The following is a 144179-nucleotide window of genomic DNA, read 5'->3' on the forward strand; positions in this document are numbered from 1 at the left end:
ATTTAGAAGAATTTTGAACACATCACATTCAAACTTAGCGGTGTTTAATATCCATACACCTCTCAATATCACATAACATTTTCAAAACTCTCCGCCGCCACACATTATTTTAAATCCAACCAATAACACCCTTACCCTTCTCCAATATTTTTGGTATACCTCTGAACTTTAACTCCTTTCCGAAAATGTAGTATGTTCCTTAATACTTACTTCCACTACTATATAATAATATTGCCAGCAATTCCCTCATTTGTGAACACCCCTCACATAATCTTTTCTTGTTGCGCCCCCATTTATTCATTTTATCTTCTATCCCAAAATTTATATAATCGTAATGGTAAATATTCATCCAATTCTTTTTATTCTGAGTGTTATATAACCGATTCGAGATTCCTCAAAATAATTCATATTTTTGAATATATTATTTTCCTCTTTTATCGAACTCCATCTTCACCTATTCCTCTTTTTATCCTCCTTATTTTCAACAGACATCACATTTCTTACCTAGAACAAACAAACAAACATTTCCCCACACAAGAAACGTTCCCAGATCCTATTATCTTTTATCCCTTCTATTTGTACCTTCTATTTTCCGACATCATGTTTTCAGTTAAACATATTTCAAACAGGCACAATTCCTAGACGATTACGCCCTACAATATTCATAGTATAGTGCAACGCAATAATAATAACATTACTTTTGTATGTAAACACCGCCCTATTTATTACTTGGACACGACTTACACATTTAACTCTATTTACAATACATACTACCAATATTTGTTTTCATTTTAAGAACACCATGTACAGCGGGCTCCATAAGTATTTTGTTGTATTTTATTCGACGAAATAAGAGCTTCAAAATTCAGAAAAACTTACACATTTTAATCAATTTACAATACATACTACCCATATTTGTTCTCATTTTAAGAACACCATGTACAGCGGGCTCAATAAGTATTTTGCTGTATTTTATTCGACGAAATAAGAGCTTCAAAATTCAGAAAAAACTTACACATTTTAATCAATTTACAATACATACTACCCATATTTGATTTTAAGAACACCATGTACGGCGGGCTCCATAAGTATTAAGCTGTATTTTATTCGACGAAATAAGAGTTTCAAAATTCAGAAAAAACTTACACATTTTACTCAATTTATAATACATACTACCAATATTTGTTTTCATTTTAAGAACACCATGTATAGTGGGTTCCATAAGTATTATACTGTATTTTATCCGGCGAAATAAGAGCTTGAAAATTCAAAACATTTTACACAGCCCTCGTATATTTCTGTATCGATCACCCTCGGTGCATAAACGGATTACAAACATTAGTTCAATCAATCGATCAGCCCCTAAGAGGATTCCACATTTTCTACCATACCGTCGTATATTTCTGTACCGATTACCCTCGGTGCATAAACGGATTTCAAACAGTTGAAAATAAAGAAAGTAGGAAACCACCGGTCCTAGAACAATGAAACCTAGTTCACCGGAACGAGGAGTTCACTCCGAGTCTTACAAGCTATCAACCATTCTCCTAGCTCAATTAATAGTGGAGATACAGCGATTTTATATACCATACCCTCGTATATTTCTGTATCGATCAGCTTCGGTGCATAAAACGGTTCATCCTCGCTGCATAAAACAGGTTTCAAACATCAGTTCAATCCGTCACTCAATCACTACATAGGACAACTTATACCAAGCCCCGTATATTTCTGTTTCGATCACCCTTGGTGCATAAAACGGATTACAAACATCAGTTCAATCAATCGATCAGCCCTTAAGAGGATTCCACATTTTTTACCATGCCGTCGTATATATCTGTACCAATTACCCCCGGTGCAGAAACGAATTTCAAACACTAGTTCAATCCGTAGGACATTTCACATTTTACGTTATATTCATTTAAGATGCATCCCTCGTTCCTCGTTGAAGAAGTTGAGTCGACACGGAACAAGGAACTCCTGCGACAATCATCAAGTAACTCCTGCAAACACCTTCAAGGAACTGTTGTGCCTCACACAAAAACGCCATGATCTCATATCCAGACTCTTAACGAATGACGGGTTCAACTGGTATTCGAAATCCGTTTTATGCACCGAGGCTGATCTGTTCAGAAATATACGAGGGCATGTTATAAAGTGTCCGATCTATCGGGTGCCGGATTGAACTGATGTTGAAAATCCGTTTTATGCACTGAGCTCTCCACTAATAAGGGTGCATATTATAATATCGGTTATATAATTTGCGGAAAAAAGTATGTTCTATAAATATATATAAGTATGTAATATATACTTCTTGACCCTTGGCCTTGGAATGGAGCCAAGGGTTGCAGACTGTTAATGGACAAGATCAAATGGTGTTTGTTACGAACGGCTTTGGTGTGATGTCTTTATCCGTGTGGTGATAGGTTTTCCCTGGTGTTAATGGATGAGAGCAGATGGTGTGTGAGTGTATAGCTACAATTCTTAGAATTAGTGAGTGATATGTGTGGCGTGTTTGTTGGGGATGAGGTGGGTGGAATGGTAATGTGCCTGGTGATTAAGAAGAGGTTATGACATCATCATACTGTTAAAGAAAAGGAGAATAAAAGTCTGCTAGCATATAATGGAGAAAGACCTGCAAAAAGAGAAAAAGGACAGAGAGCGTCTAGATGTAAAGAAAATAAATAGAGTAAAAAGAGTTGGTTTCACGGAGGGGGTGACTGTCCATAGTGTACCAGGGCAGGAAGAAGATATGAGAGGCACGTGGGCGTTGGACGCTTTGCTGGAACGGATGCGAGCAATGTGTATATCCGGACAGGTTTTTTCAACTTTTCAAATTTACCTACAACAACGAGCTGACAATAAACATCACCCACGATTACTATGTAATATTATACAATAATTGTCATCTCAGCTCGTTTTGGCAGTGGGGGACGCCATCTTGGCCGCCATCTTGGTTTTTGTTATTTTTACCGTAGACCACCGTCCATATACTCTATGGAAAGGTCTTGACGTACAGATTCCGAATCTACAATTGCCTTTCACTCTAGTTCAATTAGGGTCGGCTGGACAGCCCTTTAAAGTTTTCCGGACAGGTTTTTCAACTTTTCAAATTTACCTACAACAACGAGCTGACAATAAAAATAAGAGTTTCAAAATTCAGAAAAAACTTACACATTTTAATCAATTTACAATACATACTACCCATATTTGTTCTCATTTTAAGAACACCATGTACAGCGGACTCCATCAGTATTATGCTACATTTTATTCGACGAAATAAGAACTCCAAAAGCGCTGAAAAGCGTTTTAATTCTTACATTTTGACTACAGGACGAAAACTGGGGAATTTCCCAGAATGACTCATCAACGCCATCTCTCCTCAAACACCGGATACACGTATCCAATTCCGAGAATTTCAGACTCATCAACGCCATCTGTTTTAGAACACCGGAAACACGTACTCCAATTTATATATGACGTCACACGCCAAAATAGCGTAACAAAAACAAAATGGCGTCACAGAAATTAAAACATTTCATAATAATAATAATAATAATCCGAGAATTTCAGATTCATCAACGCCATCTGTTTTCAAACACCGGAAACACGTACTCCGATTTATATATGACGTCACACGCCAAAATAGCGTAACAAAAACAAAATGGCGTCACATAAATTAAAACATTTCATAATAATAATAATAATAATCCGAGAATTTCAGATTCATCAACGCCATCTGTTTTCAAACACCGGAAACACGTACTCCGATTTATATATGACGTCACACACCAAAATAACATAACAAAAACAGAATGGCGTCACAGAAATTAAAACAATTCATAATATTAATAATAATAATAATAATAATAATAATAATCCGAGAATTTCAGACTCATCAACGCCATCTGTTTTCAAACACCGGAAACACGTACTCCGATTTATATATGACGTCACACACCAAAATAACATAACACAACCAAAATGGCGTCACAGAAATTAAAACAATTCATAATAATAATAATACTGATATTTATATTAATAATAATTTAATAATATAATCTGGTCACGTGACTTCCATTTTGTGACGTCACAAAAAGTCACGCGACTCCCACAAAAACACATATTCTGACTCATCAACGCCATCTGTTTTCAGACACCGGAAACACGTACTCCAATTACCAGAAAACCAACCGTCACCGCGTCGCCTACTTTTCCTCCTCCCAACCCAGACTTTCTGACTCATCAACGCCATCTGTTTTCAGACACCGGAAACACGTACTCCAATTACGAGAAAACCCACCGTCACCGCGTCGAATACTTTTCCTCCTTCCCAACCCAGACTTTCTGACTCATCAACGCCATCTGTTTTCACACACCGGAAACACGTACTCCAATTACGAGAAAACCCACCGTCACCGCGTCGAATACTTTTCCTCCTTCCCAACCCAGACTTTCTGACTCATCAACGCCATCTGTTTTCACACACCGGAAACACGAACTCCAATTCCGAGAAAACCAACCGTCACCGCGTCGCATACTTTTCCTCCTCCCCAACCCAAACTTTCTGACTCATCAACGCCATCTGTTTTCAGACGCCGGAAACTACCGCGGGGAAAAACCCGAATTCCCTCCTCCAACCAATCAAAACGCTCCTCACAAATTAAGCCCCGCCCATTTATGACGTCACGACCAATCAAAATCATCCTTACAAAATAAGCCACGCCCATTTTGTGACGTCACAAAAACAAAAACAAAAAAAAACTGCTGCGTCATCAATTGATCTTTGATCGATCTTTTCCAATCAATTGATTTATCGGACTGAAAAGGGGTGCATTACTACTATTACTTCCTGCTTTAATCCTTCAAATCTCTCCTTTCACCTCACCCTGGGTGCCAAGCGAGCACATTATATTTGAGCCGGAAATACGAAAGGAGGGTTTCACATAACAATTTATATTTTTAGTCCCTGGTTCGTTACACACGTACATCAAGTGAATAAACAACTGGTTTAAAATGGACAGTACTGTAGTTCTTAGAGTTAATTCAGCAAATCATAACATTTCTAGTAGGATTATATTGTTTATTATACGTTGTTATATATATACATATTGACATACTGCTTCCATGTGTGCATTTACATAATCAACCAATTTCCTTAATTCAACATAATTGCGCACCTATGGCTTACACCATCGGCACTTCCTTTACCGCAGTGTTAGCAGAACTATCTCTGCGCGCCTACCCTCAGCTGAAATGATATTCCGTTCATTACAAATGCGTTTCCTTACGCCTATACTCTTTTTTTGGGAATCAATTATTCAATACGGAAATATTCATATATTTAAGACTTTCCTAAAGGGAACTTGGGATAGCAAACAGGGGTTGGCTTAAACCCCATGCTACACTCTTATAATAGTCTAGCCACAAAAAGTGGACTAAACTCGAGGAGACGTTCCTCGTCGTCGAAGGATGGGGAAACACTGTTTTCTATATAAGCCCAACTGGCTTTTTTATAGTCGGGGTAAACGTGCGTGGACGTCGAAAATTCCACTGTAACGGTCTTTGGAAAGACATCTCCCCCACTGGGGTGATAAAAAACAGGGAAATCTAATATCCAGTAAAGCACAATCCAATAAGCACATACACACACTTACATCCAGTAATAACATAAAAGTACACACATGAAAAACATATTACTTTATATCATATATACATATCCGACCATTACAAGTGCTCTGAGGTTTTTCTTGGCTATGACATTTATGTTACGAAGATTTCATACAAAATATACAAATTACAAGTACGTACAGGAGACAAGCAAGTTGCTTGAAGCAACAGAGGGTTTCGTACCAAAGCAACAAAATGCAAGGGATACAACACCTGGATCTTCTTTGCAATCTTCAAAATAGCATTCACTGCAAGTGAACGGTGCAACTAGACTATAGAAAAAACGAACCTTTCCGGAAGTCACCCAATCTACAGGCAACTGAGCTGCTTATTGCATCTCCCCGGTGTGGAAGGTCACACTTGCTTCTTAATGTTAGTTTCAAACGACACTTGTTTCTTTTTTTTTTTATTCCTCTGAAATCTGCTTTGGACTGAATCTTCCTTAATGCATCAAAATATCTGCTTTTCGAAAATTTTAATGAGCACGTTTTAAGAACATACTAATGAAATGTCTCAACGACCAAAGTCAAGAATTGGTAGAACTTTTGACTGTCTTCTAATCACCGCAAATTAATAAATATATTTCCATCAATTAATTGTAAATTGATTATGTACGAGTTACATGTAAATATATTTTGTAAACTTCAAGTTAGTATATTTCATTGATTGATTTGGTTTATTTTACTTCGAATTTCTGCCACTTTTGGATAGTCGCGAAGATGAGGATGAGTGATGACTAGACGAAATTGATTAAGTGATACTCAGAAAGAATACTCATGCCCCTCGCGCTGACCACTCCGAAGGTTAGTGTATTAGTAGTTATGTACCCCCGTTGAGTCCGATAAATCAATTGATTGGAAAAGATCGATCAAAGATCAATTGATGATGTAGGTGTGTGGGCAAGCAAGTGTATTGTCTTGCGTGATGACGTCATAAAAAGGGGCGTGGTTTATTTTGTATGGAGGATTTTGATTGGTGCGTGGGCGGGGTTTTACTTTGTGTGGATGATTCTGATTGGTTGAGGAGGAAAAGTAGTGGATTCCGGTGACGGTTTCTCGGAATTGGAGTACGTGTTTCCGGTGTCTGAGGAAAGATGGCGTTGATGTGTTTGAAATTCTGGGAATCGTGATACGTGTTTTCGTTGTTTGAGGAGAGATGGTGTCTAAAACTGTACTAGGAGTTGAAGTAATAAAACCGTTTGTACATACAAGTAAATGTTATTATTGTATCGAAATAAATAGATGTAATATACGTACAAAATTCTCTCCCTCCACCAATACAACACTGTACCAGTCGAGGCGTTACGGCAAAATGAAAAATCTGCAGTGATGGTCACAACACATACATATCAGTTCTGTGTAGGGTTTGGTCATTAGCGGAACGGATGCAACTTCTTTGCTGATTATGCATGCTAGAGATAACCAACCACAACTTCCGCGTTGAGTCTGCGAGCAATGGGAAGTTTGCGGTTTGAGCCGTTGTGTTTAGCGTCGATGGTTTTCAAATTCTGAGAATTGGGAGGGGTGAATAAGATAAGAATATGTGTTTAATTAAGGAGATAGGATGGTAATTGGCGGTGGGGAGAGGGAGGAAATCCGGCGACGGTTGGTTGCTTGGTATTATCATTTTGTTGGTCATTAATTGAAAAGGACGGGAAGGAGTGTGGCGTGTTTGTTGTGGTGGAGATATGGGGTTTCCGGTTGTTATGAAATTCGTGGAACGGTTGAGTGATATGTGTGGTGTGTTTGTCGGGCTGGAGATATGGGTTTCCGGCTGTTAATGAGTCTGGTGATTAAGGGAGAGGGTTACGAAACTTTCGGCTGAGTGCTATGTGCGGTGGTCCGGAAATGCTGAGATAAGAATTCGTGGAAGGCGTATGATAAGAATCCTTGTGGTGTTGAATAAAAGGAGATAGGAGTCTTTGTCGGATAGCATGTGATGGAGGAAGAGCAAAAGGAAAGAAAGACGTCTGAGAATCTGGATGTAAAGAAAAGAAATAGAGCAAAAAGAGTAGGTTTCTCTGGAGAGGTGACTGTGTATAGTGTTCCAGGAGCGGAAGAAGATAGGAGAGGCACGTGGGCGTTGGACGCTCTGCGCGAACGAATGCACACGGAATGTATTGATAACGTAGATCGGAAGGAAGGTATATAAGGGGCTAGCGGATTGTGTTGTTACCAGAATCACCATCTCCATTGTAGAATCAGCAGAGTCGCTTTTCACCTGGAGCAGCAGATATTGGAACACCGTCGAAAGATCATCAGAGTCGTTGCTATCTGCCTGAAATCCGAGCAGGTATCGAAGGTGAAGTACCCTAAGGTAAGTAAAAATGTAGTATCGTGGCTGACACTAGGAATAAAAGGTCCTGAATTAGATCTGGAAGAGATGGTCGGATATTCCGACCGTCCTTCAAGTCACAAGTAGCCTGCCCGATGGCGCAGTGGTAGCGTCGTCGCCTTGTAATCAAGGGGTCCTGGGTTCGATTCCCGGTGGAGGCACACAGTGGTTCGGATCCCACTTTAAACTGTAGATCCAGTCCCGATTAGCCGTACCGTGCATAAAGTGGACTTAAAACACCCAATCAATCAATTCAAGTCACAAGAATCGTAAACGAAAATATTTGTTTCTTTCCAGCATCGGAAAAGTGGAAGAGCAGTTCGGCAACAGAAACCCGCATCGTGAATTCCCGGATATCATAGAGGAGACCGACACGTCGGAAGCAGAAAACGATACAACTTGAAAGGTGAGAAAATAAAAAAATATTACCAGCAGAGGTTTATTTTGAACTTGAGAAGATACAGCCTATGGTGAGGGGGGTGGCTCTTCCCGGTCCTTTTCTCTAGCTTGAGGTAATGGAGGCGTAATATGTCCCTCCTCCTCCTCCACCTCGTGTTGCACTAAATTGATCTCCACCTCTTCCGGAGCAGGAGAAGGAGGAGAACATAGCCCCTGAGGACCGCAGGAGGTACCAGTAGAAGTAGGTTATCAGCTCTACGAATATTGCGTCGATCCATTCTGAAAAACAATATATAATAATTTAAAAAAATATATTGTGTTCCATGTAGATATCGGCTATAAAGAAAAAAGTGTTATGGTCGGACTATGTTCAAATATACAATGTTATGAGAAATAAATTGAAAAATAATTACCTTTGGCGATATTGATGAAAAATGTCTTGCATCCTTTGCCGATTTCGGTTACGCCGAACCGAGAATACGGCAAAGGTGTATTCGTATTGCCGATTTATTTCAGCCTGCTCCTCCAAGCACCTCCTAACACCCCTAGTGAGCTCTGCGAATTGCTCTTGTTCTTCTACTCCTATTTGATATTGAAGAAAAGCATTTCGCAGAGCCTCTCTTCGCTGCATGTTACGTTCCTGAAAATATGTGTGAATTAATATATATAACAGTGATTACAGTTTGTGTAATATATATATATAACTAATATATTTTCTGTCTATTTTCAGATGACTACACTTCCACTAGGGTTCAGTCTACTGTATGATGACGTAAAAGAGGAGACGGGGACTACAACAGAAGAGAGAAGAAATTTGTGGAGCAAAGTTCACGCACGCCAAGTAGAAAAGCATGTAGTCAGCTACGTCAATTTCTGCGAAGAAAACGGGTTCGCCGAAGATTTATTGCGCCGACTAGAAGAAACGTGTAAAGATTTTGAAGTGAAGGTGGACACATTGGTGAAAATATTCAGCTTCATTATTGAAAAAAAAGAAACGCGGCAGTGTTTGGTGATTTTGTAGAAAACATACAGAGAGTCCAATATGTACCCTCGCATTTATCGTTAAGAATCTGTTTCGAGTTAATGGAACTGTTTAAAAGTGTGAGGAATGAAAGAACAGAAAATAAGAAAACAGGAGGAACGGGGAAAGAGCTAGAGGAACGGATGGTGGAGATGTTAAAAAAGAGAAAACTGAACGAATAAACTAACAATCACTAATACATTAACACCTGTTTGTTCAGTTTTCTGACCGGTCACGGACATTTTAGGCTTGTAACACTTGTATAACCAAGTTGTTGCAAGTCGAAAATGTCCGTGACTGTAGATATTGTGGGGTCCTGCTGGATAACCGAAACTGTTTAATTATTGTAGAAAATGAGATGTGTTCCAAAATAAAAATCCCCCCTCCCTATTTTGCCCCTCACTATGCTAAATGTTATTTACCAATGAAAAGTAAACTGTTAATATTGTAGAAAATGGAATGTGTTGCAAAATAAAAATGCTATATATCGGAACCCCCCTCCCCCATTTCTGCCCCGCACTATGCTAAACCTTATTTACGAGGGAAAAATGAACTGCTTTTGGAACCTAATCGCAGCCACTGAGATAAACCTATACTAAAGTACCAGTATTTTAACAAAATGTAAAAAATATATATGAAAAACGTGTACTATGAGTTGAAGTAATAAAACAGTTTGAAAATACAAGTAAATGTTATTATTGTATCGAAATAAATAGATGTAATATACTTACAAAATTCTCGCCTTCCATTAATACACCACCGTACTTGTAAAGAGTGTATAGAAGAATGAAAACTTTCCACTGAAGGTCCCAACACATGCATATCAGGCTGCAACTTCCTTGCTGATTATGTATGCCCGCGATAACAGACTTCTTTGTTCGATGGTGAATAATTAGTAGCGGCTATCGTTATCATATAACGCTTTCCGCCTTTAATTCGATAGAGGATCTATTCATAGAAACACTATTTCCTTGTTACATCCTGTCACAAATTCCCCAGCGTTAAACATTTATAACCGACTTTTTTGTTCGATGGAGACTAATTAGTAGCGGCTATCGTTATCATATAACGATTTCCGCCTGGAATGCGATAGAGGATCTATTCATAGAAACACTATTTCCTTGTTACATCCTGTCACAAATTCCCCAGCGTTAAACACTTATAACTGGAAATGGAGAACATGCCTGTGAAAGGGGCTTATCTGCAGTATGTTTTACTGGGGGGGGGTAAAACAGAACCGGAACTGTTTTTTTTTTTAAACATGAGTACAGGGGCCTACAGTTTTAAAAGTGGGGATGTGTAGATTTCGAATATACAATTAGTTTTTTCTCTTAGGCAAACATGCCCATAACTGAGGACCCTTTGAAACATGAGGTCCGGAGCCAAACAAGGCCAGTAACAGAGGGCCCCTTGAAACTTGAGGTCTGGGGACAACAAAGCCGTAACTAAGGACCCTTTGATGCATGAGGTTTGGGACAAAGAGGATTGTGACTGAGGGTATTTTATTTCAACTTTTTTCAAACAAATTTTCAATTTTTCAAAACAAATTTTGAATTTTTGTCGATTATTTTTCGATTATTTTTCGATTATTTTTTCGATTATTTTTCGATTATTTTTGCGAAAATTTCAAATCGATATATCTCCGTCCCTAATTGAGCTAGAAGGATGATCGATAGCTTTTCGGACTCGGAATGAAGTCCTTTTTCCGAAGAACTAGGTTTCAGCGTTCTAGGTTCGGCTGTTTTCTACTTTCTTTATTTTCAATAGTAGATTCCCTTCCAACGCTTTACTGATAGGTCTCGACATCCAACGCTCTACTGATAGGTCTCGACATACAGATTCCGAATCTACAATCACTATCACTGTAGGACAATTAAGGTCGGATCGGAGACACTTTGAATAACCAAACTTTTCACTGTTAAAAAAAATATTTTAAAGACTGTTAATTAGTTCCTGGAATTTTCTATAAGGTTTGATATCAGTCAGGAACAGGAAAACGCCTGCTGAAGACAATAACGAGTTCCGCGAATGGACATTTCCACTTTGACATGAAAAACGTTTTAAATCCATTCATTTTACAGATAATGACACAAACATGAGATGTGCAAAATATCTCGGCGATATTTGTTTCGGTTCTCGAGAAACACGCCTTCAAACACCGCTGAAATTCACCTACTACGTCACGGATTTGAAAACGTCTTCTCCACAGACAGGAGGTCCTCTGACGTCATCACTTAGAAATGCGTGCAGGCGGGGCTTCTGCTCGTCCCGTCAACTTAGCAGGAGCCGCGGAAGCGACAGCAAGGTCACTTGTTACTGTGTAAAACTTACAACTTCCAGTGCAAAAATCTGTGCTCCAATTCTTGGAGATGAATTATGCCCTAGCAGTATAGTAGTATTTACTATAACTCAGCCACTCGGTAGAGGGTTTTCCCATTAGGGTGACAAAGCAAACCTTGTAACAGTCAATGGCTGAACACGTGAACAGCCTTGTTCATTGCGAATACATAGGTTAGTTCTGACTGGCAAGAACTTAATGTTATAGGAATGCCTTTTCTGGAATTACAATTATTTTCGTCATAATATTTTCTTCACAAATTTTAAGATAATACTTTTAGAACACACTGGTTTACACGCCAATTTCTGCAATATAAGAGGTGATACGGTATAAAAAGGTACGGTGAGTTTTTAAATTTCCTGCAGTAAATGACAGCTTTCTTTAGTTAATATATATATTGCAAAATTTTGTATTTAGCCTACTTTCACGTCACTTTGTTTAACCGCAACGATGAGAACGCATGGTTAATTTATTATGTATCATCTCTAACATCACATTTCTTCCCACTTTTGGCTAATCGCTACAATGAAGATGAATAACTACAAGCTGTATTCGAAGTCGGGGTGCAGGAGTACACCCCCCCCACACACACACACTACCACCAACTGCACAATCTAAGTATCACCCAATGTGCCATGATAAGAGACGACATTTTTCTTCTGTCCCATCTAATTTCGAAAACATTCACTTGTTCCCCAGACGGAACATGCCTCGTCTCGTGAGCAACACTAACATTAACAATAGAAGTATCCCCCTAGCTGTCTCCAAAGTCTCGAGCAAACATCCTCCCATGTAACAATTTCCAGTTCAATGAAATGTCACTCACAAGGAAACAGTCATGCCCAGGTCGAGAGTCAAACCTGGAGCAAGCGACTTCCTCAGATAAATCATGAATTTTGTGAATAATAATTACAACGCCAGTTCATTCCTGGTAATTCTGAATCTGCATATCTAAGCAGGATAATATTTCGTTTTCGAGGGCTGTACCGTCGAAACGAGGAGTCAAATAATAATAATAATAATAATAAATATTAAAGAAAGGTTTTTTTTGTATTTATAATGATAAGCCTCTGCATACGTTGTTAATTCTATATTTTTCTAGACTTGAGACGAGAACGAGAATTGCCCTCCCAAACCGAGACGGATGTTTATAAATTGAGACGAGACTGTCAATGAGACATTTACAAATCAACACGAGACAGACATTTACAACTCTCAACGAGAACGAGACCAAGGCTGCCATGTCTCGTCTCGATAGGATCCTGGTGAAGTTGTGAACCAACCAATTAATGCGTTCGGGGTAACGAGATGAGGCTCCTTTTTTCGCAGTACGAAATTCAAAATAATTATATCGTACATTTCAGTATGAGATATTGTTATACACATGGGCGTATATATAGTTCACGGGGGGAGGGATGGATCAACTTTTGGTATGATTAGGGTTGCTTTATTTCGTGAAAATCCAGGACACTGCTGGCCGGAAGCTTGTTGGGGAGCATGGGGGGAGGTGATGTTGGACCCGACAAAGTTGTGTGTTTGTAGTCACGAAGTATTGATACTTTTCTGTTCATCTTGTGTCACTACGTTTTTAAGAACCAATTTTCTTTAATATGATTCGGGGGGGGGGATAACTGATTTGATAGTCTCAATGCAGTTTCTTATCGCAGAAATTCCGAAACTATCAGGAAATTGCAGATATTGGTCTGCAGTCCCATCTGGTATGTGGAATTACCGAAATTTCCTTCCCATCCGTATCCCGTCCTATACGTCTCTAATTTAAGAGAATGAAATAAGTCCGAAGAAATTTATTATGAACAAGCGGATAGAACATAGATACTGGTAATTTTAGTGAACCAAAAAAAGAAGGGGGTTGGAACCGTTGAATCCCCCTTAAATGCGCCCATGGTTATACACATTATTTCCTTGTAATAATTATACATAAACTAAATATAGATATGTACTGTGCAACTAATGTAATCTTCTCAGTGTGTTTTCTCTTATCTGCACGAAAATATTTGACCATAATTTGCACAACAGAAATGGAACGCAAACTGAAATTGCTTTATGGAAAAGAAAGTTAAATAGGCTTTATAAAGTGAAGAATGTGAAAATTCCTATTTTGCACTACATAGGTTACGGTAAATATCGATAAATATAAGTTTAAAAAATATTTTTGAGTGTCTTGTCAGCAACCAATTTTATAAGCAATATTTTTCGCATGGCTTGAGAACACACGCAGCTGAACCCTTTCATTTATCTTGCAGGTGAGCAGCACGGATATTTCATGGAAGAATGATCATTACAAAGCATAGCTTTCCTTTCTCCTATCGCTCCTTCTTCCATTATTTAAATCGGTACAGATTTGTAAAACTGCTGCACGTGTTCGCCCTCCGTGGGCTATCCATCCGGAACTGGACGCTCGAAGCAGACGACAAACGAGCTCTCCCTAAGGAGTGACGTAGTAACATGGCGGCGGCGTGTTTTCAGCGCAGGGCTAGCCTCGCAACTTTGGAAGTCTCGTTTCTGCCTTAAACTAGACGCAGAGAAACGCGAGAACTTGCAGGGGTCATTTTTCCAGGGTGTAGTATTTAAATATGTTGTAAAAAAATTGAGTGGAAATGTCCATTGTACATGATCTTTGATATGACCCAGGAAAACATGTGGTGACGACGGTTAACCATTTCCGGAAAATTACATAGGCTTCATATTAGTTATAGATAAACATCAGAAGACTGTTGCAAATTTCCGGGAAGTTTACAGATTAGACGGTAGAACCGTTAGGAACGGAAATAACTGCTTCGGCATGCTTGCGTATATAAAGAAAGGAGTTGTCTCCACATGACAGTCTTCGTGAAATAGTCATCCTACTATCATGGACGTACAGTTATCCGCTGACGATCTGTTAGTGCTATATCGTGATGGATATTACACAACACCTAGACAGTTGCGGGAAGTGTTGGTGAACATTGCGCAGAAAATCATCGCGGGAGAAAGTATCTCCTTGGTCGAGGAGTATGACCACTTACTACGGACAGTGACAACATCCGTACCCGATCTTTCCGGAGAAGGATGGACAGGTATTTCCGAACAGTCCCCAGGCACGTCGTCGACACCCGATCCTGCGTCACCAGTCACCAAGGAGAAGCAGATAGCCGTCGCATCCGAGTACGTTACATCACCAGGAACTTCTACGAACGCTGCATCCGGATCACACCCGGAGCCTTTGCCAGGACCGTCATGGAGACCGGACCCCTTACCACCAGCAGAACAGCCATCCCAGAATGTTTCGGTATCAGATGGGAAAGGTAAGAAAAGAAAACCTGCTTCAGTGTCTCGTGAACAGATAGGGAATATAATATTACACAACATTCAAGAACGCGAATATCCTAAATTCCGTTCCAAGGGACGACGTGTTGAATTCAGTTTCTCACACCCTCCAGAGAATGTTGATCCTCACACTTGGATTCGCGAAGGTGTTGAAAATCTTCTCACCTACGTTAAAAAGGACACCAAGGATGAAGACAAAATAGGTTTAACTCTGTCTAACATATCTGACCCAACTGTGAAAGATATTTATATCGGGTGGCATAGATGTGATCAGTTACATAGTGATATGGTGTGGAACATTATGTATAAAATATTGCAGAGTGCGAAAACTTTCAATGCTACAGATCGCTTAATTTTACGAGCAGACCATGTCAATATACCTGTTGGAGGTGGGGGTAATCGAACCTATTGTTTACCTAATTACATGTTAAGCACGCAAAAAAGAAGTATCGTCGGTGTGCCAAATAGAAAAAAAAACACTCTGTTTAGCTGAAGCTTTGGTCATAGGGAAAGCCAATGCTGATAACGACCCGTCCTATACTCAATATAGAAAAAATAGAAATCTTCTTAAACCAGTTTTCGAACTGATGCGAAAAGCAGATGTAGATCTGACAGACAATACGTGTGCCGGAAGTGGGATTCCGGAACTGAGAAAATTTCAGCAAGTTCTCCCAGAATATAAGTTTATTGTATACAACAATCTTCGTGATGTTAAAGATGTTTTGTTTGAAGGACTGGTTGAAAAAGCTTCCAAATTTATATACCTTCTCTATGATAATACCAGACAGCATTATGATGCTATAGTGAACCGTGTTGGAGCATTTGCGGCAAAACAAGAATGTCGCGGGTGTAACGAACTCATATTTCAAAAAGCTCATAACCATCTGTGTAAACAATTGTGTTCTATGTGCCGTTCAACTCCACCGTGTGTACCTGAACAGGGGGTTCGCAGAATATGCCAGACATGTCACAGAATTTTCAAAAATGAAAACTTCTTCACGAATCACGTTTCTACACCATTCCGAAACGGTACAGTCTGTAGTGAAATACAACAGTGTCCCCGATGTTTCAGAATTATTCTAACTCACAATACATATGAAAAAGTGCATAAATGTAACATGTAGTACTGTACTGTATGTAACTGTGTGAAGCCTATAAATCATTTCTGTCACATGGCTATACCGAAACCTAAACTGAATTCAAAATTTCTATATATATTTTACGATTTTGAATGTTATACAGATATTCCTTACTCTGAGAAAGAAAAAAACTTTTCTGCATGTTCCGAATCTTATTGTAGTGCAGACAGCCTGTCACGCATGTTACAAAAAAGAGGATTTAACGGTTCCATGTTCTGTCTGTGGAACAAGAGAGTTTGTATTCTGGGATGATCCTGTAGACACATTTCTATCCTATCTCGAATTGCAAAATAAGTTTACCAACATAACCATCTGTGCACACAATGCACGAGGTTATGATTGCACATTTCTATTAAGGAGAATGTTGGAAAGAGTAATGAAACCTCGTGTCATCTTAGATGGAACCAAAATCATTAGTATGACATACCAAAATCTTCATTTTGTGGATAGTCTCAACTACGTTCAGACAAATCTTGCAGGATTTTCAAAACTTTTTGGTTTGCCCGTGCAGAAAGGATATTATCCGAATTTGTGGAACACATACAAGAATAGAAATTACATAGGGCCGATGCCTCCTCCTTCTGCATACGGATATGAATATATGAAAACAGTTGAAGATCAACACCGTTTTATGTCTTGGTATGACATTGAATGCATTAAGAATATACCTTTCAACAACAAAAACCAACTTCTCCAATACTGCATCAAGGATGTTATCTTGTTGAGACAAGGATGTTTGAAGTTAAGACAGAATTTTCTCGACATATGCAAAATAGATATTTTCAAGGATTGCATCACAATAGCATCTGCCTGTTCCCTGATTTACAGAGGGAAATTTATGCCGGCTAATACTATAGGAATAATTCCTAAAGGAGGTTACCATCATGCAGATCAGATGTCCAAGTTTGCATTGAAATGGCTAACCTATATTGAAGAACAGAATCATGTAATACTTCTTCACGGTGGACGTACTCGTGAAAAATATGTCATAGGAGGACGTTACAGAGTGGACGGTTATCACGAGGAGACGCAGACAGTGTATGAGGCGCTTGGATGCTACTGGCATGGTTGTCAACGCTGCATATCAATTAACAGAGATATGTATCCGAAAAATGACGATGAAGATGAAACCGATCAGGATAGTAGCAGTCAGAAACACAGTGACATGTTGAACACTGCAGCCTTCAGATACGAAACAACATGCCGTAAACTTGCCGCTTTACGTTCGGAAGGATACCATGTCGTCAAAATGTGGGAATGCGATTTCAACAAAATATTGAAAGCAGATCCTGAACTCGATAGATATCTATCGACACATCCTATTGTTTGCTACATTCCTTTAAATCCACGAGACGCCTTATATGGAGGAAGAGTAGAAAGTTACAAGACTTATTACAAGATCAAAGAAAATGAGAAATTACAGTACAATGATTTCACAAGTTTGTACCCTTATGTGAACAAATATTGCGCTTATCCTGTCGGCCATCCTACCATATTTCTAGGAAATTCTATTCCGTCGGTAAATGAGGTTCTGAACATGGAGGGCCTCATCAAATGTACTATTCTGCCGCCAAAAACTCTTTTACATCCTGTGTTGCCTATAAAAATGCATGGAAAAATCATGTTCGTATTGTGTAAGGAGTGTGCTATCAAATTGAAATGTGAAGGTACATGCCAGCATTCCGATGAGCAACGCGCACTTTCGGGAACTTGGGTCATTGCCGAGGTACGTAAAGCATGCAGTTTAGGTTACGAAGTGTTGTCGATGTCGGAAGTGTGGAAATATGAAACATCCATGTACAACCCTGTCACACAAACTGGAGGACTTTTTGCAGGATATGTCAACACCTTCTTGAAAATAAAACAGGAAGCGAGCGGTTGGTCTTCATGGTGTCAGAACGATGAGGATAAGAAGAAGTACATACAGGAATATTTTGATAGGGAGGGTATTCTATTGGAAGAAAAGAGTATCGAAGTTAATCCTGGAAAACGTACTCTGGCTAAACTCTGCCTTAATTCTTTATGGGGCAAATTCTGTCAACGGGACAATCTTTCCCAAAGAACCATCATCAAGGGATCGAAAGATTTTCTAGATAAAATGACTGACCCAAATGTAATGATCGGAGGAGTTGTGTTCATCAATCAGGACACTGTTTTAGTGAACTGGAAATATGTTGAAGAGGCTGCCAATCTGAACAGGAAAGTAAATGTTCCTATTTCAGCCTTCACGACATGCCATGCTCGCCTCAAATTGTATGAACTTCTCGAAAAGTTGGGTGACAGAATATGTTATTGTGATATAGATTCTGTAATTTACATAGATAGTCCTGGAATGGAATATCACCACCGGCCAGGTGACGCATTAGGAGAACTCACCAATGAATTGACCGATTTCGGCCCCGATGCAGTTTGTGAACAGTTTGTTTCAACGGGACCGAAAAGTTACAGCATGAAAATAACTAAACCATTCTCCGAATCACAGTATATCTGTAAAGTGAAAGGGATTACATTGAATACCACCACATCGGAATTGGTTAATTTTGATACTATGTGCGACATGATAAATAATGAGAAACCTGAAGTTATAGTGGAAAATATTTTCAGAATTAGAAGAACAAAACAGTTCCAGGTTATCAGTAAAATGAAAAAAGCTGTTTCAACCAGTATTGCTGAAACGACGATTCGACCATGAACATTTATCGTTTCCTTTCGGATACTGCGCAGACTAAAATATCTATGTAGTGGTTCAGAGTTCGAACCCTTCTTCGGACGACCAGTATATAAAATGTCTTTACAGACTGGCAGATCTTCATTTTTCTTCAGAACCTGTAAGACGTTTCTTCAGCATAAAACATGTTTCCTAAACTTTCCCATCCTTTCACCATGATGGTTTGCGGAGCATCAGGAAGTGGAAAAACTACCTTTGTGACAAACATAGTCGACTCCATTGTTTATCTCGTCGAAGGATCCGTGAAGAAAATCATATGGTGTTACGATCAGGAAAACAGTCTTCCGCAAAATCTTCGAGATGTGCAATATCATAAAGGTATCGTCGATTGGCAGTCGTGGAACGGAAAAACCCCCACTCTCATAATCCTGGACGATCTTATGATGGCTGCTCAGGGAGAAAAAGTCGCCGACCTTTTCACAAAAGGTAGCCATCACAAAAACATTTCGGTGGTGTTCATAACACAGAATCTTTTTCATCAAGGAAAAAATTGCAGGGATATTTCGTTGAACGTGAATCATTTTGTTATTTTTAAAAATCCACGAGATATGAACCAATTTACTGTTTTTGCACGACAACTTCATCCTCACCGCATGAAGGAACTCGATAAAGTATATATAGATGCTACGACGCAACCTTTCAGTTATTTGTATATTGATCTTTCACAGTCAACACCGGATCCTTTACGTTATCAGACAGACATTTTAACCAGAATTACTCAACTGCATATCTTCCTCAGGAATGTTTAAAACATCGAGATGAGGAAAATGAGGAAGATACGTACCAACTCACGTTCTAACAGGAATAGGCATTCGACTTCTTTCAAGAAACATTCACCTTTCTTGCACGTGTTGAAAAATTCACCTACCAAAATCCGTAAATCATTATTGAAAAGTGCTCCGAAAAAGACAATACGTTTCATCAGCAGTAGTATAAAAACCCATACAACCAGTGCGAGAAAGTATGAACCCCCCTCAGGCAGATTTGGCTACACTTAAAACTAGCTCAACATGCCCATATGAGCTTTTTGCTCAAGTGTGGAACCCTGTCTAATCCAAGATTTTTGTAAAAATGCCCTCGGGAATTTCCCGGGAAAGTATGACCCCCCTCAGATTGATTTGCCTACACTTACAAAAGGCACTTCTGTAAGATTGTTGTCCATAAGCTTGTTAAAAATAAGCCCATTTTGATATTGTTTTTGGCTACACTTAAAACTAGGCCAAACGTATTAACACACACACACACACACACAAGTAGTGCAATTGATACTATAACCAGCACCACTTACAAGTGTACAAATGATGAGCTCATATAATTAAACAGCCCGATTTGCCCACACTTAAAATTATGCCAAGATGCCCTTATTCCCCAATTCTTCAAGTGTGATATGCTCTTAATTCTAAGAATTTTGAATCCTAGTGTACAAAAGATGAGCCCCCTCAGATTGATTTGCCTACACTTATAAAAGGCACTTCTGTGATATTGTTGTCCATAAATTTGTTAAAAATATGCCCCTCTTGATATTTTTTTTGCCCACACCTAAAACTAGGTCAAGATACACACCTACACAACCACACACACACACACACACACACACACACACACACACAAAGCACATTGTTGAACCCAACTGATATTTTTATTAAGTATAGAGTTTTGATTTGAACCCCAATAAATTTTATATAAATACCAAAGCCAAAAATATTCACACACATACACAAACACACACACACACACTAAATATACAAATCACACTGCTGAACCCAACTGATATTTTTATTAAGCATAGAATTTTGATTTGGACCCCAGGAAATCTTATATAATAAACAACAACAAAAATGCCAATTCAAAAATATTGTAATCAATGCAAAAAGAATATATCCAGCCCCAATTGGGCTAAGCATCAAAAGAATTGTAATACAGACAAATGCAGAACTCTCACAAAAATATGCCCTAAATGCCATAGAAAATATAGTCTGGAATATTTCACATATAAACATAAAGGTACTTGTTCTGCACAGTCATCAACATTGCCCCCTCAACCATCTACATCTGGTCTGAAAAGGAAGCATCAAACACCTCTTAATGACAGACCGGCAAAGCAGCCACGCTATGAACCCATCCATAGCAGTTTTAACAGCCAATTAAGGGATTACCGGTTTGTATCAGAGCCAAGATGTGGTATTAAGAATTTTTTGAATAGTATAAATCCAGATGTGCAGGCAATTCTAAATGCACAAAATGGCTCTTATAAGCTGTCTCTCAAATTGTTTACACAATATAAGAAGCCAAATGGCACAAAATTTACACAGCCCCACATAACAGAAACTGTACCTGTATATTCAAATGCAAATTTAGACAAAATAATAAGCAGTTTGATAGATCAATTGAATATTAAACACTCTGAATTTGCAGCAAAAGAATCAGGATGGAGCCTATGCGGATCTCCACACAAGTTATATGTTAATATTTCTGAATTCAGCCCATTACAAGGTTCCACTTATGTGCCTTTACCTGCCAATATTAAGAACAAACAAGCCGTGGTTAATATAAAAAATAATGATGAGAAATGCTTTTTGTGGTGTATTTTAGCTGCTTTGTATCCAGTTTCAAGAAATCCTGAGAGAATAACTTATTATAAACAACATGAAAATGATTTTGATGAGGCAATGGAGTGTTTAGAATATCCAATGTCTGTTCAGAATATTGATAAATTTGAAAAAAAGGCCCGGGATATCAATGGCAAACAATTATCTATTAATGTATTTACTTGTTCTACTGGCCGTGGCAATTGCTTGATAGATCCTCGCAGAATCAGTACATTTGATGATGATTCTGCTGTTCCGATTGATCTGCTCTTAATTGAAGGGGATGGCACATATCATTACACTCTGATACATAATCTTGAAGCTTTAGTCAGAACACAACTAGACAAAACTCATAAAATATTCAAGTTGTGCAGAAGATGTTTGTCTGTATTTGATGGTGAAAAAATAATAAATGGGGTTCGTGAAAGGAATGCAGAAATTGCTAAAAACAAGTTAATTGAGCATCTGAAATACTGTGGCAATTATAAACCTGTTCATATGGTGATGCCCAATCCAAGTGAAAATGCCAAATTCAAAAAATTTGAAGCCTTGTTGGAACACCCAGCATATATAGTCTGTGATTTTGAATCAAATCTCAAACCCCTTGCATTCTGCAGCCCAGACCCTGAGGAATCTTCAATTACATCATATAAATTACATGAACCTTCCAGCTTTTATTATGTGGTTGTACAGGATGGTGTTGTTAGTAAAGAATATTTATACATGGGACCAGATGCCATCAAAGAATTTGCACATAGAATAGAAAATGAGTGCCATAACATAGCAGATAATATCTTATTAAAATCAAAACCCATGTTGCCTTTAACAGAGAAACAGATTGAAGATTTCAACAATGCAGAAAAATGCCCGGTATGTGATTTTGAATTTTCAGATGCAAATATCAAGGTGAAACACCATTCTCATACAGATGGTAAATTCTTAATGGCCCTGTGTAATAGCTGTAATATTAAGATCCAGAGACCAAAATTTGTCCCTATATTTTGCCATGGTGCATCCAATTATGATTTTCATCATTTGATCAGGTACGAGGGGTTTGACAAGCAGAATTTAAATATTTTAGCTGAAAATAATGAGAAATATATTGCCATTAGCAAAATAATTAAAGTTAATGGTGTTTCTATTCACTTAAGATTTCTTGATTCCTACAGAATTTTATCGGCTAGCCTGGCTACACTGGCCACTCAATTATCTGATTATAACTCCATTAAGCCTTGTTTCCATGATTATGAAAAACTAAATATGCTGACCAAGGCAGTAATTTATTTTATTAAAAAACATAAACTAACGTAACGTTTCAACCTTCTAGCAAGGTCTTCTTCAGACTCTGTATCAAGTACAAAAGTAACCAGATACAACAAGAAGGGTAATATATATACACAAACATTACTCCCTCCAGACTATTTAGAAAGTTGTTTGGAACTTTCTAGCAGATGACTTTCACTTTCCAACTTTACTTTCACCTAAAAGGCTAAACACTTCCATATAGAATGTGGTTGGACTTTTTTTTTTTAATCTCACGCTCTTTTCCCTTCATTTTTCTTCCTTCTCCTCTCCTCTTTTTCTCTTGTCCTTTCCACTCTTTCCAACATCTTCTTCCATTCCTTGTTTAACTTCAGTCCCCCATTCCAGTTCATTGTGTCTTCTTCGCCTTTCTTCTCTATTTCCTTGGCTTCCTTCCATTTTCTCACTTGCATTCTCTTCTCCCTTCCTATCTGCTTAGCCTCATCCCACTCTATGTCATGTCCTGTTTCTCTCGTGTGTTTAAATATTGCATTTCTCTCTCTCTTAAGTCGTACATCATCCCTATGTTGTTTCAACCTGTCTTTCAGCCTTTTTTCGATTCTCCTATGTACACACTCTGACATTCTTTACATTTTACTTCGTAGATAATCCCTTCTTCTTCCTCTTCTCTGTTTTCCTTTTTCTTGTTAGCATTCCTCGCTATTCCTAAGATGCTTCTTCCTCCCTTCCTGTAAGTTTTAATTCCTGCTTTCCTAAGCACTTTGCATATCTTTTCTGTGGTCTTCCCCATACTCCTTATTCCAAACCTTCTCTCCTCTTTTTCTTTCTCTTCCAATTCTCCCCTGCCCGTTTTCTTACTTCTTCTGTTTATGTCCAGTCTATCCTGCTTCTCATAGCCATTCTTTTCCAGCTGTTTCCATAGGCTATTTATTTTGCCTTCTTTTTCACATTCTTTCATGCATATTTTCTTGATTCTGTCCTCCATATTCTTTATAAAATTTATTTTTGCCACCTCACTTACATCACTTCTTTTGTGGCAGAATACCCCTGCTGCACACTTCTTCTGATGCCAAGCGGTTTCAATTTCTTGTCCTCTTTTCCTTTTCATCAATATATCTAGATAGCTTAACTTGTCTTCTTCTTCTATTTCAAGTTCCAATAATATCCCTCTTTCTTCATCTTGAATTTCTTTGGCAAAAATGTCAAGCTGCCTCTTCGTTCCCTTCCATATGCCAAAACAGTCGTCCACATATCTGCAAAACAGAATCATTTTGTCACCTCCCTTTTCTATCACTTTCTTTTCCCATTCATTCATAACCAATTCAGCCAATGCTGGGCTTAGACTGGAACCTATATTTAGTCCTTCACTCATTAACATTATTTTATCTCCCATTATACTGTAACCGTTATTCCAAATGGTTTCCAGCGCCTTCACTACCCTTTCACTATCCCATTCTCCTATAATTTCTTGTCCCATTCTCTTTTTAATAATGTCCAAAACGTGTCCCCTCTTGATGCTCGGGAACATACTTTTCACGTCTAAGCTAAACATTGTCGTCTTCATCTCATTTAACTTAAGTCCTTTTATGAGGTCTACTACTTGTTCACTGTTCTTAACTGCTCTGCTTTCTTGCAGTGTTACTAACACGTCAATAACTTTCTTTAATTTCTTTTCTAAGGGTTCCAAAATATTGTTTCTGCAGTTCATTACTGGTCTTAACTTTATCTCCTCTTTGTGTATCTTTGGAAAGCCTTTCAAACTTGGTAGTCTTCCTGTCTCCTTTATGCATTTCTTGAATCCACTCCTCCTACAGTCTTTAATGATTCTTTCTTTTATAGTTTGTTCTTCACCTGTTCCACAAATCTCCTCATATCCATTTTCTTTTAGGTCTTCAAACTTCCTCTCGTACCATTCTCTTTCCATCACCACAATTGCTCCACCTTTATCTGCCTGCTCTATCACCACATCATTTCTTGTTTTGATTTTCTTCATCCCTTCCCTTTCTTTTTGACTCAAATTATCTACTTTTCCTTGTTTTCCCATTTCTTTCTTCAGTATGGCTGCTGTTCTTCTTCTAATCTTGTCTCTTTCTGGTTCTTCTTTTATATGGAGCACTGCTTCTTCAATGTCATATATAACTTCCTCATAATCTACATTTCTTTCTTTAACTTTGAAACCTCTGCCTAGTTTTAAAAAAGCTTCCTCTTCTTTTGTTAGATCTACATTCCCTATTACCACAACTCTTCTTCTGGTATCCTCTTCTTCTTCCTCTTCTCCTCTTTCTTCTTTCCATCCTAGTCCCTCTCCTTTCTTCTTCAATTTTATTTTCATTTTCTCTCTAAATTTCTCCTGCCAGATTTTCATTTCATGAAAAGTTTTTTCATGAAAAAAATTATCTGATGATCAATTCAAAATCCATGTGCTTTGTTTCCAAATCAGGACCTGAAATTAATTAGGCGGAAGGGTGTATATCCATATGATTACGTTACAGATTTTTCTAAATTTGATGAGTGTTCTCTGCCACCACAACAAGAGTTTTACAGCAAAATCAGAGGATCTGGAATCACTGATGAAGATTATCACCATGCCCAGTTGATGTGGAACAATTTAAAATGCCAGACATTTGGTGATTATCACAAGGCATATTTAAAACTTGATGTGACCCTCTTAGCTGATATATTGCAGGCATTCAGAAAATCTTCCATGCAAAATTATAAGCTGGATCCAATGTATTTTTACAGTGCTCCGGGCCTAGCATGGTCTGCAATGTTTTTAAACACTAAAATGCAATTGGATCTGATCCAGGATCAAGATATGTATCTGTTTATGGAACAATGTATAAGAGGAGGCATGGTGCAATGTTCTCAGAGATATGCCAGAGCAAATAACAAATATATTCCTGATTATGATCCAGCACTGCCATCAAATTATATACTGTATGTAGATGCCAACAGCCTCTATGGTTATGCTATGATGGATAAACTGCCATATGCAGGGCTTGAGTGGGTTGAAGATTTCAATATTGAAGATCTTAAGGATTTTGATGACAGTAATTATGGCCTCTTCTTAGAGGTTGATCTGACAATTCCAGATAATTTACACAACACATTTTCTGATCTGCCCCCAATTCCTGAGGTTAAGTGTTCACCTGGCTCTAAACAGAAGAAATTGATGATGACTCTAGAGCCGAAACAGGATTATGTTATATATTACAAAAACCTCCAGTTCCTGATGAATCATGGTGTTCAAGTGACCAAAGTTGGAAAAGTTTTGAGGTTCAGGCACTCAAGATGGTTGAAACCATATATTGATACAAACACAGAGCTTCGAACATCTGCAATAAGCCAATTTGATAAGACCTTGTTTAAATTGATGGTCAATTCAGTGTATGGCAAAACAATTGAAAATGTCAGAAAACATATTGATGTTAAAATAATTACTGACCCCAGCCGGAGCAAAAAAATGATTGCAAAGCCAAACTTCAATTACAGAAGAATTTATGATGAGAATATGGCACTTTTCAACATGAAAAAAACAAATATTAAGTTTGATAAGCCTATTTATGTAGGGGCTGTGATATTGGAATTGGCCAAATTACACATGTTAAAATTGTATTATGATGTGTTGAAACCTTTTTATGGTGATTGTGTAAAACTGATGTACATGGACACAGATAGTTTTGTTCTTGATATTCAAACAGAAGATGTTTATCAAGATATGGCACAGCCTGAATTGTTTAAATATTTTGATACCAGTGAACATACAGAGATTCAACACCACAACAAAAAGGTGCCTGGCAAGTTAAAAGATGAGACACTTGGTGATGTTATTGTGGCATTTGCTGGGTTAAGAGCCAAGATGTACAGTTTTGAAACATGTAGTGGCGCTGTTGCCAAAAAGGCCAAGGGCATTGGCAGAGTAATTGTTGACAAAGAGCTTGAATTTGAGGATTACAAAAATTGTCTCAAATCATGTAGCACAATCAGAACATCAGAAAATAGAATTCAGAGTGTTGATCACTTATTGACTAGCAATATTGTAAGAAAAGTGGCTCTGGATCCACATGATGATAAGAGATGCATTTTATCATGTGGCATACATACTCTACCATGGCGTCATTGTGATTTGAAAAATGGTAATCAATGCCCAATTACAGAGCATGATTTGAAATAAATAAACATGCCTATGAACTTATTTGGGTTCTTAAAACAGGCTATTATGGACCTGCCAACACCACAACCCTCTTCTGATATGATATCTAAACTAAGTTAATTATTCATCTGAACAGCATACTTACAGATGTTGATGATGAAACAGGTAAAATATTGTACTTATTTAACAATAATTTAAATCATTACCAATTACCTGTAGGTGGTCAATTGCAATTTATTACAACCCCTGAGGGTAATGTCAAGATTTCAGTAGGGAGAAATATTTATAGAACTAAGCACTCAAACATGATTTCTGGCACTGTATATACTGTTTCTGCTGGTGACTGCTTATATATTGAGGTCCCTGGGTCATATGACAAGCTAATACTTTTTTTATAGAATTAAGAATCAGATATTCAATAATAAATAACCACTAAAACAAAATGCCTAATGATATATTTGGCCATACAAGACATGAAGATCACAGTGATGAGATTCTGATGCTTGATGTCAGAGTCAAGAAATTAAGAAGTGATTTACAAGCTTTACAAACCACACTCAATGCCAGTCTTCAACTAGAAATTACAAATTTACAATCACAATGCATGGACCCTCTTCTTAAAATTGACTCAGAACTTAAATTATTGCTTCAGAAATATACTGACCTGGCCACATTGGATAATTTTCAAAGTTTAGAAGAAGCTGTAGCAGCTCTTCAAGCCAAATTTAAGACCCAGGCCACCAACTCTGAGCAATTGAAACAACAATTGGAAGAGCAGATTAATAATGTCCAGACACAGCTCCAAACAATTGTCAAAAGCATAAAATCACAAGAAGATTTTGATCTAGTGATTTCCACTCTAAAAGAACAGATTCAATCACTCCAGATACCTAATCTGGACCCTCTAAACAATGCCATAGCCGAGGTTAAAGAAAAAATTGAGACACTTGAAAATTTTATGAACAACTTGCCATCTTCTGATGCTTTGAGTGCAATAACTCGGAGTGTTGCCAACATTAAGCTGCAACTTGAAACATATGAAGATTTTGGAAAAATTCAAAGTACCATAACCCATCTTGAGGATACAATAGCAGCAGTGCAAAATGATTTGACAAATGTACAAGAATCTCTAGAATCCCGCCTGCCCGGTATTGTAGATACCCTTGTTAGTGTCCAGCAACAGATCACAAAACTTGAAAACCTCAACACTGAATCTGAGCTATCTCATTTTCATCACTTGATTGATGATATCCAAACAAAGCTTGAAATTTTACAACAATCAACACCCTCTCAGGCAGATATAGCCCTGCTCCAAAATGCTATGCAAAATGTGGCTGATGCTTCTGAATTAAACAATGTGAAATTGGCACTTGAATCTTTGCAAAATACTGTATCAAATCTGCCTACATCACAGGAACTTAAAAATATTAAGAGGGCAGTGAATCGCATATTGAAATCAGAAGATATCAAGAATATCCAGACAGAGATCAAACAACGTACTCAGACAGTGGCCACTCTACCAACCAATCAACATATTAATGAACTGCATGCCCTGTTTGAGGATATCAGAAGACAGGTCCATGATCTTACTGCTCAAAATTCAAAATTGGCAGTTATTGAAAATTTGCAACAAATTGTAGCTAATATCAAGCAACAGCTAGGGACCATGGAATCCAATCAAGCAAATGCTCTGTCTGTTTTTGCCACCCAGCTTCAAGAGATTGTGCAACAATACAAGAAACTTGTTGTGGACATAAAGATCAAGCCAGGCCATGATGATGTTGTTAGGACCATCAATAAGCATCTTGAATCTGTAACAAGCAGATTGCTTACAGCAGAAAAAGAAATAACCGGCATAATCGAGAATCCAAAACATACAGTAATTCTTGAATTGTACAGCATCCCCAACAAAGAATATGATTCACCATTTACACCAGGTGGCAAAATATATATGCTGTCCCCTGCACAATTTTATTACCAGTTTTTTGTTGGGGGCACACTGAGACCAATCAAGATCAAATATTGGCTTCAACCACAGGCACACCACTACCCTACCTTATCAATAACAAATGCTGACAACAAAGTAAAAATCACCAGTGTAGAGTTAGAGGATTTTACAGACCCCAATACATTAGAAACAGCCTATGCTGAAGATGATGGCTCTCTGGAATTTAAAATACAAATAGGGGACAAATTATATTTAGAAAATCCTGTAGTATCAGCTGCTGAACACCCCATAGTTGCAATATTCTTGTTTTCATATTATGTCTAGACAAATTATTGTTGATGAATTACACAGACAAGCCAGACATAATTATAAGAGACTGCCAGTAGTCACAAAAGGCATAGATGATTTATGGCAGAGCGACTTGATTGAGATGGCAAGTGGACAGCTGAAAAACTTAGACAAAATCAACAAGGGCTACAAGTATCTACTCACTGTCATAGATACATTTTCAAAACTTGCCTGGGCTGTGCCACTCAAATCCAAGACTGGAAAATGTGTTACAGAAGCCATCAGAACAATCATCAATCAGAGTGGAAGATCACCGCGCTATTTGCAAACAGATAATGGCAAAGAATTTTATAATTCTGTGTTCCAACAATTTATTAATAGCCAGTCAATAAAACATTATTCGAGTTACAGTGATCTCAAAGCCTCAATTGTAGAGAGATTCAACAAAACCCTAAAAAATCTTATGTATAAACAATTTACACTTCAAGGTAATTATAAATGGATTAATATTCTTCCAGAACTTCTACATAAATATAAAAACTCGGTCCATTCCACAATCAACATGAAACCCTCTGAAGTAACTCCATCTGATGAGCAAAAATTGATCAGGACTGTTTATTATCCTAGATACCAGCCAACAACAAGAAAGGCCAAATACAGGGTGGGTGATCAAGTAAGAATCAGGAAATATAAGCACTTATTCAAAAGAGGCTTTACAAGAAACTGGAGCACTGAATTATTTACAGTGGTTCAAGTTAAACCTGGGACCCTTAACACATATATAATAAAAGACCACCGAGGAGAAATTCTCAAAGGCAGGTTTTATGAAGAAGAACTCAGCAAAACTAAGCAGCCTGACACATATCTCATAGAAAAAATCATCCGCAGAAAAGGCAACAAGTTATTTATCAAATGGCTAGGACTTCCAGAACACAGCTGGATCGATGCAGACAAAGAGCACCTGGGATGTTATAAAAAGGCTGCCAGAACCTGAACAGCAGATTAAGAGAAATGGCAAGTTGCTGCCTGAAAATATTAGATGTCTTATTGTTGGGCCATCAGCTTGTGGTAAAACTACGCTAATGGTTGATAATTTTTTATTGGCACCCAACTGGTTAGACTGGAAAAACAGGCACTTGTATGTCTTCTCTAAGAGCTTGGAACAATTAAAATATCAGCAGCTGATGAAGCTATATGATGGATTGGATATTGCCACTTTTGAATCAGATGTTAAGCCACTTCATGAATGTCTCGATAATTCTGTTGTTGTGTTTGATGACATTATACTGGATAATCAAAACAAGGTTAGAAATTTCTTTACACATTGCCGACACAAAAACATTGATTGCTTCTACCTTCCACAGACTTTTTCAAAAATACCGAAGCAGCTGATCCGAGACAACAGCAATTTTATATGTGTGTTTCATCAAGATCATACCAACCTCAAACACATACATGATGAATATGTAGGTGGGGACTTGAGCTACAATGATTTTTCCAAGTTTTGCAGTAGGTGCTGGAACCAGGACAGTTATGGGTTTGTCACAATTGATATGACAAGAAAACCCAATAGTGGCAAATACAGAAATAAAATCAACAATTTTCTAGACATTGAAACATATATAAATAACCATGAAAAGGCCAAACATTGATGATCTTAAATTAAGAGATTATCTTGTAAAAAGATTTAAGGGATGGAAATCACAGAACCGAGGAATTTATGAACAACACAAACAAACAGAACAGCCTATAATTGATGCTATTAGTGAATTAGGTAAAAATATCAAAACTGTTACAGAGCAAAATCAAAATTTGATCACAGAGTTTGTACCTGTAGCTGCAAGGAACATATTAGATTATCCAATCACCCCACTTTCCAGTATTCATACACCTAGTCCTGTTGCTCCTCGAAGAATTGAAGCTACTCAGGATCCTATTGAATTGGGTCTTCTTGCTCAAAAATATTTAAGCACACCTAAAGACAATAAAGATGAGGTCTTTGGCTTATATGCTGACACAGAGCGTGATGGTAGCATCATACATAGAATTGGCAATTTCAGAGTAATATTTATGGGAGATGATCTCATTGTATATTCAGAATCTCATCTTGGACAAAGAGGTGGTTTTGTTAAGTATCTCGGAACACCTGGATTGTGGGAACTGATGACTAGGAAGAGGCCTGGCAGCTATACAGATCAAGACTATGAGCACTACAACAAAATAATAATAAAATCAGATGCTCTATACCAGAACAATGATCCCACACAAAAAAGAGTCAAGTCTAGCAGTGGAGCAAAATACAACAATTTAATCAAGCCCATATGGTCACAAATTAAGACAGGCAGTGGAATCAAACAATACAACACCCTGCCTAAAGAATTTGTCTGGGTTGATGATGTCAGGAAACTTGTAGATAGGTTATTGGTGATAGCTGGGGAGGAAAATGCTGGCAACCACAATTTTTACAATGAAAAGGTTGGAATTATGGACATGATAAGCACCAAATTGTCTAATTTTATAGTGAATGACACTAAGGGGATTGGATATCTTATAAAAATTATTAATACTCTACCACCTAAATTTTGGAATATTTCTGAGGGTCGGGGGTTGGTTAATGACATTATAAACAAGCTGCCATTTGAATTACACATTCCAGGCTATCAGTATTGTGGTCCCGGTACAAAATTGGACCATAGATTAAACAGGGGTGATCCTGGTGTTAATCCCCTAGATGCTGCTTGTAGAGACCATGACATAGCATACAACACACATTCTGATCTTGACAAGAGACATGTTGCAGACAAGAAATTAGAAGAGGCTGCATTTGGTAGATTTGTAAGCAAAGATGCTTCTTTAAGTGAAAGAATAGCAGCATTGGGAACCACCATAGCTATGAACACCAAACAAAAACTGGGGTGGGGGCTGTGAATATGTATATAATAAACCTACAATGAAGGCCAAGGGTGTTATGTATCAAATACCTTATGCAGGTCTTAAATCTCTTAAAACTATTGATAGTCTTTTAACCAAAAAGCAGCGCAAGAAAAAAAGCTCTTGTATTGCAAAGGGCCATGGTATGAAATTGTTGCTTAGTACCCCCCAATTAAAAAAATTACAGCAATCCAGGAAAAAATCACATGGGGGGGGTTTCATATTTACTATCCCGGCCATCTTAGCAGCACTTGGGGCTGTTGGGAGCTTGGCTGGGGGATCAGCTGCCATAGCAAAAACAGTAATAGATGCCAAGAAGAATAAGGCAGAATTAGATGAGCAGAGGCGCCATAACCTGGCCATGGAGAAACAAGGCAAAGGTGTTAAGAGAGCCATGAATAAGTTTAAAAAAAAACAAGAGCCGCTTACAAACCAAGATCTTGAAGCTTTAATCAAGCCACTGGGCATCAAAAATTTTAGAGGTGTGTACATGTCTGATTCTTTACCAGAACAACCACTCAACAAAGAGTGTGGCATTGTTAATTTGGATAAGTACAAAAATCAGGGCACTCACTGGATCTGTTATCTTAAATATTTAAACGATGAGGCATTTGTGTTTGATTCATTTGGAGGTGTTCCACCTGAAAATTTAGTAAAATATCTAAAATCAGCTAATCTTTATTACAATAATGCCCGTGTTCAAAATTTCAAAGATGTTAATTGTGGACATTTGTGTTTATCTGTTCTTAGATATATGTCTCAAATAAATAAACCATCAATTGAAAATTTTCAAAAAGCCTTGTGGTATTTAAAACATCATGGGGGTATTCCATCTCACCAGCCAAAATTCAATATTGAAACTCAAATTGCATGATGATATAGTGTATCCCAAAACAATAGCTCTCAGAGCATTTTATGGCATGTACTTGATCCCTAATATTACACACCACAACAACAAAATTGCAGTAGGGGATCAAAAAATTGTCATCACTCCAGGGCAGTATAATCTGTCCACTCTAAATGCTCAATTACCCAGAGGTATAGTGTTAAGTCAAAATTCTGTCACTCACAGAGTAGAGATTGTATCTGCTACAGAAACAGTGGATCTGGGTACTATAGGATAGCTGTTAGGCTTTGAGAACAACACAAAACTTGAAGCGGCCATCAAACACACTGCTATTAATATACCTAAATTCTTAGCCATAGAGACTTTGAATATTCACTGTAATGTGGCTGAAGGTATGATCACCAAATCAAATGGCATAGGCACTCACAAACAAACTGGCATCATTGCAACATTCAAACCTAACTCTGAATTTATGGAGCCAATCATCTACACTCCATCCCCAACATTATATTTTCCTGTGTGCCATAATAGAATAGATAATATTGAATTGATGGTCATTAATGAAAAAGAAGAATTAGTTGATTTTGCTGGAGCCACAACAACTGCAATCATAGAGATTAATATTTAAATAAAAATACATACAAAAAAAATGGAAAATATTGAGAGTTATGAGCTACAATCATTCCCCCCAAACAGGAGGACATTTGCAAATTCAAATCAACCCAACACAGAGATTGAGGTTGATCTTGATGTAGGGGATGGCTTTATACACCCCCACAGAGCAGATCTATACATCAAATTTGATGTTGTAAAGCTCGATGGAACAGATTATCCGGCAAATTCAAATATAAGATTGGTAGACAATTTTGTGCCGCATCTGTTCTCTGAAATTGAGATCAGAAAGCATGGTGTTGTTATAAACAGAGTGGATTATCCCGGCATTACCTCCACAGCTTTGGCCACACTAAAATTATCCAAGACCGAGGCTTCTTACTACAAAATAGGTGGATTTGAGGCTGGTGATAAAATTATATCTAAGAGCCACACAGTGCTGTTCCCTATGCGCCTGTTGCCAGGATTCTTCTCAGATTACAAAGATATTATGTGGAAGGGTGGTTTAAGAATCACATTTAGAAGAGCTGCCAATGATAATAATGCTTTGATGAGGTACAGCACATTAAATTCTACAGGGGAAGCTTTGCCCAATACCCTACCTGATGAAGGCAAGTGCATTATTCAGACTATGGAGCTAAGAATCCCGGTTGTTGAATATGAAGCCAGTTATGCTCTTAAATACAAAGCAGATATAATAAAAAATCCACAGATTCCTTTACAATTTTATACATATCAATGTGTACAGAAGCCTGCAACTGGTACTTATTATGAGTTTGATGCTACAAATTCATTCTCCAGTGTACAATATGACATGCCAGATTTTGTGGTGGTACTGTTTCAGACTGGAAGACACAATAATCAGGAAAAAAAATTCAAGTAGATTTGATAACTGCAACATCAAGAACATATATCTTAAAAATGGCAGAAATGAGGTATTTCCTAGAGAAAATTATAATTTAGACATATCCAAGGATGATTTTCTTAAATTATATGAAGCATTTACAGCATATAGAAGGGTCACTACTGGCAATACTGACATGTATTACACACCAGATGAATTCAAAGCACAGAGGCCCATGTTTGTCATCAACACTTCAAAAAGGAAACAAGTTGTGGTTAATGACAGGACAAACATTAAAATTATCTGTGAATTCCACGATACACTCCCTGATGACACTATATGTAGTGTTATTCTCATAGGTGAAAAATCATATGTTTATGATGTAAGAAATGAGAGAGTCACAGAGCAATTCTAGAAGAATTACATTGTTTTAGTACTAGATAAACAAGTTGAGCCTGGTGCCCAATTGAACTTAAACCAGAAGTAAATATGTATATGTATGTGTGTGTGTGTGTGTGTGTTTGTGTGTGTGTGTGTGTGTGTGTGTGGGTGTGGGTGGGTAGGTGTGGGTGTGGGTGTGTGTGGGTGTGGGTGTGTGTTAATACGTTTGGCCTAGTTTTAGGTGTGGGCAAAAAAAATATCAAGAGGGGCATATTTTTAACAAATTTATGGACAACAATCTCACAGAAGTGCCTTTTATAAGTGTAGGCAAATCAATCTGAGGGGGCTCATCATTTGTACACTAGGATTCAAAATTCTTAGAATTAAGAGCATATCACACTTGAAGAATTGGGGAATAAGGGCATCTTGGCATAATTTTAAGTGTGGGCAAATCGGGCTGTTTAATTATATGAGCTCATCATTTGTACACTTGTAAGTGGTGCTGGTTATAGTATCAATTACACTACTTATGTGTGTGTGTGTGTGTGTGTGTGTGTGTGTGTGGGTGGGTGGGTGTGTGTGTGTGTGTGTTAATACGTTTGGCATAGTTTTAAATGTAGCCAAAAACAATATCAAAAGGGGCTTATTTTTAACAAGCTTATGGACAACAATCTTACAGAAGTGCCTTTTGTAAGTGTAGGCAAATCAATCTGAGGGGGGTCATACTTTCCCGGGAAATTCCCGAGGGCATTTTTACAAAAATCTTGGATTAGACAGGGTTCCACACTTGAGCAAAAAGCTCATATGGGCATGTTGATCTAGTTTTAAGTGTAGCCAAATCTGCCTGAGGGGGGTTCATACTTTCTCGCACTGGTTGTATGGGTTTTTATACTACTATCAGCGAATGCTGCTTGAACGTTTTAAAAGGAAACGTGAAAATTAAACCATCTGCAAAACGCCGTCTGACACCTTACAAGGCGGTCATACGCAATCTTGTGAAACCGAAAGTGAACACCGAGAAACGCAGAAAGCTTCTTGTTCAGAATGGAGGATTTCTACCTTTACTTCTAGGCTCCTTGTTATCGGGTCTTCTCGGTACTCTCATTCCTCATTGAGAAAAGACATCTTCTTACAAAAAAATGATCGTCCTTTCACCGGAACAGTTAGCACGTATTCGTGGTTCCGAATTGTCTGTAACTCAAAAATTATCCATTCTAGATAAGAAGATGAATGATATTCTAAAAATGAAAAATATATCAGACGATCAAAAATGGCGTCTTTACAGAAAAGAACTGGACGAGTATTTATGGCTGAGTCGAAAATCCAAAGAACCATTACAGATTCCCATTGTTCAAGATAACGACGGTTCTTCTACTATTTCACCAGAATCGACGTATTTTCCTCAGAACCTGGCAGAGACGTTACCCCGTAATACACGTCATCAGTTACAGAATATCATCGATGAGTACCAATCTACAGCACAACATTTGATAGACGAACGTCAGGAAAAAACACTTCCGGATCCGAAAACGTTGAACTTCTCATCGTCGCCAACGGAAAGTCCTGGACCGTCTCGTAGACAGAAATAGAAAAAGAAGAAGAAAGTGACCGTCCGTGTTTCCAGAAAAACTACACCTTTTCTGAGAACACCTGACGCTTACAAACTGGTTCCTCTGAGAAAAAGCCGTAGACAGAGAGATCGGTCATGGGAGTCCTTAAGTTGAAACACAATAAAATTCTCACCAAAATATATTACGATCCCCGAGACCACGCTTCATTCTCATCTGTAGATCGTCTGTGGAAAGCGGTACGGGATAAAAATATATCCCACGATACGGTGAAAAAATGGCTGATGCATCAGGAAACCTACACTCTCCACAAACCGGCGAGAAAAAGGTTCCCTCGAAATCGTTACAATGTGTGGAACATAGACATGCTTTGGGAAGCTGATCTCATCGACATGGCATCGATACAAAAACATAACGACGGGTACAAATATCTTATGACAGTGATCGACGTATTTTCAAAATATGCCTTTGCATTACCGCTAAAAAATAAAACAAGCAATTCGGTAACCGAAGCTTTCAAAACTATTTTCGAACAAAGCAAACGGAAACCTGTAACACTGCAGACCGACCAAGGAACGGAATTTACAAATTCTACATTCCAGAAATTTTTAAAAACTGAACATGTACAATTTTCGACAGCTACAAATTATCCTGTGAAAGCTAGTGTAGTGGAACGTTTCAACAGAACATTAAAAGAACGGATGTGGAAATATTTCACCTCAAAACAAACAAGACGTTATGTAGATATTTTACCGCAACTTCTCGAAGGTTACAATACGGCAAGCCATAGTTCCATAGGAATGGCCCCTCGAGATGTCAACGAGACAAATGTTTACATTGTGTGGAAAAGACTCAACAAACCTGACAAACATGTCTCGCAACCATCTTCAGATCTGAATGTTGGTGATATCGTACGAATTTCTGTAGTCAAAGGACATTTCGAGAAAGGATACGAACAATCGTGGTCACGAGAACTTTTCAAAATCCATTCCCTTGTTCAGCGAACACCTGTACCTGTATACATATTAGACGACTTAAATGAAGAACCAGTAAAAGGTACATTTTACAAACATGAACTGCAGAAAGTTTATTCGGATCCTGAAGAAGAGTATAAAATTGATAAGATTTTGAACACCCGGGGAAAAGGTAAAAATTTGGAATACCTGGTTCGTTGGCTCGGATATCTACCTAGTTTCGATTCGTGGATCAAGGCATCTTCCGTAAAACAGTTGTCGGAAAAATAATTTCCACAACATATTTATATCAAAATATAACGTTACTGCGATCCAGTGAGTCCTCTGTGTTCGGCCAGAATGGACGATAATTTCTATGTTTACCTCCAATCATCTGCATCGGATGAATACTTTCCAAGCAACACCCTCACCCATTTCACCGTAAAACTTGCTAAACGGATCGATCTGTCTTTAGAATTGTGGGAAGTCGGATTGGCAGAACTACATTATTCAACTCTATACGACAATATTTTGGAAACTGATTCTGGAATGTTAACTTTTCCTGTTCGGACATATGCAAGTGCTGAGGACCTGATCTCTACCATCACAGAATCTCTCCCCGACGACCTGGAAATAAGGAGATCCGTTCTCGAGAAATTCTGGCATTTTTTGACGGAACCGCAATGGGGAACATTTGGATCTACAGTTTGTCCGGATAACACACTCTATATTAACGAACAACCATTTTATTTTCCTGCAACAACATATACGATAGAGGATCTGATTTATTTCCTGAAAACAGACCCTGCGAATGTAGCTGTTCCTACTCATCTCAGGTTTTTCTTCAAAGAGGCCGTGTACAAACATCTATCCGTGATAGGGGTTCCGAAGCCTGAACCTGACGATGCTCCAACAAATACCGTTACACCCTTAGACGAAACTGATGACTATGTTAAATTTCGATATGACATATTGAAATCTATTTATTCTACGCACGCAATGTCCAATAGCGTTGTGGATAAAAACCCCTATATATTCATTTACTCCGATCTGGTGAAACAACAATTGGTCGGGGGAGAAATGGTACGTCTGATGCGTCTTACCCGAAAACAGTGTTCGGACACAAATACATCTTGCACACTACCCGTAGCTCATCATACATTCGACCCGATTCATTACGTTCCTCTGGATAAAGCCTCTTTCGAAACAATAGAAATTGCGTTGTACGATAGAAAAGGAAATCTCCTACCTTTGAGAACTGGGTCCGTACCCACTATCGCTGTTTTACATTTTCGTAGAAAAGCAAAGTCCTTTTAAAAAAACAGTAGACCCCTATTTCTCTCAGTCTTTGTCGAAAAGCGAATGAATCACCATGAATTCACAGACCGAATATTATAGCAACCAAATCCGTGGAGGGATTGGACCCATCTACCGTTCAACTAGAAATCAAAAAGGGAGAGGATTGGGGTCACTTTTCGCAGGACTCTTTAGAATGGTGAAACCTCTACTCTGGAGCGGTGCAAAAACGATCGGAAGAGAAGCTTTAAAAACAGGAGATAATATTATCACCGATATTGCAACAACACAACAAACTCCGAAAACTATTGTTTGTCAACGGGTACGTGAAGCGGGTCAAAATCTTCAAAGTAAAGCACAACGGAATATCGACTCTCTGGTAGGTTCCGGTATAAGAACAAAACCTGCAACAAGAATTGATCAGTTGATGTTAAAACGTTCAGCCACCCGTATTAGAACATCTACGGAAAACATCCACGAAATCTAGGAGAACACGTAAAAGAAAAATCAAACAGAAAGTCGCAGGAAAAGATATTTTTGGATAATGATGGAGGATAACATGTGCATGATCTCGTAGTTCGACCTCTTCCGGAAAAAAACTATTCAGCAAAATGTGGAAAAAACGTACACAGCCACCTACAAACCTATCGCTTCCATCCATAATCAGAATATAATTCAGTTTGTCATACCGGGGGCAGGAACTGATTTTCTCGATCTTTCATCTGCCTATCTCCGTCTGCAAACGCAAATGGTTAAACAGGATGGAAGTCCCATGAGTGCTTCCGAAACCGAAAATGCCCTCTCAAAAAACTGCGGGGTCGTGAATTATCTTCTCCATTCACTTTTTCCCCAATTAGGTAACAGGTAACATCCACACCAGGGAGGTTCACGTAGCCCCACATACATAAACGGAAAATAGTTCAACAGACGGTGCAGGGCTGTTCGGTCACTATCCAGCTCCCCGCAAGATCGAACAATTTCCCAGAACTCCTCGTAACTATATTCGCAAAAATTCAGCCCTCTACTAAACAATCCTGTGCCACACACGTCCATTCTAACATAATTATTTTCCAACTCTTCTATTTATACCTTCTTGTATCTACGTCACATCCTCCAACGGTCGTAAACGCTCAAAACATGTTCAAACTTTCCCCGATTAGCAAACCAGACATTTACCATCCTATCTCCCTAATTAAACGCACATCAACACCATCACCGGAAACACGTACTCCAATTCCAAGAAACCGTCACCGGAATCCACTACTTTTCCTCCTCACCCCAACAACCAATCAAAATCCTCCACACAAAACAAAACCCCGCCCACGCACCAATCAAAATCCTCCATACAAAATAAACCACGCCCCTTTTTATGACGTCATCACGCAAAGCAATACACTTGCTTGCCCACACACCTACATCATCAATTGATCTTTGATCGATCTTTTCCAATCAATTGATTTATCGGACTGAACGGGGTTACATAACTACTGTATTTCATTTTACATAGAACTTTAAATAATATTTTTCTTCCATGTGCAGCAAGTTGTACCACAGTTATGTACGGAATTTGGCATCTTCGACATTACCGTTAACGAAACAAATAGTTGATGAAGGTACGACGAATAAAGCAAACTATGGAGATCACATTTTATGTATTTTCCGTCCATAATTATAATACATGAATAAAGTTAACCCACAGTTTTAAATTTTCACATACAAATTTGCTTGATTATTCGGGCTGGTGGATTAGAGGATAACAGCAGTGTACGTAAAAATGATCAAGCATAGCGTTATGGACCTCAGGTTGAAATCTAAGTAAAGAAAGCATGCAGGTGCGAAAATCCCTCCACTTATTTCATGAGTTCATGATTCATGCTTATGTCACGTCGTACAAATGTAAAAATATGTTAGAGCGGTGTTTACAGTGTAACTGCTAATGCTCTATGCTATGTGTACTAATCAGAAAGTAGTATATCCATAGTTGAACTCACATTGACAGACAAACAATTTTATCGACATATCAATCATCCCATATTACTAGACTTAAGACTACTTTCAATCCAATTTGCAATTATTTCTGAGCAATCGACAGGTATATGTTGTCAAATTGTTTACCCTAACTCACAAACAGACAAACCTTTGAGAACATTTTGCCGAGAGAAGTTGCCATAGGCATAACTTGGCGGGGGCAAGGGCGGCCAACCGCCCACCTCCAAAAAAAAAAATAGGTGTTGAGTGAGTTCCATCCATAAAACGTTTGAGACAGAAAATAGTTCAGAACTCAATGTGTTCTCAGGAATGTGTGAATATAAGAACACTGATCATGAGTTTCAACCCAGAACTTTCTTGTGTGTGAGGAACAACATTTACGAGAACATTTTCCAAATTTGAAATGAATTGTTCAAAATATTATTGACAAATTCCGTGAGTTCAGGATGCTGTGAGCATTCTCTCTTGCCCTCGAAGGCTCAGGACCAATACACTGTATACTCAAAACTACTGGGCATTAAATACTTCGTCTTATTGCTGTTTTGTATATTTAACAAACGAATGATATTAATAGGTCCAAAATTATAAATGAATTTTACTCGGACGCAACTCGTCAAGAAAGGAGACTGAAGCTTCATTAGATTTTTGATTGATTGATTGATTTGGTGTTTTAAGTCCACTTTATGCACAGTAAGGCTAATCGGGACTGGACCTAAAGTTTAAAGTGGAATCCGAACCACTTTGTACCTCCATCGGGTATCGAACCCGGGACCCTTTGATTACAAGGCGAGGACGCTACCACTGCGCCACCGGGGAAGCCTGAAGCTTCATTAGAACTAGAAGCTTCACTCATACTTGTGTGCTATATGTGGTATGTGGCGGGTCGGATTTATATGCTATATAAAGATCGAAATAGGCTATGCATAAAAACACCTTCGAAATTGTATTATGGTCTATATATGTTTATGACCTCACGGATACTCTTGGGGATGCCACGTCTCACTTGGTTCCAAATACTGAAGAAATTCCCGTCTAAAGCCCACATTTCTTGCGTGGCTGGGTACCATCAGTATTGATGAGTTGCTGGGTTCATTTATAGTTTTCTTGTGCACTAATAGAACCATTATGCACTAGAGGTATTAACTGCTCAACATGAGTGACAAAACGTGCTGCAAACAAATTGTAAAATTTACACGCTAAATAATAGTTTAAGTATACTGTGCTAGATGAAACTAAATTCATGCAAACAAACTCACACCGTACTGCATACTTTGCACACCATGGCACAGAATTTTCAAAGGCCTGAAATTCTGGCCAAACACATGACCAATTTTCTTGAAAAATATTATTATTTTATGAGGATACAGGGGTAAAAATGATGATAAATAATTCAGAATCACCCCTTCCCCTCTCCAGGTACACTTTGGACTCATCGTATATACATGGTTGAGCTCTGATTCTTTTTCTTTAAAAAATGGCAGAAATACAAAGAGCGAACTATCGCGCCCTCTCACAGAAAAGACTACAAAATTTAGAAAAGAGAACTTACATTGGTTAAATGTCCAATTTATAAAGTAGGTATTGTCCAGGTTTTCAGAGCTTTGGAAATACTGTGTGGTCCTTACGGCATGGAGGAAATCCTGCTCTTCACGGCCACTGGAAATGATGCTTGTGAAAATTTCCATACAAGCCGATAGTTCTCTCAGGCTCAAGTGCTGAGACGTGCACAGTGGATAGCAGAAAGTCAACGATTCTGAAAAGTTTCATGCTTTGTGACGTATAAATTTATCTTGTTAAGTTGTTGTTCTAAATTCACTTTATGCACTAATAGGATGATCGGGACTGGACCTACAGTTTAAAGTGGGATCCGAATCACTATGATCCTCCACCAGGTATCGACAACAATTGTATTTGTAAATTCCCACGTGAATAACCAGATGTTACTTTAAATATCAAAAATATTAAATTGAATACTTAAATGTGGACAGTTTGCTATATATTAAATAATTCTGGCATCAGCGAATGTGCATAATCATCATCTCCTCACTGTTGAAACAATTTGACCTTAACTCCTTCAATATTAAAATTTCTAACATGTACCATTTGAAACAAGTGTTTTCAGGTGGGGTAGGCCATCTTAAAACAAGCCCCCAAGGACTAATATTTACAACCAGAAAGAAGAGTGCTCTTTTATCTCCTAAGTTTAAATTAAGTATAACAACAAAAGTTAGCTGTGTGTTTAAAATTTGTATTCGGCTTGTCAATTTTAAGGTACCAGGGCATAAGAAAATACCTCTGAAAGTATGATAATTCTAAACACCTCAAAACACTCGTTATCTGTAAAAGTAAAGGTTGAGCAATGTTCCGCAACCTTCTTGTCCTCGCAGAATACCATAAATTATCCAGTACTGAACACGGCACATCATAAAATTTATTTATCCAAAAAAAATACATTACGGCACTCTTGATATAAATTAGAAGTTTAGGAATGAGTTACAATATAATATGTTAAAAGTACTACTACTACTACTACTACTACTACTACTACTAATAATAATAATAATAATAATAATAATAATAATAATCCAATTCACTGCACAAATAGGTTCTATTGGTATTATTATTATTAGTATTAGTATTATTATTCAAACGATTCATGCAGCTGATTATATGGATCCGAAACGCCTGTAGAGATTATGTATGTGTAAAAACAAACTGACCCTTGCCATCAAGGGGCGTCTTATTTAAGTCATGACAATGACAGAGCGAAAAATGCAAACATAAGAAAACAAATTTGTAAAGTAAAAAGTAAAGTGCTTCCCTGTGCATTGCACCATGCCATGAAGGAGTAAAGTGGGTGTGGAGTTTGGACCCTAAACTTTCTTGATCAGGGTCGAAGGTGGGGGTGAAGTGATCAGCACCACGTCCATGGCCGCGTTCTTTCGCCAAAAGTTTTCTCCAGGTGCCCACTGTATACAACGCTGGGTGGAACATGTGGAACCGCTTGAACAGGTGGAAAATATACAGGTTCTCCCCCGCTGGGGATCGAACCCGGGTCTCTTGCATGGTAGTCAGATTAAATAATTTACATTCAATTTGTTACTACAGACAAAAGTTTGCAGCACACCCGTGACCTTGTGGAGGCTCACCGTGCGAAACAAAGATTTAGATAGAGGGCAATGGCGCCAAACAATAAGAATTAAAAGTATTTCAGAAATCGAATTCCAGAAAACTGTGGGGTAAAAAGTGACCTTCAGCCAGACACTGTCTCAACCTCTCCTGACGAGCGACGGTACATCCTCCCTTGTCCGGTACCCACAAAGTCTGCACGGAAAGAAATCGTGTGTATGCGCTCCCCCTCTCACAGCACCACCACTCGAAGCTTCCCTCCTTACTCCACTTCCCCCCGGGTACCAACAAGGGCGATAAAATCAGAGCGTGTGGGTGTGTAACACGGACGCGATTTTTCTGCCACCTGGTGTGGAAAATAGTAAGCTCATCCCACACGTTGCATTGAAATTTGCCACCCTGTGGGGACACGTGAAAAACAAATTTGCTCAAGTAAGGATGGTATGCATCAGGTTCTTCCATGTATTTCCTATTAGGTAATTCCGTTATCATTCCTCAAAAATTCAAGGGCAGTGATCTGAGGCTTCTAAATGTATTTTCTTAACGATTCCTTGTGGGGACCGGATTTTGGTCCCCACAAGTCGGTGTGGTCCCCACAAGGTGGATTCACAACTGACGAGTGTCCCCATAAGGTAGCATCTGCAAAAGCACACACGCACACACACACACACACACACACACAGATATATATATATATATATATATATATATATATATATATATATATATATAAATATTTATATCTATTTAAACTCGTAATTAAGGTAAATTTTTCGTCAAAGTATCCATTTGCATATGGTATCTACAATAGGGTGGAGTGAAAATGGGCTAACATTTTTTTAAAAAAATTCAATTAGCTAGATATGTCAAAAGGTGGCAATAGATCAATAGAACACTGTGTAAAAATTTCAAGACATTTGAACAATATTTTGATCGCCCTTTGCAACCTTTTATTTTACAATACTAAGCGACATTACAACGATATAACGATATAGACAGTCAATAGTGACTATTAGTCATTTTAGTCACCTTGAAACTCAGCTAATGCAATCAAATGCCACAAACAGTTACAAGGTGAAGTGAGAGAAGTCACGTTTCGACTCGAACATCGGCATTAGCTGTCGAGAAGCGATGCGTGCACGGATGAATCCACATCGCGATTTCTGTCGACAAACAGCTTTCGCCGCCTCGGTCACCAGCTTCACGTGTTTTTCCACAGCCTGTGTGTGGTTGGGGAATTTTGATGAGATCCCTGAGCTCAGTGTCTGTCATTGCCTTGATTACGGGAGGATCCGAGATAGACAGACTGCCCAGTCGATCATGTCGAAGTATTCCACGGCGTCGAATTTGAGTTTTGCGGGAATCTTAAACCTCCATATTTGTCCACTGGGGTCTGCTGCAGCTCTGGCCTTCATCACTCGTCGCCGGACCAGCTCACGTATGTGTGGTCGATGGTCCGTCATCATGGCCAGGAGCAGATTCTCCGGGTGAGCGAAGTATGCATTGCGATGAATGACGGGTTCAACGATCTTCTTGCGCTTAGGGCTGAGGTATCGTCACTTGACGAGCATCTGGTGAAGGTGCCTAGCTCCATCTTTGCATGACCAGTGGACTTTTACAGCGAACCACGTTGGAGCATATACGCGAATGATGAACGTCACCAGCTTTTTCAGATTCTCTGACGGTTCCACGTCGCTTACATATAATCTGAGGATTCGATTGGCAGTCGTTATCCATCGTGAGTGATTCAGGCAACCTGGGTTTCGCATTGCCCGATTGACGCTACATTCACCTTTGCTGATGCTATTGCACATTTCCAGTAGATAGCGCTGATCTGTGCTCAACTCCTTCGGGTCAACAATGGACAGTTGCTCGGTCAGCTACACTGGTGCAAATGAGGAGACAAGCTGTTCGCTACGCGTCACTGGCCGCTTTCCGATATCTCCAGAGAATCCGCGCGGGCCTGTAGTCGTGCCATCGAGTGCCTGGAATAGATGGCGGAGGGGCAGCTCATTGGCATAGAGCAGACATACCACCAGCCTTTGCAGAGGACGCTCGAAGGTCGGCGGATAACGCCCGCTGTGTGTCCCGGGTTCACATTTGTGCCGTCACACCCTACAACTTTAATGTTCTCTGTCTGCGCATTCCGCTCTTTGAAACTAGCGACTAATGACTCAGCTATGTCTTTGCTGGAGCATGACGGAAGAGTCGTGTGGCTGAAGTACGAGGAACCCAGCTCTGCGATGATGCTTATGTGTTCTTCCGTGAGGGTTTTTCTGTGGCACTTTTTGTCATCGCCGAGAACTTGTGTCAAAGTTTGATCCTTGCGGCCATCAAAGAATACTTCCTCTATGCCAGTGTGAGTGTGGTCAAACTGGTCATCATTGTGCTGGAGTTCCTTACGAGTTTTGCTGCGTTCTCGGCGGATCTTGCTTCGATCGATTGCTTTAGATTAGTCGATTGGCGACACGAGACCAAGATCATGCAGAACTGATGTTGCTAATACAGCAGCCGATCTATCCGAGACTCCAATCCGATCGCAAGCTTTAGCGAGTGTAGGTAGAGAGATTGTCATTTTCTTACAATGGCGATTCTGCTTTGGCTTAGTCTTGACTGATTCTGCATCTGGTATGTACTCATCGCCAGTGTCACTGACCGACGGGTACGTGTCATTTTCGGCACTGTCGGCATAATCGGCTTGACTTTGCTCTCAACGGTCCTCTGCTTCTTCATTCGTTCGAGATTGGCTTCCTCTCTATCAGCTTTCCTCTTCAATTTTGACGTCTTCTCTTGACCTATACTTGGTCCTCTCTGGTCTTCAAGGAAATGGCTTTCCTTTGCCGGAACTTTGAATTCTTTCGAGCATTTGCAGTTGGAAACCATGTCAAAGCACTTGCATTTGCAGAGAACAAAGAGACTGTTACCTCTGTCGCGAAAGTCCGATATTCTCCGTTGGTAGTTGGGTTGATTATTTTTCCCTTCGTAGACCTTTAGGATTGTGTTGTATTTTTCGTGGAAGGATCTGAGTTTTTCAATCGCTTGTGCGTGAGTTACTGTTGGAAGTGAGGCTCTTTCCCAGATCTCGACTTCATAGCACAGTTTGTGAGATATGTGTATTTTCCATTGTCCGTCCTCAGGTCTTATCGAAGATGAATATTTCTTCATGAGATCGGTGTAGGTCGGCAGAGTATTGGTCGGTAGGTTTCGTGGAGCGCCAAATATCACGCACGATACTTTGTCTCTTGTAACTGCCATCTCTCTGAAAATGCAAGTTCTGGGGATGGGGATATCCTGAGGATATCCCAAGTACATCCTGGGGATAACGTGTGTTGTATAGATAAGCTATAGGACAAATGCCACATTTTCCATAGTCTAGCTTCTAAAAATTAAAAAATTAAAATTTTCACTCCACCCTACTATACAACACACGCTATCCCTTGGGATATCCTGGGGACATAATGTTATCCTCAGGATATCCCCATACAATGTATAGGTTAGCTTAAAATGGACAAAACCTTTTTAATAAGTAGCTTGCTTAGATTCGCTACTTAATAAGCCATGCTGAAATCAGACTGAATCAGGCTATAAAGTCATAAAAATTGTTAAAATGCCAATTATATCAATAAGGTGAAGGGCGATCAAGGAGTTGATAGAAAATAATATGATTTTGCAGGATTCTTACTATGGACAAATGGTACATTTTCAATAGTCTAGCTTATAAAAATATTTTTTTTCACTCCACCCTAATCTACAAGTACGTAGGCATTATAAATGTGCCTGACATCTCCAGGCACCTCCCCACCATTCCTCCCTTCGATTATTTGTGATACGTCCTCACCTTGTAATCAAGAGGTCCCGGGTTCGATACCCGGTGGAGGCACATAGTAGTTCGGATCCCACTTTAAACTGGAGGTTCAGTCCCGATTAGCCTAACTGTGCATAAAGTGGACTTAAAACACTAACTCAATCAATCAACGAGAGAACAACAGACTACGAAGGTTCGAGTTCGAGACTTGGTCAAACTTGGGAATTTCAATGTGTTCAGTAGCTCCGATAGAGAATTTCGCTCGTGTTGGTTCAAGAGCAGACGAAATAAATTTTAAAGTTGTCTCTCCTTGGGCGCTTCTATCTTTGGCTTTATTTAGGTTATTTTATGTCGCTTTTCTACGATGTCGATGGTGGATGGATGGAACAAACAAAACCTCTTTCTTTGTGGAGCGTTACCCTAACCACTCCGTCACGTATCTTTCTCTCTCTTCTTCTCTATAACTTTCTTTGCTTTCTGACAGCGGCTGGTAGTGAACTACTTCCTCCATCTTCGCTCGATGCCTTCACATCCTTCATTTGACACCATCTCCGACGAAAGTAGGCTGCCAAGGTATCGGCTCCACCCTAGTGTCACTAGACCATTTGGGGTTCGTGCAGACGAGATCCTGTCAGCACTTGGTGTTGACAGTGATCTTCCTGGCGTTTCTCCACTTATTCCGCCTCTCTCTACCTGGGAGTTTCCTGCACCTTCTATCGATTTTTTCCTGACTGCCCTTCCAAAGGCAGAAACACCAATGGTTGTATACCAGCAACGGTTTTTAGAACTTCGTGCGAAGCACCCCAATTTTAATGTGTTTTACACGGATGGGTCCAAGACAGTCGAATCAGTTGGTTGCGCCTTCGTCCTAGACTCAAAGTTTCAGTTTCTCGCTACATCCTGCCTGTTCCATCTTTACGGCAGAGTTGTACGCCATTCTAAAGGCACTGGACTTTGCAGACGTCAATGGGCTGAAGAAAGTCCTTGTGTGCTGCGATTCGACCAGCGTGTTGCAGTCTCTGGATTCGCCGTATTCCCGTCATCCGGTAGCGCAACGCATATTCAGACGACTTGTGTCCTTATCTGCCAGCACAGATGTACACTTCTGTTGGGTCCCTAGCCACGTGGGCATCCAGGGGAACGAAGCAGCTGATGCTGCCGCCAAGTCTGCTGATGCAGATGGCGACGTTCTCGTCCACCTTTTGCCAGCAAGCGACCTGCAGAATGTGTTCCGTTGTCGCCTTCTTGACACTTGGCAGACCGAGTGGGATGTGGAAAAGGGGAACAAGCTTCACTCTGTTAAGCCCACCATAGGTGCTTGGCGTTCCTCGTCTCGTCCCTCTCGGCGAGAAGACGTTATTCTTACCCGCATGCGTATAGGACACAGCCGTCTCACGCATGGTCACCTACTGCAAGGGCTGGACCCTCCGTTGTGTCGTGCTTGTAATGTTATTTTAAGCATCCGATACATTCTCGTTGAATGTGTCGATCTTGCTTACCTCCGGCAGACTTTTAACCTTTCCGGCTGTATGTCATCCCTCTTGGGTGATGACAGCAGTATTTTATCACGTGTTTTTAGTTTTTTGCGAAGAGCTGGACACTTCCACCGTCTGTAAGGAGGTTTTTAGTTTGTTCTTACTTTTTAATGTGTCGTGTTTGTCTCGTGCAGGTCTCTTTACAACCTTGCACTTTTAGTTTTTCCCAAGGGGCTATCTACCCCCTTTTTTAAATCTCAGTCAGAATTTTAGATAAGGGGACATTTCCCCGTATACACAGAAGGGTGCGAAATTGCCTTAAGTGCCGACGCACCCATAAATTTTAACTCAATCAATCAATCCTTTTTTAACACCTACCTTCCCCGCTCTCTTTTACTGTCTTCCTCTCTATCTCTAACTTTCATCATTTCTGTTTCTTCGTTCCCCTATTTTTCTATCATATCCTATTCTATAGTTTTCTTTAATCACTCTCTGTCTCCTTCTTTCTGACTTCCTTTTTTTACTTTGTTCCTTTCTTTCTCTCTCTTTTCACTTTCCTCCATATTTATTTCTGTTCCTTTCTTTCTATCTTCTTCTGTTTCTCTATATTTTTCTTCTTATCTCTCTCTCCCCCTTCATTATACCTTTCTTTATTATTTCTCTTTTCCTCTGTCTTTTACCTTCTACCATCTTCATTTCATTCCCTCTCTTTTGTTTCTTTATTCCTTTATATTTCTACCATCCTCTTTCTATCTCTATGTTCTCTCTTTCTCCTTTTGTCCTTTCTCTTTTCTCCTACCTTTCTCCATTCCAACAGTTCACCATATTTTACTTTTGTATTTCCTTAATTCTCTCGCTTTCTCTGTTTCTTTACATTTCAATTCCTCTATTTATTTATCACTATCATTTTCTTTCAGTCTCTGTCCCTATTCTTTATACAGGGAGGTTATTTCAGTCGTTTACCGTCAGACCGTCAGACCGTCGGCCGCCGAGCGCCCCCTTCATGCAACAGTTCCCGGCAAATTGACTTGCAGGAAGTCCGTAACAGAAACCGCTTGCTTTGTAATGTTTCCACTTTTCACAATTACAGTTACAATTACAATTGAAATAAGCACGTGGCTTGTCGCAAGGATGCTGGAAAAGGTGTCCTCCCAAATACAAATATTTCTGGCACCTTATTTCTGACATCTAATCTTAGATTAGACATCGCTACTTTATCCTCAGTTGTCGCGACAGCGCCGGCAGCTTATCGGGGGTCGGGTGAGTTGTCAGCCGCGAGAGGGCGCTTCATACTGAACGAACGCGACACCTGTCGCCAGTGATGCCAACCGTAGGGACTTCTCCCTACGCATAGGGACTTTTCACTATATTTCACCCCGCGTAGGACAGATTTTACCAAATAAGGGAAAACGTAGGGACTTTTTTCAATCTTGGAAAACAACATTTTATTGTGGAAAGGTGCAAAGCTTACTCGCGAGTCAGTTGCACTTTCTTCGTGCTCGGTTTGGAATGAATGGATTAGTTTATCTGGATACTTTAGCGAGGAGGAGAAAAAAGAACTAACCAACAAATCTCTATCAGAATTTTGAAACATGTTATCGGTTACCAAGAACTTTCAAGGCAAGTTCTTTTTTGAAAACATTTGCAGTCTCGCGAAAATAGTGCTAACATTGCCACATTCTAACGCGGAAACGGAAAGAATATTTTGAATGTTAAATGATACAACAACAAAAAAGAGAAATAAAATGGGACCAGAATTGTTCAAGACTGCAGGAAATACAGCATCACCAACCAACATCTATCTCTTCACAGCAGCGGCATGTATGACTTCAAATAACATAATCAACAGGAAACGACTCAACGTTATTCATTAGGGGTGTGCGGGATCCCGAAAAGTCAGGACCGGGATCGGGAAAAAAATTTCGACATTTCGGGATCCCAAGCAGTCAGGAAATACCGAATGGTCACTTTAAAAAGTCGTTAATTCTCGACTTTTTCTGCATTGTAAGTTTCTGGAACTTATTGGAAATTGTAAGTAAGTTTTTATTCTAGAAATGCAAAAACAATCACTTAAAGTGAAAAACAAATTTCTTCGTCCCGAATGTCGGGATTTACAAAAATTCCCGTCCCGACCCAAAAAATTCTGTCCCGCACACACCTATTATTCATTAAGGCAAGAATTTACAATACCGGACCATTCTGTAATTTCTATGCTACGTCTTATACTCACGAAATAATTAGTCGTGATATTTATGGATGTAAAACTTGGTCCCTTACATTGAAAGGGGAACATAAATTGAGAGTATTTGAAAATAAGATCCTTAGAAAAATATTTGGACCTAAAAGGGATGAGGAGACAGGTGAGTGGAGAAGGTTACATAATTTAGAACTACATAATTTGTATTCATGTCCAGATATTATTAGAATAATTAAATCAAGAAGACTTAGGTGGGCAGGCCATGTGGCACGAATGGGAGAGGAAAGAGGAGTTTACAGGATTCTTGTTGGGAAACCTGATGGTAAGAGACCTGTAGGAAGGCCAAGACGAAGATGGAGGGACAACGTTGAGATTGACTTAAGGGAAATCGGTAGGGATAGAAAAGAGTATATAGAACTTGCTCAAGATAGGGAAAGATGGAAGGCCTGTGTTGCTGCAGCCATGAACCTTCGGGTTTAAGAAGGCTAGAGAGTTAGTTAGTTAGTTAGATGATTTATCTCAAGTTAACATGTTGGGGTGAGGTGAAATAATTGTTCATTAACGTGTAGAAGTTATAAAATAAGCTTTTCAATTCTCGCAATGATTCTCAGTATACAAGTATGGTAGCCATATTTGTTGGTATGAACAATTGACGACGTTCGCAATTATTTACGCTGTCTACAGCGTTGCCACACTGTTGATTTCATACTTGGAGAGCATGGATCGTGTAAGAATGGCGGAAGAGAACAGTAAAAATGTTGTAAATGTTGTACAGATTGTTAGGTGGAGTGTGCAGGAGGATGGCCGTGGGCTAATTAATAAACTTATATTGCCCAAAGAAGGTGCTTACATGTGACAGCCACAATCACGATGTAGAAGAACATGTGAAGTGTGGACTGATTTGATTACAGGTAAGTTTGGCAATAGTGCATCGATCGTAAAATTGCAGGACACAAAAATGGCGTCTTCGATGATGAACGTTTGCCGTTAAAGTGCTACGAAAATAAGATTTTTATCGGTTAGTAATCACAATTAACGCAAAACTATTCACGAATAGCCCCACTGACTATTCTAGGTAAGGTTAGGTTAAGTTAGGTTAAGCAAGGCAAACATAGTTAAAATTTGGGGTCGAAAAACCATGCACGGGTAGCCCCACAAACCATTGACGAATAGCCCCACGAACCATTCAGGTAAGGTTAGGTTAGGTTATGATAGGATAGGCAAACATAGTTAAAATTTGGGGTCGTAGTAATATCAGGAATGTATATTTCGTTTTTTAAGTATTGGAAACACGAAATCTTCCAGTAAATAATGAGCAATGATCGCGGACCAACCACTCAATTTCACTTATTTTGCAATTTCTACACGTGACCCCCAAATTTTAACTTCAAATTCGTGATTAGGAGGCCTCAATTAGTGAGTATGCGAAATATTTAAAAAACGGGGAGGGGTCCTGTATTGCAAATTCGCTCCTTCATTAATTGTGGAAGCACCGAGCAGAAAGATTTGGTAAATAAATGTGTATATTTTATCTTCTGTTTTGCATGCTCATGAGGTGTTGTTTTTTTTAGTCGCTTTACTTGCCGTAGGGACATTTGGTCAGTTTTAGGGACATTGCCGAAAAATGGTTATCAACACTGTCGGCTATCAATCGTAGTGAGTGTACCGTATCCTCATGCTCACTTCTGTTGCGTTTATCAGTACGCGTGTTTTTTTATACTATGTTATTGAGTTAGTGCTATTCAGTGCTAGTGCTTTATTGTGTGTTAATTGTTATTCATTCATTAGTTATGCCGCTAAACAAATATAGTCTTGAACAAAGAGTTTTTATGTACGATAATTACGTGAAAACGAATTCTTGCAGAAAAGTGGTCAGGCAATTACGAGAGACAGGATCTCTTGAACCTAAGAAACGTGTTGTATTGCTGTTGAAGGAGGTAATTTTCAACATCTCTTATTATAACACAGGAGGTTAGTGATCATCATTATTATTACTTTTAAATATCATTTTACGCTTTCGGTTTGCTTTATGCGCCGGGATGCTGTCTTCCCTTTCTGTCAACTGAGGATAAAGTAGCGATGTCTAATCTAAGATTAGATGTCAGAAATAAGGTGCCAGAAATATTTGTATTTGGGAGGACACCTTTTCCAGCATCCTTGCGACAAGCTACGTGCTTATTTCAATTGTAATTGTAACTGTAATTGTGAAAAGTGGAAACATTACAAAGCAAGCGGTTTCTGTTACAGACTTCCTGCAAGTCAATTTGCCGGGAACTGTTGCATGAAGGGGGCGCTCGGCGGCCGACGGTCTGACGGTCTGACGGTAAACGACTGAAATAACCTCCCTGTATCTATTGTCTTAATGTACTCAGAAAATCAAAACATGTTCGACAAGTGGATGCGAGTTATACCCTAGCATGGAAGATAAGTAATGTACAGTAACTCAAAGTACGATGATATTATTATTATTACCACAAACAGCAGTACTAGTTACACAATTGATATCAGTACAAAAGTGCTACTGCAAATGTCAAGGTCCATTTTTAACACTTGATTTTTACTTTTAAATATCCCGGTGGTAATGTTTAACTTACAGATAAGAGATTGGATATTTGAGATTTTACTCTTGAATTTATCTCCCATCGAACTCCGAGAGACTTGAAAAGGCTGGTAACAAGCGTCGTTCTATATAAGCTCGAGCTAGCAGACTGAATATGTTACACAAATGGTGCTTAAAACACATGTGATACATATCAGATTAACAGACGCAATATAATACAAAGTCTAGTGTTGATGACTGTCACAAAACACATATTTAAATATCGTTGCGAGAAAATAAAACATGTTGGAACTGTGTCTGAAATTTAATTTGCTTTGTTTGCTTCAGCACTTTAAGCTATTGCCCCTTTTGGCTACGGTTAGGGGTCTGGGGCAAAGTAGGCTGTGATCCCTCTTTGATCTCATGTTTTGAAAAAAAAATGATTGATTGATTGAATTGATGTTTTAAGTCCACTTTATACACAGAAAGGCTAATCCGGACCTGCAGTTTAAAGTAGGATCCGAACCACTATGTGCATTTACCGGGTATCCAACCCGGGACCCCTTGAAAAAGCATATTAATTCTTCTCTGAAGGCAGAAAAACATGCATTTTTATCAGAAAATAGTGAGAAACAACAGTAACGCAGGAACGTTTTGGATTTGGGTGGTTAAAAAGTTCAACCTCTATACACACACACAAACACAAATATATATGTATTTTTGAGTATGGGTATCTATGATCACAGAATAGATCACATAGTTCTCGATTTTTAAAATTAATTTGCATAGCCTTGTACACCCAACGGCGAAAGAAACAGTAGGCGAATTATCCACCACCATTTTCATTCGGTCTGAATTACACGATATGATAACAACGAATTGAAATAATGACTTCATTAAGCAAAGAACAATGCCTGCTTCGAACCAACATAGTTTATTTCCTTAAAACTACACAGGATGTAGAACAAAAAGTAATGAAAATAGCGGTGGACAATTTACCTACAATTATCTTTGCCGTTGACTGTACTTCCAATGTAAAAAGACAAAAACGAGAAGCAACAATACTCACAAAATAATTTTAATTTTCTTACAGATTTTATTGCTATTTGAAAGCTGATATTAACACGTTTTATACAATTCAGGAATAGATAAGATCTAAGATTTATTCCATTATCTTGCAGTCTTTATAAACAGTTTTCTACCTTCTTCCGAGAGCACAGATCAAGTGACTTAAGTAATGAAGAATAATAGGTTCACGATATTTTAATTGTTTAGGAAGGGATATAATGTAGAGAAAATAAATAAACTTCCTTGACTTTAGCTAATAAAACCGACATTCTTTCAACGGAGGTATATTGTGTCTGTCAAATTATTTGAAGTGAGTACACGTATACAAGGGGTACGATTCAGGTTAAAGGATTTAGGGGAGAACCTACCCCAAAAATTGCGGGGGATGTAACCCAGTAGTGTAAAAGTATATACAACCAGCACCACTTACAAGTGTACAAATGATGAGCTCATATAATTAAACAGCCCGATTTGCCCACACTTAAAATTATGCCAAGATGCCCTTATTCCCCAATTCTTCAAGTGTAATATGCTCTTAATTTTAAGAATTTTGAATCCTAGTGTACAAATGATGAGCCCCCTCAGATTGATTTGCCTACACTTATAAAAGGCACTTCTGTGAGATTGTTGTCCATAAATTTGTTAAAAATATGCCCCTCTTGATATTTTTTTTGCCCACACCTAAAACTAGGCCAAAACGTATTAACACACACCCACACACACATACTCCCCTCACCCATACACACACACACACACACACACACACACACACACACACACACACACACACACACATATATATATATATATATATATATATATATATGTAATGCAAGAGCTCTTGCATCATGCTGTGCAACATATTATTATCCAATATTATGCAACAAATTATGATGCAAGAGCTATTACATCATGCTATGCAACAAATTATTATTTAATATTATGAAGCAAATTATTAGGCATGTGTTGTTTTCTGATTGGTTAATTATGACATAATGTGATGATGTGTTATATTCTGATTGCTTTATTGTTTCAGATGTTTTAATCCGTGCTTGGGGTATATAAAGGGATTTTGCGCTACTCCTCAGCCAGTATTGTGAGAGTGGCTGAGGAGAACAGATGTGTTGTTACAGTGCTTCTCATACTTACAGGCCTGTTTGGTTTAATATATAATTCATATTAAATATATTTCTGGTATATTGAACAAAAAGGGCTTATATTTTGTATAAAAAATCTGATATTTGTTGCATCCAGCTTGTTTGTTGCAATCCAATCATATTTAGAGTCAGGCTTATATTTGTCCCAGCCTGTTGTACAAAAATCAATACATAACACAGCGCTAGGTCATTGCCTTTCTAGGACATGCATGTCTGTGCAGGCATTTGCGGAAGGTCAGTGTAGATCAATATTTATTCTCTTTTTCCACTTGTAGGCTATTGGCTTTACAACCTGTCATAATAAGCATAGAGTTTTGGTTTAAAACCCAAAAAAATTTATATAATAAACCGAGGATAAAAATTAGCAATATTAACATATTAAATATACACAAGAAATAAACAAAGCACACAGCTGAACAAAATATATATATATATATATTAAGTACAAAATTTTGAATTGAACCCCAGGAAATCTTATATAATAAACCAACAACAAAAATGCCAAATCAAAAATATTGCAATCAGTGTAATAAGAATATATCCAGCCCCAATTGGGCCAGACACCAAAAGAATTGTAACCCAGGCAAATTCAGAACTCCCACTAAAATATGTTCTAAATGCAATAAAATATTTAGCAAGGCATATTTCAATAGACATGTGGGTTCTTGTTCTGTACAGTCATCAACATTGCTCCCACAACTTCTACATCTGGTCTGAAAAGGAAGCATGAAACACCTGTTAATGCTGGACCGGCAAAGCAGCCACGCTATGAACCCATCCATAGCAGTTTTAACGGCCAATTAAGGGATCATTGTTTTGTATCAGAGCCAAAATGTGACATTAAGAATTTTTTGAAGAGTATAAATCCAGATGTGCAGGCAATTCTAAATACACAAAATGGCTCTTATAAGATGTCCCTCAAATTGTTTACACAATATAAGAAGCCAAATGGCACAAAATTTACACAGCCCCACATAACAGAAACTGTACCGGTATATTCAAATGCAAATTCAGACAAAATAATAAGCAGTTTGATAGATCAATTGAATATTAAACACTCTGAATTTGCAGCAAAAGAGTCTGGATGGAGCCTATGCGGATCTCCACACAAGTTATATGTTAATATTTCTGAATTCAGCCCATTATAAGGATCTACATATCTGCCATTACCTGCCAATATAAAAAACAAAACAGCCGTGGTTAATATAAAAAATAATGACGAGAAATGCTTTTTGTGGTGTATTTTAGCTGCTTTGTATCCAGTTTCAAGGAATTCTGAGAGAATAACTTATTATAAGGAACATGAACATGATTTTGACGAGGCAATGGAGGGTTTAGAATACCCAATGCCTGTTCAGAATATTGATAAATTTGAAAAAAAGGCCCGGGATATCAATGGCAAACAATTATCTATTAATGTATTTACTTGTTCCACTGGCCGTGTCAATTGATTGATAGATCCTCTCAGAATCAGTACATTTGATGATGAATCTGCTATTCCGATTGATCTGCTCTTAATTGAAGGGGATGGCACATATCATTACACTCTGATACATAATCTTGAAGCTTTAGTCAGAAAACAATTAGACAAATCTAAGACAATATTCAAGTTGTGCAGAAGATGTTTAAGTGTTTTTGATGGTAGAAAAATAATAAATGGGGTTCGTGAAAAAAATGCAGAAATTGCTAAAAACAAGTTAATTGAGCATCTGAAATACTGTGGCAATTATAAACCTGTTCATATGGTGATGCCAATGCCAAGTGAAAATGCAAAATTCAAAAAGTTTGAAGCCCTGTTGGAACACCCAGCATATATAGTCTGTGATTTTGAATCAAACCTCAAACCCCTTGCATTCTGCAGCCCAGATCCTGATGAATCTTCAATTACACCATACCAGCTACATGAACCTTCCAGTTTTTATTATGTGATTGTACAGAATGGGGTTGTTAGTAAAGAATATTTATACATGGGAGCAGATGCCATCAAAGAATTTGCACATAGAATAGAAAATGAGTGCCATGACATAGCATCTAATATTTTATTAAAATCAAAACCCATGTTGCCTTTAACAGAGAAACAGATTGAAGATTTCAACAATGCAGAAAAATGCCCGGTATGTGATTCTGAATTTTCAGATGCAAATATCAAAATTCATCACCATTCTCATACAGATGTTAAATTCTTAATGGCCCTGTGTAATAGCTGCAATATTCAGATCCAGAGACCAAAATTTGTCCCCATATTTTGCCATGGTGCATCCAATTATGATTTTCATCATTTGATCAGGTACGAGGGGTTTAACAAGCAGAATTTAAATATTTTAGCTGAAAATTATGAGAAATATATTGCCATTAACAAAATAATTAAAGTTAATGGTGTTTCTATTCACTTAAGATTTCTTGATTCCTACAGAATTTTATCGGCTAGCCTGGCTACACTGGCCACTCAATTATCTGATGATCAATTCAAAATCACATGTGCTTTGTTTCCAAATCAGGACCTTAAATTAATTAGGCGGAAGGGTGTATATCCATATGATTATGTTACAGATTTTTCTAAATTTGATGAGTGTTCTCTGCCACCACAACAAGAGTTTTACAGCAAAATCAGAGGATCTGGAATCACTGATGAAGATTATCACCATGCCCAGTTGATGTGGAACAATTTAAAATGCAAGACATTTGGTGATTATCACAAGGCATATTTAAAACTTGATGTGACTGTCTTAGCTGATATACTTCAGGCATTCAGAAAATCTTCCATGCAAAATTATAAGCTGGATCCAATGTATTTTTACAGTGCTCCGGGCCTAGCATGGTCTGCAATGTTTTTAAACACTAAAATGCAATTGGATCTGATCCAGGATCCAGATATGTATCTGTTTATGGAACAATGTATAAGAGGAGGCATGGTGCAATGTTCTCAGAGATATGCCAGAGCAAATAACAAATATATTCCTGATTATGATCCAGCACTGCCATCAAATTATATACTGTATGCAGATGCCAATAGCCTCTATGGTAATGCTATGATGAAAAATCTGCCATATGCAGGGCTTGAGTGGGTTGAAGATTTTAACATTGAAGATCTTAAGAATTTTGATGACAGTAATTATGGCCTCTTCTTAGAGGTTGATCTGACAATTCCTGATGATTTACACAACACATTTTCTGATCTGCCCCCAATTCCTGAGGTTAAGTGTTCACCTGGCTCTAAACAGAAGAAATTGATGATGACTCTGGAGCCGAAACAGGATTATGTCATATATTACAAAAACCTCCAGTTCCTGATGAAACATGGTATTCAAGTGACCAAAATTGGAAAAGTTTTGAGGTTCAGGCACTCAAGATGGTTGAAACCATATATTGATACAAACACAGAGCTTCGAACATCTGCAATGAGCCAATTTGATAAGACCTTGTTTAAATTGATGGTCAATTCAGTGTATGGCAAAACAATTGAAAATGTCAGAAAACATATTGATGTTAAAATAATTACTGACCCCAGCCGGAGCAAAAAATTGATTGCAAAGCCAAACTTCAATTACAGAAGAATTTATGATGAAAATATGGCACTTTTCAACGTGAAAAAAACAAAGATTAAGTTTGATAAACCTATTTATGTAGGGGCTGTGATATTGGAATTGGCCAAATTACACATGTTAAAATTGCATTATGATGTGCTGAAACCTTTTTATGGTGATAGTGTAAAATTGATGTACATGGACACAGATAGTTTTGTTCTTGATATTCAAACAGAAAATGTTTATCAAGATATGGCACAGCCTGAATTGTTTAAATATTTTGATACCAGTGAACATTCAAAAATTCACCCCCACAACAAAAAGGTGCCTGGCAAGTTAAAAGATGAGACACTTGGTGATGTTATTGTGGCATTTGCTGGGTTAAGAGCCAAGATGTACAGTTTTGAAACATGTAGTGGTGCTGTTGCCAAAAAGGCCAAGGGCATTGGCAGAGTAACTGTGGACAAAGAGCTTGAATTTGAGGATTACAAAAATTGTCTCAAATCATGTAGCACAATCAGAACATCAGAAAATAGAATTCAGAGTGTGGATCACTTATTGACTACAAATATTGTAAGAAAAGTGGCTCTGGATCCACATGATGATAAGAGATGTATTTTATCATGTGGCATACATACTCTACCATGGGGGCATTGTGATTTGAAAAGTGGCAATCAATGCCCAATTACAGAGCATGATTTGAAATAAATAAACATGCCTATGAACTTATTTGGGTTCAAAAAACAGGCTATTATGGAGCTGCCAACACCACAACCCTCTTCTGATATGATATCTAAACTAAGTGCTTTGTTAATTATTCATCTGAACAGCATACTTACAGATGTTGATGATGAAACAGGTAAAACATTGTACATATTTAACAATAATTTAAATCATTACCAATTACCTGTAGGTGGTCAATTGCAATTTATTACAACCCCTGAGGGTAATGTCAAGATTTCAGTAGGGAGAAATATTTATAGAATTAAGCACTCAAACATGATTTCTGGCACTGTATATACTGTTTCTGCTGGTGACTGCTTATATATTGAGGTCCCGGGGTCATATGACAAGCTTATACCTTTTTTTATAGAATTAAGAATCAGATATTCAATAAAAAATAACCACTAAAACAAAAATGCCTAATGATATATTTGGCCATACAAGGCATGAAGATCACAGTGATGAGATTCTGATGCTTGATGTCAGAGTCAAGAAATTGAGAAGTGATTTACAAGCTTTACAAACCACACTCAATGCATGTCTTCAATTAGAAATTACAAATTTGCAATCACAATGCATGGACCCTCTTCTTAAAATTGATTCTGAACTCAAATTGCTGCTTCAGAAATATACTGACCTGGCCACATTAGATAATTTTCAAAGTTTAGAAGAAGCTGTAGCAGCTCTTCAAGCCAAATTTAAAACCCAGGCTAACAACTCTGAGCAATTGAAACAACAATTAGAAGAACAGATTAATAATGTCCAGGCACAGCTCCAAACAATTGTCAAAAGCATAAAATCACAAGAAGATTTTGATCTAGTGATTTCCACTCTAAAGGAACAGATTCAATCACTCCAAATACCTAATCTAGACCCCTTGAACAATGCCATAGCCGAGGTTAAAGAAAAAATTGAGACACTTGAAAATTTTATGAACAATTTGCCATCTTCTGATGCTTTGAGTGCAATAACTCGGAGTGTTGCCAACATCAAGCTGCAACTTGAAACATATGAAGATTTTGGAAAAATTCAAAGTACCATAACCCATCTTGAGGGTACAATAGCAGCAGTGCAAAGTGATTTGACAAATATACAAGAATCTCTAGAATCCCGCCTGCCCGGTATTGTAGATACCCTTGTTAGTGTCCAGCAACAGATCACAAAACTTGAAAACCTCAACACTGAATCTGAGCTATCTCATTTTCATCACTTGATTGATGATATCCAAACAAAGCTTGAAATTTTACAACAATCAACACCCTCTCAGGCAGATATAGCCCTGCTCCAAAATGCTATGCAAAATGTGGCTGATGCTTCTGAATTAAATAATGTGAAATTGGCACTTGAATCTTTGCAGAATACTGTATCAAATCTGCCTACATCACAGGAACTTAAAAATATAAAGAGGGCAGTGAATCGCATATTGAAATCAGAAGATATCAAGAATATCCAGACAGAGATCAAACTACACACTCAAACAGTGGCCACTCTACCAACTAATCAACATATTAATGAACTGCATGCCCTGTTTGAGGATATCAGAAGACAGGTCCATGATCTTACTGCTCAAAATTCAAAATTGGCAGTTATTGAAAATTTGCAACAAATTGTAGCTAATATCAAGCAACAGCTAGGGACCATGGAATCCAATCAAGCAAATGCTCTGTCTGCTTTTGCCACCCAGCTACAAGAAATTGTGCAACAATACAAGAAACTTGTTGTGGACATAAAAATCAAGCCAGGCCATGATGATGATGTTAGGACCATCAATGAGCATCTTGAATCTGTAACAAGCAGATTGCTTACAGCAGAAAAAGAAATAACAGGCATAATCGAGAATCCAAAACATACAGTAATTCTTGAATTGTACAGCATCCCCAACAAAGAATATGATTCACCATTTACACCAGGTGGCAAAATATATATGCTGTCCCCTGCACAATTTTATTACCAGTTTTTTGTTGGGGGCACACTGAGACCAATCAAGATCAATTATTGGCTTCAACCACAGGCACACCACTACCCCACCTTATCAATAACAAATGCTGACAACAAACCAAAAATCACCAGTGTAGAGTTAGAGGATTTTACAGATCCCAATACATTAGAAACAGCCTATGTTGAAGATGATGGCTCTCTGGAATTTAAAATACAAATAGGGGACAAATTATATTTAGAAAATCCTGTAGTATCAGCTGCTGAACACCACATAGTTGCAATATTCTTGTTTACATATTATGTCTAGACAAATTATTGTTGATGAATTACACAGACAAGCCAGACATAATTATAAGAGACTGCCAGTAGTCACAAAAGGCATAGATGATTTATGGCAGAGCGACTTGATTGAGATGGCAAGTGGACAGCTGAAAAACTTAGACAAAATCAACAAGGGCTACAAGTATCTACTCACTGTCATAGATACATTTTCAAAATTTGCCTGGGCTGTGCCACTCAAATCCAAGACTGGAAAATGTGTTACAGAAGCCATCAGGACAATCAGAGTGGAAGATCACCACGCTATTTGCAAACAGATAATGGCAAAGAATTTTATAATTCTGTGTTCCAACAATTTATTAAAAGCCAGTCAATAAAACATTATTCGAGTTACAGTGATCTCAAAGCCTCAATTGTAGAGAGATTCAACAAAACCCTAAAAAATCTTATGTATAAACAATTTACACTTCAAGGTAATTATAAATGGATTAATATTCTTCCAGAACTTCTACATAAATATAAAAACTCGGTCCATTCCACAATCAACATGAAACCCTCTGAAGTAACTCCATCTGATGAGCAAAAATTGATCAGGACTGTTTATTATCCTAGATACCAGCCAACAACAAGAAAGGCCAAATACAGGGTGGGTGATCAAGTAAGAATCAGGAAATATAAGCACTTATTCAAAAGAGGCTTTACAAGAAACTGGAGCACTGAATTATTTACAGTGGTTCAAGTTAAACCTGGGACCCTTAACACATATATAATAAAAGACCACCGAGGAGAAATTCTCAAAGGCAGGTTTTATGAAGAAGAACTCAGCAAAACTAAGCAGCCTGACACATATCTCATAGAAAAAATCATCCGCAGAAAAGGCAACAAGTTATTTATCAAATGGCTAGGACTTCCAGAACACAGCTGGATCGATGCAGACAAAGAGCACCTGGGATGTTATAAAAAGGCTGCCAGAACCTGAACAGCAGATTAAGAGAAATGGCAAGTTGCTGCCTGAAAATATTAGATGTCTTATTGTTGGGCCATCAGCTTGTGGTAAAACTACACTAATGGTTGATAATTTTTTATTGGCACCCAACTGGTTAGACTGGAAAAACAGGCACTTGTATGTCTTCTCTAAGAGCTTGGAACAATTAAAATATCAGCAGCTGATGAAGCTATATGATGGATTGGATATTGCCACTTTTGAATCAGATGTTAAGCCACTTCATGAATGTCTCGATAATTCTGTTGTTGTGTTTGATGACATTATACTGGATAATCAAAACAAGGTTAGAAATTTCTTTACACATTGCCGACACAAAAACATTGATTGCTTCTACCTTGCACAGACTTTTTCAAAAATACCGAAGCAGCTGATCCGAGACAACAGCAATTTTATATGTGTGTTTCATCAAGATCATACCAACCTCAAACACATACATGATGAATATGTAGGTGGGGACTTGAGCTACAATGATTTTTCCAAGTTTTGCAGTAGGTGCTGGAACCAGGACAGTTATGGGTTTGTCACAATTGATATGTCAAGAAAACCCAATAGTGGCAAATACAGAAATAAAATCAACAATTTTCTAGACATTGAAACATATATAAATAACCATGAAAAGGCCAATCATTGATGATCTTAAATTAAGAGATTATCTTGTAAAAAGATTTAAGGGATGGAAATCACAGAACCGAGGAATTTATGAACAACACAAACAAACAGAACAGCCTATAATTGATGCTATTAGTGAATTAGGTAAAAATATCAAAACTGTTACAGAGCAAAATCAAAATTTGATCACAGAGCTTGTACCTGTAGCTGCAAGGAACATATTAGATTATCCAATCACCCCACTTTCCAGTATTCATACACCTAGTCCTGTTGCTCCTCGAAGAATTGAAGCTACTCAGGATCCTATTGAATTGGGTCTTCTTGCTCAAAAATATTTAAGCACACCTAAAGACAATAAAGATGAGGTTTTTGGCTTATATGCTGACACAGAGCGTGATGGTAGCATCATACATAGAATTGGCAATTTCAGAGTAATATTTATGGGAGATGATCTCATTGTATATTCAGAATCTCATCTTGGACAAAGAGGTGGTTTTGTTAAGTATCTCGGAACACCTGGATTGTGGGAACTGATGACTAGGAAGAGGCCTGGCAGCTATACAGATCAAGACTATGAGCACTACAACAAAATAATAATAAAATCAGATGCTCTATACCAGAACAATGATCCCACACAAAAAAGAGTCAAGTCTAGCAGTGGAGCAAAATATAACAATTTAATCAAGCCCATATGGTCACAAATTAAGACAGGCAGTGGAATCAAACAATACAACACCCTGCCTAAAGAATTTGTCTGGGTTGATGATGTCAGGAAACTTGTAGATAGGTTATTGGTGATAGCTGGGGAGGAAAATGCTGGCAACCACAATTTTTACAATGAAAAGGTTGGAATTATGGACATGATAAGCACCAAATTGTCTAATTTTATAGTGAATGACACTAATCCCCCTAATCTTATAAAAATTATTAATACTCTACCACCTAAATTTTGGAATATTTCTGAGGGTCGGGGGTTGGTTAATGACATTATAAACAAGCTGCCATTTGAACTACACATTCCAGGCTATCAGTATTGTGGTCCAAGCACAAAATTGGACCATAGATTAAACAGAGGGGATCCTGGTGTTAATCCCCTAGATGCTGCTTGTAGAGACCATGACATAGCATACAACACACATTCTGATCTTGACAAGAGACATGTTGCAGACAAGAAATTAGAAGAGGCTGCATTTGGTAGATTTGTAAGCAAAGATGCTTCTTTAAGTGAGAGAATAGCAGCATTGGGAACCACCATAGCTATGAACACCAAACAAAAACTGGGGAGGGGGCTGTGAATATGTATATAATAAACCTACAATGAAGGCCAAGGGTGTTATGTATCAAATACCTTATGCAGGTCTTAAATCTCTTAAAACTATTGATAGCCTTTTAACCAAAAAGCAGCGGAAGAAAAAAAGCTCTTGTATTGCCAAGGGTCATGGTATGAAATTGTTGCTTAGTACCCCCCAATTAAAAAAATTACAACAATCCAGGAAAAAATCACATGTGGGGGGATTTATATTTACTATCCCTGCCATCTTAGCTGCTCTCGGGGCTGTTGGGAGCTTGGCTGGGGGATCAGCCGCCATAGCAAAAACAGTAATAGATGCCAAAAAGAATAAGGCAGAATTAGATGAATTGAAGCGCCATAACCTGGCCATGGAGAAACAAGGCAAAGGTGTTAAGAGAGCCATGAATAAGTTTAAAAAAAACAAGAGCCGCTTACAAACCAAGATATTGAAGCTTTAATCAAGCCACTGGGCATCAAAAATTTTAGAGGTGTGTACATGTCTGATTCTTTACCAGAACAACCACTCAACAAAGAGTGTGGCATTGTTAATTTGGATAAGTACAAAAATCAGGGCACTCACTGGATCTGTTATCTTAAATATTTAAACGATGAGGCATTTGTGTTTGATTCATTTGAAGGTGTTCCACCTGAAAATTTAATAAAATATCTAAAATCAGCTAATCTTTATTACAATAATGCCCGTGTACAAAATTTCAAAGATGTTAATTGTGGACATTTGTGTTTATCTGTTCTCAGATATATGTCTCAAATAAATAAACCATCAATTGAAAATTTTCAAAAGGCCTTGTGGTATCTGAAACATCATGGGGGTATTCCATCTCACCAGCCAAAATTCAATATTGAAACTCAAATTACATGATGATATAGTGTATCCCAAAACAATAGCTCTCAGAGCATTTTATGGCATGTACTTGATCCCTAATATTACACACCACAACAACAAAATTGCAGTAGGGGATCAAAAAATTGTCATCACTCCAGGGCAGTATAATCTGTCCACTCTAAATGCTCAATTACCCAGAGGTATAGTATTAACTCAAAATTCTGTCACTCACAGAGTAGAGATTGTATCTGCTACAGAAACAGTGGATCTGGGTACTATAGGAGAGCTGTTAGGTTTTGAGAACAACACAAAACTTGAAGCGGCCATCAAACACACTGCTATTAATATACCTAAATTCTTAGCCATAGAGACTCTAAATATTCACTGTAATGTGGCTGAGGGTATGATCACCAAATCAAATGGCATAGGCACTCACAAACAAACTGGCATCATTGCAACATTCAAACCTAACTCTGAATTTATGGAGCCAATCATCTACACTCCATCCCCAACATTATATTTTCCTGTGTGCCATAATAGAATAGATAATATTGAATTGATGGTCACTAATGAAAAAGAAGAATTAGTTGATTTTGCTGGAGCCACAACAACTGCAATCATAGAGATTAATACTTAAATAAAAATACATACAAAAAAAATGGAAAATATTGAGAGTTATGAGCTACAATCATTCCCCCCAAACAGGAGGACATTTGCAAATTCAAATCAACCCAACACAGAGATTGAGGTTGATCTTGATGTAGGGGATGGCTTTATACACCCCCACAGAGCAGATCTATACATCAAATTTGATGTTGTAAAGCTCGATGGAACAGATTATCCGGCAAATTCAAATATAAGATTGGTAGATAATTTTGTGCCGCATCTGTTCTCTGAAATTGAGATCAGAAAGCATGGTGTTGTTATAAACAGAGTGGATTATCCCGGCATTACCTCCACAGCTTTGGCCACACTAAAATTATCCAAAACCGAGGCTTCTTACTACAAAATAGGTGGATTTGAGGCTGGTGATAAGATATTATCTAAGAACCACACAGTGCTGTTCCCTATGCGCCTGTTGCCAGGATTCTTCTCAGATTACAAAGATATTATGTGGAAGGGTGGTTTAAGAATCACATTTAGAAGAGCTGCCAATGATAATAATGCTTTGATGAGGTACAGTACATTAAACTCTACAGGGGAAGCTCTGCCCAATACCCTACCTGATGAGGGCAAGTGCATTATTCAGACTATGGAGCTAAGAATCCCGGTTGTTGAATATGAAGCCAGTTATGCTCTTAAATACAAAGCAGATATAATAAAAAATCCACAGATTCCTTTACAATTTTATACATATCAATGTGTACAGAAGCCTGCAACTGGTACTTATTATGAGTTTGATGCTACAAATTCATTCTCCAGTATACAATATGACATGCCGGATTTTGTGGTGGTTCTGTTTCAGACTGGAAGACACAATAATCAGGAAAAAAATTCAAGTAGATTTGATAACTGCAACATCAAGAACATTTATCTTAAAAATGGCAGAAATGAGGTATTCCCTAGAGAAAATTATAATTTAGACATTTCCAAGGATGATTTTCTGAAATTATATGAAGCATTTACAGCATACAAAAGGGTCACTACTGGCAATACTGACATGTATTACACACCAGATGAATTCAAAGCACAGAGACCCATGTTTGTAATCAACACTTCAAAAAGGAAACAAGTTGTGGTTAATGACAGGACAAACATTAAAATTATCTGTGAATTCCACGATACACTCCCTGATGACACTATATGTAGTGTTATTCTCATAGGTGAAAAATCATATGTTTATGATGTAAGAAATGAGAGAGTCACAGAGCAATTCTAGAAGAATTACATTGTTTTAATATTAGATAAACAAATTGAACCTGGTATCCAATTGAACTTAAACCAGAAGTAAACATGTGTGTGTGTGTGTGTGTGTGTGTGTGTGTGTGTGTGTGTCCAGTCCAGTCGCCAGTTTGTACGTAGAGGCATCTGAGCCGTCGCTGTCTCTGCAAAGACAGCGGCTGGTAGTTAACTACTTCCTCCATCTTCGCTCGATGCCTTCACATCCTTCATTCCACACCATCTCAGACGAGGGTAGGCTGGCAAGGTATCGGCTCCACCCTAGTGTCACTAGACCATTTGGTGTTCGTGCAGACGAGATCCTGTCAGCACTTGGTGTTGACAGTGATCTTCCTGGCGTCTCTCCACTCATTTCGACTCTCCCTACCTGCGAGTTTCCTGCACCTTCTATCGATTTTTCTCTGACTGCTCTTCCAAAGTCAGAGACAGCAATGGTTGTATACCAGCAACGGTTTTTAGAACTTCGTGCGAAGCACCCCAATTTTAATGTGTTTTACACGGATGGGTCCAAGACATTCGAATCAGTTGGTTGCGCCTTCGTCCTAGACTCTCAAAGTTCCAGTTACTTGCTACATCCTGCCTGTTCCATCTATACGGCAGAGTTGTACGCCATTCTAAAGGCACTGGACTTTGCAGACGTCAATGGTCTGAAGAAAGTCCTTGTGTGCTGTGATTCGACCAGCGTGTTGCAGTCTCTGGATTCGCCGTATTCCCGTCATCCGGTAGCGCAACGCATATTCAGACGGCTTGTGTCCTTATCTGCCAGCACAGATGTACACTTCTGTTGGGTCCCTAGCCACGTGGGCATCCAGGGGAACGAAGCAGCTGATGCTGCCGCCAAGTCTGCTGATGCAGATGGCGACGTTCTCGTCCACCTTTTGCCAGCTAGCGACCTGCAGAATGTGTTCCGTTCTCGCCTTCTTGACACTTGGCAGACCGAGTGGGATGTGGAAACGGGGAACAAGCTTCACTCTGTTAAGCCCACCATAGGTGTTTGGCGTTCCTCGTCTCGTCCCTCTCGGCGAGAAGACGTTATTCTTACCCGCCTGCGTATAGGACACAGCCGTCTCACGCATGGTCACTTACTGCAAGGGCTGGACCCTCCGTTGTGTCGTGCTTGTAATGTTATTTTAAGCATCCGACACATTCTCGTTGAATGTGTAGATCTTGCTTACCTCCGGCAGACTTTTAACCTTTCCGGCTGTTTGTCATCCCTCTTGGGTGATGACAGCAGTATTTTATCACGTGTTTTTAGTTTTTTGCGAAGAGCTGGACTCTTCCACCGTCTGTAAGGAGGTTTTTAGTTTATTCTGACTTTTTAATGTGTTGTGTTTGTCTCGTGCAGGTCTTTTTACAACCTTGCACTTTTAGTTTTTCCAAGGGGCTATCTACACCCCTTTTTTAAAATTAAGTCAGAATTTTAGATAAGGGGACATTTCCCCGTATACATAGAAGGGTGCGAAATGGCCTTAAGTGCCGACGCACCCAGAAATTTTAACTCAATTCAATTCAATTCACCTGTCTTCTCATCCCTTTTAGGCCCAAATATTTTACTAAGGATATTATTTTCAAATACTCTCAATTTATGTTCCTCTTTCGATGTAAGGGACCAAGTTTCGCATCCATATAATATTACAGGCAAAATTACTGTTTTGTATATTTTAACTTTTAGTTTCTTAGATGTTAAACAGAATACAAAATTTTATGAAGAGAAAAGTAACATGCATTTTCTGAATTAAGCCTTCTTTTTATTTCCTCTTTAATATAATTTTCATTTGTTAGTAGCTATTACTCTTAAGTATTTGAATTTGGAAACTGGTTCAAACGAGTTGTTATCAATAATTAGATTTTGATTATTACCTAACACTTGGTTTCGACCTGTAAGCATATATTTAGTTTTATCTTTGCTAACTTCCAAACCTATCTCTTTAGCTGCTTTGAAAAATATTTTACCATTATTCTTAATTGTATTTACATCATCGCCTAATAAGTCTATATTTTACCTTAAATAATTATTTCATTTAAATATCGCGTAAGAAACAAAATATATTTGGTTTTAGTCAAGCGATCCCAGTTCAGTACCCGGTGAAGGAACATAGTGGTTCGGATTCCACTTTCAACTGTAGGCCCAGTTCCTTTCTGGGCACAAAGCGAACTTAAGACAAGCTCAGACAAACAAACACACATTTGGTTTTACACTGAAATATTACTTGAAGGGCCATCGGGGTTTTCAGTATAGATAATAACATGAGACCTCTCACTGTTTGTTTCGCAGTGCTGGTAAACCAAAAGTTTCTCAATTGTTGAGAAATGTTCCCTGTATTATACGAGGGTCATTCGGAAAGTAACCGCCGTTATGGCGTGGCGCTAGTAGCAGTTGGCAGAGCGCAACCGTTGTTACGTCATGCAATCTGTGATTCAGTAAGCTTCCAGCTGTGCTAGTGAGAGCATCGTAGTGCCGCGCATTTGCTGGTTATAACGTCACAAAGTGTATGCTGCCATCCCGCCAAATGAGAGATACGCGGAGTGATAAGATTTCTTTGGGTAAAAATTCATGGAACGTGGTAGTTCTGAAGTTTACTGTAACACTTTGCAGAAACTGAGAAGAGCCATCCAGAAGAAAAATCATGGTCTGCTGACATCTGGGGTTGTGTTCGTGCATGACAACGCTCGCCCTCACACTGCTCGGCGAACACAAGACCTTTTGCGCCAATTCAAATTGGACGTTTTTGATCATCCCCCGTACATCCCGGACTTGGCTCCTCCTAATTTTCATCCTGCAGCACTTCGCTGACGATGAGGATCTTCAAAATGCTGTGACAGGTTGGTTGAATTCCCAGGCGGCCGAGATTTATGCAGAAGGGATTGGCAAGTTAGTGAAACGCTATGACAAGTGCTTGAATTTACATGGCGACTATGTTGAAAAATAGAGGACAGCTGTGCCTTTCAGAAGTAAAGTAAAAATTTGTTGTACCTATGCGGGTTTTTTATTTATACTCAAACGGCGGATACTTTCCGAATGAGCCTCGTACTACTTTAGCAATGTGACAAAAGCCCAGTGACCTGTCTTGTAATTTCAAAGGAGAGATTTTGATCATAAACTGAGATATGTTCCTTGCTTAGAAATGATATCTTCTTAGAGATGTGTTTTCCATCATTTTAGTATCCAACGTTCTTTTTTTCATCACATAGGGAAAATTGTCTTAACCTCCATGGGTGTCAATGAGAAAGCCCGGCTATTTCAATCTATTTCATTCACCAAACTAAGAATGTAAAAGGCCATTTTCCGCAAGATTATAATATTTGGAGGAAGGAAGCAGGTCTGGCGAATGGAGTGGGTATACAAAGCATGTTTTTAAAAACTGAGGACTCTCACACGGATGAAAGGATATGAGCTGGTGCGTTGTCTTGCTATATCATTTTCTGAGTAAGAAGAGGCGAGCACTTACAAGAAGGCACGAAGCTATCCTCATGTCTTACTTGTGGTATATGTCTTGTTTCTGAGTTTATGTGACCAAAACTCTCAATTTTCTTGTCTTTTGTGTAGGACATTCTGCGCTGTAGACGAACAACTACAAGTATCCAGAAGATAGAATTTGCAATTGACATTCCAAAAAGCTTCGGTGGAGGTAAAGAAAACTTCTGGATGTTCGACGTTGGAGGACAGAGGGGGGAGAGAAGAAAGTGGATTCAGGTATGGCAGGTGCCTTAAACTTTGAATTGTGTTTTAATATCAACTACAGTTTAACTTAAATTCCGTACATGTAAAATGTGGATTAATGGGGTAGCAATGATGAAGATTCTTCATGTTTTAAAGTGCTCTTCTCAACATGATAGACTCTATGACTAAATAATACTCACTTTAGGCTATGTCAGAAAATAAAAATTAAGACATAAAGTAAAACAAACCAGATAACACCATTTGAACATCAAACTAGATTATACTAGAAAGCTTTAAATATTTGAATTATAACTAGAAGAGGCATCATTTTCAAAATCGAACATATTCTTACAAACACGTTATTGCTTCTTTTCTTTTTACGAGAATTGCTTCAAATGTTACATTAATGGTGTAAGCATTCCTTCCATAACACGCAAGGTCGAATGCTTATTCAGAAATAGTTCAACAATAACTAAGAAAAATATGTTGTAAAATGAGTGATTGTGTGTAAATATTTATATGAATAGTAATCTAGAGTCTGTTATAAGCATTGAAGTTCACTCACAAATATGGCCATTAAGGACGTATACAAACTGTGCAGATGTTTTGCTTTTGAAAGGGGGAAATTCCTTCTTTTCTCTCTTATTCCAAAAATTGAAGGAACCCTCACTACATTTATTCTTACTAATTAAAAAAAAACTACTTTATGTTTCCTCTTACATAGTGTTCGAATTGAAGGGAGTGAGCCAAGGGATTTCCCCCCTTACCTAGGTATACTTTTCATCCCAAGATACATTTATATTGTGATTCCCATCAGGGAATGAAAAGCCCTCGTCCCCTCTGAATGTGTGTTCTATTGTTATTTGGGATGACATAACAGGCATTCACTGTTTAAGTCATATTTAAACATTCAAGATTGCTGTTCACTAGTTTGTGAACAAAGATGCAAAGCCTTTCCACTTTTCATTCAAAACAGCAAAAATCAGAGAGATCTGAGAGTGCTCAAGCAGTGGCGACAATGATGAAAATTAACAAAATGTTTGACATTCGTTGTGTGGCATCTTATCAGTTTGTGCCAGCAGCAATAAAGAATTATACGGCTGCTTTTCAAGTGGTGAACTAAGTGCAGTTGTCAGTTCAAAAGGAAGAGAAAAGTGTAAAGGAATGCTAAAGAAGGTGCAAATTTGGTCATTTTAGTAGAACTTTGTCTTTTCAATGATGTATTGGATCTCAAACAATTTTCATTGTTTCTGCAAAAAAGTGTTCGTGTAATTACTGCACGGCAGGAACTGGCTGTGGTAATAAAATCACTAGCCTTATTTTACTGACACTATGGAGAAAGTGTAAGAGATGTAGAATTTTAGTTTCCTTAAAACAGAGCATTTATGAGTCTTCCACTAACTGAAACATCAGAATCCGATGAGAAAAAAGTGAAGAGGAGCTCAGTAGGTGGCTTGCTAATTGAACTTTCTGCAAAGCTACAGACCGTTCCCATATCAACTAGTGATTGTCTTACGTTTCAGTAAAATAAACATAACTCTGAACAACGAAATCGAACGGAGGTTGAAACAGTATATGAGCATTGTTATTTATCGATGTGAATGCCCCTCCAGTCAGAGTTGAAAACGCCGGCTTTTTTCAATGGATAATTTATTTTAATAAAATGCCAGCTCAAAAAGAAACGAAATTTTGGCGTGTTACCAACTGCGACTAACCTATTCCACCTGCAGTTTCAGCTATGAATTTAGAGATTTGTAATGCCAAATTCTGAAAAGGAAAAAAAGTCGAAAAAAGCTCAACCAAGAATGCCGCGAAAAAATAACTGTTTTTTTTCCTTCCAAAAATGCCTATTTTTACGACCACTTCCAACTAAAACTACAGTGGACGTTTTTTCATGTGAAAAGAATTTCTGAAAAGTGGTTAAAGGAAGGACAACATGCTGCAACGCATCATTTATACATCGAAATGTATGAGACTACTCGAATGGTATATCAATTGTACTGGCACAGACATCTGCCGCGCTCATACACAAAATCTGGAAATGTAAAAAGAAGGTTGTGATGCCCCTCTGAATTTCCTTCAATTAGAACACTGCTCTTACTGACGAAAAAGTAAATCAGCTATCATCTTGACATTTCTCATTAAAAATATTACATTTTATTCATATTTTACTGGTTAGCACTCTTGCTATTCGTGAACTAGTGACGGTGCCAGTGGGAGTTACGGAGGCGAACTTTTCCCTTTATCCTAAAAGTACATATTTTTATGGTAGGCTATTAGGTGCATACTTAATCTGACTGACCTCAGAATATTATCTTGTCCCCTCTTCCCTTCCACAAGTTTTTTTCCTTGCGGCGTCACTGTTTTAAACTAAGCAAATGCTCTCAAAAACTGTCTGAAAGTTTGGATTTCACATTTCCGTTTCATTATACGTAGGTGTTTGAAGGGATCCATGCCATTTTGTTTCTGGTTGCCTCCAGCAGCTTTGATCAAACGCTACGGGAAGATCCCTCGATGAACAGATACCAGGAAGCGATGACGCTGTTTGAAAGCGTGTGGAACAGCAGGTGAGGAGTGGTCCATATCATATACTCAGCATCATATTTTTCAGTACTAATAAGAACTGCCTCGGTGGCTGAGACCTTTGAGCGATCACCACACGATCTCGCCATGGAGTGTTCTGGGTTCGAGTCCCGGACTGGACATGGGCATTCCTTTATGTTGTCCCTTCATCAATCTCACCTTACCATTATCCATCTATGATCGTGATTACATTAAAAAGGCAGAAAAGATATTAATGTAAAATTACCACCCAAGTGCTGGCTTGTTTCAGATTAAATTACAGATCTGTGGTGCAAATGACTTGTATATTTTGCATTTTTCTCATTCGGCGTCGCTTTTCTGCCACTAACGAATATCTTCAATATCCCCCATAACATGAATTTCTGCCCCAGCACATAAAATAACAAGGTTTTGGCTGATCACCACCATGAGGATGTCTGACGATTAGATGAAATTGATAACAGCACTGACAATGAACACCAATGCCCAGCTCGAACTCGGGAACTTTAGTGACGAGATCATAATCCAACCACTTAACGCATGTACTTACTTGGCAAGTCTTTCTATCGCTCAAATGTTCTGTACATATCGAGAGTCAGTCAACACAGATATGGTATCTTCAACACAATTTTTTTCCTTTATTTGTTGCTGAGCGTAAACATGGAGGAGCATATTTGATTCATTATGGTGAATATGGAATAAGCTGTGCCATTCCGTTGATTTGAAGAACATAAATAACTTTCGCTTAATTCTTAAGCGAAATTTTCTATCAATAAACAACGAAAGTTTAACCTAATCTAACCCCAAGAAAATTTTGATAGGCTTGCAATGAGTATATATTGAAATGCTCAAAACTTTTGTACCCTGTCGTGCCGGTAGACGAAATATTCATCACGCATGGAAATCCCCCAAGGACGGGGCTCATTTGAAGCAAAATGTAACATGTTGGGAAATGTTTCGTTAAAAACGTTGTAATAACATGAAACATGCAAATGAGGGCTCGTTTTATCCAGAATTTCCAAGCCTTTCGTTCTGTAAGGTAAACATGTCGATGTGTACCTATTTTCGGAAGCAAAGGACAAAGGAATTTCCAATTTTTTTTAAAAAAAATCGCTAGCTCCCATCCGCTAGCGCCCATCGATTTGGGCAAACTGCCCCTAGTCGCTGATTGCCCAAAGTTATATAAAGGCGAATACGAATACAATAGTACTACAAATAGTAAATTTTAAACCCAAAAAGATTCCGTGTGTTAAAATTCGGTTTCCTGTTTATTAAACTTTTATTACCAAAACATTTGATTGACGAAATATTCGTCGTCCGTCCTTGAGTTACTTCTGACATCTACAGGCCCCGTTCCGAAAGGGTTAAATCATTGTAAATAATTACTTACTAGTATTCATCATCTCGAATTTATTACAGGTTTTTGAAGGAGTCTGGTGTTATAATATTTTTGAACAAACAAGATGTCCTGGAAGCCAAGATCAGGCAAGGAAGAAGGCTGCAAGATTACTTCTCAGACTATGATTCTTACAAACTTGGTCCTAAAGGTAGGTGAAATCTAATTGAATCTGTAACGTTGCACAAGTTGACTTCTGGAAGCGATTGCTCAGTGATATATTTATTGTGTCCGTAAGGTGGCTGGGTTAAAGTACCCTTGTATACCTCAGAAAATTCATTCTGGTTCACTTTCCGCCTCTATCGTCTGCTGGAAGACTTTGCCAGCTATCACGTGAGTGTTTTCATCGACTTACAGGAGGGCTGGAGGCAGCACGTGGTTCCTTCTCTGACAAGCAGACCTCGCAATTCCTTTTGGAGGGAAATTTGAACCCTCAGTCGCCACATTCACAGCAGAAGCATATTTCATGTTCCTCCTAAAGGGGTTGAATAGATTATTGTACTTGCTCGATCTTTCGAAGACTCGTGGTACGGAACGGCCAGTCACCATTTTGGCACAAAAAAACACCTTTGGCAACAACAGCCGGCAGACGACAGATCACACAGTGGTGGGAATTGTACCAGTGTAAACATTGTAGACTATAGTGGCATTTGTTATATTTCTCAAGTCTACACATCCAAAAATGTCTTCGTAATTGTATTTCACGTAGTAATCTCATGTACACATGCACTAACATCTATTACCGTTTTAGTTAGCTATATCATTTTCTTTAATTCTATTGTTGAAATACTTAACACATAACCCGATTGTTTGTGTAACTGTACCACAGGTTAGCTTAACTTGATATGTAAACTGTTGCTATACTGGCACTCCCATACATACAGAGCCAATAACTGGTACATGTGTACTAACAACTCATTACATAAAATTCATGCAAAATTTAATAAAACTTAAACAATTAAGTGCATCGCACACAAAGACGGGGAACGGCGATTCAAAACAACTGATGTCTTGGTATATATTAAAGGCGCCAGGGCATGAGCGCATAACCCCTAAATGTATGGGGGTGGAGGGGGCTCGTCAGGGGTTCACCCCATTTTTTTTGTACTTTCAGTCACTTATAATATAAGGGCAATGTTTACAAAATAAGAATTTCAACGCCGTAACGTGATGAAGAAATAATGCACTTCAACGATTTTTTACGAGGTAGGGCTGAGGCTTGATAGCTTGCTCTTAAATACGCCACTGGTCTTGTGAATCAAGTACAGCTTACCATTACATGATACTTAGTATTTTTGAATGTTTCTTTCAGATGGAAAACCAAATGACGAATACGTGAAAGCAAGGTGCTACATACGAGACTTATTTTTGGTAAGTAATTTTTTTATAAATTTGCTTATGTCACATCAGCTTCTCAAAAGTAGAAATGCTATCTCTCAAAACACGCTTCGGTAGCTACTATATTTTGTTGCATAAATCTGTCGCCGCAACCGAATTGCGCACTTTAGATCCAGGATTGCGCACAAATCTCACTGACCAGTTTTGCGCACAGATTTTGATCGAACGTTGCCACTTTGATAGCTTTAAAGTCTGTGTGCAAAACTATTTTTTTCTTTAGACAAGAAGAAAGAGAGAAATTAGAAATAAAATAGTAAATCATAGCAATTTACTCAAATTCAAAAGTTAGGTTAGGTTAATGACTGCAAAAACACGTGTCCCTACAAACAAACACAACAGAAGTGAGAACCGCTTGAGAACATTTTACATCTGACAACATCGCCTCATTTTTTTGTGCGCGATCCTGTACATTGTGACAGCTTGTCAACAGCTTATCAGATACCACTGATATAACCGGAAAAGTGTGCGCAATCCGGCTGTAGCCAAATCTGTAAATAGTCACAGTAACAAAACCATTGTTATTATAAGAACGATTATTTTTGCAACAAGTTATTTGAAGATATCAAATTTAAAAAGTTAGATGCCATACACTAAAATGTACATTTAATGTAAAACCATAATTCAGTTGATTGTATATCAATCGTTGGCAATACTTTTGATCACAATGTTGTTATGTGTACACGGGACTATAGGTCACTGACGGTATATCCACTATGCCATACGTTCGTTTATGTTCCACCTGTGTCGAGTAAAGCACTTATTCCAAAACAGTTCTAACAAATTTCTATATACTGTATTACAGGACATCACGAAGAGAACTCATCAACAGAAGAATCAGGATTGCATAATGAGTGCCGAATCACAGGGTGATAGAAATCTATTCTGGCATTTCACCACAGCGACGGACACAAAGAACATTCGGACGGTGTTTAAGGACGTCCACACGCTTCTGGTTCATTGGAATGTTCAACGATGTGGTCTGGACTGACAGGGATAGCTACATGTGAGTGTGTGTGAACTAGAGGAATGATCATTGCTGAAGCTGTCTGTGTGTGTGTAAGAACACTGTATGTGAGCAGGACATGTTACATTTATTACTATCTAATTGAGTTCTTGTGTTATTAGTAAACAACCGATGCAGAGACAATAAACATTATACATATAAGCAAAGGAATCATGTTTCATAAGGACGTTTGTTTATATGTGTGTGTGTGTGTGTGTGTGTGTGTGTGTGTGTTTGTGATGGTGTGTGTGTGTGTGTGAATGTGTCTGTGCGTGCAAGTACTATTTCTTGCTAAGGTGGTAAATCATGTGAATCCTGTTTAAATACATGTGCTTGTACAGTACACATCATATACCTAGGTTCAAGGCTGTGGTCGAGGGTATACGTGACATACCCCGTATACCCTCTGGTTAACCTTACTCATTAGAGTATACCTTCTGCCAAAATGTATATATAGTTTCGTTTCGTTTGGCCAGTGAACCCAATACTTCTGGTTTCACGTATATGTTGAGAAGAGGCGAAGGTATGATTTCATGATTCACGTCAGCATTTTATCGTTTTCATTTTGACAACTATAACAATTTTGTACTGGTCAGTAAAGTTAATTTTAGTAACTTTTGCTAACACTAACAATTTTTGCTTTGTTGATCTCTATGTACACGATTTGAGTAATATGAAATATACTTTTCCGTATCAGAAACCAATGTAGAAGTTTGACTTCACTTGAGATTTCGAAGTTGGCCTCTCCGATGGCGTAGTGGAAACGTCATCGTCTTGTAATCAAGGGATCCCGAGTTCGATACCCTGTGGATGCACAGTGGTTCGAATCCCAATTTAAACTGTACGTCCAGTACCGATTAGCCTATCTGTGCATAAAGTGGACTTAAAACAACAAATCAAAAAAGCGAGAGTATTGATAATGTTCTTCCTATTTCCCGCAACAATTGGCGGCTTAATATAAAGGCTCTTATTGTTAAATGCGACAATTGAGGTCTGCCATGTTTCGGAGAGAATGAAAAGAAAAAGAGAATTGTATTTTAATTCCTAATTAGCAATATTATTAAAGTTGATAAGAGTCATTCCATGTGGACAATCAAGGTTAATTTATTTTTATTCAAAGTAACTACTATAGGGGGTACTTGAGGACAATTTTCAAAATATGCCTTATATAGGACAAAAATCGCCAATAAACGCAAGGTAAAGACCCAAAATCAGGGCAAAAAGCGTTAAAAAACCAAGGTAAAAATTCTGCTATATTCTTGTCACTTTCTAGAGAAGTTTTATTTTTGGAGGAAACCGAAATATAAATGGCGTTGTTTATAGCTGATCGCTTTGATCTTTGATCTTCTTACTCCTGATAATTTGAATGTATATTATCTGATTTATTAGCTGATCGCTTTGATTTTAAGATAACGTATTCTATGAATTTAACGAATTCTCTAACCAACTAATAAGAGCAGGAAGAAATAACCTCCAATTATTTAATATCAATTGTCCCAAACATTCTCATTCGTTCATGGAAATCTTAAACAAGCTAAAATCGGCAATAAATGAACTTGAATTAAATTCCTTTTAAGACCACTAAAAAACCTCTTATGAGGAAAACTCACCAGAGACTAACTACCTTAGTTAGGTTTTTTGAAAGCTGATTAACTTACGAGACTTTACGTCCAAGCCAGAGGTTTCAGCTGTAATTTTATATGCAGACACTCCCACACAGGTTTAGGGAGAACTTAATCTCTCGCCAGTGACCTTCATTTACTCATTACTTGATTAACTTACGAGACTTTACGTCCACGCCAGAGGTTCGATTTCTGTATGAATGATTATGTGGTGAACTTTAATTGAGATATGGAGTTATGCAATGATTTTTATCTATGATTATGTGGTGAATTTTAGTTGAGATATGGAGTTATGCAATGAATTTTTACCAAGGCTGTTATTTACGGAAGCAAAACTCCGTGTTTGGAGAAACCTGGATGTCCATCTGAGAGGACCAGCGCTGGTTTTTATTATCTTCCCCCAGATGGACACCCAGGTTTTTTCCTTTATTCAATTTTCTTCTAACTACTTTTTTTGAGGTCTGTAAGTGTACCTATAGCTTTCCACCCAACATCGGTTTTCCTATCTGAATACGAGCTCTAGCATCCTCCCACACAGCTCTCACCTTGTAGGGGCCCCCGACTTTCCTCACTCGCCCACCAATAACTCAGTAACATTAAACAGTCACGTGGAAGTAAATTTATACCCGGCCGGATGTATAAATTCGTTCTTCCTCAGCCGGGTTCGAACCTACGTTATCGGTTTAAACAAGCTTACTAGACTGTTGCCTTAACTCCCTGAGCCACAGAGCCAGGCAAAAATAAATCGGTCTTTTATAGTTCCAAGTGCGTGTGTACATCTAACAAGTTCCACAATTCTCTACTAGATGTCACTATAAGGTAAAATATTCTCACTTTTCCGTCACGGCGGCGAAGATTTGCTACGATACATATATTGCGCAATATGTTGCAATAGTCGAGCAGGCGGTCTAATCCTAAGGGGCACCGCGCCAAATTCAAAAATGTTGTGTGTATATACAGCGGTCAGAAATAAGAAATGCATTATCTTGGTTCCTATTAGCCTAGATATTTCGGCAAACTGACTTCAGTTTTGGACAGAGGACCCATGTATTGCGGGTTGCATATTTTCAGGGGCAAGTGTGGCGTGGTTGCATACCTTCTGAAAATTTCAGGGGCAAAATGAAAAACTTGAATATCTTTGTTATTTATGAACCGATTTTAAAAATTCCAACGGATATAAATAGATAGTTGAAAATGCTAGATTCCTAATGTGTTGTTGGGTTCATAACTCTAAGGATAAAATTATAAAAACTTGAATATCTTTGTTATTTATGAACCGATTTTAAAAATTCAAACGGATATAAAGAGATAGTTCAAAATACTAGTTTCCTAATGTGTTGTTGGGTGCCTATCTCTAAGGATAAAATTATAAAAACTTGAATGTCTTTGTTACTTATTAACCAATTTTCAAAATTCAAACGCCATCTAAATCTTTTCAGTGATTCGTTGATTTTTTATATCATACGGTAAAACGTTGTAGCTCAACATTATGATATAGCACAGAGTTTTATCAGCCACATCCTCTTCGAAATCAAAAATGAGATGTAAACTAGTTTTTGTTTATCTACAACTTTCATTCGTTTAGTTGAGTCTATAACATACATGGGTCTTTTTTCGATGAATTCTTCAAATGTGTAATATGAGTCATTATTTACACCATCAAGTCTTCTAATCTCTGTGTACGCATGATACATTTTTAAAAATACTTCACCGCCAGCATTGTTAAGATTCAATTTGAATGGTGATTTTATCTCAACTCGGTTAGTAACATCATTGCTTTTTATTGATATATTTTTTGAACTGAATGATGATTGTGAGTTTATGTATTCTTCAAGTGTGTTTATACTATATTGACCAGGTGGAATAACCAATTCTTTTGTAACGTTATTTTCTTCATAAGATAATGTATTATTGTGTTTTGTTATATTAGGAGTGAGATATGTAGTATAAAAACCTATTAGTGCAACTTTTAAATTGTCATTAGTGATAGGATGGGTCAAGGTTTTTTGTAAGATGGAGTTACGTTCAGACAATTTGAATACATATGCCATTTAGTAAGATTATTTTTTCTTAAATTTAAGGTTTCCGGTTGTAATAGTTTTTCCAAATATGGTAAAGGTAAAGTGTTCCCCTGTGCATAGCACCACGCCATGAAGGCGTATAGGGGGTGTGGGGGTAACGCCCCACACTTTCTTGATCCGGTCGTGAGTGGGGGTGATGTGATCAGCATCACGCCCCTGACCGCCTTTACCCCCCAGGGTTTCCCCCAGGTACCCATGTTATTCGACGCTGGGTAGGCGCCGGGGCCGCTTCCACCGTTAGAAAAGTTCCCGGATTTGAACCGGCCGGGGATCGAACCCGGGACCTTTAGCATGGTAGTCAGACGCGTTACCGACTGAGCCACCGCGGCCACTTTCCAAATATGTCTATCGGCATTTAATAATGATAAAATATTTTTAATCTTGTAACCCCTGTCGTACATTTTTAAAAGTGTAACACACAAATGACCACACGTAACTTCATCAAAACCTTGTATTCTATCGTTATTATATTTAATATTGTTGTTGTTAAGCTGATCGCTTTGATCTTTGATCTTATTAAGATAGATTACTAAATTTTTAGGAGGAAAGCCCCCAAATGAGTCAAATACAAAACTTTCATCACGAACTTTAATATAACATATCCAGTGAGTACCTATATTTTTAGAGACATCAAGATTAACAACACCACATTCATAATTGTTAGGTTTACTCGGTAATTCATCTATCATGTAAACACCTCTGAAGCCTTTAATACCACTACACAATTTTATGATATCATAGTTACTAAGAGGCGTAATCCTATCAAGTTTTTTGTTCTGGATCTAGGCTATCGTGTAACAGTATTAGTTCGCTTTCGCGTACCAGTGCCAAGTATTACGTTCGAGGGTTCAGACGTTTTTGATTCTATGACTGTATTATGTCTTTTCATTTCCGCAAGTTGTGCATCATTTTTCTGTTTATTATGAACAGCACTTGTAATAGCAGCAGCTCCTCCTGCCAATGAACCAACAGCAGCAAGTGCAGCAAACAATGTGGCAAGAGTAAATATGAAGCCAACTTTGTGTATTTTTATTCCACTACCTATTTTTAGTTTTTTAAGGTATTAACTGCTTTCATGTATGATGCTAACGCATAGTGTTTCCCTAATGTAATACCACTCCCTATTTTGGGGAGTGCTAACGTTACACCACTCCCTATCCCTTTATGGACGGCATTATGAATCAAAATTGTAAAAAAATAAATGTCTGCCTCATTACATTTATTATTGGACCATTTGAAAAAATATACATGAAAAATACAAAATATTTCATTTTCAAATGAAATTTTGAAATGTTACAAATATGCGACATCAGGCACCTCTAACACGGAAAATTGTTAAATTAGTTCCTGAATTACCTTATTCTGTGTGAAATATCAGAAAACAGATTCTCTTTTTTTTCTAAACACAAATACGCCATACACTTCTGGCATTGTATGTATGGCATGCCTTTGCAATTGGGTAATTTGCAACGCCCTCTTTTATCAGAACAAACTGGCCAATGGCCAATTTGGTCAGTTCTGATTTGTTTCTGTGGAATACATTTTGAAGCATGTCTCTTCATTTTCTTTCTTGTGTACTCACTGTCTACATTTGTCGATGGACGTCCTTTTCTCTTCAACAAGCTTTTCCCTTCCCTACAAAGACTATCTGCAATTGAAACTTTGAATTCAAAAAGTGAAAGCTGATTTTTCTGTGGAACACCATAGAATTGACAATCTCGTCTGTATAATAGCCAGGAAGTAACAACTACCAAATCCAGAAAGTGAAAAAATAAACGATGATAGTATTTTTTAGACCTGATCGTAATTCTATACAGAGCAATTAGAGAATCTAATAAGTCAACCCCAATGAGAACAATCAACATCAATTCTCTCTTTTTTTTTTGTCTGTCCATCTTATTACTTTTCCAACCTGTTGGGCTGAGGCAAATGTTGATGTTAAAACAACAGGCCTGCTATCGATCCATTTTACTGCACGCAAACTAGCACCATCAATTATAGCTTACTTTACGTCAAATACTCCCCTACCTTTTACTTTCAGTTCTTTATCACTTAGGAAATTACAGTTCCCAATTCTATTTGGACGTGCTGTACACAAGCAGATTTTTTTTCTCTTTGCAAGTTCATTCATTAGTTGTACTGAATTGAACCAGTTATCAAAATACAACAAATGGTTGACATTTGGAGGATTGACCTCAGCCAGACGAAGTACAACATTACTACTTATCCCTACACTTACACCTAAAAATTGCTCCAATTCAGCACTTGTTAACTATAGTGGTTTCCCAGGATTGATCTGAACTCCAAAAAGGTTAGATTGATCCACAATGTGGAAAAAAATCTTGAAATACTGCTCTGGTTCATGAATTGACATTGAAGGAGGAATATTTCCTAACCACTCCAGAATAGCCCTTTCACTATTTTCTGGACGAACACTTTTCCACTTAATGTTTTCTTTCCTCCCAGATGCACAGCTACTGTTTCAGAAACTTTTTCATTACAGCTCGCACCACTTTCAATATGTCTTCACAATTATCAGATGAACTCAGACAACTGTCTTCACTTTCACCATTTTCTGCTCCTACAGGACGTGGGGACACCACTTTCTTCTTGCCATAGAACAATGAGGGGTCCATTACCTGAAAAGATGGGAAAACAAATTAAAGAACTAATTCAAGGGCTGAATAATGTATGGATAATAAATCGTACATCTGCAAAGTGAAGTCAGAGACCCTTGGGATAAAAATTTGGTTTATATGATGATAGGGTGATCTCACAAATATTTCCTGAGAACCCAAACAACTATTTCGAGTAACAGAAGAATAATTAAATGTGAAGAAATTTTTGGAAAATATTGAGTTTCACAATTGCTTATGAAGGATAAGAAAAAAAACTATGGTTAGTTGTCGGATGTATCAAATATGTAACATTAAGATAAATGCCTATAAAAAAAGAATACTACATGGACATAGACGTTAAAACGTATTGCAAACTTGAAACATAATATTAGCACAAAGCAAGAATATTTTTTGTAATAACTAACAATTAACATGAGAAAGAATAAAAAAATACTCACTTCTATGGATAACGCAGTTAATCATGCATGACTCTGCGAACAATTAAGCCAGTCTGTATATTTCACCCAAAAGCCGCAAGGTGCCACCACTTGTTGAACGCAAACAATAGAGCGTATCAGATATGCAACAAGCGGCCGTTTCACCCAAACGTAAGTTCGATGTTCAGAAAACCGTTAACATTGAAACGTTGCAAATATTCAACAACCGTCCATAAAGGGATAATTTAACATTATAAAAAAATCATTTCTGGCTTGGTCTGTATAGAAAATGAGTCTCAAGTGAATATTAGCATTAAACGCGAATTTCTCGAAAAATCGAGTTTTGATCCTATAGTCGAGATGTGATAATTAAAACTCTCATCAGACTCTGAAAAGCTTAATAATTCAACATTTTAAAGAAAATCATCTCTGGCTTGGTCTGTATAGAAAATGAGTCTCAAGTGAATATTAGCAATGAACAAGAATTTCTCGAAATATCAAGTTTTGATCCTGTAGTCGAAATATCACAATAAAAACACTTTTCAAGCACCGAAAAGCATAATAATTCAACATTTTAAAGAAAATCATCTCCGGCTTGGTTTGTATAGAAAATGAGTTTCAAGTGAATATTAGCATTGAACGCGAATTTCTCGAAAAATCAAGTTTTAAGCCTATAGTCGAGATGTGATAATTAAAAGTCTGTTCAGACTCTGAAAAGCTTTATAATTTAACATTTTAAAGAAAATCATCTCTGGCTTGGTCTGTATAGAAAATGAGTCTCAAGTGAATATTTGCATTGAACAACAATTACTCGGAATATCAAGTTTTGATCCTATAGTCGAGATGTGATAATTAAAACGCTTTTCAGGAATTTAGAAACTTACAAATTCAACATTTTAAGGAAAATCATCTCAGGCTAGGTCTGTAGAGAAAAAAGTTTCAATCGAGTATTAGATTTGAACAAGAATTTCTCGAAATATCAAGTTTTGATCTTATAGTCGAGATGTTATAATTAAATCGCTTTTCAGGCTCTGAAAAGCATAATAATTCAACATTTTAAAGAAAATCATCTACAGCTTGGTTTGTATAGAAAATGAGTTTCAAGTGAATATTAGCATTGAACGCGAATTTCTCGAAAAATCAAATTTTGATCCTATAGTCGAGATGTGATAATGAAAGTCTCTTCAGACTCTGAAAAGCTTAATAACTTAAAATTTTAAAGAAAATCATCTCTGGCTTGGTCTGTAAAGAAAATGAGTCTCATGTGATTATTAGCATTGAACAAGAATTACTGGGAATATCAAGTTTTGATAATATAGTCGAGATGCGATAATTTAAACGTTTTTCAGGCCCTTAGAAGCTTACAAATTGAACATTTTAAGGAAAATCATCTCAGGATAGGTCTGTAGAGAATATAAGTTTCAAACGAGTACTAACTTTGAACGTGTATTTCTCGAAAAATCAAGTATTCATTCTATAGTCGAAATGTCAGAATTAAAACGCTTTTTACCCACTGAAAAGCTTAATAATTTATAACTTTAAAAAAAATCATCTCAAGCTTCGTCAGTATAGAAAATGAACGCGAATTTCTCGAAAAATCAAAATTTTGATCCTGTAATCGAGTTGTGATTATTAAGACGTTCTTCAGACTCTGAAAAGTTCAATAATTCAACTTTTTAAAGAAAATCATCTCTGGCTTGGTCTGTGTAGAAAATGAGTTTCAAACGAGTACTAACATTGAACGTGTATTTCTCGAAAAATCAAGTATTCATCCTATAGTCGAAATGTCAGAATTAAAACGCTTTTCAGACCTTGAAAAACTTAATAATTTAACATTTTAAAGAAAATCATCTCAGGCTAGGTCCGTAGAGAATATATGTTTCGAACGAGTACAAACATTGAACGTGTATTTCTCGAGAAATCAAGTATTCATCCTATAGTCGAAATGTCAGAAATTAAACGCTTTTCAGGTTTTGAAAAGCTTAATAATTTAACATTTTAATGAAAATCATCTCTGGATATGTCTGTAGAGAAAATGAGTTTCAAACTATTATTTGCTTTGAACGTGAATTACTCGAAAAATCAAGTATTCAACCTATAGTCGAGATGTGATAAATAAAATGCTATTGAGACTCTAAAAAGCTTAATAATTCAACATTTGAAAGAAAATCATCTCTGGCTTCGTCTATAGATTAAATGAGTTTCAAACGAGTACTAGCATGGAAAGTGAATTTCTCGAAATATCAAGCTTTGATAATGTAGTCGAAATGACACAACTAAAACACTTTTCAAGCTCCAAAAAGCATAATAATTTAACATTATAAAAAAAATCATTTCTGGCTTGGTCTGTATAGAAAATGAGTCTCAAGTGAATATGAGCAATGAACAAGAATTTCTCGAAATATCAAGTTTTTATTCTATATTCGAGATGTGATAATTGAAACGCTTTTCAGGCTCTTACAAACTTACAAATTCGACATTTTAAGGAAAATCACTACACCTGGTGTGAATATAAGTTTTAAACGAGTACTAACATTGAACATGTATTTCTGGAAAATTCAAGTATTCATTCTATAATCGAAATGTCAGAATTAAAACGCTTTTCGGTCTCTGAAAAGCTTAATAATTTATAATTTTAAGGAATATCATCTCAAGATTGGTCACTAATGATTGGTCACTCAAGTAAAAATTAGCATTGAACGCGAATTTCTCGAAAAATCAAGTTTTGATCCTATAGGCGAGTTGTGATAATTAAGACGCTCTTCAGACTCTGAAAAGATTAATAATTCACTTTTTTAAAGAAAATCATTTCTGGCTTGGTCTGAGAAGGAAATGAGTTTCAAACGAGTACTTGCATTGAACGCTTATTTTTCGAAAAATTACCTTCTTATCCTATACGCGAAAAGTAATAAATTAAACACTTTTCAATCTCTCAAAAGCTTAATAATTCAACATTTTTAGGAAAATCATCTCAGGCTAGGTCTGTAGAGAATATAAGTTTCAAACGAGTATTAACATTGAACGTGTATTTCTCGAAATATCAAGTTTTGATCCTGTAGTCGAAATATCACAATAAAAACACTTTTCAAGCACCGAAAAGCATAATAATTCAACATTTTAAAGAAAATCATCTCCGGCTTGGTTTGTATAGAAAATGAGTTTCAAGTGAATATTAGCATTGAACGCGAATTTCTCGAAAAATCAAGTTTTAAGCCTATAGTCGAGATGTGATAATTAAAAGTCTGTTCAGACTCTGAAAAGCTTTATAATTTAACATTTTAAAGAAAATCATCTCTGGCTTGGTCTGTATAGAAAATGAGTCTCAAGTGAATATTTGCATTGAACAACAATTACTCGGAATATCAAGTTTTGATCCTATAGTCGAGATGTGATAATTAAAACGCTTTTCAGGAATTTAGAAACTTACAAATTCAACATTTTAAGGAAAATCATCTCAGGCTAGGTCTGTAGAGAAAAAAGTTTCAATCGAGTATTAGATTTGAACAAGAATTTCTCGAAATATCAAGTTTTGATCTTATAGTCGAGATGTTATAATTAAATCGCTTTTCAGGCTCTGAAAAGCATAATAATTCAACATTTTAAAGAAAATCATCTACAGCTTGGTTTGTATAGAAAATGAGTTTCAAGTGAATATTAGCATTGAACGCGAATTTCTCGAAAAATCAAATTTTGATCCTATAGTCGAGATGTGATAATGAAAGTCTCTTCAGACTCTGAAAAGCTTAATAACTTAAAATTTTAAAGAAAATCATCTCTGGCTTGGTCTGTAAAGAAAATGAGTCTCATGTGATTATTAGCATTGAACAAGAATTACTGGGAATATCAAGTTTTGATAATATAGTCGAGATGCGATAATTTAAACGCTTTTCAGGCCCTTAGAAGCTTACAAATTGAACATTTTAAGGAAAATCATCTCAGGATAGGTCTGTAGAGAATATAAGTTTCAAACGAGTACTAACTTTGAACGTGTATTTCTCGAAAAATCAAGTATTCATTCTATAGTCGAAATGTCAGAATTAAAACGCTTTTTACCCACTGAAAAGCTTAATAATTTATAACTTTAAAAAAAATCATCTCAAGCTTCGTCAGTATAGAAAATGAACGCGAATTTCTCGAAAAATCAAAATTTTGATCCTGTAATCGAGTTGTGATTATTAAGACGTTCTTCAGACTCTGAAAAGTTCAATAATTCAACTTTTTAAAGAAAATCATCTCTGGCTTGGTCTGTGTAGAAAATGAGTTTCAAACGAGTACTAACATTGAACGTGTATTTCTCGAAAAATCAAGTATTCATCCTATAGTCGAAATGTCAGAATTAAAACGCTTTTCAGACCTTGAAAAACTTAATAATTTAACATTTTAAAGAAAATCATCTCAGGCTAGGTCCGTAGAGAATATATGTTTCGAACGAGTACAAACATTGAACGTGTATTTCTCGAGAAATCAAGTATTCATCCTATAGTCGAAATGTCAGAAATTAAACGCTTTTCAGGTTTTGAAAAGCTTAATAATTTAACATTTTAATGAAAATCATCTCTGGATATGTCTGTAGAGAAAATGAGTTTCAAACTATTATTTGCTTTGAACGTGAATTACTCGAAAAATCAAGTATTCAACCTATAGTCGAGATGTGATAAATAAAATGCTATTGAGACTCTAAAAAGCTTAATAATTCAACATTTGAAAGAAAATCATCTCTGGCTTCGTCTATAGATTAAATGAGTTTCAAACGAGTACTAGCATGGAAAGTGAATTTCTCGAAATATCAAGCTTTGATAATGTAGTCGAAATGACACAACTAAAACACTTTTCAAGCTCCAAAAAGCATAATAATTTAACATTATAAAAAAAATCATTTCTGGCTTGGTCTGTATAGAAAATGAGTCTCAAGTGAATATGAGCAATGAACAAGAATTTCTCGAAATATCAAGTTTTTATTCTATATTCGAGATGTGATAATTGAAACGCTTTTCAGGCTCTTACAAACTTACAAATTCGACATTTTAAGGAAAATCACTACACCTGGTGTGAATATAAGTTTTAAACGAGTACTAACATTGAACATGTATTTCTGGAAAATTCAAGTATTCATTCTATAATCGAAATGTCAGAATTAAAACGCTTTTCGGTCTCTGAAAAGCTTAATAATTTATAATTTTAAGGAATATCATCTCAAGATTGGTCACTAATGATTGGTCACTCAAGTAAAAATTAGCATTGAACGCGAATTTCTCGAAAAATCAAGTTTTGATCCTATAGGCGAGTTGTGATAATTAAGACGCTCTTCAGACTCTGAAAAGATTAATAATTCACTTTTTTAAAGAAAATCATTTCTGGCTTGGTCTGAGAAGGAAATGAGTTTCAAACGAGTACTTGCATTGAACGCTTATTTTTCGAAAAATTACCTTCTTATCCTATACGCGAAAAGTAATAATTTAAACACTTTTCAATCTCTCAAAAGCTTAATAATTCAACATTTTTAGGAAAATCATCTCAGGCTAGGTCTGTAGAGAATATAAGTTTCAAACGAGTATTAACATTGAACGTGTATTTCTCGAAAAATCAAGTATTCATCCTATAGTCGAAATGTCAAAATTAAAACGCTTTTCAGGCTTTGAAAAGCTTAATAATTAAACATTTTAAAGAAAATCATCTCTGGCTTGGTCTGTACAGATAATGAGTCTCAAGTGAATATTAGCATTGAACAAGAATTTCTCGAAATATCAAGTGTTGATCCTATAGTCGATATGTTATAATTAAATCGCTTTTCAGGCTCTAACTAACTAACTAACTCTCTAGCCTTCTTAAACCCGAAGGTTCATGGCTGCAGCAACACAGGCCTTCCATCTGTCCCTATCTTGAGCAAGATCTATATACTCCTATCCATCCCTACCGATATCCATTAGGTCCATCTCAACGTTGTCCCTCTATCTTCGTCTTGTCCTTCCTACAGGTCTCTTACCATCTGTTTTCCCAACAAGAATCCTGTAAAATACTCTTTCCTCTCCATTCGTGCCACATGGCCTGCCCACCTAAGTCTTCTTGATTTAATTATTCTAATAATATCTGGACATGAGTACAAATTATGTAGTTCTCAATTATGTAACCTTCTGCACTCACCTGTCTCCTCAACCCATTTAGGTCCAAATATTTTCCTAAGGGTCTTAATTTCAAATACTCTCTATTTATGTTCCTCTTTCAATGTAAGGGACCACGTTTCACACCCATATAATACTACAGGCAAAATTACTGTTTTGTATATTTCAACTTTTAGTTTCTTAGATATTAAACGAGAAGCCAAAAGTTTATGAAGAGAGAAGTAAAATGCATTTCCTGAATTAAGCCTACATTTTTTTTCCTCTTTAATAAAATTTTCATTTGTTAATATTACTCCTAAGTATTGAAACTTGTTCAAACGAGTTGTTATCAATAATTAGATTTTGATTATTACCTAACACTTGGTTTCGGCATGTAAACATATATTTAGTTTTATCTTTTTTAACTTCCAAACCTATCTCTCTAGCAGTTTTGAAAAATATTTTAGCATTATTTTTAATTGTATTCACATCATCCCCCAGTAAGTCTACATCATCTGCATATGCTAACAACTGAGTCACACCATTGAATTTTAGTCCTTCTTAAGTTTCTTTTACCTTCCTTACAGCATATTCTAAGGCAAAATTAAAGAGCAATGGAGATAATGCATCTCCTTGTTTTAACCCATCATGAATTATAAATTTGTCAGACATATTATTACCCACACGAATTTTACTTTCTGTTTCACTGGTGCATATTTTTATCACACTTGCAACCTTCTTAGGTATTCCAAAATCTACTAATATATTACATAATTTATTTCTTTCGACCGAATCATATGCTTTTTTTAATCAATGAATAGCTGATTGACTTTTTGATTATATTCCCACTTTTTTTCAAGTGTCTGTCTGATGTGAAAAATTTGATCTGTAGTTTGATCTTTTACGTTTAAATCCACATTGATAATCACCTATAATTTCATTAGCATATGGGGTTAGTTTTTTTTTCCTTCCAAAAATGCCTATTTTTACGACCACTTCCAACTAAAACTACAGTGGACGTTTTTTCATGTGAAAAGAATTTCTGAAAAGTGGTTAAAGGAAGGACAACATGCTGCAACGCATCATTTATACATCGAAATGTATGAGACTACTCGAATGGTATATCAATTGTACTGGCACAGACATCTGCCGCGCTCATACACAAAATCTGGAAATGTAAAAAGAAGGTTGTGATGCCCCTCTGAATTTCCTTCAATTAGAACACTGCTCTTACTGACGAAAAAGTAAATCAGCTATCATCTTGACATTTCTCATTAAAAATATTACATTTTATTCATATTTTACTGGTTAGCACTCTTGCTATTCGTGAACTAGTGACGGTGCCAGTGGGAGTTACGGAGGCGAACTTTTCCCTTTATCCTAAAAGTACATATTTTTATGGTAGGCTATTAGGTGCATACTTAATCTGACTGACCTCAGAATATTATCTTGTCCCCTCTTCCCTTCCACAAGTTTTTTTCCTTGCGGCGTCACTGTTTTAAACTAAGCAAATGCTCTCAAAAACTGTCTGAAAGTTTGGATTTCACATTTCCGTTTCATTATACGTAGGTGTTTGAAGGGATCCATGCCATTTTGTTTCTGGTTGCCTCCAGCAGCTTTGATCAAACGCTACGGGAAGATCCCTCGATGAACAGATACCAGGAAGCGATGACGCTGTTTGAAAGCGTGTGGAACAGCAGGTGAGGAGTGGTCCATATCATATACTCAGCATCATATTTTTCAGTACTAATAAGAACTGCCTCGGTGGCTGAGACCTTTGAGCGATCACCACACGATCTCGCCATGGAGTGTTCTGGGTTCGAGTCCCGGACTGGACATGGGCATTCCTTTATGTTGTCCCTTCATCAATCTCACCTTACCATTATCCATCTATGATCGTGATTACATTAAAAAGGCAGAAAAGATATTAATGTAAAATTACCACCCAAGTGCTGGCTTGTTTCAGATTAAATTACAGATCTGTGGTGCAAATGACTTGTATATTTTGCATTTTTCTCATTCGGCGTCGCTTTTCTGCCACTAACGAATATCTTCAATATCCCCCATAACATGAATTTCTGCCCCAGCACATAAAATAACAAGGTTTTGGCTGATCACCACCATGAGGATGTCTGACGATTAGATGAAATTGATAACAGCACTGACAATGAACACCAATGCCCAGCTCGAACTCGGGAACTTTAGTGACGAGATCATAATCCAACCACTTAACGCATGTACTTACTTGGCAAGTCTTTCTATCGCTCAAATGTTCTGTACATATCGAGAGTCAGTCAACACAGATATGGTATCTTCAACACAATTTTTTTCCTTTATTTGTTGCTGAGCGTAAACATGGAGGAGCATATTTGATTCATTATGGTGAATATGGAATAAGCTGTGCCATTCCGTTGATTTGAAGAACATAAATAACTTTCGCTTAATTCTTAAGCGAAATTTTCTATCAATAAACAACGAAAGTTTAACCTAATCTAACCCCAAGAAAATTTTGATAGGCTTGCAATGAGTATATATTGAAATGCTCAAAACTTTTGTACCCTGTCGTGCCGGTAGACGAAATATTCATCACGCATGGAAATCCCCCAAGGACGGGGCTCATTTGAAGCAAAATGTAACATGTTGGGAAATGTTTCGTTAAAAACGTTGTAATAACATGAAACATGCAAATGAGGGCTCGTTTTATCCAGAATTTCCAAGCCTTTCGTTCTGTAAGGTAAACATGTCGATGTGTACCTATTTTCGGAAGCAAAGGACAAAGGAATTTCCAATTTTTTTAAAAAAAAATCGCTAGCTCCCATCCGCTAGCGCCCATCGATTTGGGCAAACTGCCCCTAGTCGCTGATTGCCCAAAGTTATATAAAGGCGAATACGAATACAATAGTACTACAAATAGTAAATTTTAAACCCAAAAAGATTCCGTGTGTTAAAATTCGGTTTCCTGTTTATTAAACTTTTATTACCAAAACATTTGATTGACGAAATATTCGTCGTCCGTCCTTGAGTTACTTCTGACATCTACAGGCCCCGTTCCGAAAGGGTTAAATCATTGTAAATAATTACTTACTAGTATTCATCATCTCGAATTTATTACAGGTTTTTGAAGGAGTCTGGTGTTATAATATTTTTGAACAAACAAGATGTCCTGGAAGCCAAGATCAGGCAAGGAAGAAGGCTGCAAGATTACTTCTCAGACTATGATTCTTACAAACTTGGTCCTAAAGGTAGGTGAAATCTAATTGAATCTGTAACGTTGCACAAGTTGACTTCTGGAAGCGATTGCTCAGTGATATATTTATTGTGTCCGTAAGGTGGCTGGGTTAAAGTACCCTTGTATACCTCAGAAAATTCATTCTGGTTCACTTTCCGCCTCTATCGTCTGCTGGAAGACTTTGCCAGCTATCACGTGAGTGTTTTCATCGACTTACAGGAGGGCTGGAGGCAGCACGTGGTTCCTTCTCTGACAAGCAGACCTCGCAATTCCTTTTGGAGGGAAATTTGAACCCTCAGTCGCCACATTCACAGCAGAAGCATATTTCATGTTCCTCCTAAAGGGGTTGAATAGATTATTGTACTTGCTCGATCTTTCGAAGACTCGTGGTACGGAACGGCCAGTCACCATTTTGGCACAAAAAAACACCTTTGGCAACAACAGCCGGCAGACGACAGATCACACAGTGGTGGGAATTGTACCAGTGTAAACATTGTAGACTATAGTGGCATTTGTTATATTTCTCAAGTCTACACATCCAAAAATGTCTTCGTAATTGTATTTCACGTAGTAATCTCATGTACACATGCACTAACATCTATTACCGTTTTAGTTAGCTATATCATTTTCTTTAATTCTATTGTTGAAATACTTAACACATAACCCGATTGTTTGTGTAACTGTACCACAGGTTAGCTTAACTTGATATGTAAACTGTTGCTATACTGGCACTCCCATACATACAGAGCCAATAACTGGTACATGTGTACTAACAACTCATTACATAAAATTCATGCAAAATTTAATAAAACTTAAACAATTAAGTGCATCGCACACAAAGACGGGGAACGGCGATTCAAAACAACTGATGTCTTGGTATATATTAAAGGCGCCAGGGCATGAGCGCATAACCCCTAAATGTATGGGGGTGGAGGGGGCTCGTCAGGGGTTCACCCCATTTTTTTTGTACTTTCAGTCACTTATAATATAAGGGCAATGTTTACAAAATAAGAATTTCAACGCCGTAACGTGATGAAGAAATAATGCACTTCAACGATTTTTTACGAGGTAGGGCTGAGGCTTGATAGCTTGCTCTTAAATACGCCACTGGTCTTGTGAATCAAGTACAGCTTACCATTACATGATACTTAGTATTTTTGAATGTTTCTTTCAGATGGAAAACCAAATGACGAATACGTGAAAGCAAGGTGCTACATACGAGACTTATTTTTGGTAAGTAATTTTTTTATAAATTTGCTTATGTCACATCAGCTTCTCAAAAGTAGAAATGCTATCTCTCAAAACACGCTTCGGTAGCTACTATATTTTGTTGCATAAATCTGTCGCCGCAACCGAATTGCGCACTTTAGATCCAGGATTGCGCACAAATCTCACTGACCAGTTTTGCGCACAGATTTTGATCGAACGTTGCCACTTTGATAGCTTTAAAGTCTGTGTGCAAAACTATTTTTTTCTTTAGACAAGAAGAAAGAGAGAAATTAGAAATAAAATAGTAAATCATAGCAATTTACTCAAATTCAAAAGTTAGGTTAGGTTAATGACTGCAAAAACACGTGTCCCTACAAACAAACACAACAGAAGTGAGAACCGCTTGAGAACATTTTACATCTGACAACATCGCCTCATTTTTTTGTGCGCGATCCTGTACATTGTGACAGCTTGTCAACAGCTTATCAGATACCACTGATATAACCGGAAAAGTGTGCGCAATCCGGCTGTAGCCAAATCTGTAAATAGTCACAGTAACAAAACCATTGTTATTATAAGAACGATTATTTTTGCAACAAGTTATTTGAAGATATCAAATTTAAAAAGTTAGATGCCATACACTAAAATGTACATTTAATGTAAAACCATAATTCAGTTGATTGTATATCAATCGTTGGCAATACTTTTGATCACAATGTTGTTATGTGTACACGGGACTATAGGTCACTGACGGTATATCCACTATGCCATACGTTCGTTTATGTTCCACCTGTGTCGAGTAAAGCACTTATTCCAAAACAGTTCTAACAAATTTCTATATACTGTATTACAGGACATCACGAAGAGAACTCATCAACAGAAGAATCAGGATTGCATAATGAGTGCCGAATCACAGGGTGATAGAAATCTATTCTGGCATTTCACCACAGCGACGGACACAAAGAACATTCGGACGGTGTTTAAGGACGTCCACACGCTTCTGGTTCATTGGAATGTTCAACGATGTGGTCTGGACTGACAGGGATAGCTACATGTGAGTGTGTGTGAACTAGAGGAATGATCATTGCTGAAGCTGTCTGTGTGTGTGTAAGAACACTGTATGTGAGCAGGACATGTTACATTTATTACTATCTAATTGAGTTCTTGTGTTATTAGTAAACAACCGATGCAGAGACAATAAACATTATACATATAAGCAAAGGAATCATGTTTCATAAGGACGTTTGTTTATATGTGTGTGTGTGTGTGTGTGTGTGTGTGTGTGTGTTTGTGATGGTGTGTGTGTGTGTGTGAATGTGTCTGTGCGTGCAAGTACTATTTCTTGCTAAGGTGGTAAATCATGTGAATCCTGTTTAAATACATGTGCTTGTACAGTACACATCATATACCTAGGTTCAAGGCTGTGGTCGAGGGTATACGTGACATACCCCGTATACCCTCTGGTTAACCTTACTCATTAGAGTATACCTTCTGCCAAAATGTATATATAGTTTCGTTTCGTTTGGCCAGTGAACCCAATACTTCTGGTTTCACGTATATGTTGAGAAGAGGCGAAGGTATGATTTCATGATTCACGTCAGCATTTTATCGTTTTCATTTTGACAACTATAACAATTTTGTACTGGTCAGTAAAGTTAATTTTAGTAACTTTTGCTAACACTAACAATTTTTGCTTTGTTGATCTCTATGTACACGATTTGAGTAATATGAAATATACTTTTCCGTATCAGAAACCAATGTAGAAGTTTGACTTCACTTGAGATTTCGAAGTTGGCCTCTCCGATGGCGTAGTGGAAACGTCATCGTCTTGTAATCAAGGGATCCCGAGTTCGATACCCTGTGGATGCACAGTGGTTCGAATCCCAATTTAAACTGTACGTCCAGTACCGATTAGCCTATCTGTGCATAAAGTGGACTTAAAACAACAAATCAAAAAAGCGAGAGTATTGATAATGTTCTTCCTATTTCCCGCAACAATTGGCGGCTTAATATAAAGGCTCTTATTGTTAAATGCGACAATTGAGGTCTGCCATGTTTCGGAGAGAATGAAAAGAAAAAGAGAATTGTATTTTAATTCCTAATTAGCAATATTATTAAAGTTGATAAGAGTCATTCCATGTGGACAATCAAGGTTAATTTATTTTTATTCAAAGTAACTACTATAGGGGGTACTTGAGGACAATTTTCAAAATATGCCTTATATAGGACAAAAATCGCCAATAAACGCAAGGTAAAGACCCAAAATCAGGGCAAAAAGCGTTAAAAAACCAAGGTAAAAATTCTGCTATATTCTTGTCACTTTCTAGAGAAGTTTTATTTTTGGAGGAAACCGAAATATAAATGGCGTTGTTTATAGCTGATCGCTTTGATCTTTGATCTTCTTACTCCTGATAATTTGAATGTATATTATCTGATTTATTAGCTGATCGCTTTGATTTTAAGATAACGTATTCTATGAATTTAACGAATTCTCTAACCAACTAATAAGAGCAGGAAGAAATAACCTCCAATTATTTAATATCAATTGTCCCAAACATTCTCATTCGTTCATGGAAATCTTAAACAAGCTAAAATCGGCAATAAATGAACTTGAATTAAATTCCTTTTAAGACCACTAAAAAACCTCTTATGAGGAAAACTCACCAGAGACTAACTACCTTAGTTAGGTTTTTTGAAAGCTGATTAACTTACGAGACTTTACGTCCAAGCCAGAGGTTTCAGCTGTAATTTTATATGCAGACACTCCCACACAGGTTTAGGGAGAACTTAATCTCTCGCCAGTGACCTTCATTTACTCATTACTTGATTAACTTACGAGACTTTACGTCCACGCCAGAGGTTCGATTTCTGTATGAATGATTATGTGGTGAACTTTAATTGAGATATGGAGTTATGCAATGATTTTTATCTATGATTATGTGGTGAATTTTAGTTGAGATATGGAGTTATGCAATGAATTTTTACCAAGGCTGTTATTTACGGAAGCAAAACTCCGTGTTTGGAGAAACCTGGATGTCCATCTGAGAGGACCAGCGCTGGTTTTTATTATCTTCCCCCAGATGGACACCCAGGTTTTTTCCTTTATTCAATTTTCTTCTAACTACTTTTTTTGAGGTCTGTAAGTGTACCTATAGCTTTCCACCCAACATCGGTTTTCCTATCTGAATACGAGCTCTAGCATCCTCCCACACAGCTCTCACCTTGTAGGGGCCCCCGACTTTCCTCACTCGCCCACCAATAACTCAGTAACATTAAACAGTCACGTGGAAGTAAATTTATACCCGGCCGGATGTATAAATTCGTTCTTCCTCAGCCGGGTTCGAACCTACGTTATCGGTTTAAACAAGCTTACTAGACTGTTGCCTTAACTCCCTGAGCCACAGAGCCAGGCAAAAATAAATCGGTCTTTTATAGTTCCAAGTGCGTGTGTACATCTAACAAGTTCCACAATTCTCTACTAGATGTCACTATAAGGTAAAATATTCTCACTTTTCCGTCACGGCGGCGAAGATTTGCTACGATACATATATTGCGCAATATGTTGCAATAGTCGAGCAGGCGGTCTAATCCTAAGGGGCACCGCGCCAAATTCAAAAATGTTGTGTGTATATACAGCGGTCAGAAATAAGAAATGCATTATCTTGGTTCCTATTAGCCTAGATATTTCGGCAAACTGACTTCAGTTTTGGACAGAGGACCCATGTATTGCGGGTTGCATATTTTCAGGGGCAAGTGTGGCGTGGTTGCATACCTTCTGAAAATTTCAGGGGCAAAATGAAAAACTTGAATATCTTTGTTATTTATGAACCGATTTTAAAAATTCCAACGGATATAAATAGATAGTTGAAAATGCTAGATTCCTAATGTGTTGTTGGGTTCATAACTCTAAGGATAAAATTATAAAAACTTGAATATCTTTGTTATTTATGAACCGATTTTAAAAATTCAAACGGATATAAAGAGATAGTTCAAAATACTAGTTTCCTAATGTGTTGTTGGGTGCCTATCTCTAAGGATAAAATTATAAAAACTTGAATGTCTTTGTTACTTATTAACCAATTTTCAAAATTCAAACGCCATCTAAATCTTTTCAGTGATTCGTTGATTTTTTATATCATACGGTAAAACGTTGTAGCTCAACATTATGATATAGCACAGAGTTTTATCAGCCACATCCTCTTCGAAATCAAAAATGAGATGTAAACTAGTTTTTGTTTATCTACAACTTTCATTCGTTTAGTTGAGTCTATAACATACATGGGTCTTTTTTCGATGAATTCTTCAAATGTGTAATATGAGTCATTATTTACACCATCAAGTCTTCTAATCTCTGTGTACGCATGATACATTTTTAAAAATACTTCACCGCCAGCATTGTTAAGATTCAATTTGAATGGTGATTTTATCTCAACTCGGTTAGTAACATCATTGCTTTTTATTGATATATTTTTTGAACTGAATGATGATTGTGAGTTTATGTATTCTTCAAGTGTGTTTATACTATATTGACCAGGTGGAATAACCAATTCTTTTGTAACGTTATTTTCTTCATAAGATAATGTATTATTGTGTTTTGTTATATTAGGAGTGAGATATGTAGTATAAAAACCTATTAGTGCAACTTTTAAATTGTCATTAGTGATAGGATGGGTCAAGGTTTTTTGTAAGATGGAGTTACGTTCAGACAATTTGAATACATATGCCATTTAGTAAGATTATTTTTTCTTAAATTTAAGGTTTCCGGTTGTAATAGTTTTTCCAAATATGGTAAAGGTAAAGTGTTCCCCTGTGCATAGCACCACGCCATGAAGGCGTATAGGGGGTGTGGGGGTAACGCCCCACACTTTCTTGATCCGGTCGTGAGTGGGGGTGATGTGATCAGCATCACGCCCCTGACCGCCTTTACCCCCCAGGGTTTCCCCCAGGTACCCATGTTATTCGACGCTGGGTAGGCGCCGGGGCCGCTTCCACCGTTAGAAAAGTTCCCGGATTTGAACCGGCCGGGGATCGAACCCGGGACCTTTAGCATGGTAGTCAGACGCGTTACCGACTGAGCCACCGCGGCCACTTTCCAAATATGTCTATCGGCATTTAATAATGATAAAATATTTTTAATCTTGTAACCCCTGTCGTACATTTTTAAAAGTGTAACACACAAATGACCACACGTAACTTCATCAAAACCTTGTATTCTATCGTTATTATATTTAATATTGTTGTTGTTAAGCTGATCGCTTTGATCTTTGATCTTATTAAGATAGATTACTAAATTTTTAGGAGGAAAGCCCCCAAATGAGTCAAATACAAAACTTTCATCACGAACTTTAATATAACATATCCAGTGAGTACCTATATTTTTAGAGACATCAAGATTAACAACACCACATTCATAATTGTTAGGTTTACTCGGTAATTCATCTATCATGTAAACACCTCTGAAGCCTTTAATACCACTACACAATTTTATGATATCATAGTTACTAAGAGGCGTAATCCTATCAAGTTTTTTGTTCTGGATCTAGGCTATCGTGTAACAGTATTAGTTCGCTTTCGCGTACCAGTGCCAAGTATTACGTTCGAGGGTTCAGACGTTTTTGATTCTATGACTGTATTATGTCTTTTCATTTCCGCAAGTTGTGCATCATTTTTCTGTTTATTATGAACAGCACTTGTAATAGCAGCAGCTCCTCCTGCCAATGAACCAACAGCAGCAAGTGCAGCAAACAATGTGGCAAGAGTAAATATGAAGCCAACTTTGTGTATTTTTATTCCACTACCTATTTTTAGTTTTTTAAGGTATTAACTGCTTTCATGTATGATGCTAACGCATAGTGTTTCCCTAATGTAATACCACTCCCTATTTTGGGGAGTGCTAACGTTACACCACTCCCTATCCCTTTATGGACGGCATTATGAATCAAAATTGTAAAAAAATAAATGTCTGCCTCATTACATTTATTATTGGACCATTTGAAAAAATATACATGAAAAATACAAAATATTTCATGTTCAAATGAAATTTTGAAATGTTACAAATATGCGACATCAGGCACCTCTAACACGGAAAATTGTTAAATTAGTTCCTGAATTACCTTATTCTGTGTGAAATATCAGAAAACAGATTCTCTTTTTTTTCTAAACACAAATACGCCATACACTTCTGGCATTGTATGTATGGCATGCCTTTGCAATTGGGTAATTTGCAACGCCCTCTTTTATCAGAACAAACTGGCCAATGGCCAATTTGGTCAGTTCTGATTTGTTTCTGTGGAATACATTTTGAAGCATGTCTCTTCATTTTCTTTCTTGTGTACTCACTGTCTACATTTGTCGATGGACGTCCTTTTCTCTTCAACAAGCTTTTCCCTTCCCTACAAAGACTATCTGCAATTGAAACTTTGAATTCAAAAAGTGAAAGCTGATTTTTCTGTGGAACACCATAGAATTGACAATCTCGTCTGTATAATAGCCAGGAAGTAACAACTACCAAATCCAGAAAGTGAAAAAATAAACGATGATAGTATTTTTTAGACCTGATCGTAATTCTATACAGAGCAATTAGAGAATCTAATAAGTCAACCCCAATGAGAACAATCAACATCAATTCTCTCTTTTTTTTTTGTCTGTCCATCTTATTACTTTTCCAACCTGTTGGGCTGAGGCAAATGTTGATGTTAAAACAACAGGCCTGCTATCGATCCATTTTACTGCACGCAAACTAGCACCATCAATTATAGCTTACTTTACGTCAAATACTCCCCTACCTTTTACTTTCAGTTCTTTATCACTTAGGAAATTACAGTTCCCAATTCTATTTGGACGTGCTGTACACAAGCAGATTTTTTTTCTCTTTGCAAGTTCATTCATTAGTTGTACTGAATTGAACCAGTTATCAAAATACAACAAATGGTTGACATTTGGAGGATTGACCTCAGCCAGACGAAGTACAACATTACTACTTACCCCTACACTTACACCTAAAAATTGCTCCAATTCAGCACTTGTTAACTATAGTGGTTTCCCAGGATTGATCTGAACTCCAAAAAGGTTAGATTGATCCACAATGTGGAAAAAAATCTTGAAATACTGCTCTGGTTCATGAATTGACATTGAAGGAGGAATATTTCCTAACCACTCCAGAATAGCCCTTTCACTATTTTCTGGACGAACACTTTTCCACTTAATGTTTTCTTTCCTCCCAGATGCACAGCTACTGTTTCAGAAACTTTTTCATTACAGCTCGCACCACTTTCAATATGTCTTCACAATTATCAGATGAACTCAGACAACTGTCTTCACTTTCACCATTTTCTGCTCCTACAGGACGTGGGGACACCACTTTCTTCTTGCCATAGAACAATGAGGGGTCCATTACCTGAAAAGATGGGAAAACAAATTAAAGAACTAATTCAAGGGCTGAATAATGTATGGATAATAAATCGTACATCTGCAAAGTGAAGTCAGAGACCCTTGGGATAAAAATTTGGTTTATATGATGATAGGGTGATCTCACAAATATTTCCTGAGAACCCAAACAACTATTTCGAGTAACAGAAGAATAATTAAATGTGAAGAAATTTTTGGAAAATATTGAGTTTCACAATTGCTTATGAAGGATAAGAAAAAAAACTATGGTTAGTTGTCGGATGTATCAAATATGTAACATTAAGATAAATGCCTATAAAAAAAGAATACTACATGGACATAGACGTTAAAACGTATTGCAAACTTGAAACATGATATTAGCACAAAGCAAGAATATTTTTTGTAATAACTAACAATTAACATGAGAAAGAATAAAAAAATACTCACTTCTATGGATAACGCAGTTAATCATGCATGACTCTGCGAACAATTAAGCCAGTCTGTATATTTCACCCAAAAGCCGCAAGGTGCCACCACTTGTTGAACGCAAACAATAGAGCGTATCAGATATGCAACAAGCGGCCGTTTCACCCAAACGTAAGTTCGATGTTCAGAAAACCGTTAACATTGAAACGTTGCAAATATTCAACAACCGTCCATAAAGGGATAATTTAACATTATAAAAAAATCATTTCTGGCTTGGTCTGTATAGAAAATGAGTCTCAAGTGAATATTAGCATTAAACGCGAATTTCTCGAAAAATCGAGTTTTGATCCTATAGTCGAGATGTGATAATTAAAACTCTCATCAGACTCTGAAAAGCTTAATAATTCAACATTTTAAAGAAAATCATCTCTGGCTTGGTCTGTATAGAAAATGAGTCTCAAGTGAATATTAGCAATGAACAAGAATTTCTCGAAATATCAAGTTTTGATCCTGTAGTCGAAATATCACAATAAAAACACTTTTCAAGCACCGAAAAGCATAATAATTCAACATTTTAAAGAAAATCATCTCCGGCTTGGTTTGTATAGAAAATGAGTTTCAAGTGAATATTAGCATTGAACGCGAATTTCTCGAAAAATCAAGTTTTAAGCCTATAGTCGAGATGTGATAATTAAAAGTCTGTTCAGACTCTGAAAAGCTTTATAATTTAACATTTTAAAGAAAATCATCTCTGGCTTGGTCTGTATAGAAAATGAGTCTCAAGTGAATATTTGCATTGAACAACAATTACTCGGAATATCAAGTTTTGATCCTATAGTCGAGATGTGATAATTAAAACGCTTTTCAGGAATTTAGAAACTTACAAATTCAACATTTTAAGGAAAATCATCTCAGGCTAGGTCTGTAGAGAAAAAAGTTTCAATCGAGTATTAGATTTGAACAAGAATTTCTCGAAATATCAAGTTTTGATCTTATAGTCGAGATGTTATAATTAAATCGCTTTTCAGGCTCTGAAAAGCATAATAATTCAACATTTTAAAGAAAATCATCTACAGCTTGGTTTGTATAGAAAATGAGTTTCAAGTGAATATTAGCATTGAACGCGAATTTCTCGAAAAATCAAATTTTGATCCTATAGTCGAGATGTGATAATGAAAGTCTCTTCAGACTCTGAAAAGCTTAATAACTTAAAATTTTAAAGAAAATCATCTCTGGCTTGGTCTGTAAAGAAAATGAGTCTCATGTGATTATTAGCATTGAACAAGAATTACTGGGAATATCAAGTTTTGATAATATAGTCGAGATGCGATAATTTAAACGCTTTTCAGGCCCTTAGAAGCTTACAAATTGAACATTTTAAGGAAAATCATCTCAGGATAGGTCTGTAGAGAATATAAGTTTCAAACGAGTACTAACTTTGAACGTGTATTTCTCGAAAAATCAAGTATTCATTCTATAGTCGAAATGTCAGAATTAAAACGCTTTTTACCCACTGAAAAGCTTAATAATTTATAACTTTAAAAAAAATCATCTCAAGCTTCGTCAGTATAGAAAATGAACGCGAATTTCTCGAAAAATCAAAATTTTGATCTCGTAATCGAGTTGTGATTATTAAGACGTTCTTCAGACTCTGAAAAGTTCAATAATTCAACTTTTTAAAGAAAATCATCTCTGGCTTGGTCTGTGTAGAAAATGAGTTTCAAACGAGTACTAACATTGAACGTGTATTTCTCGAAAAATCAAGTATTCATCCTATAGTCGAAATGTCAGAATTAAAACGCTTTTCAGACCTTGAAAAACTTAATAATTTAACATTTTAAAGAAAATCATCTCAGGCTAGGTCCGTAGAGAATATATGTTTCGAACGAGTACAAACATTGAACGTGTATTTCTCGAGAAATCAAGTATTCATCCTATAGTCGAAATGTCAGAAATTAAACGCTTTTCAGGTTTTGAAAAGCTTAATAATTTAACATTTTAATGAAAATCATCTCTGGATATGTCTGTAGAGAAAATGAGTTTCAAACTATTATTTGCTTTGAACGTGAATTACTCGAAAAATCAAGTATTCAACCTATAGTCGAGATGTGATAAATAAAATGCTATTGAGACTCTAAAAAGCTTAATAATTCAACATTTGAAAGAAAATCATCTCTGGCTTCGTCTATAGATTAAATGAGTTTCAAACGAGTACTAGCATGGAAAGTGAATTTCTCGAAATATCAAGCTTTGATAATGTAGTCGAAATGACACAACTAAAACACTTTTCAAGCTCCAAAAAGCATAATAATTTAACATTATAAAAAAAATCATTTCTGGCTTGGTCTGTATAGAAAATGAGTCTCAAGTGAATATGAGCAATGAACAAGAATTTCTCGAAATATCAAGTTTTTATTCTATATTCGAGATGTGATAATTGAAACGCTTTTCAGGCTCTTACAAACTTACAAATTCGACATTTTAAGGAAAATCACTACACCTGGTGTGAATATAAGTTTTAAACGAGTACTAACATTGAACATGTATTTCTGGAAAATTCAAGTATTCATTCTATAATCGAAATGTCAGAATTAAAACGCTTTTCGGTCTCTGAAAAGCTTAATAATTTATAATTTTAAGGAATATCATCTCAAGATTGGTCACTAATGATTGGTCACTCAAGTAAAAATTAGCATTGAACGCGAATTTCTCGAAAAATCAAGTTTTGATCCTATAGGCGAGTTGTGATAATTAAGACGCTCTTCAGACTCTGAAAAGATTAATAATTCACTTTTTTAAAGAAAATCATTTCTGGCTTGGTCTGAGAAGGAAATGAGTTTCAAACGAGTACTTGCATTGAACGCTTATTTTTCGAAAAATTACCTTCTTATCCTATACGCGAAAAGTAATAATTTAAACACTTTTCAATCTCTCAAAAGCTTAATAATTCAACATTTTTAGGAAAATCATCTCAGGCTAGGTATCTAGAGAATATAAGTTTCAAACGAGTATTAACATTGAACGTGTATTTCTCGAAATATCAAGTTTTGATCCTGTAGTCGAAATATCACAATAAAAACACTTTTCAAGCACCGAAAAGCATAATAATTCAACATTTTAAAGAAAATCATCTCCGGCTTGGTTTGTATAGAAAATGAGTTTCAAGTGAATATTAGCATTGAACGCGAATTTCTCGAAAAATCAAGTTTTAAGCCTATAGTCGAGATGTGATAATTAAAAGTCTGTTCAGACTCTGAAAAGCTTTATAATTTAACATTTTAAAGAAAATCATCTCTGGCTTGGTCTGTATAGAAAATGAGTCTCAAGTGAATATTTGCATTGAACAACAATTACTCGGAATATCAAGTTTTGATCCTATAGTCGAGATGTGATAATTAAAACGCTTTTCAGGAATTTAGAAACTTACAAATTCAACATTTTAAGGAAAATCATCTCAGGCTAGGTCTGTAGAGAAAAAAGTTTCAATCGAGTATTAGATTTGAACAAGAATTTCTCGAAATATCAAGTTTTGATCTTATAGTCGAGATGTTATAATTAAATCGCTTTTCAGGCTCTGAAAAGCATAATAATTCAACATTTTAAAGAAAATCATCTACAGCTTGGTTTGTATAGAAAATGAGTTTCAAGTGAATATTAGCATTGAACGCGAATTTCTCGAAAAATCAAATTTTGATCCTATAGTCGAGATGTGATAATGAAAGTCTCTTCAGACTCTGAAAAGCTTAATAACTTAAAATTTTAAAGAAAATCATCTCTGGCTTGGTCATCAACATCAATTCTCTCTTTTTCTGTCTGTCCCATCTTTTTACATTTCCAACCTGTTTGGCTGAGGCAAATGTTGATGTTAAAACAACAGGCCTGCTATCGAACCATTTTACGGCAGGCAAACTAACACCATCAATTATAGCTTGCTTTTCGTCAAATACTCCCCTACCATTTACTTTCAGTTCTTTATCACTTAGGAAATTACAGTTCCCAATTCTATTTGGACGTGCTGTACCCAAGCAGAAAATTTTTCTCTTTGCAAGTTCATTCATCAGTTGTACCGAATTGAACCAGTTATCAAAATACAACAAATGGTTGACATTTGGAGGAAAGACCTCAGCCAGACGAAGTACGATATTATCACTTACCCCTAAACTTTCCATTCCTTGTAATGGATTAACATGTCCACAATATATTTCAAAATTGTATACTATACCCCTGTAATCACTCAAAATATACAATTTGTAACACCACTTAGCTGGTTTTTTGGGCATATACTGCTTCAAGCTAGTATGACCCTTGAACGGCTCCATTTGTTCATCAACAACAAGCAAGCATCCTGTCCATGGGGAAGTTTTTGAAAGTGGGCAGAAGGTACTCAATCACAGGTCTGACTTATATAGTTTATTTCTCTTTGGATCCTCTCTAGGTGGCATATATGCATTGTCATTGAAATGTAATTTAGATTTTATTTCTTCCCACATGTCCCTACTTATTATGTCACATACTTGATGTATTCTGAAAAGATCAGACTAATAAAGTCGTGTACGTGGAACACTAATCAATGACATATACAGAATTACACCTAAGAATTGCTCCAATTCAGCACTTGTTAACTGTAGTGTTTTCCCAGGTTTGATCTGAACTGCAAAAAGGTTAGATTGATCCACAATGTGCCTAATTAAATCATTATGATAAAAATTCTTGAAATACTGCACTGGTTCATGAATTGACATATAAGGAGGAATATTTCCTTACAACTCCGGTATAGCCCTTTCACTATTTTCTGGACGAACACTTTTCCACTTAATGTTTTCTATCCTCCCACTGCACAGCTACTGGAAGATGGTTTGTCAGGATCTGTTTCAGAAACTTTGTCGAGATGTGATAATGAAAACGCTTTTCAAGCCCTTAGAAGCTTTCAAATTCAACATCTTAAGGTTAATCATGTGAGGCAAGGTCCGAAGAAAATTACTCGTTTCAAACGAGTAATAACATTGAACGTGTATTTCTCGAAAAATCAAGTACTCATTCTTTACTCGAAATGTCAGAATTAAAACGCTTTTAAGGCTCTGAAAAGCTTAAAGTACAAATATAAGCTTAGTTATAAATGTGGTACAAAAAAAATGATTCGAACAAATTGTTTCTATTCAACGTCGAAAGGGGCGTAATTTGTTGCTTCATTGGGGTTACCGCGAACAACGTGGCAATAACTTCCACAACAATTAAATTGTGTAAGTTCGACCAAGGTGCGTGCTTAAACCGTACCACGGCCTTTGAGTAATCATATAAAATCAAGCCCAGTCACATCTTAGAAAAATAAAAATAAAATAAAAAGCACCTTTCAAACTTGAACGTTACACAAGCCAAAGATGATTTTCATAAAAATGTTGAATTATTATGTTTGAGCCTGAAAAGCGTTTTAATTCTGACATTTGGACTATAAGATGAATACTTGATTTTTCTAGATATACGCTTCCAATTAAGGTACTCGTTTGAAACTCATTTTCTCTACAGACCAAGGCAGAGATGATTTTCATTAAAAAGTTGAATTATTATCCTTTTCAGAGCTTGAGATTCGTTTTAATTCAGACATTTGGACTATAGTATGAATACTTGATTTCTTGAGATATACGTTTTGAATGCTAGTACTCGTTTGAAACTCATTTTCTATACAGAATTAGCCAGTGATGATTTCCTTTAAAATGTTGAATTATTAAGCTTTTGAGAGCCTGAAAAGCGTTCTAATTATGATATTTCGACTATAGTATCAAAACTTGATTTTGTGAGAAAATCACGTTCAATGCTAGTACTCGTTTCAAACTCATTTTATCTACAGACCAAGCCAGAGATGATTTTCATTAAAATGTTGAATTATTATGTTTTTCAGAGACAGAAAAGCGTTTTCATTATGACATTTCGACTACAGTAACAAAAATTGATATTTCGAGAAATTCACGTTCCATTCTAGTACTCGTTTGAAACTCATTTTCTCTACACACCTAACCAGAGATGATTTTCATGAAAATGTTGAATTATCAAGCTTTTCAGAGCCTGAAAAGCGTTCTAATTATCACATTTCGACAATAGGATGAAAACTAGGTTTTTCAAGAAATTCGAGTTCAATGCTAATAATTACTTCTGACTCATTTTCTATATAGACCAAGCCAGAGATGATTTTCTTTAAAATGTTGAACTATTATGTTTTCAGAGCCTGAGATTCGTTTTAATTCAGACATTTGGAGTTGATATTTGATACTTGATTTTCCACATATACTCTTTCAATGCTAGTACTTGTTTGAAACTCATTTTCTATACAGACCTAGCCAGAGATGATTTTCTTTAAAGTGTTGAATTATTGTGCTTTTCGGAGCTTGAAAATCAATTTTATTAGGACATTTCCACTACAGGAATAAAAATTAATTTTTCAAGGAATTCACGTTCAATGTTAGTACTCGTTTGAGACTCATTTTCCCTACAGACCAAGCCAGAAATAATTTTCATTAAAATGTTAAATTATTAAGCTTTTCAGAGCCTGAAAAACGTTTTAATTCTGACATTTGGTCTATAAGATGAATACTTGAATTTCGAGATATACGCTTTCAACGAAGGTACTCGTTGAAACTCATTTTCCCTACAGACCAAGCCAGAGATGATTTTCATTAAAAGGTTATATTATTAAGCTTTTCAGAGCCTGAAAAACGTTTTAATTCTGACATTTCGACTATAGTATCAAAACTTGATTTTGTGAGAAAATCACGTTCAATGCTAGTACTCGTTTGAAACTCATTTTATCTACAGACCAAGCCAGAGATGATTTTCATTAAAATGTTGAATTATTATGTTTTTCAGAGACAGAAAAGCGTTTTCATTCTGACATTACGAGTATAGGATAAAAACTTGATTTTTCGAGAAATTCGCGTTCAATGCTAATACTCACTTGAAACTCCCTTTCAATACAGACTAAGCAAGAGATGGTTATCTTTAAAGTGTTGAAATATTCAGATTTTTGGAGCTTGAAAATCGTTCTAATTATGACATTTCGACTACAGTAACAAAACTTGATATTTCGAGAAATTCACGTTCCATGCTAGTACTCGTTTGAAACTCATTTTCTCTACAGACCTAACCAGAGATGATTTTCATGAAAATGTTGAATTATCAGCTTTTCAGAGCCTGAAAAGCGTTCTAATTATCACATTTCGACAATAGGATGAAAACTAGGTTTTCAAGAAATTCGAGTTCAATGCTAATAATTACTTCAGACTCATTTTCTATACAGACCAAGTCAAAGATGATTTTCTTTAAAATGTTGCATTATTATGCTTTTTAGAGCCTGAGATTCGATTTAATTCAGACATTTGGACTATAGTATGAATACTTGATTTCTCGAGATATACGTTTACAATGAAGGTACTCGTTTAATGCTAATAATTACTTCAAACTCATTTTCTCTACAGAACAAGCCAGAGATGATTTTCATTAAAAGGTTTAATTATTAAGGTTTCAGAATCTGAAAAACGTTTTAATTCTGACATTTCGACAATAGGTTCACAACTTGACTTTTCGAGAAATACTCTTTTTCTCTACAGACAATTCACATCGCAAAATCCTACAACGTCCAACTCGTTGTGTTGGAAATTGCTCCGCTCAGAATAGAGATAAAAATAACGACTTATAATTTAATTCCCTGTTCTCACGACAGATGGCACTTCTAACTATTGTAATCACGACATCTGCAACTCGGAAGTTACAGGAAGTGAAGGTAGTGTGTGGGCATCTGAGTGAGCACCTGTCAGAACCTATAAGTTGCGACGAATAAAACGAATTTAGGAAAGTGAAATTGTAGTTTTAGTGAATTAGAGTGTGAGTCAAAAAATGCCGATTTTAACTCTACAAGAAACTTCCCGATTTTCGTAACGTTTGCTTTCAAAGTGCAAAAAAAATATATATATATTTTGTTACCGGTCAAGTTCTGTTTTACGTCCTACATATATGTATATGCGATTGCTTGAGAAACGACTGGGTTGAATACTGTAATTGATACCAAAGGTGAAACTTTAGTACAGCACGTAAAGAAATTAAAGGTGTGTCACGTGTTTGTCAGGAACCTAATACAGTTTGAACAAATGGATGAAAGTTTAAAAATGATGATCTTAATCAGTGCACTGTTTGATAATTGCCGTACTTTAGCGTGTTCCTTATTTTGCGGTAAGACTTGCAGCATTTTTTTTTGAACACGTCGAAAATAGTTACCCTAACTAATGACGAAGACGTCATTAAACAAAGCAGTTTCACCTTCCCACCTCCCCTCTTTCTGGGATTCCTTCAATTTGCGGGCAAATATGGCAAAATAGTTAAATTACTTGGTTTTAACTTGCCAGACACCTTTTGTTGTGGGGTTTAATTTTTGAATGTTCAGTGGTATCAAAATATTTAAACAATTCAGGCTGTGCTATATCTTGATAAACATCTTCTGTTTGAATATCAAGAACAAAACTATCTGAATCCATGTACATCAGTTTTACACGATCCTTATAAAAAGGCTTCAACACATCATAATACAATTTTAACATGTGTAATTTGGCCAAAAGTGCCATATTCTCATCATAAATTCTTCTGTAATTGAAGTTGGGCTTTGCAATCAATTTTTTGCTCCGGCTGGGGTCAGTAATTATTTTAACATCAATATGTTTTCTGACATTTTCTATTGTTTTGCCATACACTGAATTGAACATCAATTTAAACAAAGTTTTATCAAATTGGCTCAATGCAGATGTTCGAAGCTCTGTGTTTGTATCAATATATGGATTCAACCATCTTGAGTGCCTGAACCTCAAAACTTATCCAATTTTGGTCACTTGAACACCATGTTTCATCAGGAACTGGAGGTTTTTGTAATATATGACATAATCCTGTTTCGGCTCTAGAGTCATCATCAATTTCTTCTGTTTAGAGCCAGGTGAACACTTAACCTCAGGAATTGGGGGCAGATCAGAAAATGTGTTGTGTAAATTATCTGGAATTGTCAGATCTACCTCTAAGAACAGGCCATAGTTACTGTCATCAAAATCCTTAAGATCTTCAATATTGAAATCTTCAAACCACTCAAGCCCTGCATATGGCAGTTTTTTCATCATAGCATAACCATAGAGGCTGTTGGCATCTACATACAGTATATAATTTGATGGCAGTGCTGGATTATAATCAGGAATATATTTGTTATTTGCTCTGGCATATCTCTGAGAACATTGCACCATGCCTCCTCTTATACATTGTTCCATAAACAGATACATATCTTGATCCTGGATCAGATCCAATTGCATTTTAGTGTTTAAAAACATTGCAGACCATGCTAGGCCCGGAGCACTGTAAAAATACATTGGATCCAGTTTATAATTTTGCATGGAAGATTTTCTGAATCCCTGCAGTATATCAGCTAAGAGGGTCACATCAAGTTTTAAATATGCCTTGTGATAATCACCAAATGTCTGGCATTTTAAATTGTTCCACATCAATTGGGCATGGTGATAATCTTCATCAGTGATTCCAGATCCTCTGATTTTGCTGTAAAACTCTTGTTGTGGTGGCAGAGAACACTCATCAAATTTAGAAAAATCTGTAACATAATCATATGGATATACACCCTTCCGCCTAATTAATTTCAGCTCCTGATTTGGAAACGAAGCACATGTGATTTTGAATTGATCATCAGATAATTGAGTGGCCAGTGTAGCCAGGCTAGCCGATAAAATTCTGTATGAATCAAGAAATCTTAAGTGAATAGGAACACCATTAACTTTAATTATTTTGCTAATGGCAATATATTTTTCATTATTTTCAGCTAAAATATTTAAATTCTGCTTGTGAAACCCCTCGTACCTGATCAGATGATGAAAATCATAATTGGATGCACCATGGCAAAATATGGGGACAAATTTTGGTCTCTGGATCTTAATATTACAGCTATTACACAGGGTCATTTTGAATTTACCATCTGTATGAGAATGGTGTTTCACCTTGATATTTGCATCTGAAAATTTAGAATTACATACTGGGCATTTTTCTGCATTGTTGAAATCTTCAATATGATCCTCTGTTAAAGGCAACATGGGTTTAGATTTTAATTAGACATTAGATGCTATGCAACGGCACTCATTTTCTATTCTATCAGCAAATTCTTTGATGGCATCTGCTCCCATGTATAAATCTTCTTTACTAACAACCCCATCCTGTGCAACAACATAATAAAAACTAGAAGGTTCATGTAACTGGTATGATGTAATTGAAGGTTCATCAGGATCTGGGCTACAGAATGCAAGAGGTTTGAGGTTTGATTCAAAATCACAGACTATATATGCTGGGTGTTCCAACAAGGCTTCAAATTTTTTGAAATTGACATTTTCATTTGGGTTAGGCATAAGCATATGAACAGGTTTATGGTTGCCACAGTATTTCAGATGCTCAATTAACTTGTTTTTAGCAATTTCTGCATTCTCTTCACAAACACCATTCACCATTTTTCTACGATCAAATACAATTAAACATCTTCTGCACAACTTGAATATTGTATTGGATTTGTCTAGTTGTTTTCTGACTAAAGCTTCAAGATTATGTATCAGAGAGTAATGATATGTGCCATCCTCTTCAATTAAGAGCAGATCAATCGGAACAGCAGAATCATCATCAAGTGTACTGATTCTGAGAGGATCTATCAAGCAATTGCCACGGCCAGTAGAACAAATAAATACATTAATAGATAATTGTTTACCATTAATATCCCTGGCCTTTTTTTCAAATTTATCAATATTCTGAACAGACATTGGATATTCTAAACCCTCCATTGCTTCATCAAAATCATTTTCATGTTGTTTATAATAAGTTATTCTATCAGGATTCCTTGAAACTGGATACAAAGCAGCTAAAATACACCACAAAAAGCATTTCTCGTCATTATTTTTTATATTAACCACGGCTTGTTTGTTTTTAATATTGGCAGGTAATGGCAAATATGTAGATCCTTGTAATGGGCTGAATTCAGAAATATTAACATATAACTTGTGTGGAGATCCGCATAGGCTCCATCCAGACTCTTTTGCTGCAAATTCAGAGTGTTTAATGTTCAGTTGATCTATCAAACTGCTTATTATTTTGTCTGAATTTGCATTTGAATATACAGGTACAGTTTCTGTTATGTGGGGCTGTGTAAATTTTGTGCCATTTGGTTTCTTATATTGTGTAAACAATTTGAGGGACAGCTTATAAGAGCCATTTTGTGCATTTAGAATTGCCTGCAAATCAGGATTTATACTGTTCAAAAAATTCTTAATATAACAGTTTGGCTCTGATACAAACCGGTGATCTCTAAGTTGGCTATTAAAACTGCTATGGATAGGTGGTGCATAGCGTGGCTTCTTTGCCGGTCCAGAATTAACAGGTGTTTCATGCTTCCTTTTCAGACCAGATGTAGATGGTTGTGGGGGCAATGTTGATGACTGTTCATAACAAATACACTTATGCCATTTGTAATAAGCCTTGCTTAATATTTTATGGCATCTTGGACACATTTTTGTGGCCTTTCTGCATTTCTTAGGGTCACAAATATGCCGGTGTCTAGACCAATTAGAACTAGATATATTTTTTTTGCATTGAATGCAATATTTTTGATTTGGCATTTTTGTTGTTTGTTTATATATGGACAATATGCCAAGACAATTATAACAGCAACTAGTGGCTGAGCTGGTGCTTTTATACCCAAACAACAGCAATAACTAGGCTCTGGTGATCCCCAATATAAAATAGTTTTGCTCTTTTATGCTGTTGTACAACACACTTTACCAGGTTTCAAACCTCAGCTGTATATCATCTAACAGTAAATATTCTCAAAATCTCATGTGTGGACATATTATTTTGCCACATGTATTTCAATCTTACATATTTTATCAGGACTCAAACCCAGAGCCTCTTGATTACAAGGCAATAATACCAACACTTTGCCATCAGGGGAGGCCCACACACACTACCAGGTTTCAGACGTGGGGGCCGCTTGATTATAAAACATATAAGCCATGGAACTATGTCTACAGCACTTGTGCTTTTTGCAGGAAAGCTCAAATACAGCACTTCTGCTTTTTGCAGGAAAGCTCAAATACAGCACTTCTGCTTTTTGCAGGAAAGCTCAAATACAGCACTTCTGCTTTTTGCAGGAAAGCTCAAACACAGCACTTCTGCTTTTTGCAGGAAAGCTCAAACACAGAAATATGCAATGAATATATTGTAAGTTACACACTCGGTATATATTATCACAACAAGACAAAACCTGAATCCAATTCAGGCTTATATGACAACATGCAAGATGCCAATGTTCTTTTTACAAAGAATTTCCCTTGGAGTCAATAACATGATGGCATGTATGGGGAATTTTCCCTGAAAGAGCACAGTGTAGATTTTATCTCATGCATGCAAGCATATTAAATCTCCCAGGCGTGGATAATTTATTGCTGGCCGAGACATGAAACTGATCAAAGATTAGAAAACACATGAAACGATTTGCAGCCTGACCTTGTCCTATTGTATTGATCTGTAAGTTGAAGAGCATGAGAATATGAGCATTTTTGCCTTAGTTTTAAGTGTAGCCAAAACAATATCAAGGGAGGGCATATTTTTAACAAGTTTATGGACAACAAACTGAGAAATGTAGCTTTTACACACATGGGCAAATCTGTCTGAGGGGAGTTCTTCTTTTCTACACTAGGATTCAAAATTCTTGGGGATTAAGAGCATATCACACTTGAAGAAATAGGTAATAAATTATCTTGGCATAATTTTAAGTGTGGGCAAATCAGGCTTTTTAATCAAATAACCTCTTCTTTTCTACACCTATAAGTGGTGCTGGTAATACCACAAATCATACTACTCACATGATATCAGGTTTAGCATTGTTTTTAAGGGTCAGAAAAAAAGTTGATTTTTCATCAACTTCCGGACCCTAATTAGTAATTATGACCATTGAAAACGTTGGAGGTAGCTTACTTAAAATTTTCTTGCTGAGGGATCGTATCGTCCCACATCTCCACTTCATAATAAAGAAAAACATCAAGTTCATATTTTTGAAAATGACTTGGAGTTTTCCACCACGAAAATATGTTTTTCATAGTTTGAAGTTCGTTAGTATTATCTTTCAAGGTTTCCATTGTTTTAATTTCACACATATTTTATATTTCATACGTTCCTCTCTCTTTTCATACAGTCTTTGGAAAAAAGCTGAAGTTTCTTGTCAAACGGGGTCTGGTTCAAATGACTCCTTTTCGCTCTCCTGTTCCTACTTTAAACAAACAACAAAATACTTCGTAACTAAACGATTGCTGTTCAAAACACGGAATTTTTACACAATTTACAAAATATGACAAAACGCCAATAGACATGTTCATCATTTTTCCCTTTCAGCGTTTCTCGATTTTATCTGAATTCGTTTCCTCATGAAAATTGCCATGAGGAAATTATAGATATGACATTAAGTGTGAATTGGTTTCTTCAAACTGGTAGCAAATTTTAACATGAGCTACCTGGAGAAGAGGTAGCGTGCTTGATTCTTACGAGGGAGGGCGTAGGTTCGATTCTCCACCTAGGCAGGATTTTTTTCAGGAGTATATCGTTGGGTGTAAAGTGCTAAGAAGTTAACATTGGTCTCTGTATTTCACGAGAGGAAATAGTAAGATAAAGTTATTTCGATGATAGGAGGAAGTCACATGCCACTTGGAATGCGGAGAATCAAGTTACATAGAGCTAAGTCTGTAATGGTGGTTTCGAATATTGCAAATCTAGTGCGGAAAGTTTGTTATATCTGATACTCGTACTTTCTGTTCAAAGAAGACAAACATTTTAGATACAAAGCAGTGAGCAATTAACGATCATTATGAGGTTTTGAATTTTTTGTTTGTCACTCACTATATAAATACTTATTAGTAGTTTCTTATCGAATCGGCCTTCGTCGCAATAACAATTTATTTATGTTAATTAGCGATTTACTATTAGTTTTAGACGCATTGTAAGATGGTGGTGAGGGGATTGACAACAGTCATTACGAAGGAAAGGACATAAAATTACCAATCTTTGCAATTTGAACTCATTAAACGCTCTCCTTCGTTACAGTACTGCACTACATCACTACTTAACATAACTGTATATCTTTTTTTAGTATATCGAAATCAAATAATCAATATTTTAGGTGTCAGTGAAGAACAAACAATAACATAACTTAAATAACATTACATTTTACATCCTGAATACATATATGTGATTTGTGAATTAATCATGATGTGTGTGTTAACACAACATATGAACAATAAATAAAAAGGAAAGTTTTAACTTTAAGTCCTGGAAATCTCCAACTTCTAAGGGGAAATATGCGCAGAAGGGACGTCCCTCAAGTATGCATCGGATTCATTTTTTAAATATTCTAATATCAACGGTATCTGTTCAGCAAACAAAAAAAAGAAAAGAAAAGAAAGAGGAGAGGGTGGGATTTGAACCCGCGACCTTTCACGCTTGATGACAAATAAGGAAAGCAACGCCTAACCAACTACTCTACGTTAACTTCATGACGTTATACACTTAGAAACATGTTGACGTTTATGAAGACTCCCACCTTCCTGTGTTTCAAGCACATTTTCTCGACAAGTAGCATAAAATATATGTTTTTGAGAACTGTTCTATATTATGCAAGGTATTTTAAATAAAATGTCGCATAAACTCCTCACAAATTTGCTTCCTTCTGCACAAACTTGATGGCGATTTTCTCCAGGTGGAGAAAAATTCTATTCAGTGTTTCAAACCCCCCAAATTTCAAGTCGAGCAAGCAGAATCATGAATATCCATCAAGGTTATTATTTCTGTTTGATTGTGTATTATAATAGCGGTTTATAGTTTCTAAGTTCATGCAAAGTGTTAAATTGAAAACCTATCACCGCAGCGTTTTTCGTCTAGTGGAAGGACCTACTCAAAGTTGGCTACTCTCACCTGGAGCCGAAGTGCAATGTTGCTAAGTTTACGATTTCGGGACTTAGAATTCTTTCGGGGCGGTCAAATAAGATGTTGCGAAGTGTTCTTCGGTTTTCTTACAACGAGGCAAGTACACCCAAGAGTGAAGGAAGTCGGCCCCTGTCAGAACCTATAAGTTGCGACGCATAAAACGAAGGTAGGAAAGTGAAATTGTAGTTTTAGTGGATTTGAGTGTGAGTCAAAAAATGCCTATTTTAACTCTACAAGAAACTTCCCGATTTTCGTAACATTTGCTTTCAAAGTGCAAAAAAAATAAAAAAGAACTATTTTGATACCGGACAAGTTCTGTTTTACGTCCAACAGATATGTATATGAGATTGCTAGAGAAACAACAGGTTTGAATACTGTAATTGATTGATACCAAAGGCGGAACATTAGTGCAGCACGTAAAAAAAATTAACGGTTTGTAACTTGTTTGTAAGGAACCTAATACAGTTTGAAAAAATGGATGAAATTCAAAAATAATTATCTTAATCAGTGCATGCAAAACTGTTTGATAATTGCCGTACTTTAGCATTTTCGTTATTTTGCGGAAAGACTTGCAGCATTTTTTTTTAAGACGTCGAAAATAGTTACCTTAACTAATCACGAAGACGTCATTAAACAACGCAATTCCACCTTCTCCCCTCTTTTTGGAATTCCTTTAATTTGCGGGCAAATATTGCAAAGTAATTAAATTACTTGGTTTTTGAATGAGCATCTAGTAGGGTACCTTGTACAAAATTGTTGTGAAATTGTCGCGATTTCTTGGTATGGTTTTTTGTAGTTTATACGCCTATGATAATGAAGATTGTGTTTCAAAATTTTGAAATCATTGGATTTAATCTTCGTCTCAAAAAAATGATTGAAGCATAGATACTAATGTAAGATAACAAAAATTGTAGACTTTTTTGTTCAATAAATGCTTAACATTTTGAAGTACAAATATAAGCTTAGTGATAAATGTGGTACAAAAAAAATGATTCGAACAAATTGTTTCTAGTCAACGTCGAAAGGGGCGTAATTTGTTGCTTGATTGGGGTTACCGCGAACAACGTGGCAATAACTTCCACCCCAATTAAATTTTGTAAGTTCGACCAAGGTGCTTAAACCATACCACGGGCCTTTGAGGAAGCATATAAAATCAAGCTCAGTCACGACTTTGAAAATAAAAAGCTCCTTGCAAACTTGAACGTTACACAAGCCAAAGATGATTTTCATAAAAATGTTGAATTATTATGTGTGAGCCTGAGAAGCTTTTTAATTCTGACATTTGGATTATAAGATGAATACTTGATTTTCCAAGATATACGCTTTCAATTATGGTACTCGTTTGAAACTCATTTTCTCTACAGACCAAGGCAGAGATGATTTTCATTAAAATGTTGATTATTATGCTTTTCAGAGCTTGAGATTCGTTTTAATTCAGACATTTGGACTAAAGTAAGAATACTTGATTTCTCGAGATATACGGTTTGAATGCTGGTACTCGTTTGAAACTCATTTTCTATACACACCTAGCCAGAGATGATTTTCTTTAAAATGTTCAATTATTAAGCTTTTGAGAGCTTGAAAAGCGTTCTAATTATGACATTTCGACTATAGGATGAATACTACATTTTTCGAGAAATTCGAGTTCAATGCTAATACTCACTTCAGAGTCATTTCCTATACAGACCAAGCCAGAGATGATTTTCTTTAAAATGTTGAATTATTATGTTTTCAGAGTCTGAGATTCGTTTTAATTCAAACATTTGGACTATAGTATGAATACTTGATTTTTCGAGATATACGCTTTCAATGCTAGTTCTCGTTTGAAACTCATTTTCTATACAGACCTAGCCAGAGATGATTTTCTTTAAAGTGTTGAATTATTGTGCTTTTCGGAGCTTGAAAATCAATTTTATTATGACATCTCCACTACAGGAATAAATCTTGACTTTTCGAGAAATTCACATTCAATGTTAGTACTCGTTTGAGACTCATTTTCCCTACAGACAAAGGCAGAGATGATTTTCAAAAAAATATTGAATTATTATGCTTTTCAGACCCTAAAAGTGTTTTGCTTATTACATTTCGCCTATAGGATCAAAAATTGATTTTTCGACATATTAGCGTTAAATGCATTTAACTCTTTCTCTCTACAGACAATTCACATCGCAAAATCCTACAACGTCCAACTCGTTGTGTTGGAAATTGCTCCGCTCAGAATAGAGATAAAAATAACGACTTATCATTTAATTCCCTGTTCTCCCGACAGATGGCACTTCTAACTATTGTAATCACGCCATCTGCAGCTCGGAAGTTACAGGAAGTGAAGGTAGTGTGTGGGCATCTGCGTGAGCACAGAACAGTTGCGTTATGTGCTTGGTATCGGCAACACACGTAATTCACCCGCTCCTCTGCAAAATGTCTCTCGGGATACGTAGTTTGGACTTTGTCGTCTTCAGAAGCTAGTGAGGAATTGCCGAGATTTGTTGAACATTAACCAAGAGTCTTCAATGTAAAGATAGACGTAGCTACGTTTGGAACATGGTGCCAGTTGCGAATTGAAGCATAGGAAGGAACGTGGCCTTTGAGGATTTGTATGCAATAGTGATATGTAAAATGGGAGAAAGATTTTTCTAGATATACGCTTTCAATTAAGGTACTCCTTTGAAACTTATTTTCTCTACAGACCAAGGCAAAGATGATTTTCATTAAAATGTTAAATTTTGAAGCTTTTGAGAGCCAGAAAAGCGTTTTATTATGCTTTTCGGAGCTTGAAAAGTATTTTAGTTGTGACATTTCGACTACAGTATCAAAACTTGATATTTCGAGAAATTCACGTTTCATGCTAGTACTCGTTTGATACTCATTTTATCTACAGACCAAGCCAGAGATGATTTTCCTTAAAATGATGAATTATAATCTTCGCAAAGTCTTAAAATGTTTTAATTATGACATTTGGAATATTAGATGAATACTTGATTTTTCGAATATTTCACGTTCAAAGCTAATACTCGTTTGAAACTCATTTTCTCTACATTCCTAGCCAAGGATGATTTTAATTAAATTGTTAAATTATTAAGCTTTTCAAAGCCTGAAAAGCGTTTTATTTCTGACATTTCGACTATAGGATGAATACTTTATTTTTCGAGAAATTCGCGTTCAATGCTAATATTCATTTGTGACTAATTTTCTATACAGACCAAGCCCCACGTCCTGAAGGAGGAGAAAATATTGAAAGTGAAGACAGTTGTCCGAGTTCAGCTGATAATTGTGATGACATTGATTATGTGCCTTCAAGCAATATTGAAAGTGGTGCGAGCTGTGATGAAAAAGTTCCTGAAACAGTAGCTGTGCATCTGGGAGGAAAGAAAACATTAAGTGGAATTGTGTTCGTCCAGAAAATAGTGAAAGGGCTATTCCGGAGTGGTTAGGTTATATTCCTCCTTCAATGTCAATTCATGAAGCAGTGCAGTATTTCAAGATATTTTTTTCATAATGATATAATTAGGCACATTGTGGATCAATCTAACATTTTTGCAGTTCAGATCAATCCTGGGACAGGTAGGAAGAAATAAAATCTAAATTACATTTCAATGACAATGCATACATGCCACCTAGAGAGGATCCAAAGAGAGATAAACTTTAAAAAGTGAGACCTGTGGTTGATTACCTTCTGCCCACTTTCAAAAACATCCCCATGGACAGGATGCTAGTTGTTGATGAACAAATGGTGCCGTTCAAGGGACATACTAGCTTGAAGCAGTATATGCCCAAAAAAACAGCTAAGTGGTGTAATTTGTAATTGTTTATTTTTAGTGATTACAGGGGTATAGTATACAATTTTGAAATATATTGTGGACATGTTGATTCATTACAAGGAATGGAAAGTTTAGTGGTAAGTGGTAATGTTGTACTTCGTCAGGCTGAGGTCATTCCTCCAAATGTCAACCATTTGTTGTATTTTGATAACTGGTTCAATTCAGTACAACTAATGAATGAACTTGCAAAGAGAAAAATTTTCTGCTTGGGTACAACACGTCCAAATAGAATTGGGAACTGTAATTTCCTAAGTGATAAAGAACTGAAAGTAAAAGGTAGGGGAGTATTTGACGAAAAGCTAGCTATAATTGATGGTGTTAGTTTGCGTGCAGTAAAATGGTTCGATAGCAGGCCTGTTGCTTTAACATCAACATTTGCCTCAGCCCAACAGGTTGGAAAAGTAAAAAGACAAAAAAAGAGTGAATTGAAGTTGATTGTACTTATGTATAACAAATTCATGGGGGTGAGGGGTTGACTTATTAGATTCTCTAATTGCTCTGTATAGAATTACGATCAGGTCTAAAAAATACTATCATCGTTTAACTTTCACTTTCTGGATTTGGTGGTTGTTACTTGCAGGCTATTATACAGAAGAGATTGTCAATTCTATGGTGTTCCACAGAAAAATCAGCTTTCACTTTTTGAATTCAAAGCTTCGATTGCAGATAGTCTTTGTAGGAAAGGGAAAAGCTTGTTGAAGAGAAAAGGACGTCCATTGACAAATGTAGACAGTGAGTACACAAGAAGGAAAATGAAAGGACATGCTTCAAAACCTATTCCACAGAAGCAAATCAGAACTGACCATTGGCCAGTTTGTTCTGATAAAAGTTAAAAAAGCTAAAAAAATTACCCAAATGCAAAGGCATACATACAATGCCAGAAGTGTAAGGCATATTTGTGTTTAGAAAAAAAGAGAAACTATTTTCTGATATTTCACACAGAATAAGGTAATTCAGGAACTAATTTAACAATTTTCCACGTTAGAGGTGCCTGATGTCGCATATTTATAACATTTCAAAATTTCATTTGAAAATGAAATCTTTTGTATTTTTCATGTATATTTTTTCAAATGGTCCAATATTAAATGTAATAATGCAGAATTATTTTTTTTTACAATTTTTATTCATAATGCCGTCCATAAAGGGTTATAATGCTTTTCGGAGCTTGAAAAGTGTTTTAGTTGTGACATTTCGACTACAGTATCAAAACTTGATATTTCGAGAAATACAAGTTCCATGCTAGTACTCGTTTGAAACTCATTTAATCTACAGACCAAGCCAGAGTTGATTTTTTTTAAAATGTTGAATTATTAAGCTTTTCATAGTCTCAAAATCGTTTTAATTATCACATCTAGACTATAGGATAAAAACCTGATTTTTCGACAAATTCGTGTTCAATGCTAATATTCACTAGAGTCATTTTCTATACCGAGCAAGCCTGAGATGATTTTCCTTAAAATGATGAATTGTAATCTTTGCAGAGTCTTAAAAAAGTCTTTAAAATTCTTAAAAATTATTTCATTTGGAATATTAGATGAATACTTGATTTTTCGAGTAATTCACGTTCAAAGCTAATACTCGTTTGAAACTCATTTTCTATACAGATCTAGCCAGAAATGATTTTCATTAAAATGTTGAATTATTAAGCTTTTCAAAGCCTGAAAAGCTTTTCAATTCTGGCATTTCGACTATAGGATGAATACTTGGTTTTTCGAGTAATTCACGTTCAAAGCTAATACTCGTTTATATCTTATTTTCTCTACAGACCTAGCCAGAAATGCTTTTCATTAAAATGTTAAGTTTTGTAAGCTTCTAAGGGCCTAAAAAGACTTTTAATTAAGACATTTAGACAATATGATGAATACTTGATTTTTCGAGAAATACACGTTCAATGTTAGTATTCGTTTGAAACTTATATTTTCTGCAGACCTAGCATGAGATAATTTTCCGTAAAATGTTGAATTATCAAGCTTTTCAGAGCCTGAAAAGCGTTCTAATTATCACATTTCGACTATAGGATGAAAACTAGTTTTTTCAAGAAATTCGAGTTCAATGCTAATACTTACTTCAGACTCATTTTCTATACAGACCAAGTCAAAGGTGATTTTCTTTAAAATGTTGAATTATTGTGCTTTTCGGAGCTTGAAAATCAATTTTGTTATGACATTTCCACTACAGGAATAAAACTTGATTTTTCGAGAAATTCACGTTCAATGTTAGTACTCGTTTGAGACTCATTTTATCTACAGACAGAGCCAGAGATGATTTTCATTAAAAGGTTTAATTATTAAGGTTTCAGAATCTGAAAAACGTTTTAATTCTGACATTTCGATTACAGGATCACAACTTGACTTTTCGAGTTTGAATCTCATTTTCTTTGCAGACTAAGCCAGAGATGATTTTCTTTAACGTGTTGAATTATTATGTTTTTCAGAGTCTGAATTACGTATTAATTATTACGTTTCGCCTATAGGATCAAAACATGTTTTTTCGAGAAAATCACGTTTCATGCTAATACTCGTTTGAAATTTATTTTCTCCACGGACCAACCCAGAGATGACTTTCTTTAAAATGTTGAATTATTATGCTTTTCAGAGCCTGAAAAGTGTTTTACTTATAACATTTCGACTATAGGATCAAAAATAGGTTTTTCCACATATTAACGTTAAATGCATGATCTGGTTATTAACTCTTTTTCTCTACAGACAATTCACATCGCAAAATCCTACAACGGCTAACTCGTTGTGTTGGAAATTGCTCCGCTCAGAATAGAGATAAAAATAACGACTTATCATTTAATTCCCTGTTCTCCCGACAGATGGCACTTCTAACTATTGTAATCACGCCATCTGCAGCTCGGAAGTTACAGGAAGTGCATGTAGTGTGTGGGCATCTGCGTGAGCACAGAACAGTTGCGTCTTGTACTTGGTATCTGCAATACACGGAATTCACGCGCTCCACTGCAAAATGTCTCTCGGGATACGTAGTTTGGACTTTGTCGTCTTCAGAAACTAGTAAGGAATTGCCGAGATTTGTTGAACATTAACCAAGAGTCTTCAATGTAAAGATAGACGTAGCTACGTTTGGAACATGGTGCCAGTTGCGAATTGAAGCTTAGGAAGGAACGTGGCATTTGACGGTTTGTATGCAACAGTGATATGGAAAATGGGAGAGTGAGGTACACTTCGCAACATCTTATTTGACCGTCCTGAAAAATTTCAAGTCCAGAATTCGTAAATTTGGCAGCATAGCGCTTCAGAGCCAACTAAGAGTAGCCAACTTTGCAACATTCCTTCTTCCTGAATGAAAACGCTCGTGATTTTTTTTTCATTCTTTCACATTCCATAAAGTAAAAATACCCTAAAGCAGTAATAAAATATATGAGAAGACAAAAAAATGTTAAGTAGAAATACGAATTTTGAAAATATTTCAAGATTCTTCGTTCTGAATTTGAAAATAGGAAAATGTATGTGCATTGTGAAACACTGAACAGGTTCTCATCCACCTGGAAAGAATTGCGGTCACATTTGAATGCAAGAAGGCAAATTTATGATGATTTTATGCGAAATGTTTAGTAAAGATACCTTGCACAACACCAAACGATTCTGCAAAGTGTGTTTTTACCTTGGTTCTTGGCGAAATGTTGCTTCATCTGAGATTAACATGCTTTACTGAGCTTTATGTTGGCAATCTCCTGGAGTAGTTGGTTAGATGACAGCACTTTCGTTTTTTTACTGTTTTCGTCAAGATCGAAACATCGTAGGTTCAAATCCCACCCTTTTCCTTCTTATTTTTTCCTTTTCATTTACCGAGTATGAAGTGTTCTAATAACGTAATATAATATTATATGATATTACTGTAAATATTTATGCGATGCATGCTCGGAGGCGATTTGGTTGCAAAACTGATGGGGCAAACTGGGGTAGGGTGGAGGGCAAGGACAGTTTCTTTCCCTTGGTAGATAAAGTTTAGCATAGTGCTGGGTCATTTACCCCTCCACACTCCATAATCGTCGCCACTGTGCATGCCTCAAGTAATGCTTCTACTACAGCGCCTAGAATAACGTAGTGTGGAAAACGGCATGGTTCTGCGCTCTCTGGCTGGTTCCACTCGAAAATGATCCGCTAGAGGCGCTGGTGCTTCGTGTTCGACTGCTTATAATGGAAGTAAATGGACTTTTCCCTGCAACGTCTGGTTCTTTTACATGAAGCATTTCTATGAATGTGATAATTGCTATGATATTTGGTACAGTGGTCGCGAAGATATTAACGAACATTCTAGACAGTTGACCACGTCCTGTTATCGTCATACTTTCGTTAATAATACGGGAGAAAAAATACGCGTGGAATGTTCTTGGCAACTAAATTTTTGTGTATGAATTAGGTTCATTATTATTATCATCATCATAATTTCTTTTAAAGATATACACACTGAAGCATTTGTATTTTTAATATTTACTGACTCTTTTCTTCCGCTTTAAACTAATCGCGACTATTATGATAATGATGATTGCATGAAAAGACAAAGGGAACCCCACAAAACTTTCTTAGTGCCATCGACATGAGTGTAAGGCAACTTTCAAACCAATGGGACAAGCGACACGGGATGTTCACACTGTCACACATTTCCACTACAGGAATAAAAATTAATTTTTCGAGGAATTCACGTTCAATGTTAGTACTCGTTTGAGACTCATTTTCCCTACAGACCAAGCCAGAAATAATTTTCATTAAAATGTTAAATTATTAAGCTTTTCAGAGCCTGAAAAACGTTTTAATTCTGACATTTGGTCTATAAGATGAATACTTGAATTTCGAGATATACGCTTTCAACGAAGGTACTCGTTGAAACTCATTTTCCCTACAGACCAAGCCAGAGATGATTTTCATTAAAAGGTTATATTATTAAGCTTTTCAGAGCCTGAAAAACGTTTTAATTCTGACATTTCGACTATAGTATCAAAACTTGATTTTGTGAGAAAATCACGTTCAATGCTAGTACTCGTTTGAAACTCATTTTATCTACAGACCAAGCCAGAGATGATTTTCATTAAAATGTTGAATTATTATGTTTTTCAGAGACAGAAAAGCGTTTTCATTCTGACATTACGAGTATAGGATAAAAACTTGATTTTTCGAGAAATTCGCGTTCAATGCTAATACTCACTTGAAACTCCCTTTCAATACAGACTAAGCAAGAGATGGTTATCTTTAAAGTGTTGAAATATTCAGATTTTTGGAGCTTGAAAATCGTTCTAATTATGACATTTCGACTACAGTAACAAAACTTGATATTTCGAGAAATTCACGTTCCATGCTAGTACTCGTTTGAAACTCATTTTCTCTACAGACCTAACCAGAGATGATTTTCATGAAAATGTTGAATTATCAGCTTTTCAGAGCCTGAAAAGCGTTCTAATTATCACATTTCGACAATAGGATGAAAACTAGGTTTTCAAGAAATTCGAGTTCAATGCTAATAATTACTTCAGACTCATTTTCTATACAGACCAAGTCAAAGATGATTTTCTTTAAAATGTTGCATTATTATGCTTTCTAGAGCCTGAGATTCGATTTAATTCAGACATTTGGACTATAGTATGAATACTTGATTTCTCGAGATATACGTTTACAATGAAGGTACTCGTTTAATGCTAATAATTACTTCAAACTCATTTTCTCTACAGAACAAGCCAGAGATGATTTTCATTAAAAGGTTTAATTATTAAGGTTTCAGAATCTGAAAAACGTTTTAATTCTGACATTTCGACAATAGGTTCACAACTTGACTTTTCGAGAAATACTCTTTTTCTCTACAGACAATTCACATCGCAAAATCCTACAACGTCCAACTCGTTGTGTTGGAAATTGCTCCGCTCAGAATAGAGATAAAAATAACGACTTATAATTTAATTCCCTGTTCTCACGACAGATGGCACTTCTAACTATTGTAATCACGACATCTGCAACTCGGAAGTTACAGGAAGTGAAGGTAGTGTGTGGGCATCTGAGTGAGCACCTGTCAGAACCTATAAGTTGCGACGAATAAAACGAATTTAGGAAAGTGAAATTGTAGTTTTAGTGAATTAGAGTGTGAGTCAAAAAATGCCGATTTTAACTCTACAAGAAACTTCCCGATTTTCGTAACGTTTGCTTTCAAAGTGCAAAAAAAATATATATATATTTTGTTACCGGTCAAGTTCTGTTTTACGTCCTACATATATGTATATGCGATTGCTAGAGAAACGACTGGGTTGAATACTGTTATTGATACCAAAGGTGAAACTTTAGTACAGCACGTAAAGAAATTAAAGGTGTGTCACGTGTTTGTCAGGAACCTAATACAGTTTGAACAAATGGATGAAAGTTTAAAAATGATGATCTTAATCAGTGCACTGTTTGATAATTGCCGTACTTTAGCGTGTTCCTTATTTTGCGGTAAGACTTGCAGCATTTTTTTTTGAACACGTCGAAAATAGTTACCCTAACTAATGACGAAGACGTCATTAAACAAAGCAGTTTCACCTTCCCACCTCCCCTCTTTCTGGGATTCCTTCAATTTGCGGGCAAATATGGCAAAATAGTTAAATTACTTGGTTTTAACTTGCCAGACACCTTTTGTTGTGGGGTTTAATTTTTGAATGTTCAGTGGTATCAAAATATTTAAACAATTCAGGCTGTGCTATATCTTGATAAACATCTTCTGTTTGAATATCAAGAACAAAACTATCTGAATCCATGTACATCAGTTTTACACGATCCTTATAAAAAGGCTTCAACACATCATAATACAATTTTAACATGTGTAATTTGGCCAAAAGTGCCATATTCTCATCATAAATTCTTCTGTAATTGAAGTTGGGCTTTGCAATCAATTTTTTGCTCCGGCTGGGGTCAGTAATTATTTTAACATCAATATGTTTTCTGACATTTTCTATTGTTTTGCCATACACTGAATTGAACATCAATTTAAACAAAGTTTTATCAAATTGGCTCAATGCAGATGTTCGAAGCTCTGTGTTTGTATCAATATATGGATTCAACCATCTTGAGTGCCTGAACCTCAAAACTTTTCCAATTTTGGTCACTTGAACACCATGTTTCATCAGGAACTGGAGGTTTTTGTAATATATGACATAATCCTGTTTCGGCTCTAGAGTCATCATCAATTTCTTCTGTTTAGAGCCAGGTGAACACTTAACCTCAGGAATTGGGGGCAGATCAGAAAATGTGTTGTGTAAATTATCTGGAATTGTCAGATCTACCTCTAAGAACAGGCCATAGTTACTGTCATCAAAATCCTTAAGATCTTCAATATTGAAATCTTCAAACCACTCAAGCCCTGCATATGGCAGTTTTTTCATCATAGCATAACCATAGAGGCTGTTGGCATCTACATACAGTATATAATTTGATGGCAGTGCTGGATTATAATCAGGAATATATTTGTTATTTGCTCTGGCATATCTCTGAGAACATTGCACCATGCCTCCTCTTATACATTGTTCCATAAACAGATACATATCTTGATCCTGGATCAGATCCAATTGCATTTTAGTGTTTAAAAACATTGCAGACCATGCTAGGCCCGGAGCACTGTAAAAATACATTGGATCCAGTTTATAATTTTGCATGGAAGATTTTCTGAATCCCTGCAGTATATCAGCTAAGAGGGTCATATCAAGTTTTAAATATGCCTTGTGATAATCACCATATGTCTGGCATTTTAAATTGTTCCACATCAATTGGGCATGGTGATAATCTTCATCAGTGATTCCAGATCCTCTGATTTTGCTGTAAAACTCTTGTTGTGGTGGCAGAGAACACTCATCAAATTTAGAAAAATCTGTAACATAATCATAAGGATATACACCCTTCCGCCTAATTAATTTCAGCTCCTGATTTGGAAACGAAGCACATGTGATTTTGAATTGATCATCAGATAATTGAGTGGCCAGTGTAGCCAGGCTAGCCGATAAAATTCTGTATGAATCAAGAAATCTTAAGTGAATAGGAACACCATTAACTTTAATTATTTTGCTAATGGCAATATATTTTTCATTATTTTCAGCTAAAATATTTAAATTCTGCTTGTGAAACCCCTCGTACCTGATCAGATGATGAAAATCATAATTGGATGCACCATGGCAAAATATGGGGACAAATTTTGGTCTCTGGATCTTAATATTACAGCTATTACACAGGGTCATTTTGAATTTACCATCTGTATGAGAATGGTGTTTCACCTTGATATTTGCATCTGAAAATTTAGAATTACATACTGGGCATTTTTCTGCATTGTTGAAATCTTCAATATGATCCTCTGTTAAAGGCAACATGGGTTTAGATTTTAATTAGACATTAGATGCTATGCAACGGCACTCATTTTCTATTCTATCAGCAAATTCTTTGATGGCATCTGCTCCCATGTATAAATCTTCTTTACTAACAACCCCATCCTGTGCAACAACATAATAAAAACTAGAAGGTTCATGTAACTGGTATGATGTAATTGAAGGTTCATCAGGATCTGGGCTACAGAATGCAAGAGGTTTGAGGTTTGATTCAAAATCACAGACTATATATGCTGGGTGTTCCAACAAGGCTTCAAATTTTTTGAAATTGACATTTTCATTTGGGTTAGGCATAAGCATATGAACAGGTTTATGGTTGCCACAGTATTTCAGATGCTCAATTAACTTGTTTTTAGCAATTTCTGCATTCTCTTCACAAACACCATTCACCATTTTTCTACGATCAAATACAATTAAACATCTTCTGCACAACTTGAATATTGTATTGGATTTGTCTAGTTGTTTTCTGACTAAAGCTTCAAGATTATGTATCAGAGAGTAATGATATGTGCCATCCTCTTCAATTAAGAGCAGATCAATCGGAACAGCAGAATCATCATCAAGTGTACTGATTCTGAGAGGATCTATCAAGCAATTGCCACGGCCAGTAGAACAAATAAATACATTAATAGATAATTGTTTACCATTAATATCCCTGGCCTTTTTTTCAAATTTATCAATATTCTGAACAGACATTGGATATTCTAAACCCTCCATTGCTTCATCAAAATCATTTTCATGTTGTTTATAATAAGTTATTCTATCAGGATTCCTTGAAACTGGATACAAAGCAGCTAAAATACACCACAAAAAGCATTTCTCGTCATTATTTTTTATATTAACCACGGCTTGTTTGTTTTTAATATTGGCAGGTAATGGCAAATATGTAGATCCTTGTAATGGGCTGAATTCAGAAATATTAACATATAACTTGTGTTGAGATCCGCATAGGCTCCATCCAGACTCTTTTGCTGCAAATTCAGAGTGTTTAATGTTCAGTTGATCTATCAAACTGCTTATTATTTTGTCTGAATTTGCATTTGAATATACAGGTACAGTTTCTGTTATGTGGGGCTGTGTAAATTTTGTGCCATTTGGTTTCTTATATTGTGTAAACAATTTGAGGGACAGCTTATAAGAGCCATTTTGTGCATTTAGAATTGCCTGCAAATCAGGATTTATACTGTTCAAAAAATTCTTAATATAACATTTTGGCTCTGATACAAACCGGTGATCTCTAAGTTGGCTATTAAAACTGCTATGGATAGGTGGTGCATAGCGTGGCTTCTTTGCCGGTCCAGAATTAACAGGTGTTTCATGCTTCCTTTTCAGACCAGATGTAGATGGTTGTGGGGGCAATGTTGATGACTGTTCATAACAAATACATTTATGCCATTTGTAATAAGCCTTGCTTAATATTTTATGGCATCTTGGACACATTTTTGTGGCCTTTCTGCATTTCTTAGGGTCACAAATATGCCGGTGTCTAGACCAATTAGAACTAGATATATTTTTTTTGCATTGAATGCAATATTTTTGATTTGGCATTTTTGTTGTTTGTTTATATATGGACAATATGCCAAGACAATTATAACAGCAACTAGTGGCTGAGCTGGTGCTTTTATACCCAAACAACAGCAATAACTAGGCTCTGGTGATCCCCAATATAAAATAGTTTTGCTCTTTTATGCTGTTGTACAACACACTTTACCAGGTTTCAAACCTCAGCTGTATATCATCTAACAGTAAATATTCTCAAAATCTCATGTGTGGACATATTATTTTGCCACATGTATTTCAATCTTACATATTTTATCAGGACTCAAACCCAGAGCCTCTTGATTACAAGGCAATAATACCAACACTTTGCCATCAGGGGAGGCCCACACACACTACCAGGTTTCAGACGTGGGGGCCGCTTGATTATAAAACATATAAGCCATGGAACTATGTCTACAGCACTTGTGCTTTTTGCAGGAAAGCTCAAATACAGCACTTCTGCTTTTTGCAGGAAAGCTCAAATACAGCACTTCTGCTTTTTGCAGGAAAGCTCAAATACAGCACTTCTGCTTTTTGCAGGAAAGCTCAAACACAGCACTTCTGCTTTTTGCAGGAAAGCTCAAACACAGAAATATGCAATGAATATATTGTAAGTTACACACTCGGTATATATTATCACAACAAGACAAAACCTGAATCCAATTCAGGCTTATATGACAACATGCAAGATGCCAATGTTCTTTTTACAAAGAATTTCCCTTGGAGTCAATAACATGATGGCATGTATGGAGAATTTTCCCTGAAAGAGCACAGTGTAGATTTTATCTCATGCATGCAAGCATATTAAATCTCCCAGGCGTGGATAATTTATTGCTGGCCGAGACATGAAACTGATCAAAGATTAGAAAACACATGAAACAATTTGCAGCCTGACCTTGTCCTATTGTATTGATCTGTAAGTTGAAGAGCATGAGAATATGAGCATTTTTGCCTTAGTTTTAAGTGTAGCCAAAACAATATCAAGGGAGGGCATATTTTTAACAAGTTTATGGACAACAAACTGAGAAATGTAGCTTTTACACACATGGGCAAATCTGTCTGAGGGGAGTTCTTCTTTTCTACACTAGGATTCAAAATTCTTGGGGATTAAGAGCATATCACACTTGAAGAAATAGGGAATAAGAGGATCTTGGCATAATTTTAAGTGTGGGCAAATCAGGCTTTTTAATCAAATAACCTCTTCTTTTCTACACCTATAAGTGGTGCTGGTAATACCACAAATCATACTACTCACATGATATCAGGTTTAGCATTGTTTTTAAGGGTCAGAAAAAAAGTTGATTTTTCATCAACTTCCGGACCCTAATTAGTAATTATCACCATTGAAAACGTTGGAGGTAGCTTACTTAAAATTTTCTTGCTGAGGGATCGTATCGTCCCACATCTCCACTTCATAATAAAGAAAAACATCAAGTTCATATTTTTGAAAATGACTTGGAGTTTTCCACCACGAAAATATGTTTTTCATAGTTTGAAGTTCGTTAGTATTATCTTTCAAGGTTTCCATTGTTTTAATTTCACACATATTTTATATTTCATACGTTCCTCTCTCTTTTCATACAGTCTTTGGAAAAAAGCTGAAGTTTCTTGTCAAACGGGGTCTGGTTCAAATGACTCCTTTTCGCTCTCCTGTTCCTACTTTAAACAAACAACAAAATACTTCGTAACTAAACGATTGCTGTTCAAAACACGGAATTTTTACACAATTTACAAAATATGACAAAACGCCAATAGACATGTTCATCATTTTTCCCTTTCAGCGTTTCTCGATTTTATCTGAATTCGTTTCCTCATGAAAATTGCCATGAGGAAATTATAGATATGACATTAAGTGTGAATTGGTTTCTTCAAACTGGTAGCAAATTTTAACATGAGCTACCTGGAGAAGAGGTAGCGTGCTTGATTCTTACGAGGGAGGGCGTAGGTTCGATTCTCCACCTAGGCAGGATTTTTTTCAGGAGTATATCGTTGGGTGTAAAGTGCTAAGAAGTTAACATTGGTCTCTGTATTTCACGAGAGGAAATAGTAAGATAAAGTTATTTCGATGATAGGAGGAAGTCACATGCCACTTGGAATGCGGAGAATCAAGTTACATAGAGCTAAGTCTGTAATGGTGGTTTCGAATATTGCAAATCTAGTGCGGAAAGTTTGTTATATCTGATACTCGTACTTTCTGTTCAAAGAAGACAAACATTTTAGATACAAAGCAGTGAGCAATTAACGATCATTATGAGGTTTTGAATTTTTTGTTTGTCACTCACTATATAAATACTTATTAGTAGTTTCTTATCGAATCGGCCTTCGTCGCAATAACAATTTATTTATGTTAATTAGCGATTTACTATTAGTTTTAGACGCATGGTAAGATGGTGGTGAGGGGATTGACAACAGTCATTACGAAGGAAAGGACATAAAATTACCAATCTTTGCAATTTGAACTCATTAAACGCTCTCCTTCGTTACAGTACTGCACTACATCACTACTTAACATAACTGTATATCTTTTTTTAGTATATCGAAATCAAATAATCAATATTTTAGGTGTCAGTGAAGAACAAACAATAACATAACTTAAATAACATTACATTTTACATCCTGAATACATATATGTGATTTGTGAATTAATCATGATGTGTGTGTTAACACAACATATGAACAATAAATAAAAAGGAAAGTTTTAACTTTAAGTCCTGGAAATCTCCAACTTCTAAGGGGAAATATGCGCAGAAGGGACGTCCCTCAAGTATGCATCGGATTCATTTTTTAAATATTCTAATATCAACGGTATCTGTTCAGCAAACAAAAAAAAGAAAAGAAAAGAAAGAGGAGAGGGTGGGATTTGAACCCGCGACCTTTCACGCTTGATGACAAATAAGGAAAGCAACGCCTAACCAACTACTCTACGTTAACTTCATGACGTTATACACTTAGAAACATGTTGACGTTTATGAAGACTCCCACCTTCCTGTGTTTCAAGCACATTTTCTCGACAAGTAGCATAAAATATATGTTTTTGAGAACTGTTCTATATTATGCAAGGTATTTTAAATAAAATGTCGCATAAACTCCTCACAAATTTGCTTCCTTCTGCACAAACTTGATGGCGATTTTCTCCAGGTGGAGAAAAATTCTATTCAGTGTTTCAAACCCCCCAAATTTCAAGTCGAGCAAGCAGAATCATGAATATCCATCAAGGTTATTATTTCTGTTTGATTGTGTATTATAATAGCGGTTTATAGTTTCTAAGTTCATGCAAAGTGTTAAATTGAAAACCTATCACCGCAGCGTTTTTCGTCTAGTGGAAGGACCTACTCAAAGTTGGCTACTCTCACCTGGAGCCTAAGTGCAATGTTGCTAAGTTTACGATTTCGGGACTTAGAATTCTTTCGGGGCGGTCAAATAAGATGTTGCGAAGTGTTCTTCGGTTTTCTTACAACGAGGCAAGTACACCCAAGAGTGAAGGAAGTCGGCCCCTGTCAGAACCTATAAGTTGCGACGCATAAAACGAAGGTAGGAAAGTGAAATTGTAGTTTTAGTGGATTTGAGTGTGAGTCAAAAAATGCCTATTTTAACTCTACAAGAAACTTCCCGATTTTCGTAACATTTGCTTTCAAAGTGCAAAAAAAATAAAAAAGAACTATTTTGATACCGGACAAGTTCTGTTTTACGTCCAACAGATATGTATATGAGATTGCTAGAGAAACAACAGGTTTGAATACTGTAATTGATTGATACCAAAGGCGGAACTTTAGTGCAGCACGTAAAAAAAATTAACGGTTTGTAACTTGTTTGTAAGGAACCTAATACAGTTTGAAAAAATGGATGAAATTCAAAAATAATTATCTTAATCAGTGCATGCAAAACTGTTTGATAATTGCCGTACTTTAGCATTTTCGTTATTTTGCGGAAAGACTTGCAGCATTTTTTTTTAAGACGTCGAAAATAGTTACCTTAACTAATCACGAAGACGTCATTAAACAACGCAATTCCACCTTCTCCCCTCTTTTTGGAATTCCTTTAATTTGCGGGCAAATATTGCAAAGTAATTAAATTACTTGGTTTTTGAATGAGCATCTAGTAGGGTACCTTGTACAAAATTGTTGTGAAATTGTCGCGATTTCTTGGTATGGTTTTTTGTAGTTTATACGCCTATGATAATGAAGATTGTGTTTCAAAATTTTGAAATCATTGGATTTAATCTTCGTCTCAAAAAAATGATTGAAGCATAGATACTAATGTAAGATAACAAAAATTGTAGACTTTTTTGTTCAATAAATGCTTAACATTTTGAAGTACAAATATAAGCTTAGTGATAAATGTGGTACAAAAAAAATGATTCGAACAAATTGTTTCTAGTCAACGTCGAAAGGGGCGTAATTTGTTGCTTGATTGGGGTTACCGCGAACAACGTGGCAATAACTTCCACCCCAATTAAATTTTGTAAGTTCGACCAAGGTGCTTAAACCATACCACGGGCCTTTGAGGAAGCATATAAAATCAAGCTCAGTCACGACTTTGAAAATAAAAAGCTCCTTGCAAACTTGAACGTTACACAAGCCAAAGATGATTTTCATAAAAATGTTGAATTATTATGTGTGAGCCTGAGAAGCTTTTTAATTCTGACATTTGGATTATAAGATGAATACTTGATTTTCCAAGATATACGCTTTCAATTATGGTACTCGTTTGAAACTCATTTTCTCTACAGACCAAGGCAGAGATGATTTTCATTAAAATGTTGATTATTATGCTTTTCAGAGCTTGAGATTCGTTTTAATTCAGACATTTGGACTAAAGTAAGAATACTTGATTTCTCGAGATATACGGTTTGAATGCTGGTACTCGTTTGAAACTCATTTTCTATACACACCTAGCCAGAGATGATTTTCTTTAAAATGTTCAATTATTAAGCTTTTGAGAGCTTGAAAAGCGTTCTAATTATGACATTTCGACTATAGGATGAATACTACATTTTTCGAGAAATTCGAGTTCAATGCTAATACTCACTTCAGAGTCATTTCCTATACAGACCAAGCCAGAGATGATTTTCTTTAAAATGTTGAATTATTATGTTTTCAGAGTCTGAGATTCGTTTTAATTCAAACATTTGGACTATAGTATGAATACTTGATTTTTCGAGATATACGCTTTCAATGCTAGTTCTCGTTTGAAACTCATTTTCTATACAGACCTAGCCAGAGATGATTTTCTTTAAAGTGTTGAATTATTGTGCTTTTCGGAGCTTGAAAATCAATTTTATTATGACATCTCCACTACAGGAATAAATCTTGACTTTTCGAGAAATTCACATTCAATGTTAGTACTCGTTTGAGACTCATTTTCCCTACAGACAAAGGCAGAGATGATTTTCAAAAAAATATTGAATTATTATGCTTTTCAGACCCTAAAAGTGTTTTGCTTATTACATTTCGCCTATAGGATCAAAAATTGATTTTTCGACATATTAGCGTTAAATGCATTTAACTCTTTCTCTCTACAGACAATTCACATCGCAAAATCCTACAACGTCCAACTCGTTGTGTTGGAAATTGCTCCGCTCAGAATAGAGATAAAAATAACGACTTATCATTTAATTCCCTGTTCTCCCGACAGATGGCACTTCTAACTATTGTAATCACGCCATCTGCAGCTCGGAAGTTACAGGAAGTGAAGGTAGTGTGTGGGCATCTGCGTGAGCACAGAACAGTTGCGTTATGTGCTTGGTATCGGCAACACACGTAATTCACCCGCTCCTCTGCAAAATGTCTCTCGGGATACGTAGTTTGGACTTTGTCGTCTTCAGAAGCTAGTGAGGAATTGCCGAGATTTGTTGAACATTAACCAAGAGTCTTCAATGTAAAGATAGACGTAGCTACGTTTGGAACATGGTGCCAGTTGCGAATTGAAGCATAGGAAGGAACGTGGCCTTTGAGGATTTGTATGCAATAGTGATATGTAAAATGGGAGAAAGATTTTTCTAGATATACGCTTTCAATTAAGGTACTCCTTTGAAACTTATTTTCTCTACAGACCAAGGCAAAGATGATTTTCATTAAAATGTTAAATTTTGAAGCTTTTGAGAGCCAGAAAAGCGTTTTATTATGCTTTTCGGAGCTTGAAAATTATTTTAGTTGTGACATTTCGACTACAGTATCAAAACTTGATATTTCGAGACATTAACATCAACATTTGCCTCAGCCCAACAGGTTGGAAAAGTAAAAAGACAAAAAAAGAGTGAATTGAAGTTGATTGTACTTATGTATAACAAATTCATGGGGGTGAGGGGTTGACTTATTAGATTCTCTAATTGCTCTGTATAGAATTACGATCAGGTCTAAAAAATACTATCATCGTTTAACTTTCACTTTCTGGATTTGGTGGTTGTTACTTGCAGGCTATTATACAGAAGAGATTGTCAATTCTATGGTGTTCCACAGAAAAATCAGCTTTCACTTTTTGAATTCAAAGCTTCGATTGCAGATAGTCTTTGTAGGAAAGGGAAAAGCTTGTTGAAGAGAAAAGGACGTCCATTGACAAATGTAGACAGTGAGTACACAAGAAGGAAAATGAAAGGACATGCTTCAAAACCTATTCCACAGAAGCAAATCAGAACTGACCATTGGCCAGTTTGTTCTGATAAAAGTTAAAAAAGCTAAAAAAATTACCCAAATGCAAAGGCATACATACAATGCCAGAAGTGTAAGGCATATTTGTGTTTAGAAAAAAAGAGAAACTATTTTCTGATATTTCACACAGAATAAGGTAATTCAGGAACTAATTTAACAATTTTCCACGTTAGAGGTGCCTGATGTCGCATATTTATAACATTTCAAAATTTCATTTGAAAATGAAATCTTTTGTATTTTTCATGTATATTTTTTCAAATGGTCCAATATTAAATGTAATAATGCAGAATTATTTTTTTTTACAATTTTTATTCATAATGCCGTCCATAAAGGGTTATAATGCTTTTCGGAGCTTGAAAAGTGTTTTAGTTGTGACATTTCGACTACAGTATCAAAACTTGATATTTCGAGAAATACAAGTTCCATGCTAGTACTCGTTTGAAACTCATTTAATCTACAGACCAAGCCAGAGTTGATTTTTTTTAAAATGTTGAATTATTAAGCTTTTCATAGTCTCAAAATCGTTTTAATTATCACATCTAGACTATAGGATAAAAACCTGATTTTTCGACAAATTCGTGTTCAATGCTAATATTCACTAGAGTCATTTTCTATACCGAGCAAGCCTGAGATGATTTTCCTTAAAATGATGAATTGTAATCTTTGCAGAGTCTTAAAAAGTCTTTAAAATTCTTAAAAATTATTTCATTTGGAATATTAGATGAATACTTGATTTTTCGAGTAATTCACGTTCAAAGCTAATACTCGTTTGAAACTCATTTTCTATACAGATCTAGCCAGAAATGATTTTCATTAAAATGTTGAATTATTAAGCTTTTCAAAGCCTGAAAAGCTTTTCAATTCTGGCATTTCGACTATAGGATGAATACTTGGTTTTTCGAGTAATTCACGTTCAAAGCTAATACTCGTTTATATCTTATTTTCTCTACAGACCTAGCCAGAAATGCTTTTCATTAAAATGTTAAGTTTTGTAAGCTTCTAAGGGCCTAAAAAGACTTTTAATTAAGACATTTAGACAATATGATGAATACTTGATTTTTCGAGAAATACACGTTCAATGTTAGTATTCGTTTGAAACTTATATTTTCTGCAGACCTAGCATGAGATAATTTTCCGTAAAATGTTGAATTATCAAGCTTTTCAGAGCCTGAAAAGCGTTCTAATTATCACATTTCGACTATAGGATGAAAACTAGTTTTTTCAAGAAATTCGAGTTCAATGCTAATACTTACTTCAGACTCATTTTCTATACAGACCAAGTCAAAGGTGATTTTCTTTAAAATGTTGAATTATTGTGCTTTTCGGAGCTTGAAAATCAATTTTGTTATGACATTTCCACTACAGGAATAAAACTTGATTTTTCGAGAAATTCACGTTCAATGTTAGTACTCGTTTGAGACTCATTTTATCTACAGACAGAGCCAGAGATGATTTTCATTAAAAGGTTTAATTATTAAGGTTTCAGAATCTGAAAAACGTTTTAATTCTGACATTTCGATTACAGGATCACAACTTGACTTTTCGAGTTTGAATCTCATTTTCTTTGCAGACTAAGCCAGAGATGATTTTCTTTAACGTGTTGAATTATTATGTTTTTCAGAGTCTGAATTACGTATTAATTATTACGTTTCGCCTATAGGATCAAAACATGTTTTTTCGAGAAAATCACGTTTCATGCTAATACTCGTTTGAAATTTATTTTCTCCACTGACCAACCCAGAGATGACTTTCTTTAAAATGTTGAATTATTATGCTTTTCAGAGCCTGAAAAGTGTTTTACTTATAACATTTCGACTATAGGATCAAAAATAGGTTTTTCCACATATTAACGTTAAATGCATGATCTGGTTATTAACTCTTTTTCTCTACAGACAATTCACATCGCAAAATCCTACAACGGCTAACTCGTTGTGTTTGAAATTGCTCCGCTCAGAATAGAGATAAAAATAACGACTTATCATTTAATTCCCTGTTCTCCCGACAGATGGCACTTCTAACTATTGTAATCACGCCATCTGCAGCTCGGAAGTTACAGGAAGTGCATGTAGTGTGTGGGCATCTGCGTGAGCACAGAACAGTTGCGTCTTGTACTTGGTATCTGCAATACACGGAATTCACGCGCTCCACTGCAAAATGTCTCTCGGGATACGTAGTTTGGACTTTGTCGTCTTCAGAAACTAGTAAGGAATTGCCGAGATTTGTTGAACATTAACCAAGAGTCTTCAATGTAAAGATAGACGTAGCTACGTTTGGAACATGGTGCCAGTTGCGAATTGAAGCTTAGGAAGGAACGTGGCATTTGACGGTTTGTATGCAACAGTGATATGGAAAATGGGAGAGTGAGGTACACTTCGCAACATCTTATTTGACCGTCCTGAAAAATTTCAAGTCCAGAATTCGTAAATTTGGCAGCATAGCGCTTCAGAGCCAACTAAGAGTAGCCAACTTTGCAACATTCCTTCTTCCTGAATGAAAACGCTCGTGATTTTTTTTTCATTCTTTCACATTCCATAAAGTAAAAATACCCTAAAGCAGTAATAAAATATATGAGAAGACAAAAAAATGTTAAGTAGAAATACGAATTTTGAAAATATTTCAAGATTCTTCGTTCTGAATTTGAAAATAGGAAAATGTATGTGCATTGTGAAACACTGAACAGGTTCTCATCCACCTGGAAAGAATTGCGGTCACATTTGAATGCAAGAAGGCAAATTTATGATGATTTTATGCGAAATGTTTAGTAAAGATACCTTGCACAACACCAAACGATTCTGCAAAGTGTGTTTTTACCTTGGTTCTTGGCGAAATGTTGCTTCATCTGAGATTAACATGCTTTACTGAGCTTTATGTTGGCAATCTCCTGGAGTAGTTGGTTAGATGACAGCACTTTCGTTTTTTTACTGTTTTCGTCAAGATCGAAACATCGTAGGTTCAAATCCCACCCTTTTCCTTATTATTTTTTCCTTTTCATTTACCGAGTATGAAGTGTTCTAATAACGTAATATAATATTATATGATATTACTGTAAATATTTATGCGATGCATGCTCGGAGGCGATTTGGTTGCAAAACTGATGGGGCAAACTGGGGTAGGGTGGAGGGCAAGGACAGTTTCTTTCCCTTGGTAGATAAAGTTTAGCATAGTGCTGGGTCATTTACCCCTCCACACTCCATAATCGTCGCCACTGTGCATGCCTCAAGTAATGCTTCTACTACAGCGCCTAGAATAACGTAGTGTGGAAAACGGCATGGTTCTGCGCTCTCTGGCTGGTTCCACTCGAAAATGATCCGCTAGAGGCGCTGGTGCTTCGTGTTCGACTGCTTATAATGGAAGTAAATGGACTTTTCCCTGCAACGTCTGGTTCTTTTACATGAAGCATTTCTATGAATGTGATAATTGCTATGATATTTGGTACAGTGGTCGCGAAGATATTAACGAACATTCTAGACAGTTGACCACGTCCTGTTATCGTCATACTTTCGTTAATAATACGGGAGAAAAAATACGCGTGGAATGTTCTTGCCAACTAAATTTTTGTGTATGAATTAGGTTCATTATTATTATCATCATCATAATTTCTTTTAAAGATATACACACTGAAGCATTTGTATTTTTAATATTTACTGACTCTTTTCTTCCGCTTTAAACTAATCGCGACTATTATGATAATGATGATTGCATGAAAAGACAAAGGGAACCCCACAAAACTTTCTTAGTGCCATCGACATGAGTGTAAGGCAACTTTCAAACCAATGGGACAAGCGACACGGGATGTTCACACTGTCACACTAGTGACACACACTTCCAGACTGTAAAATAGTATTCATTGCACATGAGGGTCCAAACAGCAAACGACACGTTCATATGGCGTATTCGCGTGCTACTTGTTACTTCGGTCGGAAAGCTCCTTAAATGAAGGGTGCTGAGACCGAAGCGACACGCTACAGGGGGAGTTCCCAACTAAGTGACAAGCGACATGGTGCCTTCAGTCTATTAGCAAGCGTTGCTTGCGAACAACAGATAGGCGACACGATAAACCGCACATTACAACAACAGATCTAGGCGACACGATAAGCCAGCCACACGTGTCGCTTTGTCGCTTCTGCGTCGCTCAAACTGGGCCATTTCCTCAATAGCTTGCAACATGTTGTCGTGGTTTGTTGTTCGCGCATACGCGATGCAATGAGTGTCTTGCTTTAGTGAGATTGCGCACCAAAGCGACAAGCGGCACGCGACACTTATCGCTTGAGGATTTCACCAACCGAACGCTGGCCTGTGCTTCCCGTCATGCGGCTACGATGTGAAATGTTGCTCTTGATTGGCTCCTTTCCAAGCAACATGTGTCACTTCGGTATGAAAGTTGCCTTGGACCGAATGACCCGTGTCGCTTTGGTGTGAAATCCTCGTATCGTTTATCGCGTGTCGCTTTGGTGTAAAATCTCCTTGAGGAAACGGTGCAGTCAGAGCTTTTTGTCCCTACGGTTCGAAAGGCTGCATTGATTTCAGACTGCTCGCTTTCAAGCGACATTTGTGGTTTGTCGCCTCGGTATGAAATATCTCTCAGGATACTATTTATATTCTAATAACATAGAAAAATAAACTCTAATACACAGTCCAAGACCTGACGTCCGGAATCACATTTAGATGTTTCTTCTTGCGTCACGCATGCTATTTATTTATTAATTTTATTTTACTTTTCTTTCCAAATTAATGCCATTTCGTGACTGCAAATCACTCCACTGTTTCCATCAATTCACTTACCGCCTTTCTAGAGAAACAAATCTACACAATATATTCCAAAAACTAAGCCGCATTACTTTCATAACAAAATTAGCACCTGGGTCGATCGCACTGCCATCTACTTGTCATCGTCTCGGGGAACCAGTTTCTTGGGTCGTTTTCCACACTACTTCTACTAATGTTTTTAATCTCTCAGTGATTGGCAGGATTTTAGGAAATACTTTTCCTTTCATTCAGCTGTTATAAGTTAACACATATTAAGAACTTACATGTCAACTTTCTGCATCCGGAAATGCTGGACATAAATCGCATAAATATCAACGGAAATATCCAAGAAACGTAGATAAGCATTCTCGTCCAAAGCCGTTTACTTCCCGAAAAAGATTTTGCAAAGATGTAGGTTTGAACCCATGACCTTCCATTCCATAAGCAAACGATCCCCCTACACCACACGGTTCAAGTTATTTTATGCACTCGGTTCGGATCCCCCTTTAAACTGTAGGTCCAGTCCCGATTAGCCTTACTATGCATAAAGTTGACTTAAAACACCAAATCAACCAATTCATCTCCTTTCAGAGTGGGCCTTCTATGATACTGTAGTCGGCCAGAATCCGAAAATACAGTTCTGCTTCGCGTATACCAGAGTGTAATTGCATTTAATATTGTGACTAATTTTACTTTAAAACTACAGATTAAAGCGATAATAGTGTCCAGAAAAAGAACCTCAAAGTAGATCTTCACACAAAGTATTTTAATCCATTGCCAAACATTTCAGTTAAGAATAATATTATGGTTTTCCATT

The 144179-nt window shown here is 36.8% G+C and overlaps 1 protein-coding gene across 1 annotated transcript; it reads left to right on the forward strand.

Annotated features, from left to right (window-relative positions):
* Positions 1-7605: 7605 nt before the first annotated feature.
* Positions 7606-96450, forward strand: LOC145996554 (uncharacterized). The gene is made up of 11 exons (XM_083133054.1): positions 7606-7677; positions 71645-71791; positions 74195-74325; positions 75740-75867; positions 77029-77087; positions 77917-78091; positions 82751-82821; positions 92543-92673; positions 94088-94215; positions 95377-95435; positions 96265-96450. Exons 1-11 carry the CDS (start codon positions 7606-7608, stop codon positions 96448-96450), a joined length of 1287 nt encoding a protein of 428 aa, XP_082989180.1.
* The last annotated feature ends 47729 nt before the right edge of the window (positions 96451-144179 follow it).

The sequence above is a fragment of the Lepisma saccharinum genome, chromosome 12 (genome assembly GCF_977018435.1).
Source record: "Lepisma saccharinum chromosome 12, izLepSacc3.1, whole genome shotgun sequence".
Taxonomy (NCBI): Eukaryota; Metazoa; Arthropoda; class Insecta; order Zygentoma; family Lepismatidae; genus Lepisma; species Lepisma saccharinum.

Excerpts from the sequence above, each read along its gene's own strand:
- LOC145996554 (XM_083133054.1), top strand. The coding sequence starts at position 7,606 with ATGGAGGAAGAGCAAAAGGAAAGAAAGACGTCTGAGAATCTGGATGTA. Across the intron at positions 7,678-71,644 it reads AAAGAAATAGAGCAAAAAGA|GACATTCTGCGCTGTAGACG; the intron begins GTAGGTTTCTCT and ends TCTTTTGTGTAG. Across the intron at positions 78,092-82,750 it reads TTGGAATGTTCAACGATGTG|CACTTGTAATAGCAGCAGCT; the intron begins GTCTGGACTGAC and ends TATTATGAACAG.